The sequence below is a fragment of the Cryptomeria japonica genome, chromosome 3 (assembly GCF_030272615.1).
Source record: "Cryptomeria japonica chromosome 3, Sugi_1.0, whole genome shotgun sequence".
NCBI lineage: Eukaryota > Viridiplantae > Streptophyta > Pinopsida > Cupressales > Cupressaceae > Cryptomeria > Cryptomeria japonica.
In genome coordinates, this window is record NC_081407.1 from 420,091,809 (window position 1) to 420,235,987 (window position 144,179).

General features: G+C 37.7%; 1 protein-coding gene across 2 annotated transcripts; it reads right to left on the reverse strand.

Annotated features, from left to right (window-relative positions):
- Positions 1-50,214: 50,214 nt before the first annotated feature.
- LOC131070452 (pentatricopeptide repeat-containing protein At1g74850, chloroplastic) lies at positions 50,215-103,045 on the reverse strand. Of its 2 annotated transcripts, XR_009112328.2 has the most exons (6): positions 101,188-103,045; positions 100,595-101,007; positions 51,759-52,073; positions 51,439-51,546; positions 50,882-51,327; positions 50,215-50,666 (listed from the first exon to the last, which is right to left on the reverse strand). XR_009112328.2 is itself a non-coding variant. In XM_058006007.2 (5 exons), the coding sequence occupies exons 1-5, from the start codon at positions 102,691-102,693 to the stop codon at positions 51,015-51,017; spliced, it is 2,655 nt and encodes an 884-aa protein (XP_057861990.1). In that variant the 5' UTR covers positions 102,694-103,045; the 3' UTR covers positions 50,215-51,014. The 2 variants fall into 2 exon arrangements, 1 of the variants encoding a protein (XP_057861990.1); XM_058006007.2 differs by having other exon boundaries at positions 50,215-51,327.
- Positions 103,046-144,179: the final 41,134 nt, after the last annotated feature.

Here is a 144,179-nt window from a genome sequence, read left to right on the forward strand (position 1 = left end):
AACTGTAAAGTGGCCCTCAATAAGGATTCATAGATATCAAAGAGGAAAAGAAAGGGAAGTAACCTTATATAAGGGAAAGGAAGGAGATCTTCAAACAAATATGCACACATTAGGGGGAGAGGAGATCCTCAAGCAAGGATGCATACCTCAAAACAAGTTTTCCACACCTTCCAGTGTGTAAGACAAGAAAAGAACACTAGAGACTATGATGTTGCTTACCCTAAAAAAAAATGGTTCAACATGAGATTATACCACCTTTAATGATAAAGAGCCCACATATAAAGCTAGGAATATCACATAGTGAGAAGAAACATAATAGAAATTAGTGTTATTTAGAAAGGATGGGACAAAGGTGCAACCCATTATGTCACTTTTCATTTGAATGATACTACATATGATAAGTTACTTTATTTCTCATTCCAAGGCTAAAAATTCAATGGTGGAGTGGTCATGCATTTGAGGATACACACAGAAAAAGATTGGTGTCATTATGTTTACAATTTTTCTTTTGCATTGGAAGAAGAGTAAGCAAGTTAGCTTTAAGAAGCATTAACAAAATACTATCTTGTTTAGATGAAAGATCAAAAGTAGAAATAAATCCAAGTTTCTCTTCATAAGAAGAAGAGATAGATGTATTTGATAATGGAGGAGAGAATGTCAAAAAAGTAGGAGGTTGGTATCATAAACCCTCTTTCGGAACGTGTGATGTAACTTTCACATAATCCTCAATACTTTATTCTATACATCTTAAATCATGTCCATTATATCCATGTTTGGAAAGGATTCTATAACTAACTCCATAATTTTCTTCCAAATCAAATGTAGGATCTTGATTGGGCATTAAAATGTAAGGAAGAGAAGGTTCGACCTTAGATTCAATTGGACCATATGGATTGAATTCTGAAGAGCCTAAGTCATCATCAAGACGTGTTAGAAAAAAGAATAGTTTGGATAAATTAAATAGAAGGATATTTTAAAGATTTAAATCTAAATTTGAGGACTTTATATTATCCATTAAAGGAATGCGTAAAGTCTAATGGACCTACTTTTCCTCTAAGAAAGAATTATCAATAGGAGACAATTATGGATGGAATCGTAGTGTTAAGGGAAGATATGCATCCTAGTTCTTCTTGGATGTCACTATATGGATCTTTAGAGGCTTCTAGATTGTACATCCTATTATTGTGAATAAATTTTATTATGCAATTAAAGGTAGAAGGGATTGTTTGCATGGCATGAATCCACAATATACCTAGAAGAATATTGTATGTGAGAGTACCAAGAAAGACATGGATAGGTGTGGATAAATTCATCGGTCCTATTGTAATAGGTAATGTGATTGAACCTAATGAATCTCTACCAGCATTATCAAAGCCACCAATAGAGAGGGAATTCGGTTTGATAAGAGAGGTATCCATATTGATCTTATGTAACAAGTCTATGCTGCAAACATTAAGATGTATTAATTAAGGTATGCTTAACTCTATACTTGTTAGTGAGAACCAGGGTATCCATATTCATCTTATGTAACAAGTCTATGCTGCAAACATTAAGATGTAATAAACAATTAATTAAGGTATGCTTAACTCTATACTTGTTAGTGAGAACCAAAATCATGAGGGGACATACTGATTTTTGAACTTCCAAAGGCATTAATTCATGTTGTTTGAATCCAATATCCATATTTATTTCATGCATACAATCAAACAAGGCTACTATACCATTAGGTATAGTAGAAGGTGAGACAGGTACCTTTTGTAAGGCTTCTTGGAGCATCATATGGTATATAGGTGAAAATTGAATCAAATCCCAAAGGGAAATCTTAGCTGGAGTAGCATGAATTTTCTCAACAAGATCATACTCCTTACCAAAATATGGAGGAATATTTAGTTTACTATTGGAAGTAAGATACATGTGAACCACAACATGCTAATGAGGTTGTTGTGACATTGATTGAGTCTATGACTTTGAGTGAGTTGTTTTGGAAACTTTAGAAAGTAATCGAGAGGTCAAGTTGGATTTTTAGCACCCTTACAATGATCACCACTTTAATTGGTGGTTGGGGATTTGGTATTCCTCTAGTAGTAATGATGGTTTATTTTGAGGTTGAGGGGCATCATGAAAAATATGGATAATTGGAGGTTTCATATGACCATACACATGAATTGTATTGGCTTGACTTTAATTAGGCTCTTTGATTGCCAAGGATTCATCTCTAGAAGAAAGAGCATCAAGAAAAGTCTTAATGATATCATCCACTTGCTCCAAAATACCTCATGAGTAGGAAAAACTTTGGGAGAGCTATTGGCAAGATTCGTCAATGATTCATCTCTAGAAAAGACTTCATTTAAGCGTATGGAAGGTAAAGTGACATTAAGGAAAGTGTTTGTGATATCATCCTCTTGTGCCAAAATATCATCATAAGTAAGATCAACTTTGGTAGAGGGACAAGTGTGATTCACCAATGTTTCATCTCTAGAAGGGAGAACATTAATAATTATGCTAGCATTATATTTCTCTTGTGCCAAAATATCCTTATGGGTATGAATAATTTTAGAAGAGGAATAGAGTGATATAAAGGAGGCTAAGCCACTATCACATCTATGAAATGTCTTCATTATAGGATCGATTTAGTTAACACACAATGGAATTAATTTTGTTTTTTAAATGATAACATATGCTAAATCAAGTAAGTGATATGATATAACAATGATATAATCAATAATAATGTGCAATATTATAATTAATTAACCAATTGATTAAGCAATATGATATAGAAATGTTTTGACTAAAGTAGTAAATTAAAAATTATGATTAATTAACCAATTGATTAAGCAATATGATATAGAAATGTTTTGACTAAAGTAGTAAATTAGAAAATGCATGCATCTAAATCTGAAAATCCAAATAAAAAATTATGCAAAATGTACTAAATGTTGGGCTCACCAAAATGATAAGTACAAAATAAGATACTAGCCATATGGATACAAACTAAGATCTCAAATCTCCATGGTATATCATTAGAATCATAAGTATGTTTAGCTACAGTCCTAATAGGAGAGTTGAATAGTTGGGGGTTTATTATTCTTTGGTTGCAATGGATTTGAGATTGTGAAGTGTGTGTGTGTGTGTGTGTGTGTGTGTGTGTGTGTGTGAACTACGTCAAATGACAGGATAATGATAGCTTTTAGCATATACAATAAAATGCAGAATTGGAATCAACATGAAATCTCATATCTAGAAAAGATATATAAAGAGAGTAACATGTAGCTACAATTTGGAGCAGAATATTGTCACGAATCGTTTTATTTAATATTGTGCAATTTAAAGATGGAATGTGATTTTGAAATTTAAAATAGATTAGATCATTCATAATCTAGTATGAGGAAATATAATATGCTTTTTACTCCTGCAAATGATATGAAATTCAATATTCTTTTGGGTTTGTCAATGCTGATAAAATTTTGAGTGCAAGTAATGCAGGATGAGGTCAAGGAGGTTGAAGGCGAGAACAAGAATCAGGTAGAATTTCTTTTAACTGAACGACTTCGATAGAAAAGGGAATCTTTCACACACCACATTAGGATTTATAATTTGCATCTTGAAAATGTGGATGATTTAAATGACCTTATTTGAGTGTTTGTTCAAATTGAAATGATGAATTTGGAATGAGTAGTAGATTGATTTAAATAATTATACATGTGTATTGATTGTATGATGTGAGTGGCGATTGAATTGAATTTAAGTTGCATGAGTAATGGTGAAATATTAAGCTTTATGGTTAAAAGAGATAAAATGTGTAGATGATTCGAAAACAAATATGGACCCTAGGTTTTTTTTATGTCCTTCTTGTTCAGGTATGTAAATGTATGAAAAGAGTACTTACGAGTTTAAATTTTGTAAATTGAATAATAGTCTAATATATATATATGAGAAATTTATTCAATCATATACATATATCAATAACCAATTATCGTGAAATTTGACTTCGTCAAATGTTTTGTCTATTCATACGAAATTTGTCTAATAATAATTTGATCATCTATTTGTAAATATTGAATATGTATGTATGAAATTAAATTAGGAAATAAAAATCCGATATATATATTTCTTTATCAAAGAAAAGGTTTATTAAAGAATATATTAAAAACAAAGTTTAATGTTTAATGAAAAGTCATTTATAAATTATAAAACATACCATATTATAAATATAATATTAAACATAATAATATAAGGTGGCGGGTTGAAAAAGGTGGTCGACCATTTGAAGCAAATGGAAAAGCCACCTTGGTCGGTGTGTAAAAAGACTCCACCCACGGTAGCCGCTTTAGTCGGTTTGATAACAATCTCCCTCCATCCACGGTGGTCGCTATCAAAGCATTAACGCAAGTCAAATGCGGTGGGAGGCAATAAGGTAATATGTTTAAGGTAGGCGCAGGTTAAGGGAGATACTACCGACTACCACTACTCCCATTTGAAACGTAAACAACGTGTAAAAAACTCCCACGACTTGGCATGCAACATCACTTTGCGGTGGATAAGCTGAAGTCGACAGATTCCATGCAGCAATCAAGCTCCAACTAAAACGGTTGGAAGCTTTAAACAATAAGACTCGAACTTGCCACAAAACAAGGATGGTATTTAATCCATAAGACTACGTGGAGGATATAGTTGCAACCACATGACAATAGAAATAATGGAACAATAAATAAGACCCAGAGGATAGCAGCAAACATAGCCAAGATTAGAATAAATAGACGTATGCACACACTCATTCATTCATTCTTTCTCACACGAGATTAGAAGAGCGATAATTTCTTGAAGGGAGAGTAAGAATAGTTCGATAGAGAGTTAGAATAGTTTGATAGAAAGGAAGAATAGTTTGATAGAGAAGAAGAATTTAGTTTGATAGAGAGGAAGAATAGTTGGATAATATCGTAGAGATTAAGCGATAGAAAGATAGTTGGATAGAGATAAGATTAGTTGGAGAGAAAGAGAGACTTGCGATCAAGGCGTGGAATCATTGACAAAGAACGACAAGGTCAAAAGCTTACAATCTACTCTAAGTTTCCAAGAGGTTAGAATCCTTTGTTTATGTTTATTTTATTTGTTAAATTTGGTATAAAATGTGTAGAAATGGAAGTTTAGATAATAGATATGTATGTCCAAATGGGTATCAATTATTAATATCATATTTGAAATGCTTTATAAACCATTGTGGAATAGAAGAAAAGAATTTAGAGAAAAGATGTTGTTAATATCGTATTTTGCACAAAAATAATTAGTTTAAATTCTATTTTTAGAATGTGTTTTCGTACTTTTGTTTACATATGAGATTAATTTCATACATGTTTAACACCTTCTATTATATGTACTTTATTTTGGTCAAAAGATTGATTTTTAAGATTATTGCTTATAAAAGTTTATCTTTTTTATGAAAGATTGTCTTCAAAAGATATATTAGACAATTAATGATTAGTAAGCAACAAAAATGATATCTCTATTTTTGTTTTAAAAGAAAGATTGTATTCTCAAAAGAATTTGTGTTTGAGGGAATCAAGCTAGGGTTAAGCTTGAGTTGGAAAAATTTACCTTTCAAGACGGGTGCCGAATGTGGATGCTTTAGGGAGAATAGTTGCTTTTTCCAACTATTATTTTGTTGTGCATGGCATATACTCGGCCGAGTTATTGTTTGAATTATCCATAGAAAAAGATGGAAATTCCTTATTTATACTCTCTACCACATCCTAGTATGATAGTGAATGCTTGTTTCTTAGAATGAACTAGGAAAAATGAAAATGCATATATTATCTAGGCATGCACCAAATTCCCTCTTGCTTTCGAATTCTTTGGTTAAACCAATTTGTGCAGGGTCGGGTATTCTTGATTGACCAAGAATTCCAAGGAAGCGTAAGCTTCAAGGTTGGGCAGAAAAAGCGCCTGATTCTTGTTCTCGTCTGCGTTCGAAAGACAGAAGGAAGCGACTCAGACTAAAGATCGACGGATGCATCTTTTTGTATATTCTTAAGGCAATTTGGAAGCCTAAGTAGAAAATAAGAACTTCTTTATATTGGATATTGTATTATTCATGTGCATTATTATGATATATTCGATGTTTGCTTATATCTTGTATAAAATATTCTTAGAGATTGAAATTTTAAGTTTATTTATGAATAAAGCGTAGTTTAGGGTTAGATCCTAGATTGACGTCTTTACAAATATGTTGCACATGGGAGTAGGGTTCCCTATTCTAAGGGTTTCCTAAGTATTTGAAACTTGTAGATTATGGATTGAGAGGTTCTATAGATAAACCTCCTCAAATATCAATCGAAAAGTGACAAACACTACAACAAGGTGATTTGGTCAAAGGTTTTCTACCTATTTAAAATTTGGGATTTTCTATCTTAGCCTGCTCTACATTCCTATAGCCTTCTCTATGGTCGGATTTTCATTGAACACATGAAAAGAGGGGAAAATGTTGTGTTGTATAAGGGCTTACCTAAGTCAAAATCCATGCTAGTATTTCCACCTCCACGACAACTATGATTGATGAAAAAGAGAGCTTATCCTTGGGGAATATAGAGGCTAAATCATAATTGAAATGTTGAATTGACAATATTATAACTTAGGATTGATAATGGTGGTGATGCAGTTCTCTTTAGACAATTTCTCCAAGTGTTTATACAATAACATGAAAAAGCTTGGCATAATCCATCAAAAAATCTTACTTGAAGATAGTTTGTTGTAGCTTTCTACTCCTTGTACTTAGATCTTTTCTTGAATGAATTAAATTAGGACTCTTTAATAATGATCATAGAATGACAATCAAGCTTTGTGAATGATAAATGATTTCTTTATATAGGGTTCTCAGGGTATTTACGAAATTAAGCTAACATCCAACAGTCAAATTAAAATATCAAAATTCAATCACAAATGATAGACATTGACACACACAAATTTAAATTTGGGCCCCTTTTGAAGACACTTGGGTGATGGGTACCCTGGTCCATTTATATGGGCAATGGGAACCCAAGTCCTCTCAATCAAATACTAGAGAAGGTGGTGGTAGAGTATTAGGACCAAGGACATAGGATTTAGTCTCAAGACTAGCATAGGACAATACTAAGATAGTATAAGGTCCAAATAGGCTTGAAATGACTCAAGGGAAGGAATATTAAAGCAAGGGCACAAATAGAGTGTGAAATTGTAAAGGGTTACAATTTACTACACTCCACCTTCAAGGGTACAATGTTTTCACCATTAGGCCAACTCAAATGTATCATTATGTCTTTGTTGTTAACCTTCAAATTCTTCTAAACCTTTTTTATTCAAGAAACAAATTTACTCTACTAACCATATGGATTTGATTGTTTGAATAATATTTTCTATGAATTGGTCTGTCTAAATAATTTAATATTATCATAATTATTATTTTATAATGAATGGAATCTCTAATTTAGATCTTACAATAATTGGCATTTCTTTATGTAGCTTATAGTTGTATATCCTTATCTTTTTAGATATAATTTATGGTTATATTTTTGTGGCCTTCATGCACACATAATATTGCATCTTTGAAACATGATTTTGATTGTTTACTTTAAATTTTTCCTAAGGCAATATGGAAAATATTTTTATAAACTTAATGCATGTATTAGGATTGCACTTCTGGAAGCATTTAATATTTAGTTTTGTGTACTTTGTACACATAATTTATATATGATATGAGCCCCTAATTTCTATTTTCAAATGTGTATAAATATGTATGTATGTATGCATGCATGCATGTATGTATGTATGTATGTATGTATGTATGTATGTATGTATAATTAAAAGCATTTCATTTTCAACTGTATGCATAGCATACTATTATCATTATACTTGGATATTTTTAAGATATAAAGGAAATGAATATGTGAATGCACTTAGATACATATTAGTTTTCTTATATATTACATGTTATTATCCTATAAAATCAAAAAAAAAAGTAGATGAACAAAACTAAATCATGCATAAATAAATATGAATGTATACTACCTATTTTGTAGCACCATGGATCGGCTAAGAATATAATGTGGAAATTTATTAAACTGAACCAATAGAAAGGTATGGTAGGAGTATGGTAGTTAATTTGTTATAAATATAAAACCAATATGTTGTTCTATACATTTTTTTCCTCTTTATATGCTCATTTTTTCAGTCAAGAAAGAGATGGTAATTTTGTGAATGGATGACCTACACTCAAATACAACTTATAGTTAAAAAACTCTATCCACGTCTGTTGGTGGTACATATAAAATTTCCATTCTATATGTCTCCTTGTTTGAGTTATGTTCCTATCTCGTCCGTTGGCTGAGTCATTTGCTTAGAATTCCCCATGTTGTTCAGTCTTTGCTACTTTCCTTAAAGTTTCACTTTGTTGAACTTGAACCTTGAACTTGAACCTTGTAGGTTCAAGGTTCAAAGTTCAACGGGCTTTGTATTCAAACTTTTCCTTCCCATGCGGTTTTAAGTCTTCCCTAGTCATTGGAGGCGTTTCATACTCATTGAACCTTGAACTTGAACCTATTTGGTTCAAGGTTCAAAGTTCAATATTTGGCATGTTTCATGTCGCGATTGTCACTCAAGATTCAGAATTCAATGTTTATGCTTCCTGGAAATCATGTGACTTGGCATGAGGTGGCGACGCGGATTTTTAGATATTATAAATGATGGCAGAGAAGAAGAATATTCTTTCTTTAATGATTTGAAATCTGTCATTTATAGCAAGTGTGGTGTGAGGATCCGTATTTTCAAATACGAAGTGACTTGGCATCTAATGCATGCTTGAATGCGATCATTTCAGAGTAAGGTCACACAAGTAAAGAGTAATGAGGACAGTTCGTGGTAATCATGGGTAAGATTTTCTCGATTTTTAAATTGAGTAGTTGTCATGTTGAGATTATCATTTCTTTTGGTTAAGTGTTAAAAAGAGTTTGTGGAGCGGGAAGAAGTAGACGGTGACAGGGGTTTGCAGACGACAAAGGAAGGTATGTTCAAAACAACTTTCCTAATTGTTGCAATTTGTTTTAGAAAAGCTCTGGACATTTTGTTAGCTTTTTGTTTCCGCTTCCCTATTCTTCTTTGTCTGGGCTAATTGGAGAAAATCAAGAGCTGAACATGAGGCCCACTTTGCCTAAATTAGTGACCTCCTCTTCCCTTGTAAGTTCCTTACCAGAGTTGAGTGATATAGCCTTAGTGCAACTGGATTTAGATGACTTCCTAGAAAGAGTACGAAACCCAGTCGTTGATCCCATGATGAGAGATATTGCACATAGTGGTTTATTAGAAGCAACCGCATTTCCCACAACTGCTCCTTACCCTGAATTGATTTTAGAATGCATGAACCACTATGATAAAGTCAACAGATGCATAAGGAAAAATAATGGTGAGGTTTTGTTGTCCATCGATAGACAAACGGTAATGGCTGCCATGGGTATCCCACGATGAGAACCCTATGAAGATTGGACAATTGGAAAATCTTATGGAATTTATTCTGAGAAAAAGCAGTATTACAGAATTGTCATTGCGCGAAATTGGCTTTTGAAGTTTCAAAAAGGGGGTTCAAGGCTGCCAAGACCCTTAACCCATGAGCATTTGATCCCTGTGATTAGAGATTTGGTAGTATTGTTGAGAAGAGTCAAGGGGAATTCACACTCCTTCTATTGGGAAGATTGGATGTATTTCTTCATTTAGGTAACTCTAGATAAGAATCGGTTCATTGACTGGGGGACTGTTATTGCAGAAGATTGCATGAGGGTTTGAGCAATTATCTTGCGATGTCGAATTTCTATATGTCTTCATACCTATTATATATGCTAGCTTGTGTGAGAGAATGGTCTGGATTATTCCATGTCAAATGGGTTCAAGGTATTAAAATTTATGAATATCACCCCCATTTGACTTGAAGAGGACATGTTGATGATTATCTTCGTTGGAACGATATTTTTGCTGGGAGGTTGACCTTTGAATTACAAGATAACCTGCATAGGAGAATGTCTGCAAAAGCGGTTGAACTAGTTAAAATCTATGGCAGTTTCTTTGCACAGTTTAATCACTTCACTTACATAAGCGTTGGAGGTTTTAGAGGTGAACCCTTTAGGCTACCCAGGTATGTTTCAGACTCATGTATCCTGATTGAAGTTTCCAAGAAGCTAGCCTATGTCGCAAAAGATTATGGTGAAGATACTGACACAAGTGGAATTTTTCCCATCGATCTAGGCCATTACAATTGTAGGTTTGTCTCTAATGCACTAAATCTTGAGCTAGAGTTTAAGAGATTTCATTTGAAAACCTTTGTAAAAAGGGATAACTTTGATATTTAAGGTTTTATCACCCAATATGTGAAGAAGATGGTACCTAATCAACATGTACCCTAGTTAGAGGATTATTGGGAAGATTGCCTAGATGAGTTTGAAGTGAGAAAGAGGAGTTGGTCCAGGTTAACTTTGAAACAAATTCACGACATGAAATTGACAATGGACACTTCAAGTGTCACTACTGATAATGAATATGTACTAGATTTTGAGTTTATGAAACGAGTACGTAATGAACCTCTTCCAAAAGTTGATTGGAGAAAAAACATGGAAGATAGCATTCAGACACGCACTTTTAGCGTAATTCGCAGAACAGAAAATTGGCTTAGGAGTTGCCGATCTCATCCAACGAGAGCAACTAGTTCAAGAAACAAAAACAGAAAGAAGAAGGTTGCAAGAAAAACTTCTGTTTTAACTAACACCCCTGTTTTTGTTGCAGGAAAAAGGCAGGCTAAATTTAAAGAAGAGAAACTTGACACTGAAGTTGCACCTTCTGTTGGTGGTCAGGTGACTAGGTCAAGGCACAAGAAGAACTTTCAGCCACCTGCCGCTCATCTCATTCTCGATTTGGACGCCAAGGAAGTGCAGTGCGATATGGCAACCCTTGTTTCAGATGCTGATAAGGTCTTAATTGACTCAAATGCTACTACTCAAGATTCACATGTGCTTGATATTTGGTCCAATGCAGACAGTGCTACACAGCCACCTTCAGGAGCTATGCAATCTAAGGAACTGACACTAGCTCCTAAATGGTTAAATGACTCAATTACCAAGAAAAGAAATGTGGTTCCTATTTCGGTATCAATGGAAGATGTTGTAAGTAAATGCTTGGGAAGATCCACGAAGCCAAAGAGGTTAAAGATGGAGACAATGATTGGTTTTGACGAAGACACAAAACACTGGACTGCAAATATTGCCAAACCCACATCTGATAAGGATGCCACCACTACTTCAGAGGTAGATTATTCCATTGAGCAGGTTGATTTGGGGGTCGAAACCAGAGCAGTTGATGTAAAATATTTTGAGACTTCAACTAAACAGATCATTTCCCACACCTGGAAGGATGAGAAGGACAAGGTTGAGTTGAAATAGAATTTGATGCAAATGGCCCAATACATTCATGCCCTACAGAACAGTCCATTACCGATGTCTCAGAGCTTGGTCCCTTTTAGTTCAAAATCCCCAAGGAATCAGAAGTTCTCTGATGAGGCTCAACGAAACAAAATGATCGCAGAGATTTTCTCTAAATGGCTAACCTCAATCGTGCATCAAGAAACCAATTACATATCAGATTTAGTTCAGATTTTTAAGGATGCTAATGAGGCTACCAAGGAACTGGATGCCGATTTAATCTCATGGCAAAAAGAAAAGACTAAATGGGTGGTGATTTCAAAGCAAATGCGAGATATCCAGCACTATGGCTTGATGAACTTTCTTGCCGAGAGACAAGTGCTAGGGTTGAATGAGGACATAATATTTATATGCAGGGAAAGCATAGAATGGTGCAACCAAATCATTGATCAAGGTCATAGAGAATCCGCCTATCTGTGAGGTGAACTAACAACCTTAAGAACAACTATGCAAAAGGATTTGCGTTGCGTGGATGTTCACTTGCTTAAGGAGGATAATTAGACTTTGGAAAGTACTTCAAAGATGATCAATCAGTTCAGCAGCCACATTAAACGAATCAAAGTGGAGAAATCCTTGGTTGTGGAAGATTTTATGAGGATTTCCAAAGTGGAATTGATGCTCACGGTTTGCCTGGATCACCTAGATTCACACTGAGATAAGGTACATATGGTAAAGAGGAAGAAAGAACTCTGGAAGAGGAGAGTGATACATATCAGTCTACCATACGCTACAGTAATTCAAGAATCCTCGAAGGTTCATCATGAGTGGAGTGCAGAAAAGGTGGTTATGGTGTCCATTCAAGCTAATAGCCCAGATAATCCAACGAAGATGGAATCAACGACATGACTAGCACTGATGGCAGTTCTCTGCCAACGAGTCTAGTTGTTTGTTTTTAGTTTCAATTATGCAGTTAGGGTAGTTTCTCATTAACTCTTTCAAGTTAATTTTATCTTTGGTTCAAACTATTGGTCTGGAGACCTATTTATATGCTTTGTAATGACTTTATTGGGGTTCACTAAGTTTTTGAAAAACTCTCTTGAATTTTTCTGAAAAACTCTGTGTATGGAAAGTTGATAGTCATCTATGAATGAAAATTGAATAACAGTTATCTTTGACTTTGAATCTGTGTGTTTGATGTCTAGAATTTGATTTTTGTGAGAATTTGTTTCAAGTAAAGATTTGTTATAGCTTTCTATGCGCGCATAAAATTACCAGTGAGATTTAGCTTAAGCTTTTCATTTTGTTTTAGTGTTCATGTGAAGTTTTTCAGCTTCATATAAAGAGTTATATATAAATCAATGCTTGCGTTCATTTGGTGTTGACTTGTGAATGCAATAACCTTTTCTATGCTTTCTGGTGAAAAGTATAATATTGGTTGTGTGTAACTAGAAGTTGATTGAATATTTGCTAGAGGGAGTTGTACCTTAATTCAGAGGTTAATCAATACAATGATTTTCCAATCTGTCTGGTAAAATTTGTCTTTTATTCCTTGGTCTTAAGGGGATTCAAATTAAATAAAGTGCAAAAGACAAATCTGTTTACCAACAACGTCAAAACTATTGGTTTTTTCCTTTACCGGGTTTTCTACATCAAAACTATTGGTGTTGTGTGTTTTGTGCTTTCATGCTTTATCTTTCACTGTGTTGTTTATATGTGCTCCGGTAAATGGTTTATAATCTTCATTACTTGCTCAACTTGTGGAAAACTGTTTCCACCCCCCATGCCCTCTCAGTTTTCCTCTGGTATCAGAACATTCTAACAATCACAATATCTCAATACAAATATACTATGAAAGAGCAAAAATAAGAGGGTGTTTAATACACAAATAATAGCTATAAATGTGTTTATATTCATGACTACAATGTAAAGAATTGTGGACCTCTTTAAGAGAGTAAGCTCCTTAAGACTATACCTCTTGATATAAAAGATGATTCTAGATGAGCTTATCTTCCTTATAACACTAATATAGAAGCATTGTATAAAGTTACTTTAAGATACAACCCATGCGGGGATACATCCATATTTAATAAGAACTAATTGTATTATTGCAACTTCATATGATGCACGTGGCATAAATAGTTACTCTTACACTAATGTGTCCTACATAGTGGAATTTGAAAAAAGCACAATCCTTTATAACACAAGTTTTAGCTACCCAAAAGTATGTCAACTTAGATTTGGGGCCAATTGTTAGTTAATTAATGAGTTGTTGAACTCATGCATCTTATTGCCAATCTTTTTTGACCTATTTTAGCCAATTGAAACTTGGTAACAATAATGTAAGGAAGTTAAGTAGCGGAAACAACTTCCTACACTAACCTTGAGAGGAGGGTAATGCAAAACTTTTTTAGATCATTACAACAGTTACAGAAAATAGAAATAGATATAATAACATTCATACCACAACACAATGATTTACGTGGGGAAAACCCTTTCGGGAGAAAAACCCCACCCTCCAAAAGCAGCTCAATATTTTATTCAGCAATCAAAACAGATTACAACATACTTGCAGAGCAAGCTCTTCGCAGGAGTACCACTAATCAGAGATTCAGAGGCAACTCAATAGCCATAGGACTCTTACACACAACCTCTATCTCACACACCTCATAAATAGGAGATACAATACAAGAAACCGTCAAACGGTATTACAAAACCATGGGCTAAAACCACCCAATAAGGTGTAGCCGACCTTATCTCCCTTCTAGACGCCCTATGACATGTTAAAGCACACATCAACACGTGTCACTCCCTTTTATAGCTCATTTATGTATCCGATACAAATTATTTTTCCTATTTCAGGAGTACAAACTTCCGGAGGCCATAACTTGAGAACTGGGTGTCCGATTGACGAACCGTTTGAAGCGCCGGAAAGCTCGCGAAGTGCTCTATCACCTCGTAACCAGATTCGCCGGTTACGGCCACTTTTCAGGGCATTTCAGAGCCTCTAAAGTCCCCAAAATTAAGTTTAAATATTTTATTGCAACCTTTCAAGATGAAAACTTTAATATCTTCAAAACTAGCTGTGACCTTGCGACGAAACTTTACCGGAATGCTTATCTAGCCAACCAGAAGCTTCAGGGAGAGTTTTGCACCATTTCGTGCTCAAATGAAAACTTACTATAAATAGTAACCTCGCATAAATGCAAGGTTGAGACACCATTTTTCCCAACAAATCTCCCACTTGTCGAACACCTTGCAGGAGCAGAAGGGAATGTCAACACAATGAATCAATTTCTAGGGGCCATAAGGCCCATAGACTCTGAACACCATCTGAACTTCTCTGTGCTTACAGCCTTAGTTAAAGCATCTGCAACATTCATCAAAGTTTCCACCTTAACCAGCTTCACCCTACCATCTTCGACCATATCTCTAACAAAATGATACTGAACATCAATATGTTTGGTTCGGGCATCAAATGTCGGGTTCTTAGCTAGGCTAATTGCACTCTGACTGTCACAGTAAACTATCACTGTACCTTGTTTTATTCCAATATCCGAACACAGTCTCTTAAGCCAAATGGCCTCTTTACAAGCATGAGTAGCTGCCATATACTCTGCTTCAGTAGTGGATAAAGCAACCACAGCCTGTCGCTTACTCATCCAACTAATTGCACCACCAAACAAAGTAAACACATAAGCACTGGTGGATCTTCTGCTATCAATATCACCTGCCCAATCTGAATCCACATAACCATGGATATCAAGGGAAGTCATGTCTCCAACTGAATTACCATGATAACACAAAGAATACTCTAAAGTACCCTTCAAATATCTGAAGACTCTTTTGACTGCATCCCAATGAACTCTACCAGGATTAGACATATATCTAGAAAGTACTCCCACTGCTTGGGCAATGTCTGGTCTAATACAGACCATAGCATACATCAAGCTTCCAACCGCACTCCGGTAAGGCACTCTGCTCATGTCTTCCATCTCCAATGGGGATGTAGGACAATCTGAAATAGATAGTTTCATTCCAACTGTAAAAGGAACACTCAATGGTCTACAATTCTGCATGTTGAACCTCTATAACACTGAATTCACATACTTACTCTAGCCTAGCCATAGCTTTCTGTTCACCCTATCTCTTCTAATTTCCATCCCAAGAATGTGCTTTGCTGCACCAAGATCTTTCATTTCAAATTTAGCAGCGAGCTGAGACTTCAGTTCTGAAATCATACCTTTCCCTTTACCAATGAATAACATATCATCAACATACAATGCAATGAATAAGAAATGATCACCATAAGATTTATAATAAACACAGTGATCTGATTTAGAACGTTCAAATCCCAAACTCAACATATATGTATCAAATTTCTGGTACCACATCCTAGGACTTTTTTTGAGGCCATACAAAGATTTCTTCAATTTACAGACCAAATTACTTTTACCTTTCACCACATAGTCCTCTGGCTGTGTCATATAAATATCTTCCTCCAAATCACCATGAAGGAAAGCAGTTTTCAATTGGGCTTTTCAGTTTTGCAGTCCAACTTTGGAAGGCCATATCTTGCTCATTTTTGCTCCTTTTTTGGTGCAATTTTTTTTGAAATGGGCTAAAATTTCGTGATCTTCGCAGTGGTGTGGTTATTTTCTGATTTTGATGCACAGGTTTTTCGGAATTTTCGGATTCTCTCAGCTGTACCTGTCCAATCCTCAATTCTGCAACTTCAAAGGCCTCGTTTGAGCTCATACGACCTCCTTTTCAGGTGCCGTTTTTTTTGAAAGTGCTTATTTTTTCGTCTACTTTCAGAATCTATGATCAGATTTCAGAGATTTTGAGTGAAAATTGTACTTTCAGATATTGCTCTTATTTGGCCTATTAAGTACTTGTAAATTGCTTGGATCTTAGTTAGATCTCTTGCATTATCAGTTTGAGTCTCTTTTGGCCTTTTTGAGGCAGTTGTAAAATTGTAAATTAGAAGTCCACTTTTCCATTTTTGCAAGTGGCCCATTGTATACGCACTACTTATAAAGTGCCAAAATCATCACATTTGGGGGGGTTCTTTGATTGAGTGAATTTAGGGGGGTGTCTTGTGTGATTGTGCCTCTTTTGTGCTCTTTCCATTCTTGTTGCAATGAGTCCTAATAAGTTTCCACCATTAACTCCACATAATTATGCATCATGGAAAATTAAAGTATGGAGTAAACTAATGGAAAAGGGTCTCACACACTACATAGATGGAACAATAACAGCACCACCTGATCCTAAGGCTGATCCAAATGCTCAATTAGAATGGCTCACTAAGAATTGCATGGCTCTTGGAACCTTACGCAAGTATGTATCAGATGACCTCTTTTTCCACATTGAGAAGTGTAAAACAATTAAAGAGGCTTGGGATATGTTTCAGAAATTGTATGGACAAGTTGATGAAATCAGAGGCTACCAGATTGATAATGAGCTCACCAACTTAGATCCCAAGAATTTTGATACAATCCAAGATTATGTAACCAAAGCAAATGAGCTAAGAGCAAAGCTAAAGGATTGTGGAATAGACAAAAAGGATGCTCAATTGATATTCAACTTGTTGGACAAGCTTGCACCAGAGTATGCAGCATTTGTATCTAGCTTCCAAACTCATCGTTTGACAGTGGGGAGTTCTTATGTTATGCCTTCTTTTGAAGGTTTCACAGAAATGTTGATATTGGAACAATCCAAGTTGTTGAACATGGGGCTTCTCAAGTCTTCAAAGTCCAAGGCTTTGGTAGCAAATCAAGGAAATCAAGGAAGTCAAGGCAAAAATTCCAACAAGAAGAAAAAGCAATCTAAGTCTCAACCACAATAGGAAAAGGGACAATCATCCTCTCCATCACAAGGCAATCAACAATCCTCTTCCAAGAAGGGGACAACACCTAAGAAGGATAAACCAACTTGTGCATATTGCAAAAAGTATGGTCATGATGAGCATCGATGCCACGCAAAGCAAGTTGATGAGTTAACCAATCTTCTCAAGAAAAACAACATCAACTTGCCATCCGCCTACACAAAGAAGGATTCATCTTCTTCTTCTTCCTCACAGTCAAAAGGAAAAGGGAAAGCATTTGTGGCTAAAGCAGGTTCTTCACAGCAATGGATACTTGACTCGGGTGCCTCATATCACATGGGTTCTACAAAGGAGCAGTTTTCTACATTAGAGCCATCCTAGGTACCTCACATTTACATAGGTGATGATACACAAGTAGAGGTTGAAGGGAAAGGTTCAGTTGACATGGATGATGGAACATTTGAGAATGTTCTCTATGTTCCTAACTTGTCTACCAACCTTCTCTCCATCTACCAAATCACTCACTATGGAAATGGGAAAAAGGTTGAGTTTACACCAGATTCAGTTGTGGTAAAGGAACTTGATGATGATGCCTTGGTAGCAGTGGGACAAGTCAATGACAACTCAAGGCTTTACTCATTTTCCCACTTTGTGCCACGTTCACCTTCTAGGGCATTGCTTACTCATTCAAATTCAGAAAGTAAGCTATGGCATGAGCGGTTTGGTCACCTCAACTACCGCTATCTTCAGCAGCTCAGCACTAAAGACATGGTCACAGGTCTTCCTCGAATCAACTTTTCAGAGGGTGTATGTTCAGGTTGTTCCATGGGCAAGCATCCTGAAGAGAAATTTGATAAAGAGAAAACTTGGAGAGCTTTGGAAGTTCTTCAACTTGTTCACAGTGATGTAGCAGGTCCATTTCCAGCACCTTCATTTAGTAAGGCCCGCTATGTTCTTACCTTCATTGATGACTACTCCCGCTTCACTTGGGTCTACTTTCTCATTCATAAGAGTGAAGTATTTGACAGATTTCAGGACTTCAAGGCTCGTGTGGAAAAGCAATCAGGGAAAGTGATCAAGATTCTTCGTACAGATAATGGCAGGGAATATGTGAACAAGAGACTTGAGGACTTTTGTACATTTGAGGGGATTGATCTTCAGCATTCTGTTGCATACACTCCACAGCAAAATGGGGTTGCCGAACGCAAGAATCGAACTCTCAAAGAAATGGCTAGCTGTATGATTCATGCACGTTCTCTTGATCCCGCCTTTTGGGCAGAGGCTATCAGTTGTGCCACACACATCCAGAATCGGGTTCCTCACAAAGCTTTACAAGGTATTACTCCTTTTGAAGCTTGGGTTGGTAGGAAACCGATTGTGAGACATTTCAGAGTCTTTGGGTGTCCAGCATGGGCTCGCATACCTCCACAGAAACGCAAGGCATTGGAACCACAGAGTCGGCCTTGCATATTTGTTGGATATCCTGAGGGTGTTAAGGCATACAGATTGATGGATCCAGAGACACATGAGGTATTCATTGAGAGGAGTGTTCACTTTGAGGAAAGCTCTCCTAGCTTAGCCTCTCTACCTCCTCCACCTTCCTCCATTGTGGATGGTGATGTTAGTGATTCAGATGATGAGACTCCCTCAACTCCGACTCGCAGGGTTACACCTCCGCAGGGTCCATTTGTAGTTGAGGTGCCTCATTCTCCACCTCCACCTAGACCTCGTTGGGCTCGACAGACACTTGAGTCCGCGGGTTCTCTTGTTGGGGATCCTTTGGATACACGGAGAACTCGATCACAACATCAGGATCATCCACATGCATTTATTGCTACCGCTTCCGATCCACAGACATTTAGGGAAGCATCAGGGGTTCCTGAGTGGGACCAAGCCATGGAGGAAGAGTATAGTTCCTTGATGAGGAACAACACATGGGATCTAGTTCATCTCCCTAAGGGGAGAAAAATGGTTCGATGTAAGTGGATCTATCGGACCAAGTTTGCAGCGGATGGTAGTGTGGATAAGTATAAGGCTCGGCTTGTTGCCAAAGGTTTCTCGCAGGTTGCAGGTGTTGACTATACTGAGACCTTTGCACCCGTAGCTAAGATGAACTCCATTCGTTTGACACTTGTTATAGCTGCAGCTCATGGTTGGGCTGTACATCAGATGGATGTGAAGAGTGCCTTTCTTCATGGTGATCTTGATGAGGAGATTTATATGGAGCAGCCATAGGGTTTCATCCAGGATACTTCTTTGGTTTGCAGATTACGGAAATCTATCTATGGCCTTAAGCAGGCCCCCAGGGCTTGGTATGCCAAGATGGATTCCTTTCTTCTCTCCGCAGGTTTCACCAGGTGTCATTCTGATCCGAATGTCTACATTTTGCGACAGGATGATTCTCACTTGATACTTGTGCTCTATGTTGATGACTTGATCATTACAGGGAGTACTTCATCCATCATTAGCAGGGTCAAATCTGCTTTGCATGACAGATTTTCTATGACTGACTTGGGTCTTTTGCACTACTTTCTCGGGATAGAGATTTCACAGTCACCTTCCGGGATTACTCTATCGCAGCCCAAGTATGCTCTTGATCTACTTGCACGCTTTCATATGGCTGATTGTAAGCCTGCCCCGACTCCCTTTCTTTCAGGAGTCAAGCTTGAGGCTCAGTGTTCTTCTCCACTAGTTGATGCCACTTTGTATCGTCAGCTTGTGGGTAGTCTCATCTACTTGACTCATACACGCCCTGATATTTCATTTGCAGTTGGCATGGTTTCCCGCTTCATGCAGGAACCACATGAGCTTCATTGGAAAGCCGCCAAACGCATTCTACATTACATCCAGGGTACACATCACTATGGGATTCACTATGCAGCAGGCACAGGACTTCGCTTGGTTGGTTACACAGACTCCGATTGGGCTGGCGATCTAGTTGATCGTAAGTCTACTTCTGGTTACAGTTTTCACTTTGGTTCGGGCCCCATTTGTTGGCAGAGCAAGAAGCAACATGCTATTGCTCTCTCTTCGACTGAGGCTGAGTATCGAGGCGCTGTTAACGCAGCAACTGAGACCATTTGGCTCCAGCAGATTCTCACAGAGTTTGGATTCCCTACTCCACGGCCGACAGTCCTATATTGTGACAATCAGAGTGCCATTGCCATCTCGAAGAACCCGGTCCAGCACCAGCGGACCAAACACATCGAGATTCATATGCACTATATCCGAGAGCTCATCCAGGAGCAGGTCATTGATTTGCAGTATTGTTCTACAGCAGAGCAGGTTGCTGACATGTTCACCAAACCTTTCACCGAGAGTAAGTTCCAGCAGTTGCGAGCTCTCTTGGGGGTGCGGGATGTGTCATTAGGGGGGGTCAGGTGACTTCTCCTTCCTATCTTATGGGGGGGACTTTTTCCTCTTTGAGGTTTTGTCCTTCTTCCTTGAGATTCTTTTGTACATTCATCTCTCTTTTGGGGGGGAGTTTTTTCCCACTGGGTTTTCTCCCTTTCTCCGTTTGTGAGAGATTGCATTGCATTGTTTTGCTTGCATTTGCATGTTGTATATGGGTACCTATCATGGCCTCGTAGCCGGGACCCATCTTGCATTGCTTAGTTGCATTGTAGACTTAAGTGCATTCCCCTAAGTTGCACTTAAGGGGGGGTGTTGGTGTAAATAATTATTCATCATGGATATTATTACACTTACTTAAGTTTACTTAGGATAATGCATTACATAGTAGTTTGGATATGAGACACTTGGGTGTTTGTGCCTCATTGGGATAGTATGTGTAGGAGAAATTCCACCTCTTATGGTGTTGATCTTGTTATTACACTATCATATCCACTTATTGTGGAGTGATAATTCCACCTTCGGTGGGTGATCCACCTCATGTGGAATATTATATTATTTCTCCTATCTACCCACACCTATTTCCTACCTACCCTTGTTTCTCATTGAGCCAATTGTCATATTTGTGTGCTCATAAATCCATATGGCCTTGCCTATATAAGCAGGCCTCTATTCATTGTATTGGTTAATCCAGTTGATCATTTTTATATTGATGAGAATACAGTTTGTTCTTGTCATTCTATTGTCTCTTTTATGCTTTTCATTGTGCCCTTGATCTTGGCAAAATCCAACACCTTGTTCTCCAACTTTGTTCGCTTCTCCTTTGGCACATGTGTATATGCCTCGCAACCAAAAACTCTAAGATGTCTCAATGAAGGCTTGTGACCTGACCATGCTTCCATAGGCATTTTATCAACAAGCGCTGATGTAGGAGACCTGTTAATCAGGTAGCAAGCAGTGGCAACAGCTTCAGCCCAAAACTTTTGTTCGAGACCAGCACCACTCAACATACTCCTAGCCTTCTCCATCAGTGTCCTATTCATTCTTTCTGCAACTCCATTCTGCTGTGGAGAATACAGAGTTGTCTTCTGCCTGTTAATTCTACAGTCTTTACAGAATCTATCAAAATCATTAGAGCAAAACTCACCACCATTATCAGTTCTCAAACATTTTATTTTCTTTCCAGTCTGCAACTCAACCATTGCTTTAAAGTCTTTAAAACGACTAAAAACTTCAGATTTACTCTTTAGAAAATATACCCGTGTCCTTCTACTAAAATCATCAATAAACGAAACATAATATGTGGATTTTCCAATCGAAGAGACATCTACTGGACCAAACACATCAGAATGGATAAGATCCAAAACACCACAAGTTTTATGAGGACTCAAGTAAAACTGAACGCGGTTTTGTTTTCCATAAATGCAATGCTCACAGAAATCAAAGTCAAGATTACAATCATTCAAACCTTCAACAAGGTTTTTATTTTTCAAGGTCCTTAGACCCCTTTCTCCAATGTGGCCAAGTCTCTGGTGCCATAACATAGTCTTCTCTGCAGGTAACTTTGCTTCAGACGAAAGAGCACCCTTAGGTACCCAAAAACCATTTCCATCTGCTGAAGGTGAAACCTTCAAATCTTCCAGTGAAGTATCCACAGATTTACTTTTTACAGAAGTGCTATTACACTCAACAGTGTATGCTTCAAGCTTATACAAAGTGCCAAACCTGACACCTCTAGCAACTACCATAGCACCCTTAATCATCTTACATCCTGTTTCAAAAAAGACTACCTGCACACCTGCATCTATTAGTTTGCTCACAGATAACAGGTTTCATTTTAATCCAGGGATATGCAGTACACCATTAATCCTTTTTATTCTACCATCAGAAAACCTGATTCTAACTTTACCTCGATCAACAATGTCTAGAGGTGAATCATCACCCAAGTACACCTTACCTCCATTAAATCCTTCATATTCAGAAAACCAATTTCTATTGGAAGTCATATGAAAAGATGCACCTGAGTCAATTAGCCAGGCATCATTACCTGCATGAGTCGCCAAAGCCGCAATAAATGCATCGCCATCTTCCTTGTCAGACTCAGAATCAGAATCAAACTTTTTCTTTTTCTTCTTCTTTTCTTCTTTGCAGTCCTTACGGATGTGACCTGGTTTACCACAATTCCAGCAAATGACTTTGGACTTTCCAGGGGATTTCGATCTCCCTTTGGATTTGGACTTGTCGCGCTTCTCATTCTTCTTGCCTTTCTCCTTAGGTCTTCCACGAACGGTTAGGGCTGTAAGGAAGTTAAGTAGCGGAAACAACTTCCTACACTAACCTTGAGAGGAGGGTAATGCAAAACTTTTTCAGATCATTACAACAGTTACAGAAAATAGAAATAGATATAATAGCATTCATACCACAACACAATGATTTACGTGGGGAAAACCCTTTCGGGAGAAAAACCCCACCCTCCAAAAGCAGCTCAATATTTTATTCAGCAATCAAAAACAGATTACAACATACTTGCAGAGCAAGCTCTTCGCAGGAGTAGCACTAATCAGAGATTCAGAGGCAACTCAATAGCCATAGGACTCTTACACACAACCTCTATCTCACACACCTCATAAATAGGAGATACAATACAAGAAACCATCAGACGGTATTACAAAACCATGGGCTAAAACCACCCAATAAAGTGTAGCCGACCTTATCTCCCTTCTAGATTCCCTATGACATGTTAAAGTACACATCAACACGTGTCGCTCCCTTTTACAGCTCATTTATGTATTCGATACAAATTATTTTTCCTATTTCAGGAGTACAAACTTCCGGAGGCCATAACTTGAGAATCGGGTGTCCGATTGACGAACCGTTTGAAGCGCCGGAAAGCTCGCGAAGTGCTCTATCACCTCATAACCCGCTTCGCCGGTTACGGCCACTTTTTAGGGCGTTTCGGAGCCTCTAAAGTCCCCAAAATTAAGTTTAAATATTTTATTGCACCCCTCCAAGACGAAAACTTTAATATCTTCAAAACTAGCTGTGACCTTGTGATGCAACTTTACCGGAATACTTATCTAACCAACCAGAAGCTTCAGGGAGAGTTTCGCACCATTTTGTGCTCAAATAAAAACTTACTATAAATAGTAACCTCGCATAAATGCAAGGTTGAGACACCATTTTTCCCAACAAATCTCCCACTTGTCGAACACCTTGCATGAGCGGAAGGGAATGTCAACACAATGAATCAATTGCTAGGGGCCATAAGGCCCATAGACTCTGAACACCATCTGAACTTCTCTATGCTCACAGCCTTAGTTAAAGCATCTGCAACATTCATCAAAGTTTCCACCTTAACCAGCTTCACCCTACCATCTTCGACCATATCTCTAACAAAATGATACTGAACATCAATATGTTTGGTCCGAGCATGAAATGTCGGGTTCTTAGCTAGGCTAATTGCACTCTGACTGTCACAGTAAACTGTCACTGTACCTTGTTTTATTCCAATATCCGAACACAGTCTCTTAAGCCAAATGGTCTCTTTACAAGCATGAGTAGCTGCCATATACTCTGTTTCAGTAGTGGATAAAGCAACCACAGCCTGTCGCTTACTCATCCAACTAATTGCACCACCAAACAAAGTAAACACATAAGCACTGGTGGATCTTCTGCTATCAATATCACCTGCCCAATCTGAATCCACATAACCATGGATATCAAGGGAAGTCATGTCTCCAACTGAATTACCATGATAACACAAAGAATACTCTGAAGTACCCTTCAAATATCTGAAGACTCTTTTGACTGCATCCCAATGAACTCTACCAGGATTAGACATATATCTAGAAAGTACTCCCACTGCTTGGGCAATGTCTGGTCTAGTACAGACCATAGCATACATCAAGCTTCCAACCGCACTCTGGTAAGGCACTCTGCTCATGTCTTCCATCTCCAATGGGGATGTAGGACAATCTGAAATAGATAGTTTCATTCCAACTATAAAAGGAACACTCAATGGTCTACAATTCTGCATGTTGAACCTCTGTAACACTGAATTCACATACTTACCCTGGCCTAGCCATAGCTTTTTGTTCACCCTATCTCTTCTAATTTTCATCCCAAGAATGTGCTTTGCTGCACCAAGATCTTTCATTTCAAATTTAGCAGCGAGCTGAGACTTCAGTTCTGAAATCATACCTTTCCCTTTACCAATGAATAACATATCATCAACATACAATGCAATGAATAAGAAATGATCACCATAAGATTTATAATAAACACAGTGATCTGATTTAGAACGTTCAAATCCCAAACTCAACACATATGTATCAAATTTCTGGTACCACATCCTAGGACTTTGTTTGAGGCCATACAAAGATTTCTTCAATTTACAGACCAAATTACTTTTGCCTTTCACCACATAGTGCTCCGGTTGTGTCATATAAATATCTTCCTCCAAATCACCATGAAGGAAAGCAGTTTTCACATCCATTTGCTCAACCTCTAAATCATAAGCAGTAGCAATAGAAAGCAAAAATCTAATGGACGTCATTTTTGCAACAGGAGAAAATATCTCACCGTAATCAACACCCTCAACCTGAGAGTAGCCTTTTGCAACCAACCTTGCTTTATACTTCTCAATGCTTCCATCTGAACCAATATTTTTCTTGAACACCCATTTACAACCAACAGGTTTTCGTCCTTCAGGCAATGGTACAAGATCTCATGTATCATTCTTTTTCAAAGCTGCCATTTCTTCCTCCATAGCAATCTTCCAGGATTCTGTATCATTCATACCTAATGCCTCTTCTACAGATTTCGGTTCATCCACACTAGTATTCAGAGCAAAGATACATCTCCAATCATCAGGTGAATACCTTTCAGGTGGTTGTCTATGTCTTGTAGACCTTCGAACAAGCTGAGTTGGAGGTTCTTCCTCCTCTTCTGAAGATTCAGAGGTAGATGAGCTCTCCTCAAATTCTTGCCTATCTAGGGGTCTCGATTCAACTCTTTCAGGTGTAGAAGGAAGTTGAATCACATCTTCTTTTTTAGTCTGTTCTGGCTGCAATGTTACAAAAGGAGACTTAATTTCTCTAAAAATAACACTTCTACTGTGAATTACCTTTTGTGCAACAGGGTCCCAAAGCTTGTATCCTTTCACACCATAACTATACCCGATGAAGATACATTTCGTAGCCTTGTTCTCCAACTTTGTTCGCTTCTCCTTTGGCACATGTGCATATGCCTCGCAACCAAAAACTCTAAGATGTCTCAATGAAGGCTTGTAACCTGACCATGCTTCCATAGGCGTTTTATCAACAAGAGCTGATGTAGGAGACCTATTAATCAGGTAGCAAGCAGTGGCAACAGCTTCAGCCCAAAACTTTTGTTCGAGACCAGCACCACTCAACATACTCCTAGCCTTCTCCATCAGTGTCCTGTTCATTCTTTCTGCAACTCCATTCTGCTGTGGAGAATACGGAGTTGTCTTCTGCCTGTTAATTCCACAATCTTTACAGAATCTATCAAAATCATTAGAGCAAAACTCACCGCCATTATCAGTTCTCAGACATTTTATTTTCTTTCCAGTCTGCAACTCAACCATTGCTTTAAATTCTTTAAAACGACTAAAAACTTCAGATTTACTCTTTAGAAAATATACCCATGTCCTTCTACTAAAATCATCAATAAATGAAACATAATATGTGGATTTTCCAATCGAAAAGACATCTACTGGACCAAACACATCAGAATGGACAAGATCTAAAACACCACAAGTTTTATGAGAACTCGAGTAAAACTGAACGCGGTTTTGTTTTCCATAAATGCAATGCTCACAGAAATCAAAGTCAAGATTACAATCATTCAAACCTTCAACAAGATTTTTATTTTTCAAGGTCCTTAGACCCTTTTCTCCAATGTGGCCAAGTCTCTGGTGCCATAACATAGTCTTCTCTGCAGGTAACTTTGCTTCAGACGAAAGAGCACCCTTAGGTACCCAAAAACCATTTCCATCTACTGAAGGTGAAACCTTCAAATCTTCCAGTGAAGTATCCACAGATTTACCTTTTACAGAAGTGCTATTACACTCAACAGTGTATGCTTCAAGCTTATACAAAGTGTCAAACCTGACACCTCTAGCAATTACCATAGCACCCTTAATCATCTTACATCCTATTTCAGAAAAGACTACCTGCACACCTGCATCTATTAGTTTGCTCATAGATAACAGGTTTCGTTTTAATCCAGGGATATGCAGCACACCATTAATCCTTTTTATTCTACTATCAGAAAACCTGATTCTAACTTTACCTCGACCAACAATGTCTAGAGGTGAATCATCACCCAAGTACACCTTACCTCCATTAAATCCTTCATATTCAGAAAACCAATTTCTATTGGAAATCATATGAAAAGATGCACCTGAGTCAATTAGCCAGGCATCATTACCTGCATGAGTCGCCAAAGCCGCAATAAATGCATCGCCATCTTCCTTGTCGAACTCAGAATCAGAATCAAACCTTTTCTTTTTCTTCTTCTTCTTTTCTTCTTTGCAGTCCTTACAGATGTGACCCGGTTTACCGCAATTCCAGCAAATGACTTTGGACTTTCCAGGAGATTTCGATCTCCCTTTGGATTTGGACTTGTCACGCTTCTTATTCTTCTTGCCTTTCTCCTTAGGTCTTCCACGAACGGTTAGGGCTTCCTTTGAACTGATGGATACCTTCCTTCGCATCTCTTCACCGAGTAGGGCACCCACCACGTCTTCAGATTTCAAAACAACAGAAGTACTACCGATAGCCATAACAAGAGAATCCCACGAATCAGGCAAAGAACAAAGCAAGATCTGACATTTCTCCTCCTCGTCCATTTTAACACCGACGGATACTAATTGAGCCACCAACATATTGAATGCTTCTAGGTGGTCTGCAATTCGTCCACCCTCTTCCATCTTCAAGGAGTACAATTTCTTTCTTAAAAAAATTTGATTTAATAAAGATCTCACTTGATACATCTCACCAAGCTTAGTCCATAGCTTCTTTGCAGAGTTCTCTTCATGGACATTGATTAGAACAGAGTCTGCCAGGCACAGTCTGATTAGACCCTTGGCTTTTCGGTCCATAACATCATACTGAGCTGCCGCAGTAGGATCTGAGGGCCTTTGGACATTCGCATCAACAGCATCCCAAAGATCTCGATCTATTAGCAAATCTTCCATCTTCAGCTTCCACATCTCAAAATTACTTCCATTAAATTTCTCCACCTCTATTCTCCCTGACGAACTCGCCATCTGAATATTCCTGCAACAAGATCAAAAAGTGTCTTCTACACAAGCTCCCACTCAAATCTGGATTAGTTCAAAAAACCCAACTACCCACAATTGAAACCAAAGGTGATCAGGCTCTGATACCACTTGTAAGGAAGTTAAGTAGCGGAAACAACTTCCTACACTAACCTTGAGAGGAGGGTAATGCAAAACTTTGTCAGATCATTACAACAGTTACAGAAAATAGAAATAGATATAATAGCATTCATACCACAACACAATGATTTACGTGGGGAAAACCCTTTCGGGAGAAAAACCCCACCCTTCAAAAGCAGCTCAATATTTTATTCAGCAATCAAAAACAGATTACAACATACTTGCAGAGCAAGCTCTTCGCAGGAGTAGCACTAATCAGAGATTCAGAGGCAACTCAATAGCCATAGGACTCTTACACACAACCTCTATCTCACACACCTCATAAATAGGAGATACAATACAAGAAACCATCAGACGGTATTACAAAACCATGGGCTAAAACCACCCAATAAAGTGTAGCCGACCTTATCTCCCTTCTAGATTCCCTATGACATGTTAAAGCACACATCAACACGTGTCGCTCCCTTTTACAGCTCATTTATGTATTCGATACAAATTATTTTTCCTATTTCAGGAGTACAAACTTCCGGAGGCCATAACTTGAGAACCGGGTGTCCGATTGACGAACCGTTTGAAGCGCCGGAAAGCTCGCGAAGTGCTCTATCACCTCGTAACCCGCTTCGCCGGTTATGGCCACTTTTTAGGGTGTTTCGGAGCCTCTAAAGTCCCCAAAATTAAGTTTAAATATTTTATTACACCCCTCCAAGACGAAAACTTTAATATCTTCAAAACTAGCTGTGACCTTGTGATGTAACTTTACCGGAATAGTTATCTAACCAACCAGAAGCTTCAGGGAGAGTTTCGCACTATTTCGTGCTCAAATGAAAACTTACTATAAATAGTAACCTCGCATAAATGCAAGGTTGAGACACCATTTTTCCCAACAAGGGCTTCCTTTGAACTGATGGATACCTTCCTTCGCATCTCTTCACCGAGTAGGGCACCCACCACGTCTTCAGATTTGAAAACAACAGAAGTACTACCGATAGCCATAACAAGAGAATCCCACGAATCAGGTAAAGAGCAAAGCAAGATCTGACATGTCTCCTCCTCGTCCATCTTAACACCGACAGATACTAATTGAGCCACCAACATATTGAATGCTTCCAGGTGGTCTGCAATTCGTCCACCCTCTTCCATCTTCAAGGAATACAATTTCTTTCTTAAGAAAATTTGATTTAATAAAGATTTCACTTGATACATCTCACCAAGCTTAGTCCATAGCTTCTTTGCAGAGTTTTCTTCATGGACATTGATTAGAACAGAGTCTGCCAGGCACAGTCTGATTAGACCCTTGGCTTTTCGGTCCATAACATTATACTGAGCTGCCGCAGTAGGATCTGAGGGCCTTTGGACATTCGCATCAACAGCATCCCAAAGATCTCGATCTATTAGCAAATCTTCCATCTTCAGCTTCCACATCTCAAAATTACTTCCATTAAATTTCTCCACCTCTATTCTCCCTGACGAACTCGCCATCTGAATATTCTTGCAACAAGATCAAAAAGTGTCTTCTGCACAAGCTCCCACTCAAATCTGGATTAGTTCAAAAAACCCAACTGCCCACAATTGAAACCAAAGGTGATCAGGCTCTGATACCACTTGTAAGAAAGTTAAGTAGCGGAAACAACTTCCTACACTAACCTTGAGAGGAGGGTAATGCAAAACTTTTTCAGATCATTACAACAGTTACAGAAAATAGAAATAGATATAATAACATTCATACCACAACACAATGATTTACGTGGGGAAAACCCTTTCGGGAGAAAAACCCCACCCTCCAAAAGCAGCTCAATATTTTATTCAGCAATCAAAACAGATTACAACATACTTGCAGAGAAATCTCTTCGCAGGAGTACCACTAATCAGAGATTCAGAGGCAACTCAATAGCCATAGGACTCTTACACACAACCTCTATCTCACACACCTCATAAATAGGAGATACAATACAAGAAACCGTCAAACGGTATTACAAAACCATGGGCTAAAACCACCCAATAAGGTGTAGCCGACCTTATCTCCCTTCTAGACGCCCTATGACATGTTAAAGCACACATCAACACGTGTCGCTCCCTTTTACAGCTCATTTATGTATCCGATACAAATTATTTTTCCTATTTCAGGAGTACAAACTTCCGGAGGCCATAACTTGAGAACCGGGTGTCCGATTGACGAACCGTTTGAAGTGCCGGAAAGCTCGCGAAGTGCTCTATCACTTCGTAACCCGCTTCGCTGGTTATGACCACTTTTCAAGGCGTTTCAGAGCCTCTAAAGTCCCCAAAATTAAGTTTAAATATTTTATTTCACCCCTCCAAGATGAAAACTTTAATATCTTCAAAACTAGCTGTGACCTTGCGACGAAACTTTACCGGAATGCTTATCTAGCCAACCAGAAGCTTCAGGGAGAGTTTTGCACCATTTCGTGCTCAAATGAAAACTTACTATAAATAGTAACCTCGCATAAATGCAAGGTTGAGACACCATTTTTCCCAACAAATAAAGCATATTATCTCACGTCATCTTCAAATTTGAGTTAGGGTACCTATCACAAAATTATCATTTCCCCTCTTCTGGTTAATTTCATAGTGATAACCCCACAATTCAACGACCCATTTTTTTCTTCAAATGAAGATATTCATTCCAATAAATACTTTTAGCTATGATAATTCATCTTGATATATAAATGTCATCCCAAAATATATAGCCACCAATGTTATAACCAATGTTTCCTTCTCATACGTAAGTTTACCAATTTTTTGCCTACAAATACCTTGATAGTGAATGTCAATGATCTTTTTCTTTCAAATCAATATTGCAACCATTCCTAGCCCTAAAGTGTCACTTTGAATGATAATTGGTTCACAAAAGTCAAACATGGAAATTAGAGGTGTGAAACACATCGCATGTATGAGGAGGTCAAAGGCATGCTCCATTGACTCACAACCCACTTCTATATTATGCTTAGCATTGTTGTCAAAGGATTCGTAATTTTACCACATTCTCTTATGAAATTATGATAATTACTAATATAGCCTGAAATTTCCCAAAAGATTTTAAGGGTCTTTAGTATTTGCCTAATTTTGCATGTCCTCAATTTTCATGGGATCTACCTTTAGGCATTCTATTGAGACAGCGTGGCCAAAATATTACACCTCTAATGTACCAAAAGAACATGGAGTAGGTTTTGCACATAATTAATTTTATGATAGGAGTTACAAAAGATTGATTCAAGTGAATTAGATGATATTCCCATGTCTCGTAAACAGGAATATCATTAAACAAGATCAATATAAATTTTGAAAGAAATTGCAAAAAGAAATTGGTCATCAAAATTCGTAATACGAGATACATTTTTAAGGTCAAGTGGCATCACCAAAAACTCATTATGGCCCTCATAACTCAAAAAAATTGTGCTTAAGGATGTATGCTTCTCATAAGTGAATCTAGTGGTAACCAAAGGATAAATCTAACTCGGAGAGGAAGCAAACATCATGCAAATCATCTAATAATTCATTACTTACAAGAACATGGAACTTGTTCTTGGTAATAATTTTTTTTAGCATTCAAAAATCCACACAGCGATCATGATGGATCTTTCTTTCAAATGAGAAGCATCAAGGAGGAATAAAAGATAATATTTGGTTCAGTGACACCGTCATCAATTAATCCATAGACTAGCTTCTCAAAAAAAAAATCTACCTGGGTATCAATACGATTAAAATGTTTGGTGGTTAGCTACTTGAAATTAACTATATTGCATGATCTTGTGAGCATTGAAATGGTAATTGTTGAGTTTCTACAAATAGTGAAGTGTTTGTTGGTATTTTGATGATAATTAGTTGTGATTATCATTGATGGACACGCACTTATTTAATGTATGAGCTATTCTCAACCGGTAGTTGTTCCAACTAGTATTGTATGTCATTAATATGTATAGTCTTTATTTGTTGAAGACTATCGATGCTTTGCATAAGATGCTTACCAGTAAAAGCATAATCGAAGACCCCAAGCGGTATGAAGATCTCAAAGCAGAATGAAGACCCCGAGTGGCAGTTAATCTTTTGATCGGAACACTATGTTCCAGTTTTCCAATCTTCACTTGTTAATCGGTAATCTGTATACTTTGTTAATTGGTATAATTGTAATGTGTGATGAGTTATCATCCACCGACAATTTGGCGGTGTTTCTGTGTCGTGTTACCAAATGTGTCTGGATGCACTGTACCTAGGAAATTGTAGTCTAATCTTATTGGACCAACATGAAATCGGGTTCTTATATGAGGACATCATGTCTAGGGTTTTAAAGTAGTTGTGTGTGTGCGAATGTTAGAAAGAAGATTAGGTTTGTGCAAAAAAAAGGTATCTCACAACAGAGATAGAGAGTGCAAAAATATAGAAGACTGAAGTAATGTTGGAATGCATTAACAGGGAGCTACCAAGGATCTAATCAAGCATTTTGTGCTACTGCCTAGATCATTCACTTGTTGATTACTAATATCTTTGACAAGTCTGAAAAACTTTAACCTGGTAGGCCCAGCCAAGCCTATTGAAAATACTTTAAGAAGGTGGTTCACAGTTGTGGATCTGAAATCCTCTAATAGGGTAGTCTTTAGCAGGACTTATCTCCTACAAAGATCTAGATTCCTAACAAGATCTGTTCTAGTGAAGAACGTTGTAAGGCCTTAACTGGTCTGACCTTAACCTATTCTGCAGATAGTTGACTTGTGAGTTTTACTCACCATGGTTTTTCCCATTTGGGTTTTCACGTCAAAACATCTTGTGTTATGGTGACTATGCTTCTGTGGGTGAATGCTTTATTTGCTATTTGGCTTGTTTATGTTTTAACCGGTTTATTGTTTAATCTGCTACACTGGTCTGCAATTAAACTGCTTAAGAGTTTGTTTGAGTTTTTGGGCATACTAATTCACCCCCCCTCTTAGTATTCATCGTTGTTTGTCAATGATTAATTGAGTCCATTATTTATTTGATTTGTATAACACAAAATAATAACTTGAGTGGATCATGTTGTCATTCCCTTTAAGGTTTATTGTCATCCATCAGCTATAAATTTTATCCATGTTTCAATTAAGTGCCACAAATTGGGTTGCAAAATATAAATGCACTAAGCTCTCCAAATTTTCACTACTACCTAATGAAAGTGAAGACATGTCAAATCACAAATTGTAGTCACCCATCAAAACCTTGGCATTCCTATCTTTTCCCTTGCAAGTCAATGTACCTCCAAAGGTGATCATTACCTCTAAATTGTTGCATGAGTACACATAAAAAGTTACATTCTTAGCCACACAAAGGTCAATGAAGTTATGAATGTTGCTAATTGATTAGGATGGTTAAGCAATGCCTCTTGAAGTATTCCAACCACTTTATAGTTTTTGGTGTTATGATCCCAATGGATACACAAAAATATTAGGGTAGATTCATCAATTGGACCAATCTCTTTGATTTGTTCCCTAATTAAAATATCATCTTATGTGTCCAATATGTTAGAGGTAAAAAGTGTCTCCATATTTAGTAGATATAGTTTGTGTTATATACATCTATGACCCAAAGCATATTTCTCATCATAAGTGTAGCGCACTTCTCTCACTCTATAAGTAGTGAAATCGTCATGAGCTAAACGCTTGATTGGTGGTGGCTAGATTCCCTTATTTGGTGTTGGTTGAAATGGTTCTGGGGTCCTATCTTGCAATGGTATATATGAACAACATTGACAACAAATTTATTCTCAACCAATTTAGCAACCCAATAGCTTCCATCAAGGTGATGGATTTAAACATTTTGACGTAAACACAAAACCTTTCTTTCAAGCCACTAATAAATACACTTTCAAAGGCATCATGCATCCCACGTGTCTAGTTTGCTAATTTTTCATACTATGTCTAGTATACAAAGTGAGTTTTGATATTTTACTCAATCTCGCTTTGAAGCCCTGATATTTGTTTAGGCCAAATTAGGTGAGTATTTATTCACAAAATTGGTCACCATCTAATTTCTCCAACCATTAGTACTTGGATAGCATTATGTTCTAAGTTTAATGATTTAGTAAAATCTAGTTTATGTATATGTTAAGATATCCATGATGCAATCTACTCAAAGAGTGTTGTCCCACATTAGAACTTTGTTCGTAGATGATTGTCTACTCTATTGAAATTATCGGCTCATAATATTGTATTTGGCATCAAATCTAGCCAATAAATTGTCAAAATCATCAATTTTATCTAGCTTTTCCATCTAGAACAATTGTTGGAGTATAATTAAATACATTAACTATATTATTTTTCTTTCCTCTCTAATGTTTTCAAGGAGAGGTTTTGAGAATCATCTAGCTTTTGACTTCTATGGCAACTAACCCTAATGATCACCTAGGTATGGTTACTAAGGAATCATACCAAAATTATCAACACAATGAAAGGATCAAATTGGGGTAGGTGGAAAATAAGTGAAAATATCAGCTCAAACCTTTTTATTAATATAGTCCTAAGGGCTCTATTCTATTAGGAGAGTCCAATTCCTCATGATATGTAAGGCATTTATCCTTAAAAAAAAAATAGGCTTCCAAGTTTTGTATAGGACTTGGACACTCAAAAATATACTATCATGGAACTTTAATTTTGGACACTAATTTATTGATAAATTGTTGCAATCACCAATTTTCCCATCATTGCCCTATTTTGCACCCTAATAAAATTAAAATTGTGCAATGCTACTTGGATCTACCAATTGGTAAGCAATCATTCCCAAAATTTGTTCAAAGGTTTATGTGATGAATTTCTAAGATGTTGTGTATCTAATTTAAGATCTAGTTGAAATCCAATCTTGTATCTAAATATAAGTGGATGAAGAATGTTACAATTACAGAAAACAAAAGGGCAACAAGGGTTGAGACATGCAAATAAAATGTTATTTCAAAATTTTAAAAAAAAAACAAATAATCAAATTAACAAATGAAGCACATATAAATAAGACTCATTGATGCATGACTTAATAAAATGACACATCCATGGGTTATGATTTTTAACTCACAATTGCATCTAATCAGAAGGCAAGTCAACTCAATATAACTTTAATAGGTCAAGGACAATCCATTAGTGGAATTAATAGACTAAGAGGTGACCTTAACTAATTATAGGTGGCACTAACTACCATTAATCGAGGTAGTGTTGGCATTTGTGCACATTAAATTAAGTTAACCATATATCAATATTATTTAAGTGATAATAATAAAATATTCTTAATACCCTAAGTAATCTTACTAATTCGGTACAATATTACACTACTCCCTATTGGTGCAATTTAGGAGGAAGTGATGAAAAATGAGAAATGGGTTATAGTAAAACAAGTCATATGAGGTATACATGTACAATGATAAACACCTCAAAAAAAAAAAGAATTATGAGAAAGACTACCTGTCAAGATTGAATCAAGAATCTCAAGCCTAACCAAAGATAGTGAAAACTCAAAACTCTATGAAAATTTGTAGAACAAAAGCTAGAGATGAAGAGAGAAACAAATAACGAACTATCATCAATGAGGAAGGTCAAGTCCTCATTGGTGTCATATAGATCTACAAGGTGACACTCACAAAATGGATACTCAAGATCTACCAAGTACACCTCACAATGAATTTTCTATGGAAAACATATATGGGCCTATTGCACAAAACTACTAAAAGTTTCATCGAAAGCAACACTAAATTAAGTAGAAGCGGGTGATAATGGCTAAGGCTCAGTACACATCATCAAACTACATTGTTCAACCATCATTGTATCCATGTCATATGTCTAAGTATTAACAATTGATAAACTATTGACTCTAGAGTAAAGGAGTCATCAAACTCAAGCGAGGTCTCTAGGGAGGGAATCAAGAAAATCCACAACTACAAGATTGTCCAAGGTAAGAACAATTAGGACTAGAGTATCATTGATATCTCCATACATCTCTCAATCTTGGTCCAAAGAGCATGAAGGCACTCAATATACCAAAAAAACATCATGTGCACTCATCAACATGTAAGCCAAATAATCCTAGGATATAGTTATTGCTATCATCCCATTGATCTTTCTTGTCTTTGTCACTTGGTTCAAGAATTGGCCTATATCAAAAGGGCAACAAATCCTTACTTCCAAAACGTTTCAAGGTCTCAACTTTCTAGAACTTACAATTCTCCTTATGCAATTTAACAATAGATGGTTGATTTTTATCCATGATTAAATCCACACGATAGACCAAACTAAAATAGGAGCAATCTCCTTTCACCCCCACCCCCCTAAATAGAACCTTATATCAATCCATGATTACAAAAATGCCCATGTGTAATCTCCCCCAAGACAAGTGATGCGGCACTTTATAGTTGAGTGTGCTTTGCAATGACACCCCTATAGGATAGTTCAATTAAGACCCATTATAGTTACCATGTCTAGCAATTTATAACTAGTACAATTTCAAAGTTGAAGTTAATTTTTCAAAGTTTTGCATCCAATGTGGACATAAAAGTTGTAAGTACATTTAAATGATATAACAAAAACAAATAAACAGCATTGATGTGTAATGCTCAAAAAATCCTCTAGTTTAAAAAAAAAAAACTCAAATTTGAATCCATTTATTAAAGTAAGTCTAGAAGTTCAAAAAAAAAGAGATTGCAGAGGAAACTAAGATTTCAAAAAATTCAAACATCCTAAACAAAAAACGATTATACCACTATGGAGTACACAAAATTTTAAACTTTTTTTAAATGCTTGAAAAAATCAATTTGTATGGCAAAGATATGAGCCTCCAACATATGGCATCAAAACAGAAAATCTCAAGAAAGAGGGGCTTTTCCATGCAATGAAAAATAAGCCCTTACGGGTTGTTCATATGATTAAAACTTGATAAATGTTATTACTGACATGTGACCAAAGGCTTAAAAGAGATAGTACCTAATACCTACCTTATTAAAATATTCTAAAGGATATCACCTGAAAAGGAATTAGCAACTTTTAATATGTGAAAAGTAAATGGATTTTATTTACGTAGAGAAAAGTGGCACGGGATTTGTGCTAACATCAGGTGTTATGTACAGGCTATGTGCTAAAATAAATCAAGAACTTTTGCAATAGAGAATCAAAAATTAATTTTGTAGCCCTGTACAGTATTGTGCTTAAGGTGTAAAACTTGCTTTGTGTCTATGGAGCACCCAAACTGTACCATTGACGGTGTTTTTTAAATAATAAATAATTAAAATATAACAAGTGTTTTTTTTTTTAAGTAATTATTAAATCTAATGAATGGTACAATTTGGGTGCTGAATAGACATTGCCGTAAAACTTCCCCTATGTGCTCAGGTTAAAAAGAAGTCTATTGCGAAACAATTTGGATTTGGACTGTTTTAGAATCAATTCTTAGGTCATACTTTCTTCCCATGAACCTTGTTCTCTTCCACTCCACGCCCACCCAGATTATATTCCAGCACTTGGCTCCTTTTGAGGCGTTTGCTCTTAACTAATAACAAGTATTATTGAACGGCTTTTCCTTCTACTTCCCTTCTTGGTGCAATAATGCTATTCATTCTGGTCAAAATTGTCTCAAAAAAATGTTTTGTTCATAAAAGATACCAGCAAAACATGCAAAAATTATATGAAAAAATAACCTGCAAGTATCCTAATTGGATAAAATAAGAAACATCAATTTCTTGACTGCTCTAGATGCCACGATGGACTCTAATCTAACCCAAGAATCACCAAAATGAAGCTTTTGATGCAAAATTTCAGATGAACCTTTTACTCCTCAATGGATACAAACAAGCTACAAACACCAACAAAACTGTAAGATTCAAGGGGAAACCAACCAAATGAGCCTAGATCTCGGTGAATGAAAAAGTTACAATAGAAAATAGAAAAAAAAAGCGAAGGCAATAAAGGTTGTAACATGAAAATATAATGTTGTTGTTGGCATTGAGTTGTCATTGATGTCAACCGGTATTGCAGGCTACTGGTAGAGGTATGTCACCCAGTATGAAGAAGATTGAACCAACATAAGGAAGATTAACATGACGACTTGTCAACCGGTATGGTGGAAGACAAGTAAGTATTGAGACTCTTAGTAACATCACCGGTAAGAGGTGATATGAAGTTGTGTGTTGGCATGACAAGTTGTAACTGGTATAAAGGTTGGTTGTTTGCTTGTGATAATGTTTGTGATAAAGAGGCAGAATGACAAAGAGATCACAAACTATCGGGGGTGAAGATGTGCTACTGGTGTAGTGTGCACTACCGGTTAGCAGCAGAGAGGTCTCACCGGTAAGGGCTTGTGCTGGTATGAGTTTGTTGAATGTTCAAGTTTAAACCGACATTGTGTCGGTGAGCTGAATGTATGTAGATGTGATGCCATGTGGAGCTGAGGTGGCAAGCATGCAGAGGTCGGTGAAGTTTCCATCGACATGGTTGTTGGAACAATTAGTCGACATTAATGAAACAACCACAAATCACCGGTCGATAACAGATTGATGCGGCTCGAGGAAGAATGAACAACGAAGAAAGATAGGAGAGTTGTTGGCGCCTGGATCGAAGCAAGGAAATCAGATTGCAAGAGAACCTCGAGAAGGAAACAGCTGGGTCATAAATGAGTTGACAAATTTCAAGGCCGGAAATCATGGTCGGGATTGCTATTTTTGGCAAATATGCTTTGGACAGATGGAAAACAAGTGATGGCTCATTTCTCCAATGCAGGTGTGTGATCCAAGGCGGATCGAATTAGATTGGATGTAGATTTATTCGGTAGAAGAAAACCCTAGCCACCCTCTGTTTAAATTGCTTTTTGGCGGGAAAGCTTCAGTTTAAATATGGCAACCCAAGACAAATAGTGTTGCTGCTGAAGAGTAAAGGAGAGTGTGAAATTGTTGTCTGAGAGCCGAAGAGATAAACACCTGAAGTCTTTATAAGTGAAGACTGTATCAATAAGGAGAAGCAGAGTAAACCGGTGTAAGGAACAAACCAACAGAGAGAGCATAGAATGCAGAGGTGAAAAACGGAAGGAAGCAATATCTGATAGAGAGTAATCAAGTGTGATTTGAACTCAGCAAAACAGAGGGAGAGTAGATTAAGCAGAGTTAGAACCAGCTAAAAGGCTAAGTTGCAGTGTGTATTGAGCTGATACAAACCGATAAATTAGAAACCGGTAGTGCAGAACTTTGAAGGGTTGCAAAACTTCATTTGCAGCAAGGATCTCATTTGTATAACTGAGTTTTAACATTGTTTTCACTAAGTAGGTGCTTAGTGCAGGGGTTGTAGCTCCTTTAGGTTGTAACCTATAAATTATGCAAGGGTTGGTGCTCCTTTGAGTTGGTGCACATTAATCAGGGGTTGGTGCTTCTTGGGTTGGTGCCCTAAAATTGTAATCAGAGCTTTTACATTGTGAGGCTGGATTGGAGCAAAAGATCTCCAACAGCTATTCTCACCGAGTTTTTTTCCACATTGGGTTTTCCTCGTGTATCTGGTGTTATGTGATGCATTCTTGTGTATTAATTATGTTGATGTTATAGCAAATCCTTTCACACACTTAGTTTGCACTATTTGAGCTACCGGTCAGCACTAAGTTTGTTTTATATTGTACCAATATATCCATGTTGAAGAAAAAGTGTTTAAATCACTTATTCACCCCCCTCTCAGTGATCCATTGTGTCCAACAATTGGTATCAGAGCTTAGGTACCCTATCTTGTCAAAGCGTTCTCTAGCTTGGGTAGATTTTGTTAAGTGTTCAAAATGGCAAGAAATGAATCAACCTCTTCAAACGCCCCTATGTTTGATGGTGTCAACTATGCGTTTTGGAGTAGAAGAATAGAAACCTATTTGTCCTCTCTAGGTTGTGATGTATGGATGTCGGTTGTGAATGGGTATACAGTCCCTAATAATCCCCCTACTGATCCAGATGCTAAGAAGGAATATGAGAACAATGCTAAAGCTGAAAATGTCATTCTTAGTGGGTTATCTGATAATGAGTTTGTTAAAGTCATGCATTGCTCATCTGGCAAAGAAACTTGGGATAAGTTGCAGAAGATATTTGAAGGCGATGCTAAAGTCAAGGAAGCCAAGTTACAAACATTGAGAGCATAGCTTGAGGGTTTGAAGATGAGAGATGAAGAGAAGATTGTTGACTATCTCCAAAGGATTGATGAAACAACAAACACCATTAGAGGGCTTGGAGAAGAAATAAAAGATGAGGTGGTAGTGAAGAAAGTACTCAAATCCCTCACACTTAAGTATGATACAAAGGTTTCAGCAATAGAAGAAGCAAAAGATCTAAAAGTTTTTACAATGGATGAGTTGTATGGTTCCCTTACTGCTTATGAAATGAGGATTGTCGGTACTGAGGGTGTGAAGAAAGAAGATGCATTCAAAACATCAAGAAAAGGAAAAGAAGAGTCTTCTCATGATGGAACCAGTGAAGACTCTGATGACATCATGACAATCTTTGTCAGAAGACTCAAGACGGGTCCAGGCAAATACAAAGGAATGTTTCAACTGTGGAAAGATTGGACATTTTGCTGCTCAATGTCCCTATGGTGATAAGAATGAAGATGATCAATCAAGTGGTAGCAGATCATACGCTAAGGATAGGAAAAAGAATGTCTATCGGCATGGTAGAAGAGGCTACCGGAAGCAGAGCAGTCTTTTTACACATGAAAATGATACCACTGATGAGGAAAGTGCCTCAGATGACTGTTTCAGTGAAGATGAAGTCAGAGCAAACCTTTTCATGGCACAAGAGGTTCTGGTACCTAAAGAAGGAGAAGAGGAAGAGCAAGAAGGAGAAGTAGATCTTGAAGCAGAGCTCATCAGTGCCTTGGAAGCGCTGAAGAAAATAAGAAGAAATCTGAAGAAGATGAAAAAGGCTACAATTGAAGAACAAGAGATGTTGGAAGAATCTTTTGAAGAATCCAAGAAAACAATTGCAAATCTAAAACCTCAATTGGAAGAGGCCAAGAGGATCTGTGAAGTTACTAGTATCGGCTTGAGTAAAATGGAGAAGGAGCATCAGAACCTGGAAGAAGAAATTGTCAAGCTTCGGAAGGAATTAGAGAAAAGCAAGGAAGAAATGAAAGTGAGAAGCAAATATGAAGGCAGCATCGAAGCTTTAGACAAGATGTTTAGCAAACAGAAGCAATCTAAAGATACCGGTGGCTTAGGATTTGAAGAGGGTCAAAGTTCAAACAGCAAAGACACATTCGGCAAAGAGATACAGTTTATTTCTTCAAATGAAGGTGAAGAGAAGAAGACATTCATGGTAAGCAAGGATATTGTTGGCATTGTGTAGTCATTGATGTCAATCGGTATAGGATAACTACCGGTATGAGAGATGTTTGTGCAACACTGTCGTGGAGGAGTACAGGATGAGATATCTTTTATACCACCTTGCGTTGCAGAACACCAGTAAGGTAAGGAAGAGAATGTCATTCAGAGGAATGATCACTGGAGTTACCGGTACACAAGTTAGTGTCTGACTTGTGTGGATGAAATGGTAAGGTTACCGGTACAGTGTATCATCGGTAAGGAGATTATGTCAACTAGTAGGTGAAGTGTTGACAATGGGCAAGATGCTTGGATGTTATTTGTGATGAAGAGACAGAATGTTACCTAAATAAAATCAACATTGGAGGAGAAGAATGAACAGCTCACCAGTATGTTGTGTGGTTGCAGAACAGCAGGACTCCCACCGGATGAAGATGTAGTCACCATGTGAAGAGATGATTGACAGTGAATGTGCCCACACCAGATCATATGTGCCTAGTTTATGTTGCGCAAACAAGGAAGCCACATGTGTGCATTGTAGGATGCAGATGACAAGGTATCACTCCACCAATAAGTGGAGCTTATCTCCTATTATGCATAATGTGCATTATAGTTTTGTGAGATAAGGAAGAAGAGGTAAAGGCAAGTGTTTGAAGGCTCACACCGGATCTACCAGTGAATCAAAGGAATGCCTCAAGTGCATGAAATGAGAGCTATGCACTGAACCGACAAAGAAGGCATGTTGGGATGCCGGTGCAGATGAAGAGTGATAGGTTTGTCAACCTGACAAACCGGCTGAGATGATATTCAATCTGGTCATGGAGAAGGCAAAGTGGAGCAGCTGAAGATAGAGAGTGCAACCGACCTACAAATGATGAAAACAGTTGGAAGTTGATAACATGGTGTCATCAAGAGTGTTTACCGATATGTAAGTCCACTGGTAATATGGACAAGGTGCTGATGCAGAAGACTTCCCACCTGGTGCAAAGGAGCATGCTAAAGATAGACATGTCTAGCGACCGGTGAAGGTGTTCCACCGGCAGTTCAGCATTGTGCAGACATGAAGGTTAACCGGTAAAGTGTAAGATACTGGCAGGGTTAGTGAATCGGCAAAAAAGAAAGAATCGGTTGTGTGTTTGGTCGGCGATCCTATCTGAACCGACACACCAATCCAAGCTGGTAGTTGGTCGACATGGATGCCACGTGGAGTCAAGGTGGCGGACTTGCATGCAGTGGTAGACGGAGTGTGCATCGACGAGGTAGTTGCAAGTTGGTCGATATTAATAGTAGATCTCGTAAATCATAGGATGTGTTGCAGAGGTTTGCGGCTTGAGGTCTAGAGGACAACAGAGAGCCATCTCGAAGTGATTGAAGAAATCGAAGTTGATGAAGGAAACTGCAAGACCAATCTTGGTGATTGATCAAGAAATCAACCGACGGGATAAAATGGCAGATTGCCAAAGATAGAAGGCATGATCAAGAAGGCACGACAATGGCGGTAATGTGCAAACAGTTGTCTGAGCGATCAGATCGGATAAGATCTTATTGGATTTGGTTTGCCTTGAGCTTGATGAGGAAACTCTAACCTCCTGAGATTTGAATTGGTTTGGCGGGAAAACCAGGTTATAAATAAAAAAGCCAAAGATATTGTTAAGTGCTACTGGATGGAAGAGGATAGAGTTGTTGCGAAGTGATTGAGTGTTGCAGATCAGTCCAAGTGAAAAATAGCATAAGATAACAATGACTGAAAGAGCGAAGGTAAAACCGGTGATAGGGTTTAACAGAGGGTTAACCGGTATGGTTTAAGCAACCGGTATAGCAGCTAGAGTGCATCTGAGGAGATAACCGGTAGGTGCTCATACCGGCAGGAAGACAGTTGAGAGGACTGAAGAGCAGAGCAATGAGGAGGAGATCCAGCAGAGTAGAAGAGTAGAGATGAACTGGTAGAGTTTACCGGCATTACAGCAGCAAAAGAGTGAATCGGTGCAGCAAAGAAGGTGTCTCATCGGCAGAGTGAGGTATATGTAATAGTTACAAGATTCACTTGTAACAGTATGACTAATTTTGTATTTAAAGTTATCATTGTGATCACTAAGTTGTAGCTCGGTGCAGGGGTTGTAGCACCTTTGGATTGGTGCCCATAAACTAGCAGGGGTTGTAACTCCTTTGGGTTGTAGCCCATAAATCTGTTAGGGATTGGTGCTCCTTGGGTTGGTGCCCTAAACATTGTAACAGAGATTCATTGTGAGGCTGGATTGGAGTAATAGACTCCAGTAGCATTTCTCACCAAGGTTTTTCCCATCTTGGGTTTTCCTCGTACATATTGGTGTTATGTGATGTCCCTTTGTGTGTGTTTGCTTTTGTGGTAGATATGATAACCAGTATATTCACATAGGATAGTTAAAGCAAAAAGAATTTGAGAACCACTGATTCACCCCCCTCTCAACGGTGCATTGTGTCTAATAGATACCGATAAGAAGACATATGCAGATGTTATGAACCGCCACACAAACCGGTATACACAATCAATGAACTGGAGGCCATACTCAATGCACCGACATGCAGATCAAAGGAGAAATGCAAGAGTTGATCATTAGGGATTCACCAGAGTTAGCAGCATGAAAGGAAGACCCCCAATGAGGCAGTTGTTTGCAGGTTCATGACAACCTAACCTGTATGTTCCAAATTTCTATGGTTATTGTCACCGGCATAATAAATTTGGTCATAAAATGACAGATTGTAGGAAGATGAATCTAAACCCTAGTTTTGAGAGTAGAAACTCATTTGCTACATTACAAAGTACAAATGTCACATGTTATAATTGCAATGAGTTTGGTCACAAGAGTTATGAATGTAGGAGTAATATGCAAATGTCCTACAAGAATGCCTTGAGTACATCTTACAGTGCTAATGTGAAATGTTATAAGTGTCAAAATTTTGGTCACATAGCAAGGTATTGTAAGCTGAGAACTGACGAGCAAAAGAAAATAGTACCGGATGAGAAGTTAGAAACATAACCGGAACACAAAGTGACAGAAGAGGAAAAGAAAGAAGAGAAACATGTTTGGGTAGAGAAGGAGAAAAACAAGACAAAGTCCAACCTGATTCTGCAGACTTCTCTACATGTTGAAAGGAGGAATCTATGGGTAGTTGATAGTGGTTGCTCAAATCACATGACCGGAGACAAGAAAAAGTTCATCAAGCTTGATGATTGGAATGGTGGTTCAATCCATTTTGGTGACAACTAGTCCATCAAGATCAAAGACTGGGGTACACTGAATATTGATGGCAAGCTCAAGGCTCATGATGTGTACCATGTGGAAGGACTAAAGCATAACCTGTTGAGTGTAAGTCAGATGTGTGACAAAAAGTACAAGTTTACATTTGACTCTACCAGTTGTCAGATAAGAAAGCAGAGTACCAGTCAGGTTGTGGCAGAAGGAAAGAGGACATATGGTAATGTCTACAATCTAAAGGAATGCTATGAGTCCCAATGTATGATGGGACAAATTGATGAAAATTGGGTTGGCACCGAAGATTAGGCCATGTGAACTTTGATAATCTGGTTAAGATAAGCAAGAACTGGTGTGTGAGAAACATACCTCAGATCATAAAACCGGGAAGCACATTTTGTGATGAATGTGTCAGAGGTAAGCAAGCAAAGGTCAGCTTTAAAACAAAGGAATATAACACCTCAAGATGTTTGGAGTTGATACATATATACTTATGTGGGCCAACAAGGACAAGAGCATTGGCTAGTGAAAGGTATTTCATGTTGCTCATAGATGATTACTCAAGAATGACTTGGGTAACCTTCTTGCATGATAAGTCACAAGTATTTGAGAAATTCAAGATTTTCAAGAAGATGGTAGAAAATGAAAGTGGGTACCAAGTAAAATGCTTAAGATTAGACCGAGGTGGAGAATTTTCTTCCAATGAGTTTGTTGACTACTGTGAGAGACATGGAATCCGAAGACAATATTCAACTGCAAGGACACCTCGGCAAAATGGGGTGGTAGAGAGGAGAAATAGGACAGTGAAGGAGATGGCTAGGACAATGTTGAATGAGGCCAACATACCAGATATATACTGGAAGGAATCAGTTCATACTGCAGTCTGCACATTAAACCGGGTACAATTAAGAGTAAACAGTAGAATGACTCTTTATGAGTTATGGTATGAAAGGAAACCATCACTCAAGCACTTCTGAGTGTTTGGAAGTAAGTGTTTCATCAAGAGAGATGTTGATGGATTAGGAAGTTTTGATTCCAGGAGTAATGAAGGAATCTTCTTGGGTTACTCAAACAAGAGCAAAGCCTACAAATGCTACAACAAGAATTCGAGAAAAATGGTTGTAGTATGAATGTGAGAATAGATGAAGACCTACATAAGAAAGAATCTGCACTGGCACCCTATATTGATGTTTCAAATGATGAGCATGAAGATCAATCTGAAAATGGACCAGTAGAGGAAGCACCAAGCAAGAACTCCAACCGGTATGTGCAGAAGAACCATCTGGAAGAATAGATCATAGGAGATAAAAATGAAGTGTGCAAACCAGAAGAAGACTAGCCCAGAATGATGAGCAGGTAAATTTCTGCCTCATGACAGAACTAGAACCCAAAACTTTTGATGAAGCTAGCAAAAGTGAGAAATGGGTAGATGCCATGGATGAAGAGTTGACACAAATTGAGAAGAATCAAACATGGGAACTTGTTCCTAGATCGGCAGACAAGAATGTCATAGGTACCAAGTGGGTCTACCGGAATAAGATGAATGAGGAAGGCAAGATAATCCGGCATAAAGCAAGGTTAGTTTGCAAAGGGTATGCTCAAGTGGAAGGTATTGACTTCGAAGAAACCTTTGCACCGATTGCTAGGTTAGAGGCAATAAGAATATTTTTAGCTTTCTCTGCCTATAAAGGTTACAAGGTCTACTAGATGGACGTCAAATCTGCATTTTTGAATGGTAACCTTGAAGAAGAGGTATGAACAACCGGAGGGTTATCTTTTATATGATAATGAGAGTTTTGTATGTCGGTTGAAGAAAGTCTTGTATGGCTTGAAGCAGGCTCTCAGAGCATGGTATTCCCGATTGGAATAAATACTTGAAGGAGCACAGCTTCCACAAAGGGAATGCAAACAGTAATTTGTATGTCAAGGTAAATGGACATCACATGATTATAGTAGTTGTATATGTGGATGATATTATCTTTGGTGGAGACAAGGACATCAAGTGCAAAGAATTTGCAGATCAGATGAAGACAGAATTTGAGATGTCCATGCTAGGTGATTTGTCCTATTTTCTTGGTTTGCAGATCTCACAGCAGGAGAAAGGAATTTTCATCTCCCAAACAAAGTATGCGAAAGACATGCTGAAGAAATTTCAAATGGAGGACAGCAAACTGGTAAGTACTCCCATGGTTACCGGTTGTAAATTGAGCAAACTAGATGAGTCACCGAAAGTTGAGCAAACACTATATAGGTCTATGAGTGGTAATCTGTTGTATTTAATAGCATCTAGACCGGATATTGTACAAGTTGTTTGCATGGTAGCAAGATTCCAAGCTACTCCTAAACAGTCTCACCTAAATGCAGTCAGAAGAATCTTCAGATATTTGCAAGGAACTATCAGCTATGGCCTGTGGTATCCAAAGAAAGGAGACTTCTCTTTGCAAGCTTATACTGATGCAAATTGGGCAAGAAATATTGATGACCAGAAAAGTACAAGTGGAGGTGCTTTCTACTTAGGTGACCAATTAGTATCATGGCACAACAAGAAGCAAGACTCAGTGTCATTATCCACTGCTGAGGCTAAGTATATAGTTGTTGCTACATGTTGTTCACAAGTGCTATGGATGAAGTAGACATTGAAGGACATACAGGTGGAGATATCGGATCCTATTCCAATCCGGTGTAATAACTCAAGTGTGATCAACATCTCCAAGAATCCAGTAATGCACTCAAGAATAAAACACATTGCAATCAAGTATCACTTCTTGAAGGAGAAGGTGGCTGACAAGGAAGTCATTGTTGAATATGTTCCTACTGGTGAGCAGATTGCTAACATATTTACCAAGCCACTTCCTTTGGGCCCAATTGAGTACTTGAGACAAAAGATGGGAGTTGTCCCACCATCTAGCAACACTTAAGTGCATAGGAGGATGTATGATTCAGGGGGAGTCAACCATTGTTACTATCTTACGACTCTTATATCATGAAGCATGGACACAAGGGGAGATTGTGTCCTAATCGGGTGTACTCAAGGGAGATATTATTGGTGTTAAACTAAGGTTCCCTTTTGCCATTGTTGTCGAAGGGGGAGAGAAACCAGAACAGACAATGTTGACATGAACGCCAAAGGGGGAGATTGTTGACATTGAATTGTCATTGATGTCAACCGGTATTGCAGACTACCGATAAAGGTATGTCACTCGGTATGAAGAAGATTGAACCGGCATAAGGAAGATTAACATGACGACTTGTCAACCGGCATGGTGGAAGACAAGTAAGTATTGAGATTGTTAGTAACATCACCGGTAAGAGGTGATATGAAGTTGTGTGTTGGCATGACAAGTTGTAACCGGTATAAAGGTTGGTTGTTTGCTTGTGATAATGTTTGTGATAAAGAGGCAGAGTGACAAAGAGATCACAAACTACTGGAGGTGAAGATGTGCTACCGATGTAGTGTGCACTACCGGTTAGCAGAAGGAGGTGGTCTCACCAGTAAGGGCTTGTGCAGGTATGAGTTTGTTGAATGTTCAAGTTTAAACCGACATTGTGTCGGTGAGCTAAATGTATGTAGATGTGATGCCATGTGGAGCTGAGGTGGCAAGCATGCAGAGGTCGGTGAAGTTTCCATCGACATGGTTGTTGGAATAGTTAGTCGACATTAATGAAACAACCACAAATCACTGGTCGATAATGGATTGATGTGGCTCGAGGAAGAATGAATGACAGAGAAAAATCAAGGAGTTATTGGTGTCTGGATCGAAGCAAGGCAATCGGATTGCAAGAGGACCTCGAGAAGGAAACAACTGAGTCATAAATGAGTCGACAGATTTCAAGGCCAAAAATCATGGTCGAGATTGCTATTTTTGGCAAATATACTTTGGACAAATGGAAAACGCGTGATGGTTCATTTCTCCAATGCAGGTGTGCAATCCAAGGCAGATCGAATTAGATTGGATGCCGATTTGGTCGGTAGAAGAAAACCCTAGCCACCCTCTGTTTGAATTTTTTTTTGGCAGAAAAGCTTCAATTTAAATATGGCGACCCAAGACAGATAGTGTTGCTGCTAAAGAGAGAAGGAGAGTGAAATTGTTGTCTGAGAGCCGAAGAGATAAACACCTTAAGTGTTTATGAGTGAAGACTGTATCGGTAAGGAGAAGCAAGGTAAACCGATGTAAGGAACAAACCGGTGGAGTGAGCATAGAATGCAGAGGTGAAAAACTGAAGGAAGCAATATCTGATAGAGAGTAATCAAGTGTGATTTGAATTCAGCAGAACAAAGGGAGAGTAGATTAAGCAAAGTTAGAACCAACAGAAAGGCTAAGTTGCAGTGTGTATTGAGCTGATACAAACCAGTAAGTTAGAAACCGGTAGTGCAGAACTTTGAAGGGTTGCAAAACTTCATTTACAGCAAGGATCTCATTTGTATAACTAAGTTTTAACATTGTTTTCACTAAGTAGGTGCTTAGTGCAGGGGTTGTAGCTCCTTTAGGTTGTAGCCTATAAATTATGCAGGGGTTGGTGCTCATAAATCAAGGGTTGGTGCTCCTTGGGTTGGTGCCCTAAACTTGTAATCAGAGCTTTTACATTGTGAGGCTCGATTGGAGCAGAAGATCTCTAACAGCTATTCTCATTGAGGTTTTTCCTACATTGGGTTTTCTTCGTATATTTGGTGCTATGTGATGCATTCTTGTGTATGAGTTATGTTGATGTAATAGCAAATCCTTTCACACACTTAGTTTGCACTGTTTGAGCTACCGGTTAGCACTCAGCTTGTTTTATATTGTACCGATATATCCCTGTTGAAGAAAAAGTGTTTAAATCATTGATTCACCCCCCTCTCAGTTATCCATTGTATCCACCAATTGTTTCCAAAATAAAGGAAATTAATAATCAAATCAATCCACATAAAAACAGACCTCCTTGATGCATGACTTAAGGAGATAACATGCCCAAAGGTCATAAGTTTTAACTCACAATCACTTTCTATCAAGAGATGAGTCAACTAGTCTAAGAGGTCAAGAGTTGAACTATCAATTAGTGGATCAGTTAGCTCCATCTGACTAAAACAATATAACCTTAGTAAATTGTAAAACTAATAGATATAAAATTCCAATAAAACATTAAATTTTTGACTGCTCTAGATGCCACGATGGACTCTAATCTAACCCAAGAATCACCAAAATGAAGCTTTTGATGCAAAATTACAGATGAACCTTTTACTCCTCAATGGACACAAACAAGCTACAAACACCAACAAAACTCTAAGACTGTAAGATTCAAGGGGAAACCAATCAAATGAGCCTAGATCTCGGTGAATGAAAAAAGTTACAATAGAAAATACTCCTTGATGCATGACTTGAGGAGATGACATGCCCAAAGGTCATAAGTTTTAACTCACAATCACTTTCAATCAAGGGATGAGTCAACTAGTCTAAGAGGTCAAGAGTTGAACCATCAATTAGTGGATCAGTTAGCTCCATCTGACTAAAACAATATAACCTTAGTAAATTGCAAAACTAATAGATATAAAATTCCAATAAAATATCATTCTCCATACATTATAAGTTGTCAGGAACCTTCCTCAATAAACCTGTAACAGTTCCAAAGGCTAATGTTGCTAGAGTCACTGTCCACTGCCTGTTGCAGCTCCATTGGGTCACAATGCTCTGGCCACAGTATGATCTTATTAATGTTCATAATGGAAATTACAATTCAATTCGATGGCAACAAGAGCATGCCATTCAAGACAGAATAAATTTAAAGAATATTAAACAATCCTGATGGTTTTATTCCCTTTTGCAGCTAACATGCTCATGGCAGTGGGCAATCTATAAAAAATGACGAAAATAATCAAGAAGAGAATGATCGGAATTTTGATAATGGAGATGGAATTGAATGATAATTGTGATACATGTTTACAATTTGTTTCCAAACTCCTAATGTTGGTACAATTTAACAAATTTATTTCCCAATTCCTGAGGGATGTGCGAGTTAATAATTTGTCTCCCAACTCCTAAACCTAAATGGTGAACATATCACAACACAATACCTCAGGTGATAATTCTTCTGCATGTGAAAATCATCAGGTCACATCACCTTAGTTTCAATGCACCTACCTGGAGCACATCATCAGATCACAGTAATTCTGGTCAGTATGCTTCTGCATGTAAAAATCATAATTTACATTGCCAGTGCCAACATGCTTGAATCCAGAGTCTCTGATATACGTAAAGAAACAACTACGATTAAAAGCATAATTCCTGTGTGACTTCCTCCAGCAGATCACATCTTGATTGTTAGGGCAATATCTTCTATTACTTCAATCATATACCTTGGGAATGGCAAGTACCAATACTGAGATCAGCTATGAGCATCAGTTAAATTCAGAAACAGGGACCAAATTTTTGTTGTGGGTGGCAGGCACTTTGATTTACATGGTAACTTGAATGTAACATTTTGGAAATCTAAACTGATGTCAATTCTTTGCTTATGGCCTCCTTCCTTTCAACTTCACCATAATTTTCATTCTCTCCTTCCTGTATATGCATACTGTCTATTCTTGTACAAGGGGCTGGAAGCAATAAATTTACAAGAGCAATGGATTCAATCATGTGTGACTTTAAAATCCATCGCTGTAATTGAGTCTTATTACATATTATGCGTCCCTTGCTCCATGCTACATAGCTGAATGGTGCTTTTATGTCCTGGAGAAATGAAAAGACTGCCTTTGCAACAGGAAACTGCTTTGCACCCTTATTTTGTTCTAGTTCACCTCTTCTGAAACAAAAACAGATAGACTTTAGGGGAAACTGCAATTAAAAGATATCCCGAAAAAAAAGAGCACAAAGCCACAGCCTAACAAAAGCAATAAGCTACAACAACTCTTACACAGTGATTATGCTGGCAAGCTGAGAAATATTCTCTCTATTGGTAGCCAATCTATGGGTATCAGTTAGCCAAATTGAGACGGATGTCAATGCAGCACCCACAGACATTCTGAACAAACAGACAAAAGGAGAGGATTGTATTAATATAAACACGAAAGATGACAACCAGCCTTTATTATAATGAAATTGTTAAATCACGGTATTTAAAATAAAAATCTTACAAAAAAGATGAAAAGCCAACTTGTAATAAAAGTTAAACAGGGCAAATAGAAGAAAGGCAAACACGTTCCCATTAAACAAAAGAAAAAGTGAACAACCAACCTATGCACATCTACTGAAGATACCAACTTGGTTTTCCGAAATACTTCTGTGAAAACTCTGCGCTTTCTTGCTTCTTCAAGTACTTTAGCAGCTCTAGCTTTTTGACCCAACCACCACAATGCATCCAAGACTGCATTGTAGAACACCATGGCTACTCCAAGACCTTCTGTTTTTAAAGTATCAAACAAATATTCAACCACTTGCCAGTTTGAGTCATCATCATAATCACCCTTGATCATTGCCCCGAACACTCTTAGAGAATTTGGTACCCTAGGTGTCTGCATTTCTTCCAGTAATTCATAAGCATCATCCCATCTGAACATCACACAAAAGAGTTCAATACAAGAAGCAAGAGCAAATGGCTGCCTGACGTCTAGCATGGGTATATCAATTTCTAATTTATGAAACAAACTTGATCATAATCTTACAGAACATTTAGTTTGAAATTTATTGCAGAAAAATAAGCATCAATTTATTACATGAGCAAGCACAAGAAGAATTTCAGGCATCAGTCATATACAGCATTCACATTTAGTACTTGCAAATACACCTTTGAAAGACTTTTTTATTATTTTACTACCAGCAATCCATTTTTTATTTTTTTTGATAAAAGCTAAACTGTATTAAATAAAGATGGAATTACAAAAAACCCAGAGCTGACGCCTCAGAAGAATCTCTGGGTACAGTGTAAAATATTCATACAAAATACAATAAGAGCCGATATAACAAAGAGAACTAGAGGAAAGCTTTTCTATATACTTTTACACTTTACACTGTCTTTCGTTTTCCTTTCATGAGAGCTACAAGCATAGAAATGGTGTACCTCTAACTTTCTAAGAGTGGATGCGAATATCGGAACACTGGTGTTAGGTGGATGAATGTGTAGAGGCCACAGTGTTTCTTATTTGAAGGCCCTTTTTCTGATGGATGACATCTACCAATTGCCTTCTTGCCTTACCAGTTGTGATGAATTGCTTCAGTTACATTATGAAGGATTTAATAGCTTAGCCTTGGAATATGCGGATATTCTACTTGCTTTTTGAGGCAAAGAGATGGCAATCGATTCTTTCTGAGATAGAGAACATTGGTTAAACACAGGCTAATACATTTATAATTTTATTTTGTATTTCCTGGTCATCTCCACATTGTCTCCACTACATAGATGAGGCCCTGTAAACTATCATTGATTATTTCTAAAGAAATCTGGATTAGTGAGTTCTTGCTTTGAGGCATTTTGGCATCAAGGAGAGTGAAGTCTTGAGGGAGGTGGTTGTAGACCACTTGGGAATATTGTTTTTAGAATTGTTGAAGTTATTTGATGTGATACAGAATAGGATACATCTTCCAAATTGACTGGTTCTGATTAAATATGCAAGCCTTCACGTTTTGTTTCTATCTATTTTTTTATCCCCTTGTACTGCCAGCTTACTGGTTTGTGTCTTTGACAGTTGCATGATAACCCAATTCCCACTTTCATTGCATGTAGCCCTGTTGTATTACGAATTTAAATACCCAAAAGTTTCCTGAAGGAAAGGAACAGAATGAGTCTCTGAAAGCTCCTCCAATTTATGCTTGCTCAGGATTGGTTTTTCCAGACCCATCAAAATTGACTTTCATCCAACTCTCAGGAGGTGGAGTTCATTGGGTTTTGGGTATGACTGAAAAGAAATCGTATTTATAAACATGCAGAATTTGCCAATTTTTTCGCATTATGTGATCCTGGATTTTGGGAGAACAGAATTTATCAAGGGGTGCAAGTAAATCCAGCCTCTATTTTTGAATCGACTGATGAACATATTTGCTTACAAGAAAAGTTCATATTTGTTGGGTGAAAGAGTATAGGATGATCATTCTGAAGCCAGTTGTGGCAAATTGATGGACCAATCCATCATGTCTTATCAATTGATCTGACATTAGGAATCCCCCATGCAGAACTTGTATGATTCCAATGAGTATTATATGTCCTGCCTCGTCAATTGAGGAAGGCATGAGTTGATGGTATAGTGCAATATGCCAGTGATGCGTCACTATATTTTATTTTATCCAAAATGAAGGAGATATGAATACATGTCAAGATTAAGGTAGATTTAAACCAATCTATTTTCTGTCTTATGTTGTTGAATTTTTTCACAATTAGACTTGAACATAGAATTGTGTCATCTACAAATTGGTAACCTATATATCTTTGTTCTCCACTGATCAGAAGCCCATATATTTTTACCTTCCCCCTTTTCTCCTTCAAGAAGTCTTAGACAGTTTTTGCTCATTGTAATAAAGATATAAGGTACGTAGGTAGGTCTCCTCTTATTAGGCCTCAAGAAGATATGAACCTATTGCCTGGGTGCCCATTTATTCAGATTCTGAAGGTGGGAGTTGAGAAACAGTTCTGTATCCATTGATTCCATTCAATGACTTTGTCAATGAAATCAATTGCTTTCAGTTTTTTGTATATTAGAGACACATTAGACCTGCTAAAGGCTTACGACATCCAATTCCATGAATAGACATGAAATTTCTTGAGTTTTGGCAGAGTGCTACTGTTGGATGGTAATTACTGAGTTTTGGCAGAGTGCTACTGTTGGACATGAAATTTGTCTGTCTAGGAGAAATGTTGATTGATTTTTTTATATCAATTTTGGAAGGTTTTCAGTGGACTACCTATGAGCTTGGCAATAATTTGGTATAACATATCGCAAAGTGATAAGGTTGCTTAAGTTACCTTGTGGTATGAGAACCAGATTTATGGCATTCATCTTAGTCAGCATGAAAATGTTTCTTCAAGATTCCTCTACTATTTTTAATCTCTTCCTTGATGACATCCAAGAAAGTCTGGTGGAATAGAGCAGAGAATCTATCTGGATCAGGTGATTTACCCTTATTTATTGGGAGTCAAATGATTTTTTAGTTCCTCTTCTCCCATATATTTTTGTAATGAGATCATGATCCTTCCTGTTGATGGGTGTTTTATGACCACACCAACACAGAATAAAGTGCCAAAGGACACTCTATCCTCTCTTGAGCAAAGACCCCTCGTATGCTAAGATTGCAAAGATCGTACAAGTGACTCCAAGGTTCCTACTGCGAACATGCGACTTTATGTTGGATATGAGCTCATTTGGCTTGATGTATGCTGGTAATTTGAGTGGGACTTACGTGGGGTGAATCGATCTTTTAAGAAGACTTAAACAAATTTGGGTTCCAAGGAAATATTGCTAATGATATGGCAGTGAGAAGTGCTTTTGAAATGTTCCAACGAAATATGCTGAAAGTAAAAAAGAGTAAGGGTTGAGAGATTCTATTCTACTCCTAAGGACAATGATGACAATGGATAGTGCTTTGATGGACGAATTCCAAACAAACCAAGTTCTACTTTGCCAAGATCAACTACAACTACACAAGGACTGGTGCAATCTTCCAAGGGTAATGCATAGGATTTTCATATCATAATGAACACCATCATAATGAACAATGAACATTCAACGATTGAAGTTAAGCATCCATAAAAAGGGGGCTCGAGCTAACTTTATACTGCAACTTATAATCAATAAGATGCAAAAAGTATGAGCCATGGAAATTCATCAAACACCATCGCATTCTCCATCAAAATCAAAGTACTTCATCTAACAATTTGAAAGCAAATCAAATCTATTCGAAAAAGAGGAAACCATGCAAACTCCCAAAACAATACAATAATCACCTAAACTTCAATGAGCTACATTTTTTTATTATGGTAGTTTCTGGCAGTAATTTCACAAAAGTCTCCCTTATTACAAATGAAGGGGGTGAACCCCTTTTATAGGCCTCAAAAAAGACAATGAATGACCACGATTTAAACGGAATCAAGGGCCGAGATTACACCATGCAAACCCTAATTAGGGTTTGACTAAGAATACCCCTTGTGGTGCAAGGTAGTGGATCTAGTAATTAATGAGGGAACAATACGCCGACTAGGCATTCAATAACTCATTGCCTAAAATAGTGTGTCCACTATCCCCCTCTCTAGCGGCAAATGCAATGAATTGGGTCATAACTATTTTGAGCTTGCCCACAAAGACACTTGGCGTAGTCTTGAGTTTGAACTTCATAATGGCCACATCCTTTTCACACCTGCAGAAAAAAATTTCCCATCCTAACATTGCCTCCTGAGTTCTACGTGTGATGCTTGAGAATATGGAAATGTTCTCCAAATCATCCTCTAAGAAAGATTCTATGTAAAAGAATTCCTCCAGCCTATTTCTCAAATTATCCACTGCCAACTCCTCATCGGTCGATCTCTTTGTAAACAATGCCTCAACTGTATTGAGGATTCCTTCCTGAATGTTCTTAATTGCTTTCCTCAATCAAGCTGACTACACAATACCACCGAGGGAAGTCATATGCTTCATTTTCCCTTATGACTTCACAATCTATCAATGCTTGCTTGGGAATTTCAATCAATGCTTCCAAGCGTAGAATGGTCTTATCCTGGTAAATGTGCATATCTTCCCATGCCTAATCTACATTTTGTATTCTATCAAGAATAGCTATGACTCTCCCATACATCTGATCCAAATCCTTAATGAACTTACATGTGGCAGTATAAACGTTCTTCACCCACTTCTTAGTGCCTTGGGTGATCTTCCTCATCTCTTCAAGGCCATTAATTGATTCCTTTGGAAGAGTTGTAGGAGGAACAAATGCCTAATCTTCCTACCTAACTGGCTACATTAGGTATTGCACATACCCACACAAAGCTTTGTTCTCGCTTTTCAATCTCTTGTATTTCTCTTCCATCTTCTCTTTCAATGTCTGAATGGAATCATCAAAATCTTCTATTACCTGTGCCTTGGTTGCATGTCCTAGATCGACTGTCGTTACATCATATTCTTCTGGAGTGATTTCATTCCTAGCTTTGTCAGTCTTTGGCACTACCACATGTAGAATTTTGGATCCTGATTCATTCTTGGTGATCTTGGAGAATTTCTTTGCCTCCTTCTCTATTGGCTTATTTATTCGATTTAGAAATTCCTCCAACTCAAGCGCTGGATCAATTTATTCTATGGGATCCTCTCTCATCCTTTCTATTACCCATTCTGGAGCAACTGATTGTTGATCTTGCATTTATAGTTGTTCTTTCTCCTGCATTATTTCCTCATGGAATTCTTCTTCAAGATTTCTCAAATCTCCAACTGCTACTATTTTGAAACATTCCTAGATATGAAAATCTGTATCTGGAGGGAGTTCTTGTTCTTCATTCCTTTGTTGAGTAAACTCTCTAGAAGCATTGACACTTTTTGTATCTTGTGCTTTTGGAGTCATTTGGCCCTCTTCTTGTGACTCATTCCTTGTGCTAAATCTAGTTATCCCTCATGTGTAAAGGTAAATGTGCATATCTTCCCATGCCTGATCTACATTTTGTATTCTATCAAGAGTAGCTATGACTCCCATACATCTGAACCAAATCCTCAATTAACTTACATGTGGCAGTGTAAACGTTCTTCACCCACTTCTTAGTGCCTTGGGTTATCTTCCTCATTTCTTCAAGGCCATCAATTGATTCCTTTGGAAGAGTTGTAGGAGGAACAAATGCCTGATCTTCCTCCCTAACTGGCTACATTAGGCGTTGCACATACCCACACAAAGCTTTGTTCTCGCTTTTCAATCTCTTGTATTTCTCTTCCATCTTCTTCATCTTCTCTTTCAATGCTTGAATGGAATCATCAAAATCTTCTATTACATGTGCCTTGGTTGCATGTCCTACATCGACTTCGTTACATCATATTCTTCTGGAGTGATTTCATCCCTAGCTTTGTCAGTCTTTGGCACTACCACATGTAGAATTCTAGAACCTAATTCGTTCTTGGTGATCTTGGAGAATTTCTTTGCCTTCTTCTCTATTGGCTTATTTATTTGATTTAGAAATTCCTCCAACCCAAGTGTGGGATCAATTTCTTCCATGGGATCCTCTCTCATCCTTTCCCTTACCCATTCTGGAGTGACTGATTGTTGATCTTGCATTTCTAGTTGTTCTTTCTCCTACGTTATTTCCTCATGGAATTCTTCATCAAGATTTCTCAAGTCTCCAACTGCTACTATTTTGAAACATTTCTCGATATGAAGACCTGTATCTGGAGAGAGTTCTTGTTCTTCATTCCTTTTCTGAGTAAACTCTCTAGAAGCATTGACACTTTTTGCATCTTGTGCTTTTGGAGTCATTTGGCCCTCTTCTTGTGACTCATTCCTTGTGCTAAATCTAGTTATCCCTCTTGTGTAGAGGTCAACTTCAACTTCTTGCACACTTGAGGAATTGCCATCTCTACCTTTTCTGTTGTGGTTCTTCTCTCGGGACATCATGCCTTTTCTTAGATTGTGAATCTCGGACAATGTTCTTCTCTTTTCCACGCTCTGCTTTTCCTTGTGGATTTGTTCCTACTTTGGCCTCAATTATTGATGATTCCTCAGTTGCTTCATCCTGTGATTCTAGATCTCCCATCAGATCATAAGTCAAGCGAGCATTCTTTGTTTTTAGTTTGTTGATTTGATGCTCCACCCAAAATCTTGTGCAATTTTGTAACTGGCCTGCTCAGCGTGTCAAGATCAACAATCTCTAGCTCAGACCAATTAGGTCCTAGGATTGGCTTGCCTTTCTCTTTCTCAAAATCAGGGTGAACATTATTCACATCTTCTTCCACCTAGTCTAGCACTAGGAAGAGTTCACATATCCTTATCATCTTGAGGGGTATCTTGGAAAACATTCTTTTCCTGACCTCATATTCATCCTTAGCATTATCCCAATACTCCTCGAGTTGCATCTTGTGCCTATGCCTTACGCCAGCTACCATATTTATTCTATCATAAGGATCAAAATCTGACCTAGCTATGTGATATGTGAGGTGGTAGAACTATAGTTCCTCTACTGACTTTTCCGTTGCTGAGAGTGATGGGCGGCATACTTCATCAGAATCTCCCATTATGATTGGAAACTCGATTCCACCTTCCTTTTTTTGGATTTTGTCATAAATTGCCAATTGCCTTGTCACTTCGAGCAATACCATCTTATCAGTCAAGTACCTCGGGAGCCTATACGGATGAGAAGAGAATCCTTGAAGCCAGATGTAAGTGAACCTTGGGAACTGGATGATCCATGAGCCGTACCTTTTTATCAATTTCCTTGCTTCTTGTGACGGCCTCATGTGAACGCCACCTTGTAGAGACCGAACAATATACATGGTGAAGGCGTCATTAGCTCTCTTGAAATTAGCAGTGTTGTACAAGTGTAACTAAGGGTAGCATACGTACACTTTGAATCATCCTGGACCACACCCTATGGGTCCTTTGTTCATTAATCTATTGAATCTGGCCATCCTTGCTAACATGTAAACAATGTACGAACATGTAAAAGGATCGAGAATGCCTCAAATTCTTCAATCGTTCATCCAAGTTGTCACTGATTAACCTTGCCCAATCCACTACCTTTATTGCATCCATCACTTCCTCAATGAAGTGGAACATCCATGTCTGCAAGATGAATGCTTGCGGGCATCCCATGATTCGTCTGGATAGCATCCCGAGGTCACTATATTCTTGCTTGAAGTCCATCTCGGTAAGTTGCTTCGACATCTTGGAATGATGGGGCTTTGGCTTCTACATCCATTTACAGTTGATGACACCTGTGCACCCATCTGCTCCGGAATCATAGAGCCTCAATGCCCTCTCCTTTGTTTTGCATACCATGGAATGATACGTGGGAATCCCAAAAGCCTCGGCAATTGCTTCAGCTGTGAGATTTGCCAACAGCTTGCCAACAGAAGCTATCTTCGCTCGAAGTTGTAATACTTTGCACATTCCACAATCAATTTTGGGCATTATATAGCAAGAGGAAAACCAGTTGCTGCCACAATTCCACTTCGAGTCATCTTCTTAGCTAAAGCTAACAGAGGATGTCCTTCATGACATTCTCCTCCTGAATTCATCCAAATTGAGAGCTCCCAGGTTGATGTCGCTGACTTCTTTCCATTTTGACACGATCGGAGATTCCAAGAGAAATCCTTTGGGCTCATTCTTGATCTAGGTCTATCTTGACGTGCTTGCCACCTTTGATTCTGCCATCTAACTTCCTGCAAAATAAAATAACCAACATTAGAATTATGTCAAGGAATGTTTAATTTATCATGAGAAGTAAACCACATTCTATATTCCAGACTTGGAATAATTTTGAACCTCTGAGGAAAAGAATTCCTAGATGAATAACCACACCTTACCTTCAATAGCACACTTTGCTCTTGCTTGTGCTCCTCAACCTGCAATGTGAAAAATGAAACTTCATGCCCCATTAAATAGAGAATTCGCCCTCTTTGTTGCCAAGTTGGCAGTGGGGTATTTTTAGCAACTCGTTCAATTCTTTCCAAAACACTTTTCGAGGTTTCTATTGTTGGGAGAAAGTTGACTTGTCTTTTCGATGGACCCCACATGTCACATCTTATCCTAAATATTACTTATGCGTTGAAATATATATATATATATATATATACCACACCCCCCTTTATTAAAAATATTACCATGGGCGTTCCACTTTTTTTATTTTTAATGCCACTTGTTGTGATGTATTCACACATCGCCCCATTGCAAATGGGGACCCCCACTTTTTTTTGTTTTCTAGGGTAGTGGTTAGAGTCTTGGCTATTAACCTTTGCATTGGAGAGGTATAGTTGGTCAAGAGGCCGGAAATCAGGGGGATGGCCCTTCCTATGAGGAGTAAAACGAAGTAATGTGAGATGAGTGAGCGGTGGTAAGAATGGTTGTGAACTCGATTGGTCAAGGCCTACAATGGTGAAATGGTGAGGAGAGCTTTGTTGATGTGTTGTTTAGGCACATGCGAACACAGAATAAAATACCAAAGTATCTTATCCTCTCTTGAACAAAATCTTTTGGATGCTGAAGATTTAACTTAAGGATCACCCAAAAAGACTCCCAAGTTCATATAAGTAGGATCACTACGTGTGGATAAGCTTAGTTGTTCGTTGTGATTGTTGTTTCATCAAGGGGCATTTAAGGTTCGAAAAGATTTCATGAAGTGACTGCAGAAGGCATGCAATGAGATTTTCTCCTAAGACTACTAGATGATTACCCAAAAAACGGCAAAAGGATGAGGGTTTAGTGGAATTCTAAGCTACTCTAAAATGAATGAATGAATGAATGAATGAAGAAATGACACAAGTGAAACTCAACTAGTTATAGCTTTGCCATGCACAAACAACTCCACTAGAATTAGTGCAATCTTCTAAGGGTGTTTGAAGATTTTCAAATCACTACTAATCATAGACACCATCAATTGAATGCATATCAATGATTAAGCAATAATCAAACTCTTAACACTTTCAAATGTTCCAGTTGACCACACAAGGCTCGCTTACAATCAAGAAGAAAGCTAGTGGTATAGATAACGCGCTTCACAATATATCAAATGCAACATTCCATCATCTAATCTAAAGACTAAAACTAACATCAAAGATTGACTTGAGATGACAAAAGAACCATGTAATAAGCTTCAAGGATTGAGCAAAACACAATAACTTCAATGTTTCAATGATCCAAAAGCCAAACAACAACAATTCTTTGAGTCTTTCTCTTGCCAATATTCTAGCACTATTACTCTCTTCTACTCTATTGCTATTACTATTGCTATCATTGCTTGTTTCTATTATTAAACATTACAAATGAAATGAGTGGAGCTTATATAGGACTCCCAAATACAATGAAGGGCCGAGATCGAACGAAGATCAAGGGCCAAGATTTTGCCACCTAAACCATAATTAGGGTTTAATACAAATGAAAACCCTATCAAGATAATCATCACCATGAATGAACCAATAAGAAAACAACATGTGCTGACACGAAAATCGAGGAAGCGTCCTCCAATAGGAATGTGAAATGCCACATAGGATCATAACAAACTATCTTCTAGAATCTGGTTCCCTTTCTCACGTTCCTTTCTAGCATATTCGATGAATCTAGTCACCATCTCCTCTATCTCAGTCATCGAGATCTCAAGTAGAGATTTCAGCTGCTCTTCCATGTGCATGACTTCATCGAAAGCTTTGACGATGGCATCTTCCCATTCAGGTTCGAGCTCTTGAGTTTTACTTACCAAGACTACGAACTCTAGTATATCATTCATTTGCTCCTTGGTTGTTATACCATCTGTACCTTAGAAGATAATCTTTATTCTTTCTTGAAACTCCTTGGACTCTATAATTGTCCCTAGATCAATCTTCCTTCCCAAGACAATTTGTGCTACTCCCACTATCTTATCATGGATTTGGTGCAAATCATCCTGAATTTGACTACATCTGTTTCCAATCTCCTAGAAGATAATCTTCTTTGTGCGAAGCAAGCTACTCCATTGTAGAAGATTAGGGGCAGTTCCTTCTTTTCTTACTTTCTCCCTTGATAGGACCTCTCTTGGTGTTTTCCTTATTACTTGAAGCATTGGGATGATAACATCTCTAGCATGAGTAAATGCATCGGAGGCCTCTATGAGTACATGAATTCTCTCAAGGACCCTTATGACTATATCAAGTGTTTGCATGATGTCCTTCATGAACTTGCTCACTCTAGTGTAGGAATCATCTATCCATGCATCCATCAATTGTGCTGAATTCCTCATTTTCTCCATATGATCAACCGACTTTGCGGGAAGCAAGGGAGGTGGTGTAGCTGCTGGGCTTTGATGCGTCAATGGTTGTTGAAACTGTTGGACGTAGTTCCTCCATGCATTTATCTCCTTTTCCAATCTTCTATTCTTCTCTATTTCAGCTTTCAACATGTCATTGACAGCCTTCACTGAATCAGTCGCATCACCTATGGCATGCTCGAAGGTGAGTGGACCCAAGTCAATGGTCTCCATATCATACTCATCGACTGTAATTTCTCCTTCATATTTCTCAACTCTTGGGGTGGCTATTTGCAACTTTCTTGATCCCGAGTCATCTCTGATCACTTTTGACATCTTCATAGCTTTCCTCTTCTCAGTGACTTCTTGAGTTCGGCTTAGAAGACTTGCTATGTCATATGTTTGTTCTTCTTCTTCAGCCACTATCACTTCTTGAGCTAATCTTTCCTTTAACCACTCCGGAATGGAAGATCTCCCTTCTTGAATTTGTGCTCCTTCGAGCATTTGCTCATCTCTAGGTGGTGAAGTAGTTTCATCATTATCTTCTCCGCCTTCTTCAATCTCCTGAATGAGGTGTGTGAAATCTTCTTACTCTTGAGATGCCTTCTCTTTGTCTTTAGCATTGTGGATTGTAGACTCAGCTGATTCATTGGCTCCTTGACTCAACTCTTTTTCAATCTTTAGTTCTTCTGGTCTGAAAGGAGGATGATTCGCACTTGATTTATGCTTCTTCTTTGTGGGTTATTTTTCACCATGATCGTCCTTCCTCTTTGATCCTCTTGAATGAGATGGTTGGGGTGCGCTGCCACTTGCACTAGCTTCATCTTCTTCTCCTCTTTCTTCTAAGTGGAATGTTGATGTTATATTTTACTCTTTCAACTTTTGGTGTTGCACATCTACCCATTTGCGAGTGTACTCCAAGACTAGTTTCATTAACTCCTTCAAATCATCAATCTCCAAATCTGCCCATTTGAATTTGACTTCCTTGTCTTCTTTAGCGTAGGCTCCTTCAAGATATCTAACACTATCTTGAACTTGATCAGCTACATGAAACAACTTGCTTTCTCTGATGAAAACGAGTGGTAGCCTAGAATAAATCTTCCATTTTACCTCTATATCCTTTTGAATACTCATCCAATAATCTTCAAGATGCCATCGATGCTTGTTGTTCCTTCCCAAAACTTCCTTCGCCTTGCCGTATGGATCAAAGCACTCTCTCATTGTGAATGGCTTGAGTGAATGAAGTGCTAACTCTCACTCAGCATCTTTGGCTGCATGAATGGATGGGCATGACTCAATGGAATCTCCAAGTGTAATGGGAAAAGAAACACCAGCTCCATGCTTATGTCTATATGCTTTGATATACGCCAATAACTGTCTCACCACCTCAAGTAGCACAACTCTGTTTGTTGGGTACCACGGCAACACGTAGGGAGGAACAGGAGATCCTTGAACTCTGATGTAAGTGAACTTCGGGAACTGAATGAACCATGCACCATGTTGCTCTACCAATGTTTGCGCTTCTGGAGAGAGTCTTTGTTGTGATCCACCTCAGAACTGCCTTGTGATATGCATAGTGAATGCATCATTCACCCTCCTGTATTGTTGTTTCGGTGGATGTTTGAGTTGCGGATAACAATCATACAATTTGATCTCTCCAAGTCTCCTTCCAATTACGCCTGTATACATGAGTCCTGGATATTCAAAATTTCTCACAGTGGAGTATATGACGTAAGCGCTCATATAGAACGTCCTGGTGCACATTAACCTCCTTAATTGCTTATCAATGTTGTTGCTAATAAGTCTTGCCCAATTGATTGCCTTTTTGTCATGGGTGACAGTCTCAATGTAGTAGAACATCCATTCCTGGAAGTATGCAGCCTCAGGTGCACCAACCAATCAATGGAGCAAGGTGATGAAGTCTCTATATTCATCATTGAAGTCAATCTTGTGCGGTCTATCAGGCCATCTGCTTCTTCCTCCTCTACTCTTCTTCAACCAAAATTTATCGATGATCTTCGCGCGAGCATCAAGGTTGTCATCACAGGCTGACTTAGCTTCTTCCAAGGTTATGTAGATCATTTCCTTGGGCTCAGGTAGATGAAACGTCTCGCTGATTGCTGTTTCCGAGAGATATGCGAGCACCTTCCAATCCTTTGCCATAATTCTCCTCGATTCAGAGTCATAGTGTTGAGCACACTCTATGATGAGCTCATAGCATTGCACCACAGGAGGAAAGCCAGCTGCATTTATTAGTCCACTTTCGATCATCTTCTTGGCTGTTGCTGTAGGTTCGTTGATATATGATGGGTGGCGAAACTTCTTGGTATCGAACTTGCCAAGATGAGTGTCTCCAACGTTGCTCCAATTTGACGTGATCCTGCTCTCGAACGCACTCCCCTTCATATATTCCTTGATGAGCGCTTAGCGGGAGAGAATCTTGTTTGATTTAGGAGCCGCCATCTTTTACCTATGAGAGATGTTGAAGTTAGAGTAATGGTGATGCAATGAAGGTTCTTTTCTTAACTAAGGAATGAGTTTTACACCTTAGATGCGAAATTGATTACTAAATAGGACTGATTTGTCTATTATATGCATTAGGAAAAGTCTAATTTATTTCAACAGAATGACTTTCAATCCCAAATCAGACCTGCTCCTGATTTTGCATCAGTCTAAACAATACACTTACTTCTGATTTTTAAACTTTAACTTCAAAATCTAATTAGTGAAGCAACTGCTGATGTACAAGGGTTCGCTGTCTTCTTGATCTTCTACTACTGGAGGATTAAATTCGCATTACAACCTGCCCTAAATTCACCCTTGTTGCTGTCGATCTTTTGTGTGAATTTGCCTTTATGAAGACGCTGATAAATTCGCCAATCTACACTTTGAAATTCACTGACTGCTGCTCAAGAGAGAAGGAATTTGATTTGATTTGATGTTGAAATGAACATTTTGAACCTTCTCTTATAGGTGATCTAAGTGAGAAGTTGTATCCTTTCCCATGAAAGCCGACTTGTCATTAATTAAATTAAATCAAAACTTACCTTGGCCGACTTACCTAAAGAGTAAATTTAAATTTGATTTAGGCGCTAAAGTCATGCATTAGTTAATTTTTAAAAGATCATATGAACTTCGCTCCATTTTGTCAACTAATAAAGTTCGCTCCAAAATGTGAACTCATGAAGCATGAAATCGCTCCAAAACTCTTGAACCTGAAGTTCACTCCATCACTTAAACTCATGAAGTTGCTTCAAATGTGAATCTTGCTCCAAAAGGGGTGCACATGAAGTTTGTTTCTCTCATCTTGCTCATCAAGTCTGTTCTCCCTCTCCAAATAATGAAATTCGCTCATGATCTCCACTCACGAAGCTCATTTGAATGAAGTTTGCTTGTGTGAAGTTTGCTTGTGTGAAATTCGCTCCATTCACTCAAGACATGAAGTTCGCTCCTAATCACTCAAACATGACGTTCGCTTGCAAAACCCAACTCATGAAAGTTACAAAATCCGCTCCACTACTCCAACTCATGAAGTTGCTTTAAATGCAAAATTTGCTCCAAACCCTTGACTCACAAAGTTGTATCAAGTGTGAAATTTGCTCCAAATCTCTTGATCCTGAAGTTCACTCCAATTCTTCAACTCCCGAAGTAGGAATTTCGCTCCAATTACTTAATTCATGAAGTATGAATTTCGCTCCAATAAGCAAACTCATGAAGTTCGCTTGCAATTTGCAATTTGCAATTCATGAAGTTCGTGTTCTCTACTTCGCCTGATTCATTTATACCCAACTTCACTTGTGAAAGCTTGAAGATGTAAATCGCTCCAACTTGTGAGATCATGAAGTTCGCTCCAAAACACAAACTCATGAAGTTCGCTTGGCATTAATCCATTCAAGGTGATCATCCTTCATTTCTCATCTAACTTCGCTCATGTAGACTTACTCGTGTATGCTCATAGGTGGGATTCGCTCCTAGGATGCAAGTCATGAAGTTCAAACTTCGCTCCAATAAGGCAATTCATGAAGCTCGCTTGAGAAGTGCAACTCATGAAGTAGGCAATTTCGCTCCTCTTGCTCAAGTCATGAAGTATACATTTCGCTCCTCTTGGTGAACTTATGAAACTCGCTCTTGAGTGTTTGATCATGAAGTAGGCGCTTGTTAAATTTCCTTCACTCTTCCACTTTCAACATGAAGAATTTTGGCTCAAGAGGCTAACACATGAAGTTCGCTCCAAAGTAGCAACTCCTAAAGTAAGAATTTCGCTCCAAAGTGGCAACTCCTGAAGTTCATTCATGAACACCTGAACATGAAGTAAGTGTTTTGTAAATTTCTTTCATTTCCATTTCACTTGTGAAGCCTTGAAGATGAAATTCGCTCCAATCTCCTCCTTCATGAAGCTCGCTCCAAACCTCTCAAACCTGAAGTTTGCTCCAAATCCTTGAAACCTGAAGTTCCCTTCAAACTGTGAAGTCATGAAGTTCAAAACCTAACGAGGTCTTAGAGATGAGGCGGATTACAAATGAGCTATTCCATTGCACAAGATTTCAATCCTTGAAAAAAAATAAAAAATTATTCAATTGCTCAAAGTCATACTTACACCAATTCTCAAGCAAAAGACTCAAGGAAAACTCGCCCATCTATCGTTCAACATGAAATGGGGAACTTCAATGAACTTCCTTAACTAGGCTTTAATTCAACTAATATGGCATGCAAACCTTATAGACTCACTCATTTGATTCCTAAGAGGAGAGAGAGGCTAGACTAAGCAACTAAAACTCAAAAAAAAGGGGGGTCCCCATTTTGATGGGGCAATGTGTGAAATAGTCACAACAAGGTCAAATTGAGCATAGAGAGAAAGAGGTGACTCTAATGTATTTCAGTGAGAGGTGAGATCTAGGAGCACAATTTGACTAAGTATGCTAAAATTTCCATTGCTCCCTAGTTGGAGAGAATTTCACTTCCATTGCCCTCTTTCAAGAGCGAAATCCCTCTCCAAGCCTTCCAAATCACCTAAAATTGCCCTAGCTATCATGAGATGTCTTGGTTTGAGTAAAGGATTCAATCTTTGATCAAAGGCCTTGAAATAGGTTAAGTTTTGGGGGTAACATCCTTTGCTCCCTAGTTGGAGCGAAATGGACTTCCTTTGCTCCTTCTTCGGAGTGAAATCCTCTTCCATTGCCCACACATTGGAGCGACTTGATCTTCTTAAGCATATTGGAGGATGATGAGCTAATCTTGTACCTTCACAATCACTTTAATCACCCAAATTCATCAAATGCATCAAGTTTTTGACTAAGGAATGGAGGGAAGATGACAAATTAAGATTATTTCCATTGCTCCTTCATAGGAGCAAAAAACACTCCCATTGCTCTCCTTTGAGAGCGAATTTCCCTTCCATTGCCTCTAGTTGAGAGCGAAATCACATTCACGGCAAGTAATGAGTTCTTTTGATGCATGAGAGCTAAATCCTAGGGTGCAAGTTAGTAAGACCAAGTTAGAGGGTGAGTTGAAGTTCATTTCCATTGCTCAAGGTTCAAGGCAAAAACCACTTCCATAGCTCCTCTTTGGGAGCGAAATTCGCTTTCTTTGCTCTTGGTTGAGAGCAAATTTGCCTCTAGACCTCAAATTGAGGGTACTTTGACACCCTTGAGTTGATAGAACGAAGGAAAGTCAGTGAGAAAGTGTTAAGCTTCAAATTGGAGGCCATTTCCATTGCTCCTAAGTGGGAGCAAATTTCACTTCCATTGCCCTTAGATAGGAGCAAAATTCTCCCTAAGGCTTTCCATAAGGCTAATTTGACACATCTACACACTAGGAAAGAAAAATCAAAAGGTCTAAGTTGATGCAAAGGCAAGGAATTGATAAAGCCTAGCCAAGAGGTGAGTTTGAGGCCTACTTCGTTTGCTCTTTGACAAGAGCGAAAATCCCTTCCATTGCTCCTTCTTGGAAGCGAAATTGTATTCCTTTGCCTGAGTTTGAGAGCGAAATTGACTCTGAGCCTTTCTTAAGGTTGATTTGATGCACTTGAAGTGATGAAAGGCAAAATTTGATTAAGTGTGAGAGAATTTCCTTTGCTCCCTGATTGGAGCGAAATTTACTTCCACTACTCCTCAGTGGGAGCGAATTTCACTTCCATTGCCATGGTTTAGGAGTGAAATTCCTCCTAAGGCCTTCCTTGAAGTCAATTTGACATGTTTTCACGTATGGGTGGCTAAAAGACTTAAGGTTTGAGTCAGTGAAATGAAGGTAAGTGAATGAGATTGAGCTAAGTATCCAAATTGCAATGACTTCCTTTGCTCCTTGATTGGAGCGAAATTCACTTCCATTGCTCCTCATTGGGAGTGAATTTCACTTCTATTGCTCCAATCTCAGAGCGAAATCATCTTCAAGACATTTGGTGAAGAGAATTTGACAACTCTTGCATATGAGGACTTAAATTCAAGAGATGAGTTGATGAATAAAGAACAAGAATTTGGCTAAGTATCAAATAATTTCCTTTGCTCCTAGAGAGGAGTAAATTCTTGTTCCATTGCCTCGCTTTGAGAGAAAAAAGCTCTTCCTTTGCCCTTAGATAGGAGCGAAGTTGATTCCAAGGCTCTCCTTAAGGTTATTTTGACCTATTTTCACCCATAGATGATTGGAACCTAGAATTTGGATTGGAGATAATCAATGAAATTTTGGCTATATAGTTACTTCCTTTGCCACTTTGGAGGAGTGAATTTCCCTTTTGCTCATTGAAAGAGATGCATATGCCAAATTTTACAAGTGTTAGAAAATTTCCATTGCCCCCTGAGTGGAGCAAAATTACCTTCCTTTGCTCCTCTTTGAAAGCGAAAACCTCTCTTAAAGCGTTTTTTTTGACAATTTTGAGCATTTCATATGGGAGAGATGATGATCTTGAGGTATAAGAGGGCAAGATTGGTGAAATTTAGCTGAAAGAGTTGAGTTTCTTACCATTTCCATTGCTTATGATTTGAAGCGAAATTCATTTCCATTGCTCGAGTCTAAGAGCGAACTTCCATTGCCTAGAGGATGGAGCGAATTCTTGTTCCATTGCTCCTTTCTTGGAGCGAAAAGTTCTTCCTTTGCTCCCCTTTAGGAGCAAATTTGCTCAATCCAAACACATTTGGCACCAAAAACAATATTTTTAATAAATGTTCAAATCGGCCTTCTTTAAGGAGAAAATTCAATTTAATTTGCTCAAGATCAAGTCGGCCTCACCCTAAAAGGACACATCTCATTAAGACAGCTATATAAGGAGACTTGAAGCAATCATTTAGTGACTAACTCAAAGCAATCCTTTCTCCTAGAGCGAACTTGATCAGCAGATCAGCATTCCCCATCAACTTCACTAGTGAATTTGATCAGCAAGGCAAGGAATCCAATCAATATCAACAGCAAATCTGATTCAGGAAGCATGTCAACAGCAAATTCAGTCGGCATCAACATCAAAACTGATACACAAGCAGCGGCTCCAATCAATATTGACAGCAAAATTCACAAAGGAAGAAGCGAATTCATCAAGGAGACAACAAATCTGCTCAAAAGGAGCGACCTCCCCTATAGAAACACATATTAAACCTGCAACACATAAAAGGGGGGATCATGTCAAATTAAGAGATTATAAAGGTTATATATCATGTGTGTTTGATGCTCATTTGTTTGTTTTGCAGAAGGCGAAGAAAGAAATCAAAAGGACCAGGCTGGAGGAAGATTGGAACAAGTGTCCTAAGGAGGAAATTTCAACATCAAGGTCAAGATACAAGGAAGATGTCTTCAAAAGGAAAAGCTTCATCAGCAAACACAAGAGAATCAAGGAAGGGAGGACTTCAAGATATTCAAAAGATTTCATAAAAAGGAGAAGTCATACAATCACCTCGAGGCAGATATGACATCAAGGGTTCATTCCAAGGCGGTCATAAGATCCAAAACTGAGAGGAAGTCAACATCTACACCTTGCACCTCCATGATTGAGACATTCAAGAGGATAGTTTTAGAAGAGTTAATCAAAGTTAGAAGATCATCATCATCACTGCTGAAGCTTGATAATGTTGAGTATCAAGAGATATTGCTCAACGTCCCTCCATGATGAACTATCAAGTCTACAAGTGCAAATTGAGGTGGCGTCCTAGTCACCACTCGCCAATCAGAGGAGTTCCACATCAACATGTCTTGATTCAATGAACCAAGCTCACCCATGGAGGCACAAACTCCAATGCACCTACCCCCACTATCTATTGGTCAAATATTCTAAAGAGGACATGTGTTCAATGAATGTAATTATTTCATTGGCCAGAATAAAGTTTGTTGTAACAAACCCTAATTAGGGTTTCATTGTAAAATCTTGGCCATTGATGGAGATTCAATCCTAGTCATTCATTGTAATGAGCTCTCTATATAAAGCTCAAGCTCGTCATTTGTAAAAGCTAATGGTTAAGAGTCAATAGAGAATAGTTAGTAGTTTAGTAGCAAATAGCAGCTAGAGTAGAGTAGGAGGAGAAGGCAAAAATTGTTGCCAAAGTTGTAAATAAACTTCCTTTTCATTGAAGTTATGGTGGAATGTGTTGTTTCTTTACAAAGTGCATGGTTTCTTGTTGGATCTTCATGTTAGCTAATGATAATTAGATGGATGAAAGAAGTTGTGAATGATCAATGATGAAATTCGCTTGGTCCATACCACTAGCCTCTTGCTGATTGTAAGTGTGCCTTGCCTGGTCAACTGGAATTATATGAGCTTAACTTCAATTGCTACTTGCCTCATGGATATGCATCGACTTAATGGTATTTATGCCATTGGTAGTGATTTGAACATCATTTTGCTCTCCTTGGAAGATTGCACTAGCTTTGTGGAGTTGTTCTATGATGGCAAAGCAAAGATTAGTTGAATTTCACTCAATCATTCGTTGTCTCTTGCATTCTTAGGATTAGACTAGACGCCCTAAACCCTATGCCTTTTGCCCTTTTTAATTCTCCAAGCAAGTAGATAGAATCTAAGTTCCAGCAATTAAAGCATTCATGTACAGTGTAAGTTGCCTTGTGATTCCAACATAATCACATCAAACCATTGAGCTTATCCACACATCGTGACCCGATATTTATGAACCTTGGAGTTGTCTCAAGTGATCCTTAAGCCAATCTTCAGCATTTGAGCAACTTTGTTCGAGAGAGGATAAGATACTTTTGGGCATTTTATTTTGTGTTCGCATGTGCCTAAAAAACACATCAACCCCATCCTTAGGCATGAGCACATATGAGATAGGGAGGGGGGTTTTGCCTCTAATGTTTTATCCTTGAGGAGCATGTGTTTGCACCTTGGAGCACACTTTAGGCACTAGGGAGGAATTCTTCCTTGATGCATTTGTCCTTGCCTAGTGTGATTTTGTGCTAGAGGGTGCACCTGGGCCTGGTGTTGACGTGTTTTTTATGACTACGTCTAACACAAAATAAAGTTACCAACGGTCACCTTACTCTCTCTTGATTAAAGTGTGATTGCATGCTAAGATTGCAGGAAGTTCAAACAATCGACTCCAAGGTTTCTTTATGCTACGGACATGACTCAGTTGGTTGATGTAATTGCTGGTAATCTAGGAGACCTTACGTTTGGATCGTTCTTTCACTTCTTTCCTGTGGCGTGGAACTTCATCATTGGATATGGAAATTTTGCGATGCTTTTGCACTAAACTGGAACTAACTGAAAATAAAGGGGAAAGGGTTAGAAAACTGGAACTAACTGAAAATAAAGGGGAAAGGGTTAGAAAGATCTAAATCTACTCCTAAGGGCAATGATATCAATGAATAGTGCTTTGGTGGACAAATTCCAAATAAACCAAGCTTTGCTTCGCCAAGATTAACTAAAACTCTGCAAGAATTGGTGCAATCTTTTGAGGATGTTGAAAGATTTTCACATTGAGAAAGTGCATTTGAATATCCAACACGGTGCAATCCAAACGACTATTCACAATCGAACTTAGCATAAATTTGGGGGTTCAGGCTAACTTTGCACTGCATCTTATAATCAACAAGATGCAAAAAGTATGAACCATGGAAATTCATCAAACACCATTACATTCTTCATTGAAATCAAAGCACTTGATCTAACAACTGAGAATAAAATTCTACTTTGAGGAAGGTGAAACCATACAAGTTTTGAAAAATAACTTAGGTGGACACCATCAGAGAACAATGTTTCACTGTTATTATCTCAAAAACTTATTGCAACAATTTCATACAAGTCTCCCTTTGTTTTACAAATGAAGGGGCGACCCCCTTATATAGGCCTCAAGCCTTGAAAACATGCAAACCCTAATTAGGGTTTTCCCAAAAAGATTCCCCACACATGATGCAACAAGGTGGGAATCTACAATAAATGCCCATATACAACTAATTTTACGTGCCCAAAATGGCATCCATTGTGCATTAAATGCACCACTTCTTTCAAATTCGCCCAATGTGTAATAAATGGTCCATCATCTCCTAAATACAATAGTTACATGCGAAAGGTGCTCCACCACTGCATTAAGTATGACGGCTACCATGAAATGTATTGGCCACCACCATGGCCAAATAATCCAACAACGAATGCGCCACTATGCCTTCATGTGACGGTGACATGCAAAAAGATGCTCCATTGACTCAACATGCGCTGCCTGACTGCCATTTGGCGAGAAATCCCTGGAGAGAGAAAACTTCAAGAGTAAAAAAATTTATCCATGAATTTTCTTACAGTTTCTCGAACTTTCCTTGCTGTGGAGGAGATTTTTAATGATTTTCCACCATCTCCTATTTTTTAGGAACTTTCCGAAAATAGGGTTCCGGGTTCCGGGTTCCGAGTTCCAGGAGAGAGAAAATGCTCTCACGAATCCAAATCTAAAAGAATTTTGAAATTTGGATGTGATTTGATGCCCGAAAATGGATTTTTCAAAATTTTTCCCAAGGGGAGAATTCCTTGTTCAGTTCATCCTTGATTTCTTCCTTGCCTTAGAAATTTTTTCTTTAATTCATCCTTGGGTGTGATTTCTTCCTTGCTTGGAATTTCGTCCCGAAGGAAGGAATTTCCAACACTTAGTCAATTTTTCACCTTTCCTGGAATTCTTCACCTTGGGCGCATTTCTTCCTCGAGGAAGGAATTTTTGTGCTTTTTGAGTTCATCTTGTCCCGAGGAGGCTTTTTCATCAATTTGCCGCATTTCCTATTTTTTAAGAATTTTCCTAAAATTTAGGACCTAGTTCCAAGAGAGAAAATTCTCTCACGAGTCCAAATCTGCAAAAATTTTGAAATTCTAATGAGATTGGTGTCTAAAGATGGATTTTTCTAAAAAAATTCCAAGGAGATTTTCTGTTTTTTCATTCTATTCCAAACCCTCAATTTCCCCTTTGCCTTTGAAAATTTTCAATTCCTTGACTTAGGCTCTAAGTCCACTTTGTGATGGAATTCTTCATTTCATCCTCGGCCATTTGATTTTCAAAATCCTACTTCTAGCATGGATGGAATTTTGACTCGGAGGAGGTATTCATCAAATTTCTTCACTTTCCCTACTGACCCCACTTTGGTGCCCTTCACTACTCCTAGGCGCTATTCTTCATTGAAGGAGGAATTTTATCATGTTACAATCTTCCTTTATCACCTCCATTTGGCGACCTACCCCATCACTGGACGCTATTTCCACCAAGGCATGGGATTCACAATTTTATCATTTTTCCTTGTTGACCTTCTCTTGGCACCCACTTTCTTGGGCAGAGTTTTGCTTTGGTCATGGAATTCACAATTTTTTGGATTTTCCTTGCTCCCTTGACTTTGGCGCCTTCCTGAGGAGTAGGGCAGAGTTTCTAACTTGGCAAGGATTCTCGAATTTTTCATCTTTTCCAAGACCACCTTATTTTGGCGCCCTCCCTTGGTCTAGGGCACAAATTTGACCAAGGCAAGGAATTCATGATTTTGATGGTTTTCCGAGGTACACTCACTTTGTCGCCCTTGGTGAAGCATGGGCGCAAAAACCACATAGGCAAGGATTTCATGATTTTCTCCATTGCCCATGGCAACCCAACTTTGGTGCCCTTCATCACCTTTGGGCGCTATTTCTTCATGAAGGAGGAATTCATCATTTGTTCATTTTCTATGCATCCTTCACTTTAGCGCCCCATCGAAGACTAGGGCGCCAAAATCACTTAGGGAAGGATTTTGGAGTTTGATGGATTTTCCATAGGTGTCTAATTCCAGCGCCCTATTGTTTACATGGGCGCCAGATTCATTATGCCATGGATTTTAGGTGCAATTTCATCTTTCACACTTGATCAACTTTGGATGCCTTCAAATTCAGGATGCCATTCGTGAACAAAAGGGAGCTTTCCAAACAGATAATTTTCAAACTTTCCTCTTCAAGAATAGGTGTCAACACTTGGACATTTTTTATTGATTTTGTCTACATTTTGTCCTTCCGTAATTAGACAGATTCTTCAGGAATGCTCAAACTTCATTGTCTGCCTGTAGGGACCTGTTATAAATAAACTTTCCAAAAATAGAAACTTTCAAAACGTCAGCATTAGACCCCAAAACTGGACGTAGGGACACTTTCTAAAAATAGAAACTTACTAAAAATAGTAAGTTTGATTTTTGGCAAAATGAAGACATTCCGGGAGGCAGTGAAATCCCTAAAAAATAGGAACTTTCTAAAAATAGAAAGTTACTCAAAATTCGCTCAAATTTCACGTGTCGGATCGTTAGAGGGCCCTGACTTCATTGCAACTTTCAGTTGTCGAAAACCCTAAAATCTAGGACTAAAGGCAGAAACCCTAAAACTGACAAAACAAGCCCTAGACTTAGCCAAATTTTCTCAAATGAGCTGCAAACTTGATCAAACTGACCCCCAAACATTTGGAAACTGAAAGGAATAGCGAGACCACCGCGAAAAGACCCAAAAACCAAAACCAAAACACCGAGAGGGCCTAAAAAGTAGGGGGTCCCCATTTGCAATGGAGCGATGTGTGAAAACATCACAACACCTGGGAGAAGGAATTTCTCCATACTTGGTCAAATTTCTACCATTTCTTGCCATTTGGGAGATGGGAGCATTCTAGAGGGAGAGGAGGAATTTTCCTTGCCTTAGCCAAATTTTGGAGTTTCCATCCTTTTGAATGCTTGGGCACATCTAGGGGGTGAAGAAGGATTTTAGACTTGAGCAAGAATCCTTCCCTCCTTGGGAATTGCGCTCCTAGAAGCTTTCCTAGTGCACTTTGGGGTGAAGGAGAATTTTTCCTTCTAGGAGGAATCCTCCTCTCTTTGAGATTTGCGCCCATATAGAATTTCTCAGCACACTTAGTGCTTGAAGGAGGATTTCTCCATGATGGGCACATTTGAGACCCTTAAGCGGATTTTTTAATGCCTTAGTCAAAATATTCACTGCCTGCTTTAGTTGTTCATCTCACCGAACTTGGATCTAAATACCTTGATTTGTCTTGCAGTCAATGCTCACCTGTTGCCAAAGAAGACTTCCCAAAAATAGAAACTGCTAAAAATAGTAAGTTTGTCCAAACACAAAATTAGGGCAAACAAGGACACAATGAAACTTACTAAAAATAGTAAGTTTGTTCAAACTCAAATTTAGGCCAATTGAGGACACAATGAAACTTACTAAAAATAGTAAGTTCATGAAAAACGCTCAAAAAACTTCACTAGCAAGCCCTTAGAAAGATTCTTTCTTTTCCACAACCAAATTTCATTATCTTCTTGATCATGAACTTCCTTCCTCTAAGTCTGCAGGACAAAAACCCTAAAAGCAAATGACACTCGCCTCCAAACTTAGTACAAATCACCAATACTCATCCGATCACTAGAAAGTTTAGGAAATCTGATGCAGGAGCACCGGTTGAGGCAGTTTTCAGTGGAATTGCTTGAGATCGTGGCATTTATTCTTGTTTGAGTGTTTAGTGTTGTGGTTTTGGATTTATTCCCTTGTGTTCGTGGTCTTTGTCGTGTTCGAGTTTCATGGCATTTGGATTTAATCCCAGTGAGTTATTGATTCCGGTATTGGCCCAGTTGATATGTTCTTAATGGTTATTCTGGCAGTGTGTTAAGTGAAGTTGGATCAGGTTGCGATTGATCTCTGTGACTTGTGGATTGTTGATTTGTGTTTCTTGTGCCTTGTCCGATGTTTCTGGAGGGCCGCGCATTGTTTTACACACTTTGGAGTTGTTCTTAATGATTTGAGTCGACATGTTACTATTGCACCGGTTGGTCTTTGGGCCGACTTGATCGAGTTGTTATTATTTGCGGATGGTATAAATGGAAGTTTGTGAATCATTTGAGAAGACAGAAGTTTTGAAGATCGAAGACAGAGTTTAGAGATCGAGCGAAGATGTAGATCCGGTGAGATTCTGATCCATTGGACTGAGACCGGAAGGCTAAGGTCCGGATTAGGGTAAAACCAGCAAACTGTTTCTGGAGGTCGATCTGATATGCGGATGATCTACGGATCTTATAATTGTGTTGAAAGAATTATTTGTATCCTAGACTACGATCCAACATGTGGCATGTGTAATTCTTCAGATTGTAATAAGATTTATTCATACTGTTTACCGGTTATGTGCTCTATTATGTTACTGGTTGTTCTTTCTGTTGCTTCTGGCATCTTGTTACCGGTTACCAGTATATTTTGCATGGTTTACATGTTAGGCTGCAAGGTTGGGCTGTTCATTGGATCTCCCTACCTTGACTGCACCAAAATCACTGCCAAACTACCCAAAAACTCAAAAGCAAAAGACCAAGTGGACAAAAATGTAAGGGGTCCCCATTTGGAATGGGGTGATGTGTGAAAAGGTCACAACACTTCCCTTCTATGACTTTGAGAATGTATTTGAGGTGTTTCTTCTGACTTAATTCGGGCTTTGCATTTTGCTAGTCCTATTGAAGGAGACTGCTAAAATATTTTGTTACATACATTGTGAAATCTCGGAGATCTGTAAGTGCATTTTCATTCCTCTAATTTAGCTAGCATTGACCATTTATGTATTGTATATTTTGAACTAATTTGCCAAATAAGGCCGTATTTGAATCTTGATATCAAATCCATTTTTCACTTGCTTTCTGCTGCCAGAAAATTCTTCCTTTCACAAGATCATGGCTAATTTTTTATTGTTTTTTAAGTTCGTTTATCACCTTCTTTGTGATTTCTTATTGTTTCATTTTCAAGATTTGCACTTTCTATTTTGCTGTCTTCAAAAATATTTCCAAACTTTATGTGATTCCATTCTATGGTGCCAGTCCTCACAAATTCTAATTTCTTTGAAAACCATTACCTTGCACAAATGAACTCTTAGCATTGAGGCATGCTCCACCAGTTTTCAATTTTGTTCTTAAAACCTAGATTGGCGAGCTACATGTTTTCAGATCTGACAGAGTTCATTGGTCTTTGGACCAATTGGCCAATGATCTACGAGAGTTAAGTTCTGCACCATACATTTAAGCATGGTATTTGATGCGATCCAGTGATTGAAAACAAGTATCTTGTAAAGCAATTGGAAGCTTGAATGGACGCAACTTTTTAGCTCTTCAATTTATGTTTTTCTTAAGTTTCCTTTCATAGGTGTACATACATTAGCAATATAGAAGTTAAAAAAAATCATGTGGACCCCCCATATTTAGGTGTTAAGAGAGATGGGTACATACCTTTTGTATCAGCATAGAAGTGCCTTTGGTTGTTACCCCATGGTCCTATGTATTTCAAATATTTGATGCTAAAGCATCTGTTGTTTCTTACAAGAGTGCCAGATCTATGTGATTTTATTCAATTTCTCTATGTGGATGATGTTTACTGCTGTAGTCCAAATCTGCAGACTTCATGTCTCAGAAGGTCCTTCAAGTTGGGTACCCTGTCTGAATGGCTCTGTAGAAGTTTTTCTCTATTTTCCTCATAGGATGTCTGTTCTCCTAACTTTTCAATTCCTTGCAATTAGATCTGGTGGGCTGCCTTTAGTAGAGCTCCTTCTGTACTCATTTGGCCTTTGTTGATCTTCGTGTCTTGAAAAACATCTTATTTTAGTGAACATTTTGCAATTTGAGCTCAATTTTCTGTTTATTTAGTGTTTCTGGAGAACTCCTATTTTTTGCTTACCTGCTTCCTTATTCTATTATGTTTCTTCCAGCATATCCATGTCTGCAAAAGGGCTTGTGATCATCTACTTTGGGGGTTCTTCTCCTTTCTTGATGTATGCCATGCTGAATTTGTTCTCTGATACTTGCATCTGATAGATTTGATCTTTTGCAGGTTTTGACAACATTGTGTTCTCTGTATGGTTACCATATTCTTGACTTGGGATTGCTTTCTATGGATCTTATCTTTTGTGATTTCCCTTGAAGAGGGAAAAACCATGCCAAGTAACCATGCTCATGGCAAAATTTTACATCTAAAGAGAATATTTACATAGTTTGAGGGCTGCACCCATTTGGTTCCTGTAGTGTCCAAAATAATCATGTGTGGAAGAGACTCGTCCAAATGTATGTTCAATTCACCCCCAGGGAGTTGGATACTTTCCCAACCCTGTCTGGATACATGTATCCACCAATCGAATACCAGAAACAAATACAATACTCCCAAATACAACATAGACACTATATCTAAATGTATCCATAATACATATACAAGCCTATATTTGGGTTATATCTGACACATTTAGATGGTGACATATCTGATTAAGGTTTTATGAAAAGCCATTAGAAATTTACCAAAGAAAAAAGAAGTACCCACACATGCACATGCTGTCATGCACACACACAAAAATACATGTGCACACACTACAAACACAAACAGAATATAGTAAATACGTATTATTAATTATGATGTAAAAACCACATATATATATATATATATATATATATATATATATATATATATATATATATATATATATATATGGCTAGATACGACAATTAGAAAAGAAAAACATTCATTCAATTCTTTATATTTCTAAGGGTATAGAACATAACTTAGACATATAAAGCATTGAATGAATTTATTTTTTATTATTGTCGTATCCAGCAATATCTGTATCAGGGAATCTTAAAAATTCGGTTTATTCCTATCTGATACAGTATCCATTTTGATCCTGTAACAGTATGCGATACCCTGTCGATTTCCATGCAACTTCGATTCACACATATCTGATTGAAGTCCAGAACACCTGAATTCTTAGTACTTTCAGATGCAGTGAATTCTCCAATTGCTCATATTTTCGTTAGTGCCATCTTCTGCTACTATTCATTCAGTAGCAATGAGGAATGCACACATTCAGGAAAAGTGTTTGGAGGACCTTTGACTGGATTGAATGTTAAAACCCAGTACATCACAGAAAGACCCAATTTATTGAGAAACGAAGGCCATTTTGAGTTGAAATCTGCCATGAAATTACCCTAAATGATTATATAACTCAATTACGAGTTATGCTAGCCACATTTTCACTACACATGTTCCCATGCACACAATAGGTTAACAGCATAGCATGCCCCATCCCTTTAAACAAACATTGTCCCCAATGTTGACAAACTCTAGATGCTTTTAAAGGAATGCTTCATCTTCACTAGCCAAATTATTCTGCTTGATCAAATACTTTGTAATTGTCCCCATCTGCAACCTCTTTTAGTGTTTGTCTAAAAGATTCACTCACATTCCAAAATGATTTTGTCCACCTTGTCAAGCTGTTGTAATTCTTTTGATGTTGAAATTCTATGTTGATCAGCTTGTTGCTTCCTTCCATTTTTTGCCTTTGCATTGTTCTCCTTAGGACTAGAAAATGCCTCTTGTCGGTGTTGCATGTGTTCTTCCACTACTCTAACCTTCAGAGAAAAGGTGACGAATGCTGGAAGGTTCCCAACTAATGGTTGATTGGCCTAATCTTGGTCTCTTTTGTGTACTACATCCTTTGGCATCTCTCCAAATACTAAATATTGATAGTGAATGGGAAGATAGTATTGGCTTGGGCACTTCTTAATTTTCTTCTTCTTCACTAGCAACTATTTGCTTTAATTTGGTGACTTGGCTGAAATAGTTGTCCATAAGACAATTGTCATCATGTGTCACGAGTTCCCCCTAGAAAATAGACCATGTGACAAAACATCCCTTCTCTTCTCATCATATAGCCAATGATGCAAAATCAACTGACCAAGTTCTAGATACAAAGAAGCCATTGTCACTATATGTCCACTTCTGGTTGGATGTACATCAAAAAAATTCTATGGGGTTGCAGGCAGTGTGTGCATGCTGAGCTCAGATTTTGTAGGAAATGAATTCAATAGTAGTCATTTATGACATTCATCTACATATATTTGACTGAATTTAGTGATTAAAGAACTCCAAGCTCACTCTTGCTGGAACTTTCATCAATTTGGGGTTTCTCCTAGGTAATTTCTGCCTTCAGTCATGTTATGCTTGTTTCCTTTCGTGTTTTCAGTTTTCCTATGTTTTTATATGCTCCGATTGATGTTCTAATGAACAAGTATGAAGAATATAACAATTTGCAGAGATCTGATTTTCACAGTCCTCAACATCTCGGATCAAACACCCTGATCCATCATCAAGAAGAGAGCAAGACAAGAGAAGAGAAGAAAAACTTTTCTCTATATAAGGATTGTTAGTGTGCTGGTGATTTAGAATCTGTAATTGAAGAACTTTTAGTGGAATAGCTGATTCAGTTTCTGGATCATCTATTAACTATTTCCTGTCAAGATCAACTCCTCACAGCCAGGAGGACCTCCCATTTTATGTAACCAGATCTTGTGCCCTTCAATAAAAAACAGTGACCAAGACCTCTGTCAACTTGTTCTTCAGTGTATGGCATGTCCCACCACTATAATTCCTCAGAGCATTCACTACAAGGCAGCTAAGGAGTTTTGAGAACAAAAAAACTCACAAGGAAAGACAACTGCTCCATCAAGCACAATATGCCAATCTTTTTAATCAACAAAATTCTTGAGACCCATTTTTTGTGGTATTCAACTATCTAAACTCGAACCTTGGGAAGACAAATCTTTAAGGATTATTCATGCATTTGTCAATTTATACAGGGCTCACAGGGTACTACAAAAAAATTGTGAGGAACTATGGGAGGATTGTAATGTCCCCACTTTGAAATGGAATTTAATAATAAATAAAAATAATAAAATTAAAATATTAAAAATTAAATTATAATATAAAGAATATAATTTATTATAATTAATTAAAATTTAATTAAGTTAATGAATGGTTAAAAGACATGGAAGGAAAAGTTGTGACTCCCTCAACAATAAGATATAAAAAGGAGAAGAGAACCTCATTTGGGAGGGGGATAACTTGGAAATCAGAAGTGCAGATCTGATTTAAATAAGAAGTGCAGGTCTGATTGTGAAAGGTTGTGTCCCTTTCAAAGGGCATAAATAATGAAGAGTTGCGCACTTTCAAAGGGTGTTAATGGTGAAAGGGTGTGTCTCTTGCCAAAGGGCATACATGATGAAGAGGTATGACCTCTCCCTCACATTGAGAAATATAAAGAAAAAGGAATCAAAGCATCTAGTAACATCACCATGGATCAGATCAGATCAGAACTGTTATTAAGTTACAGGCAGTAACATCCTTGTTCTTGGTGGTATGCATGGGATGTGTTTAATAAGTATGCTTAATATATGAAGCCCAATAATGTTCTTATGCAGAATTGATAGTAATATTAATATGGACTGCAATATGTATGACAGTCATACGTAATTTCATATATATATTCATAATACATAAGAAATATTTATACTTACAGTCTAAGAAGATGGGAATGAGATGTACCAAAGAGGGGCAGTCTAAATCCAAGCAATAGGTTAACTCCCAAGATAGGGTGGGGATCAACGACCCATAAGCCTTGAGGGTATAGACCCAAGATAAGTAAGGGCTTGGATCTGTAAACTTTGAGGGAACCTATTGTAGTTGGTCTCTAAGCACTTTGGTGACATACGTAAACCCTTCTCCCTTAAAACTGAAGTAGTAGCAAGTTTTGATATCTATATTAAGAACTATGAATAATGAAATTAATCATTTAATGAGGAAAATGGATAAACACTTGATAATAACTAATTGAAGAATATCAATCAATTTTAATATATTGAAATAGATCAGGTAGGGGGCATTACAAGGATTGCTGTTATTCTTATCACCTTTAATAAGAAAAATGTATTCATAATAGACTCATGGGAAGCTTCTTAAGAATTTCAGAAGTTGAAATAAGTAATGTGTGCTACTCCTGTACTAGCCACACCAGATTTCAGTTAATCTTAGCATGTAGGACTGATAGCTTTTGAAAGTCGCTAACTCAAACCAAAAAAATGCAATTAATACAACTTATGAATAGGAAATGATTGTTTTACATGCAATCAAGAAGTGGCAAGGTATTTGGTGGAGAATCACTTTAACATAAAAAATGGACCATAAGAGCGTAACATGATTTTTCAGACATTGACTCTCTACAAATAAACAAAAAAATTGTGGTTCGATAACAATTGGTTATGGCTTTGAGATGATCCTCTATTAGAAATTTAGAAGCAGGACGAAAATGTAGTGGATAAAGCACTTTCTATAACAGAGGAAGACAAACCTCTCCTTTGCACCATCTGCATTATGCAACACGATTGGGTTGAAGAAGCCAAAGAAGAATGAAAATAGGATACTGATAGCTAATAGCTAATTTAAAAGCTGACTCATAATTCAAATAACATGAATAAATTTCTTGGAGAGCACAGACATTTTGATAGAATGATCGGCTATTTCTTTGCGAGAATTTGGACATGAATAACAGCATATTATAAAAACCCCATGCATCCCCAATTGATGGTCACTCGTGATTCATTAAGACTTATCAAGCGGTCAAAAGGGATTTCTTTTGGGAAAGTCTTAAAGTAAAAGTCCAAAAGTCGTTTCATATGACAACAACACAAGGTAAAAACAATCAAAACCCTAACACTACTACAACCCTTGTTCATTGATATTAGTCGTTGCCCTTGAAAGCCTGAATATTATCATGATGTTTGTTGATTTGCAGCTTTGCTCACCAAATATGCAAACTTTTGTGGGTTGCTCATCCATTTAAAACTACTAAGGTAGAAAAGACATTTATGGAACTAAATGTCAAATGATAATTGTAAGCAACACAAAGCTAATATTAACCAGTAACTTTTGAATAGGGTTCTTTGAATCATTAACCACTCAGCATGCACATAGTTCCTTCTCTCATCCTCAATCAGATGAGCAGACAGAAGTAGTAAACAAATTCTTAGAGGGATATCATTGTTTCTCAATTGCCTTCAGCTGAATAGTGATATAATACTACCTTTCAAGCTTCTACAAAGATGACTCCATTTGATAATAAGTATACATCACCATCAATGACATCATACTTTTAGGGACATTCCATAGTGACAGCTGCTGAACCATGCTCGGCAACACTATCATATGCATGGAATCCTAAGAATTATCTACCCTTGGTACAAAACCTAATGAAACAACAAATAGGCAAGCATGGGACTAAGAGACATTTTGAATTATCAATTAAGCAATTGGGTCTTCCTGCCACTACAGCCCTACAAGAAGCAATCTCTCAGGCAGTGAAAAGGAAAAAGAGAAAATCAACACTCTATGGGCTCTATAAAGTGCTTCCATAAGACTGATTGTGTGTCTTACAAGTTGGAATCACCTCTTCTTTGAGGGTGTAATGTCCCCATTCGGGATTTACCTTAATTTGGCCCTGAGACAACACTTCCCATTTTAGGTTAGAGTTGTAATACATTTATAAATATAGTTTTATCAGATCGGAAGGCATTTCATTATACTATTTAACTTAAAATTCTAAGGATAGTTTGAAGGATAGAAATTATCTTAATTTGTCTACTTGAAATATATGCCTCAATGTTGTACATTGCTGCTGCTCAACTACCGTCAGGTTATAGTAATAATAGATTCCTTGCAATTTATGCTATAGTTCTCCCTTTCAACTTGATCTTCAAATGCTATGTAGTGACTATAAGTCTGCCACACGATTCTCTTCACAATAAAGTTCTTTATATCACCTTTGAAACTGCTATAAATCTGATCACAGTTCTGCTATAATATGATCACATGTTCTCTCTCAATAGTCTGCTATAAACTATTCGTAAGTCCTCTCTATTAGATCTGTTATAATCTTTCTATATATCTGCCTTTGTGTAGATCTGATATATGTTTAAGGACTAGGACGACTTTCTATATCTGTTGAGAGTTTGAAGGATAACTTTATCTGAATTGATTATCTGCAAACTCAGATCGGACTCTCTTAATATTCCTTCCCTTTTTCGTTTCTTCTTACTTCTTATTTCCAAGTTATAATCCTTTTTGAATTGAATGTTATTCTTCCTTTTATTTTATGATAGTTGTAGATGTTTGATCCTGCATATCTTCTCCTCCTGTGATCCCCCATCTGGGGGTGAATCGGATTGTCTTAATATATGATGGGGAAGGGTGTTTTAAACAGACATGAATTCTTAATTTATCCCTAATCGCACCTTTTCACATTTTAGCAAATTAGTTATATGCTTCATTAATATTTACTAAAGCCGCATCCTTTCTGATTGCTAATGATTGGAGGTTAATCAAATACTAATAATAATTATTTGTTATCCTCAAGATAGAGTTCGATGCTCATCCTGAGTGCAACATGGAAGGGAACTATCTCCGTGAAATTCCCGTAAGAAGGACCAGCTCCTTTTTGCAAGACCATACCCCTTAGTCTTAATTCAGATAACACAACACTAAAGTGTAACCATCCTTCACGATGCCTATGGGAAATACAGAATTTGATAGTGTCATCCTCAAATGTTTTCGGCATGTCTTCATGAATCTCTCAAATAGAAATTAATCTTTCATATTTGACTTTATGGGACCGCCGTAGCTTGTTTTTTCGCATTACTGGATTAACATATGTCGACTCTGCCTTGGTCAACACTCTTTGACCGCTCCTTATTATCCCTCATACCGGTCCATTCCTTAAGTCTGATTTGGTCAAAAGCTATCATAAGAACTTCTGTACCTCATTGTTATTATGTTGTGAATCTTACTGGTTGTATACAGATTGCTGTTCTTGTTATTAAGTATAATCGAATATTGGATACTAAATAGTATGTGAGTCTTAGGCATTACACCCCATCTTCCCTCTTTGCTACGTAGCTTTCCTTGTCTCTTTTATACATGTATTAGCAGTTAGTTGTTGCAAAGGCAGACAAATCTGATGCTGCCACTATGTGTTTGCCCCATTGCTTTGCAAATATAATTGGGGACCTTCCTCCTAAATAATTATTGAGTTTGTTTTTTTCTTCTATGTTTCACTTAGAGGCTTGTGTCTATGCTATGATATTTATAAATATACAGCTAGCTATTAGTATTATGTATAATTGCTAATCTGATTATTGGGTTAAGGATGGGGACATGACATCTGCCTTCCTGTTCTATGAGCATTGGCTCAATTTCATGGTTTTTGTAGCATCTGGTGATGGTTTGGTGTCCTATTGACTCCATGAATTGTGGCAATGATTTTTGTAGCATTCTGGGTTTTTCTCCGTCTATCCTCCTTAGTCCTTGGAGAAAATTGCTATTTATTGTAGTAAGTGCTCATTTTGGCACCAATCTTGCTAGGTTTTTCTAGGTTTTTTCTCCTCGGTCATTGGAGAACACTGCTATTTATAATTTTATAGTCAATGCTCATTTTTGCACCAGTTATCATCCTTCGACACCAGTTATGTTTTGGCGTGATCAATTTCCATTTCCAGTGTCTTGGTGAGTTTTCTATAATGTAGTTGATAATGTTTTAATATTTGTACTTAAAGTAATAAACTGACGTTTTATTATTCACTTTAGTGTTTAAATATTAAAAAGGTGGTTTTTGGTTCCCCAAGTTGGAAGCCTAAGAGATGTACAGGATTTTAGTGTATAAAAACTTTATGGAGGCTTTTTCGAGGGAAAATAAAATATTAAAATTTCAAAATGCCCTAATTCCCTCCAAACTCTATAAATTGGTGTTTTGGCTCTCATTTCATTCATTCAGGGTTTGCACACATACTGAGATGCAGCTGGAGTGAACAAAGAAGTTCTTCCAAGGGTTGAATGAGGACAGAAACTCTCATCAATATTCACTAGTTTCAATGGTGAAAGATCCATCCTAGCTGGTTTGGTGTTTTCACACAAGAAACATACTGATTTTCATGGAATTTGGTAATCCATGGTTTTGAAAATGATGAAGATTTTCACGGTATTTTGGTTTTAAGTTTTGGAGTTTGTGTTGTTGATTATTTGCAAAGGTTTTGTTGTGATTTGCAGAGGTCTCTATGCTGTTTTTTTTAGCTGGCCATACTTCTTCCCATGCTGCACATACCCTACAAAATGGATGTGTGAGCTAAAGTTTTGATCAGAATTTTGTATGTATCATGCTGGAGATGTTTTCAGACTTGTTGCATACTCCATTTTGCCATTTTGGTGATGTTCCACTGAGTTGGAGGTACTCTTACCTGTTGGTTATCTTTGCTGGGTGTTAGCAGAGTGTTGGAGGTTGGAATAAGGTGTTTGGGTAGCTGTTGCAGACTGTGTGAAGTTTAATCAGACCTGTCCATTGCTGCCTTTCATCTTTCAGCCTTCTGAGATCTTTGACCTGGGCATTCCATGAGCATTGAAGATAGTACGTGTAGCTTGGAGGGACTTGAAGGAGTAACTTGTTGATGGGAAACAGACCCAGCAACAAATGCCATACTTGCAGCCACCTGGAGTTTGTTGATTGCAGCAGTTAATTGACAGTATGTTAATTAATTACCCTTTCAATTAATTGGTTATCATGTTGATTGATGCCACTCTTGTTTGAACAGAAAGATGCTATCAAGTGTGTACCATTTTAAAATGTTTTCATGAACAGTGATGCCCTTGATATCGAAACTTAATAGCAGAAATTAATTTCAGAACATAGTGATATCAGATTTACCTTATTGTATGTTCATCGTATGTACATTGATGTTCCATTTTTGACAAGTAATGCAATGCAAACTATAACTTTCATTATGTCAACAAATAAACTTCTTGTGGAAAAGCAAGTTGTGGCTTGGTAAACATTTGCAAAAAAAACAAAAACAATCAGGGGGTGATATTACAAAGGGCGCATCTAGTCTCCAATGTTACTTGTTAAGAGAAAGCTTGTCAGTAATAGGAGTCCAGTGTAGATGGACCTTCCAAAGTTAAATGAGGAAGGCAAATTGATCATGGAGAAAGACGGAGTTTTGAAGGAACAAGTGAAGCATTTGCACAACAAGACAATCATATAATGTCCCTTAAAAAGAATACACCATTGAAGGATACCACATTGAAAGATGAATACTTTCTACAAGAGCACTTTCATTTGGAAAATATTGTGGCCAGTCTTCTTTAGAAGGTAGCCAGAGTCGGGTGCCATGTTATGACACTAACCCTTTGCATGTCCTTGTGTTTATTAGGTAATGATTGTGGCATGCATAATCATCAACCGAGTTATATATTCATTTAAAGATTTATAATTCCTATCTAATCATCCTCATTATGGGGTTTTGGGGATGCTATAACATAATATCAGCTACATATATGAGCTACGTAGTCTTTTGCCAAGCATCAAGTTTTTCTGGCCTTGGTCAAGTGGATTCTGGAGGACACCACTTCCACGGGGTTCTGCTTTCATTCAATACTTAAGCATTTGTCGCCTACATGAATCTATTAAAGAATATGACATCTGCACTCTTCATTTATTTCACTGCTGTGTTAAGATTTGTGCTGTCATTTCTGCTATGATCTGTTGTTGACAATGTGTGAATCTGTTATAAAAAAATTCAGAAAGCCCTATATTACAAATTGTTGTAAGAAAATTAACGCATTAGAAACAAAACAGCAATAGCAATGATTGTGAGATGCCAGTCTGAAGAGAATTATGCAACAAGTATTGAATTCCAAGATTAACCAAATCCCCAGAAAAATTTGCCAAAACCAAATAAACAACTAAGCATTTAACCCTTTTCATCAGCTCTTGTTCTGCATCTTGAGGCATCTGATACTCCATGAGAATGAACACATTAGATAAGCACATCTTATAGATTATATCGGATCTATCATGCTCTGTTGTTAATTTCATGAGGCTGCTGTGTCTAACTATTTTACACTCAATTTCTTACTAAATATTAGTGAGTTCATTCGACATAACGAAAAAAAGACACAGTAAAATCAGTGTCAGTTGTCTCTACATCATATAAATTTTCAAAGACAACCAAACCACAGGTCACTGGGGCAAATTTTCATAGCTGGCTTAATTTTTCAATACTAGTGCCAATAAGCTTTTCCTCAACTAATTGATCAATAATTGCTTCTGATGCAAAGCCATGTCATTGATGGATAATAATAATACAAAATTTTCTAGGATGAGAAATATATACATATATTGTTTATTTTTATAAGGGAATTCCAGCATCACTTTTAACTTTTAATACAATGAAAGATACTTCTTAGTCTGGAGGTATAGGCATTAGACAAGATGTCTCTCTTAAGCTAACCTTATGGATGATTGAGATTGCACAGCTTTAAATTGACTTCTCATATAATGAAAGGTTATCGACTTATGAAGAACAATTTAATTCTCATTAAATTTCCTTCTACTAGTATGTTTCCTCTACTTCAACGTTATATATTTCAAGATTTGTCAGTCTTGTTTTGGAGGGGTTTCATTAAAGTGTAACTCAACAAGACCAAAACAATTGTAATGCCCTTGGTAGACGAAAACCCAACAGTACTAAACCCCAGCGGAAATTCCTCTGTCATGTTGGTGGACATGTACCCAAACCAGATGATAGGGCAGCCATGTGTCCACAAGGGGGTTCACCTTTTGGTGCTCTAAAGGGACGAAAACCTCACCCTGGTGGGCATCATTCACTAACAGTCTAGGCTTTTGGCGTAGTGGTTGCCTTGCTTGGTATCAAAGCCAAGGACTCAAAGTCAAGACCTATAGAGCATGGTAGGCTTGTAATGCCCCTCCTAGATAAAAACCCAACAAAACCCTAGCAAACGTTCCTCTATCATGTACTTGAACTAGATTGTGGGGCAACCACATGTCCACGAGGGGATTCACCTCCTTGTTATCTCATGGGAAGAAAACCTCACTCTTAACACTAGTGGGCACCATTCACTAACAGGCACCATTCACTAATAGTAGTTGCCTTGCTCTAAAATATGCCTTTTTTAATTAAGACAATATTTAATATTATTTAATTGCGCCCAACAATCTCTAATATTATGGGCAATTTAATAATATTATTATAATTAAAAGAAAAGGTATTTTAAAATAGTATTATTAAAATAAAAGTATTTTTAAATCCTTTAAATAAAATCAAAAATCAAAAATTAATAAAAATTTAGGACCTAAGAGCCCAATTTGAAAAGGTATATCAAGGTGGTGCATATCTTCATTTGAACATCATTCAACCTATTCTTTTGCATCCAATTTTCAGAGTTCGGTTGTTTGTTCAATCTAGGGCATTAAAGGACAAAAACCTTTGGTTTGTCCAAGGTTTGAGAGGACAAAAGCCCTCTTGAATTCCACATTTGGGAATCAAGAACAAATACTCTAGTTTCCAATCTTGGGTGATTCCATCTAGGAATCGTGGAAATCGCGGTTATGCTGACTTGTGGAGGATTTGAAGATATTTTCAGTTTTGCTACAGTGACGCTACAGTGTTTTTTGCAAGCAAAAATGATTATTTCGTTGCCTTATCATATTTGAAGGTTTCTAAATTGGTTTACAGTATTTTAGAGAATTATTGTGCATCAAAAAGTGCTGAATCTAAATTGTTTATGACATTTCCAGTCAACCCTAGATGAGCACCACCTTTGAAGTAAGAAAATCGGACATTTTGAGCATTAAAACAGTCTCACAGCCACTGTTTGCTCTACTTCAGTCATCTTTTATCAACAATCAGCAATTTGAAGTAAAGTACCAACCTTGCAAGGAGAACACTCGTGATTTTTGACATATTGGAGATGTTTCCAGGGCAGCTCTCAATTTTATTAGAATTTTTATTGAAATCTCTTCCCAACCTTGAGAGGAAGTAGCATCATGAAGGGTTTGCATACAATTTCAGTCACAATGTACCTTCCTAACAGCTGCTGTACAACTTTCCAGACATAATGCAATGCCATACAATTGTACCAAGACATGCAGCAGCTTGTAAGTGCAAAAAGTTAAATTAAATAATCAACATTTTGGCAATAATTTTCTTTTTTTCAAAATTAAAATAAGTGCCCGGTAAACTTTTTAACGTGACTGGTGACGCTGGCACAACACGCCCTCCATTCCCACATGAAATGAGAGCTATGAACCAGTGAGATCACAAACAGAGGACCTCATCCCCAATTATCAAAGCTCGGGCTCAAACCCATGAGCACCATGGATCAGCGAAGGTACAAGCCTGCGATCACAATGGCCCAGCGAGGGTTTGAACCTTGGTGACCACAACAACAACAACAACACTTAACCAACACACTATGGGAAGAACCCCAGCAATAAAAAATAATTATTTTAGAGGGTTTCAAGTTATTTACTGTCCTAGGGTTTGTTCTAATTTTTCTAAATCAGTTAGGGTTTATTTCATAAACAAGAAATTTGCATTTTCAAAGTTATTTTGGTTAGCATATTTCATTTTCAATTAATAATTCAGAAATAAAAAAATCAGGATTTGCCATTACAATATTTAAGGGACATTATAGAGGTATCAAAGCTGGAATCCTACCAGCCTGTTTTGCATGTTAAAGAGATGAAGACTTTTCAAGAATCCACATTATAAATGTTATGGGAATTGCATAAATATCAAAAGGATTTAGTTGCATATCCAAAGGATTTAATTGCATGGATAAAACATTCAGAGAGAATAGCTAAGATAATAATCGGGAAGCAAAAGGAACAATCAAATTCAGAGTCACAACATATCAAGGACCAAGAACTATAGAAACAAAAAAAGGCAGGTTGAAAGTAAAGGTACTTAGTAGGAGGGGATGTTTTATTGGTTTCTAACAATGGCAGATGTCAGCAAAAGATCGGTGTAGTGGAGGTGGGAATGTTTCCACTTGTTAGAGGCAAAGAGCTCAAGCTGAAGGAAGATGCACCAAACCATGCACCATCTTTTAAATTTCAACATGACAAGTCATTGATTGTTTTACAAAAGAGCATTGAGGATGAACTTTTGGTTCGCAGCCAAAGGTATAAAAATGTTCCAATTTATTGCTCCCTATGTCTATTAAAGTTATTTTGTAATATTTCTATAATGGTCATTCAATTAGTTAATTTAGGATCTTTCCTTTTCATAGTTATTTATCATTTAGAATGTTTCTCTTCGGTCTTTTGTTTCTGTTTTAGAAACTTTGCTTGCAATTGCTTATCTAAGGAGCCTTCGTCTCCTTTGTTAATAACAACAATCAATTATTATTTCAATGTCATCACAAGATTCTTTCCATCATGGAAGCATGCCAAAAAAGGTGATAAAGTAAGAGATACAACTTGAAGCATAGGGCATGTGGACTTTTCGTTTCGAGCTCCAAATTATTTTTATCCAATTGCTTATCTAAGGAGCCTTCGTCTCCTTTGTTAATAACAACAATCAATTATTATTTCAATGTCATCACAAGATTCTTTACATCATGGAAAGCATGCCAAAAAAGGTGATAAAGTAAGAGATACAACTTGAAGCATAGGGCATGTGGACTTTTCGTTTCGAGCTCCAAATTGTTTTTATCCAACTAATTCCTTGGGGGTCAAAGAGGATAGAAGCATTGGTGCTGCTATTGAGTTCTCACCTATTGCATTTGGATTGAAAGGAAGTTTATGAAGAATCAGATACGATTTTTTGTGCATTCTAACCACTTTATGAAGGATCAACAACATTCATGGTTCATAGATCACTCGTGGGAGCCAAGTAACACAATTGAATACAAGATCATGGGGTGATGGCAAAAAGGAGATGGTCATTACTGGTTGTTTGATGCTAGATGATGGTAAGCAAAATAGGTGTCATTTTGATGTTCAATATGTTGTGACTAAGGGTGGTCTGGTATTTTGGGTATCAAGCTACAAGCAAGTTGGAGGATTCATTAAGGATGAGACACTGCAAATTCCTAGCATCATGAAGGCAAGGAGATTGGTCATCCTTTTGGATGAGCAAGAGATATGCAAAGACTTAAACGGTCTTGGAAGGATCAGCAAAACATGGAGCTCATATGGGTGCATTTTATGGGAGAGTTCAAAATGGAGTGGGAATCCACGACAAAAGAGATATAACTTCAAGGTATCAAAGATGGAGATCCAAGAGTTGCAATGGTTATGAGGATGGAAGACCATTGAGTGGCAATCACGTATTTTTGCAAAGGTGAGATGCCTGATCAATATGGTGTTTGGTCTAATTTGGATATGTTCAACATCATACTCCTAAGAAGGCCACCAAAAGGAATAATTGTAAGATGGAACTTTCTTGTTGAGAATCACCAACTTGACATAATGATGATGAGTATTGGTTGCAATAGATATGAGCTAAAGGCCATTTTGAGTATGGTTCCAAATTTTAGATCTATTGTCTTCAATATTTCCAGCATTTTGTATTAAAATAATATTATATGTATTGTATAATGGTCATCTTAATTGCCGTCTTAGTTGTCATCTTAAGTTATTTTTAGAGTCTTAGATTGAAATAGCTAGTCGCTATTTTTAGCTTCTGTTTTAGCTTCAGTTAACTAATTGTTACTTTTAAGAAACATCGTCTTGTAATCTCTATTTAAGAAGCCTTCGTCTCCTCTGTTTAATATTGAAATTGAATTATCTGAACATTTTGTACACTTTCCTTGCGGCCAAAGAAGAGTTTCCAGTCACATGCTAGGGGAGTTTCCAACCCATTATTATTGTTGAGGTGTTTGTAGCTAACACAAGGTGGCTTCAAGCTATTACATTTCTAATTCTGAGCAAAAGAATGCAACGTTACAGCAAAGGTATGGAGAATATCTTTTGGTTTAATGTTGTGTACAAGGTATCACATGTTGAGATCACACAGTGAAAAGATCCCAGCATTTTTACTGCTTTTGGGGGAGAAAGTTGGGGTGATGTATGACTGTTACAGCTACCTTCTAGTTCACATAGAGTCTAATCCAAACCATTTTTCAAGTGGTAAAAGCTTGGGACATCGTGGTTAGAGTCTTTGGAGTCCAAAGTAAACATATAACACTAGTTTAGAAGAGATGAACATATCTGTTGGCATGCAATGGTCACACTTCTTTGAAAAGTACATTACAAACTTGAAATTCAAGATGGATGAGAAGGAGGTGATACTCAACGGCATATTGAATGGAGTCCCAAGCATGGCTCAAGTGAAAAGAAGAAAGGTGAGTGTTCAAGGAACCCAAGCCACTCAATGCATCGAGATCATCAAAAATCCACTCCAAGGTAAGATACTTTGTTATTATAATGTTTAGTTTGTTTTAAATGTGTTCATTGTGGAACATTGAAGATGACCACTCAATGAGATATTGGCAAAACAAGATCTTTTGGGCAAAAAACCAACTTAACATGGCTTGCTGGATTTTGGTGGCAAGAACTATGACCCATGGATCACTATGAGTGTTGTTTCCCATTCTAGAACTGCTGTTGCCCACATTTCCAGCTTCCAACACATTCCATTGGCAGCCATAAAGAAGTTTTTAATCACAAGGAGGATGCAAGTCCCTTCCCTGGTGAGAAGTCTGCAGCTGATATAAGATGGTTTCCAGCCACTACTATTCTAATTTTGAGTAAGAAAATGAACTGCTACAGCCATGGAACCCCTTGGGGTAACATGGAAAGGAATTGTGGAGACCAAGGTGACCATTATAACAGCAATATAGAAGAGGTGAGTATAGTTGTTGACACGAATTGGTTACATGTATTTCGAAAGTCCATATTAGAAAGGGATTCAAGATGAAGGGAATGTTTTGTCAAGGCAACTATCTTGCTAAGGCAGTCATGAGCATCACATGGAGACCTCAAGGAGAAATTTACATAAAAATCAAAGTGGTGCAGCCAAAGCATAGTGAGGTGGCATCAAACTTGGAAGGTTGTGCAAAGATTCAACCCCAAGGAAAGAGAAGAACAATTGTTGATGATTTCCTACTACCCAAGGAAGGGGGAACATACCAAAGACAGATATGAACCAAACTATCATCATTAATGCCATTGTTATCACCATTATCAGACACTGTATTATAAGTTACACTCAATACAAGTGGATATGCAAGTGTTCTCAGTCATGGGAAGGGGTGTTTTACAGTTTGTGACTCTACTAACAAAGAATTTACAATCTTTACAGGGATGTTTTCAGACTCTACATAGCTCAATTTTTTTTCTTTTTGCAAATAAGTTTTAGCATTGCAACCGCTATATTATTGTCATATTGCTGGTCTTGCTAATCCCAAATCATGAGCTGCTCTTATAAGTCATGAACAGCTGCAAGTGTGCACATTTTATAGAGGTTTTATCACTAGCCAATGTTGGTAGTGTTGTGAGGTATTCACACATCGCCCCATTGCAAATGGGGACCCCATTTTTTCCTACTTTCTAGGGTAGTGTTAGAATCCTTAGCTATTAGCCTTTGCATTGAAGAGGTATAGATGGTCAAGAAGCCAGGAGTCAGGTGGATAGCCTTGTGTGAGGTGTGAAATGAAGAGTTATGAGATGAGTAAGTGGTTGTCAGCTCGATTGGTCAAGGTCTACGGTAGTAAAATGCTAGAAAGGAGAGGTCAAGTGATATCAACTTGAGCATAGCAGGTAAGGAAGGTCAGTTGCAGGTTGAAAGCGCAAAATTTGACTAAGTACATGAAGATTTCCTTTGCTCCCTCTCAGGGGCAGATACGTCTTCGAGTGCTCTTCCCTTGGAGCGAATTTACCTCAAGACCTTTGAATGAACATGATTCAATGTATTTGAATTGTCAGAATGGATAAAGATGAGCAAGACTTAAATTGAAGGCTACTTCAAGTGCTCTTTGATAGGAGCGATATTTCCTTTAAGGCCTTCCATGACGTAAATTTGACATGCTTTCATGAATGAGTGTTTGAAAAACCTAAGGTTTGAGTCGATGAAGCAATGAAAATGATTGAGAGCGAGTTTAGTTTTGATTTGAAATTCACTTCAAGTGCATGTAAATTGGAGCGAACTTCAAGTGCATGGATCATGGAGCAAACTTCACTTCGGGTGCTTCTAATTGAGAGAGAATTTGCCTCATTTGCCCAAGATAAGATGCTAAATTGTTTATAGATCATTCCCTTCAGCTGATTTGATGTCTCCATATGCTTAGAAAAGAATAATTCTGAGTTAAGAAGATGAAAGGCAAGAATTGAGAGTAACTTCAAGTGCATGTGATTTGGAGCGAACTTCAGGTGCATAGGTTTTGGAGCGAACCTCATGTGCACACCTTTTGGAGCGAACTTCATGTGCATCCACTCTAGAGCGAACTTCAAGTGCATGAACTTTGGAGCGAACTTCAAGTGCGTCCCAATTGAAGCGAATTTTACTTCATGTGCTCCACTCTCAAAGCGAAATTCCTCTAGAGGCCTTCCCTAAGGTTAGTTTGTCATGTTTTCATCAATAAATGGTTGAAAGACTCAATGTTAGAAGTTTAGAACCCATACAATGAAGGGAAATGAGTGAAAGCAAGTTCAATGACAAGTTTGAAGATCACTTCAAGTGCTCCTCTTTTGGAGCGAATTTCACTTCAAGTGCTCCTTCTTTGGAGCGAATTTACCCCTAAAGCCTTGATTGAGTGTGATTTAGTGCATCTGAATTGTCATTAGTGAGCGAGACTTCGTTTTGGAAAACAACTTCAAGTGCTCCTTCTTTGGAGCGACTTCAACTTCAAGTGCCCCTTCATGAGAGCGGATTTTCTCTAAATGCTCTTATCAAACCTGCAAATCACATAAAATCAAAAATCATATCAAATTAAGAGATTATAGAGGCTATATGTCATGCATGTTTGATGCTCATTTGTTTGTTTTGCAGGAGATGAAGAAAGAAATCAAGGGGATCGGGATGGAGGGGGATCAAAACAAGTGTTCTAAGGAAGAAATTTTAATGTCAAGGTCAAGAAGATGTCCTCAAGAGGAAAACTTCATCAGCAAATACAAACAAAAACATCAAGGATGGTGATTGCAAAGCAAAAGGAGGAAGATTGTAAGATCTACAGCACCATGCAAAAGGGGAAAACTTCATTTACAAGCACGAGAATGCCCAAGAGGAATCTCAACTCTCACCGCACCGTGGAGACATGAAGAGATCAAAGGAGTGCAAAGGAGAAATCATACAATCATCCCAAGGCAAGCAGGTGAGGATGGAAGAATGACTCAGCTACATCAATGCTTCCCATCATCATCATATTGAGCAAGGGAATAATGTTGAGTATCAAGAGATATCTCTCAACATCCCTTCATGATGATGAATCAAGTCTATAAAACCAAGTAGAGGTGGCATCCTAGTCACTACCTCCACCAATCAAGGAGTTCCACATCAACATGTCTTGATTCAATGAACTTGACTCGTTCATGATGGCACAAACTCCAATGCACCCACCCCCGTTAGCCATTGGTCAAATATTCCAAAGAGGACATGTGTCCAAGCATTGTAATTATTTCATTGGCCAGAATAGAGTTTGTTGTAACAAACCCTAATTAGGGTTTCATTGTAAAATCTCGGCCATTGATCTCAAATTGATCTAAGCCATTGAATTGTATTGAGAGCATTATAAAAGGCTCAAGTTCTTCATTCGTAAAGGTTAATAGATAGTAATAGAAGAAAAGAATAGTTAGTAAGAGTGAATACTGAATAGTGAATAGCAATTAGAATAGAAGTTAGATTAGGAGAAGGCAAAGATTGTTGCCAAAACCTTGTTGTAAAGAGCATATGATTTCATTGAAGTTATGGTGAATTGATGTGTTATTTCAACAAGTCACATGGTCTCTACTTCTCAATTCTTTTGCTTTCATGTTGATTAGATTGAATGGAAGAATTTGTTGAATACATTTATATGGAATCCGTTTAGTCCATACCGCTAGCCTCTTGCTGATTGCAAGTGTGCCTTGTGTGGTCAACTGGAATGATATGAGCTTAACTTCGAATTGTTATAAATCCATTGTTTATGCATTAACTTGAATGGTGATCAATGTTTGATGATAAGGATTTGAATATCTTTTAATCTATCCCTTAGAAGATTGTACTGAGCTTGTGTCAAATTGTTCGAGTTGATGGTGAGACCTCGCTCAGTAGGATTCCATTGAATCATTCACTCATTTTCTTGCATTCTTAAGATTAGAATAGGCTTCTTAAACCCTTTCCTTTTGTCCTTTTTTCAACTCAAGCTAGTTTAGCATAAAAAAAGGCATCACAAGATTGCAACATCAAATGATCAAGTTCCAGCGATTCAAGCATTCAACAATTCAATGTAAGTCCCTTTGTGATCCCAGCATAATCACATCAAACGATTGAGCCAATCCACAAGTCAAGACTGACATACAAGAACCTTGAAGTTATCTCAAGTGATCCTTAAGCTAATCTTCAGCATTTGAGTAACTTTGTTCAATAGAGGATAAGATACTTTTGGGTATTTTATTCTGTGTTCGCATGTGCATGAATAACACATCAACAGGTAGGAGGTTTCAGCTGAAGGGAACAAATATTTCAACAATCATAGATCTCATTTGAAAGAGATTCCAGGTGATTTGTGACTGTTGTAACTTGTTTCCAACCCATACACAGTCTGATTTGCACTATATTTTGAGAGGTACGACTTACCATCTCATTATAAGGGTCTATAGGAACTCGAGGTTTTAGTAATCTAAATTCTTCATTACATAGGAGGAGCCAAGTGGGGTGATACAAACATAGACATGAGTACATGTGGCAACCCTTGTTTTGGTGGAAGTTTGTAGATATTTTCATGCACCATCAAATAAAAGAAGAACGTCTTAAGAGCAGGTTATTTTTCAAAGAGATGATAAAATTAAATGAGTTTGTATAAGTATCATGTGAATGTTGGAGATAGTAGGGCTCACAGTGTTCTTTGGCAAGAATTATCTCATAAACATTACAGTTTGATTCATGACAATGGCATGGAGACACTCAAATATCTGGTTTCGCATTGACCCCATAGTGTTATTTGACAAGAGATGCTTCATCTAACAAGTACAAGATCTAAACTCTAGGCATTACAACAAGATTCATCATTTAGGTTTGCAATTGCTTGTGGGCAAGCAATTCTAAGAAGAGCAGATGGTCATGTCCCCTTTTGAATTAAGATAATCAATAATATTATATAAGTTGGGCCCAGTAATCCTAATTTTATGGGCAACTTAATAATATTATAATAATTAAAATAAAAGATGTTTTTATACACTAGTATTTAAATAAAAATATTTTTAAATATTTAAAATATAAAAAATAAATAAAATAATATAAAAATTGATAGTATTTTTAAATACTTGGATGGAAATTTAGGACCCAAGAGCCCAATTTGGAAAGGTATATCAAGGTGGTGCATATCTTCATTTGGACATTATTCAAGTAATTCTTTTGCATCCAATTTCAGATTTGAGCAATTTGTTCAATTAGGGCATCCAAAGATAGAAACCCTTGATTTGTTCAAGATTTGACAGGACGGAAACCCTCTTAAATTCCACAATTGGGAATCAAGGACAAAAACTCTTGTTTCCAACCTTGGGTGATTTCATCCAATAATCACGATTATGCTGATTTGTGGAGGGTTTGAAGATATTTTCAATTTGCTAAAATGGAGCTACAGTGTTTTTTGCAAGCAAGAATCATTATTTTGTTGCCTTATCATATTTGAGAGTTTCTGATTGGTTTACGAGATTTTGGAGAGTTTATGACATTTCCAATCAAACCTAGGTGAGTGCCACCTTTGAAGTAAGAAAATTAGACATTTTGAGTGTTAAAAACTTAAAACGGCCACATCAGCCACTGTTTGTGCTCTTTCAGTCATCTTTTATCAGCAATCAGCAATTTGAAGTAAAATGCCAACCTTGCAAGGAGAAATCTCGTGATTTATGACATAATGCAGATGTTTCCAAGGCAGATCTGAATTTTCAATTTTATTAGCATTTTTGTTGAGATTTCTAACCAGCAATTCCATTTGCAGGCATAAAGTAATATTAATTATCATTTGTGAGAGGAATTAGCATCAAGATTGGTCTGCATATCAATTTCAGTCACATTGTACCTTCCTAATAACAGTAGTACAACTTTTCAGACTTCTAATGCGGTGCCATACAACTGAATCAGGCCATGCAGCAGCTTGTAAGTGCAAAAGGTTCAATTAAATATTGTTTTAGAGGTTGTTAAATTTTATCAGCATTTTGACAATAAAAATATATTATTTCTGGAGGGTTTCATGTTATTTTCTGCCCTAGGGTTTGTTCTGATTTTTCAACAGCAGTTAAGGTTTATTTCCTAAACCAGAAACTTGTGAGAGGAATTAGCATCAAGATGGGTCTGCATATCAATTTCAATCACATTGTACCTTCCTCAACAGTAGTACAACTTTCAGACTTCTAATGCAGTGCCATACAACTGTACCAGGCCATGCAGCAGCTTGTAAGTGCAAAAGGTTCAATTAAATATTGTTTTAGAGGTTGTTAAATTTTATCAACATTTTAACAATAAATTTTTTATTTTTTATTTTTTTTTGATAGGTAATAGGCCGTAACCGCAATATTTTTATTGAATTGTAAGAGTTACACCTCGGTTCAGTGTGGGCACTGGTAGGAAAGAACCGAGGTAACAAAACCTCCAGTCTAGCCCAAGGAATTTCTTCCTAGCAGATGAGTTTAACAATAAATATATATTACTTTTGGAGGGTTTCAAGTTATTTTCTGCCCTAGGGGTTGTCCTGATTTTTCAACAGCAGTTAAAGTTTATTTAATAAACCAGAAATTTAAATTTTCAGAATTAAATATTGGTTGGCACATTCCGTTTTCAATTGAATATTAAGAAATAAAAACCAGGGTTTGCCATTACAATATTATGGGGACATTATAACAACTATTTAAAACAAAAACAAGAAAGGGAAATTTGAGGAATGATAGCTAACCTGCTCAACCTTGCATATGTTGATAGCATGTAGCAATATGATACAATACTTGGCCCCAATCCCCTTTCTTTTATTTCCATGAATAGAGTTCTACCTTCTTCAACCATGTCTGCTATGCAATAAACATTTAATATTGCCTCATAGGTCTGTTGGTTCAATTCGCAGTCCGATTGCTGCATATATTCAAATAGCTCTATTGCATCATCAAAGTTGCCAACCCTTGCAGAAGATACAATCAATGCATTATATGACTCAACAGAGCCGTCCATGCCTGCCTCATCCATTATGTCAAAGAAATAATAGCATTCTTCATCAAGCCCTCCTCTAGCATACATCTCTATAATAGAGTTGTATGTATCTTCGTTTGGCTCACTTCCAACCTCATTCATGGTATTAAATGCAACAATAGCATCCTGATGTCAAACTTCGCTGTTAGACAATCTACCACAACAAAAACTGTAATTGCATGAAAGGTGCTTCGAGTAATATTGAAATTGCAGAAAAATGCAATTTGTATCATCTATGTACAAATGAAGCAAGCCCACAGCTCGAGGGAAAAAAAGCACTGAAAAATCAATAGCAGTGAAAATTACCTCATAAAGTGCTGCATTTCCATAAGCATCAATAAAGCTGTTGAAAACTTCCACACTGGGTACTATTCCCCTAGTTTGCATGCGTTGCAGTATTTGCTTTGCATCTTCGTGTAGGCCACCCTTTGCACAGGCAAGCATTATCCCGTTGTAGGTTTCCATCACAGGTTCTACATTCTCTCGCACCATGTCATGGAAAAGTGAAATGACCTCCTGGTAATAGCCTCCTTTTCCAAAAACATCAATGAGGGTATTGTAAGTAACAACATCAGGATCAGTACTACTTGCCTTCATTGAAAGAAAAAGCTCTCTTACATCATCATATTGCCCACTTTTCCCATAGCAACTCAATAAGGTACTATATGTTGAAGCATTTGGGGTGCACCCTGCATTTTGCATTTGCCTAAAAACACCCACAGCTTTCTTGACAATACCAGACTTTGCATAGGCCTCCAACAGTAGATTATATGCAGTAACATCTGGAAAATTGCCCGCCAACTCCAACTCTCTTAAAAGTTCCGGGACTCTGTCAAGTAAACCTGCCTGCCCGAACGTTTCGACCACATAAGTATAAGTAAATTCATTTGGAACAATGCCAGCCTCATTCATCGTCCTAAACACCATCTCAGCCTCATTGGATAAGCCCCGGCTGGCACAAGCACCTAGCAAAGTATTGTAAGTAATAATATCCGGTTGAATACCTTCATGCCTCATTTGTGCAAATAGACCCAACAAACCTTCCCAATCGTACCCACCTTTGGCACAGGCATTTATGATAGTATTGTATGTGATAAGATTGGGAGTTATCCTCTCCCTTTTCATCCTGGCAAGCAGATGAAGCGAGGTCTCATACTGCCCATTCCGACCATAAGCATTTATCAATGCTGTGAAGGAATAAACATCCCAACCCACACCCTGCTCAGGCATTTCCTCAAAAATCTCAGAGCATTTATCAAGCAGCCCCTCTCTGCCCATAATCCCAATCACAATTGTATAGATATGTTCATTGGGTTTGCACCACAGTTGCCTCTGCATATACTTGAACAGCCTGAGAGTCCTCTGCCAGTCCCCTCTCTGCGCAAATTCTCTGAAAATTACAGAGAAGTCATTCAATAAGAGCTTCTTCTTGTAAGGCTCCAAGCATTTGGCTACACTGCCACGAGGGGGCAAGCTGCTAATCTTATTTATTACAGTCTCCACGTCGTAGCTATATTTTCCTGCCTCTACAATAGGCGAGGGGTTTCCCATAACCAATTGTCTTTCCTTCACTTTTGCCACATGTAATTCCCCTAAACCTCTTCTACTGGGTTTTAATGAGCTAAAATAATGAAGAGAATTTCCCTCCTTGACAATCCTACATACACATGGGGGTTTTGACAGCTTACCTGAGGTAAAGACATTAGAATGCCTTTTCTTCCATTTGGGCGCCGCCCTGGATTGTTCAGGCTGTCTCAGATGAAGATTTGCACACACTGGCTGGGGATCCAACCTCACAATATAGTACGCCATTCCTATGTTACTATTTTGAGCCTTCTGTTAACCAGCTGTAATCATTTTAAATCTTCTCTGCCTCAAATTCAATAATTCCTACAACGCATGCCAAATACCAGTCGATAAGCAGGTTGCTGTTGTAAACAAAATCTCTGTTGAAAATGCGCCGCCTTACGGCATTGCCATATCTATAAGTGAGAATTCGCTCACGTAAATATGGTGCTGAAAGAAACACGTAAATTTCATCAGAAATATAATGTTTTTCACTACATGTTATCCATACGTTCAATCTCGAACTCCCACACTACCCAACATTTTGTTCAGTATGGATGAAGGAAACATGACGTTCCTCAGTGCCACAATTGATTCTAATCCACAATTTAGGTAGTTTGTAGGGAATAAATGACTGGTTTATTTTTTAAAATTCAAATAAAATAATTAAAATAAAAGCATAAATCTCTCTATATTTATATATTTTAGGGGAAAGGATTTAGTAGCTGTCCATTTATCAACAAGGGCTTTTGTACACCTAACTTTCCAATTATTATTCTTACAAATAATTAAAAGTCTATCCAATTTTTTAATATTTCAATAGTTTTCTATTTATTAATGTGTAGTTAAAAATTGAATATTTAATTAGAGGAGTTGTGCAACTTTTTTGGTGAGTATAGTGCATGGTTACTAGGGTTCTGCAAAGCTATTGGTCAAAACATTTAGTAGATGAAAATGAATTAGAGCAATTGTGCAATTTTTTGGGTGGTTGTAGTGCATGGTTATTAGGGTGTCTATAAATAGGTATAGAGCAACACCTCCAAATGACCACTTTTGAACCTTTGTGCACATAATGAGTCGTCCTGCAGTCATTGCAACTATCCAAAAATTGAAACAATAGCTTTAAGCTCTTACCTCACATATAAAGAAACCTAAAAAGAATGTGAAAATACAATATACCATTTATGAACTTAGGGTACACGAAGTTAGGGTGGGCAATTGTTGGGTTTTTTGCCTTATTGTGGTAAAAGTATTTGTTGTTGTAGCATCGTAAATTGTACACCCTTAATTAGGGTTGTCCAATTTCACGCTTAGGTTAGCACCGACCTTAGTGTGTCACATTGCATCTTGCATTTTTAGGGCTCTTTAGGTATTTAATTATTAATTTAATTAAATCTAAAGTCCACTCTCATCAATCCACACAACCTAAAATTGGGCACTTAACCCTAGGTGTGCCCCTTTTTATTTCATCTTAATTTAACCCTAATAATGTCCTAATTTCAATCTTCAAGGCACATTTTCACATATCTACACATCTTGGATTGACCCACTGTGTTGGATTTAGCATGAGAATCACAATATATCGCATCCCTAGAAAATCAGGAAAAAAAAAAAGTTGGTCGAACCAAGTAGTATACTACCTAGTCTTGAACTTTTTTCCCTGAATTTCTGGAGCTTAATTTGGCAGTATTATAATGTTCAAATCCCGCTTGGTGCCAATTTTTATAAATTCTAAGTCGGGCTTTTATCAAAATTAATTAGGGTTTCATATATAAAGCCTTTTTTCCCTCGTTTGAGGATCCTAAGGAAGCAATTTGAAAGGAGATCCTTGTGAAGTGAAAGAGCGGCTTTTTGTGAAGTCTCAAATGAACAAATTCATCCATCAATCAAGTCTTCATCAACATTTTCATCAATCATGGAATCCTTAGGAAATATTGAATAATGATAAGAGAATCACCAACTGTTGTTGTTTTGTACCTTTTCTTTAGGATTTGGTATGATTTCATGTTATTTTCGTATCTCTATTTGAGTTTTAGATCTACGTAATATTGATTTTTGGATTTGCATTATTGCTTTAGATTTATATTGCATTTGTGATTTGAAGCATTTGCATACATTAATTTTAGGGTTTTCCTAAAAACATAGGGTAGAACTCTATTTTGCATTTAGCTTATGGGAATCTTACAAACACATGAGATTATAGGGCACACACACATTTTCAATATAACATCAGTTATTTGTGGAGGTGGAAATCACCAAAACAAGGGGTTTGACTAAGGCAAAACCCTATATAGCCACAAACACACTATTTTCTAGCTTGCAGGTGCAATTACAGGTTTCTCAAACTAGGGCGTACAACACCCTGGTCCTGCCAATTCAAGCTCAGTCTTTTGGTCACAAGTGCATATTAGAATTTCATTCTTAGATTTGTACTTCTTATCTTAGTTTTTTTATTATCAATATGATGTTTTACTGTTTTAGTCACTTGTATTCATCTTCTTTACATAATTTCACATCCTCCCATATTTTGCACATTCCCTTTCATAGCAGCAAAGGAATTGAAACCCTAAAATTATCCCTTGACTCTCTTTTACAAGAGTTAGTCAAAGAGGATCACTCATTTAGGTGCTTTTGTACTCCAATGTTTATATGAAACTGGTTTTAGGTCATAATTCTACTTGATTCCATTTTCATACAGCACATTTTGGTGAGCCTAACATTCTTATATTTGTATCATTTCTGATTTGTGGTCTTAGATCTAATTTTTATGCACTTAAACATTCATATTTGCAATCATTTCTTGAACATATAGCTCATGCACTTTCATTAATTGTATTGGTTAGTTCATATGGTTGCATTTAGTTAATCACATAATATCTTCATTACTTAGACATTTAGTTATCCTTCTTTCCTTGTATTGTTTCTTTCATTGCATTATATAAGCAAAAAAGGGGACATTTTCAAAAAATTTCATGTCAAAAAAAAAATTGGGTTACTGCCCCAAACCCCATTCCATGTCGTTAATTCTACGATGAAACGTCAGCCTTCGACCAACTTGTCTTTGCATCTTGATAGTTTCTTAGACCTTCTTATGACCCTTCACCCCTAGCCCAAAGATCATCCTAAGGACATTTTGAGACAAGACGATGATTTCAATAACACCTTTATTAATGCTCTCCCTTCTAAAGATGAAACATTAATAAATAGTGTTATTCCATCTCCCCAAATTGGCTCTGCTCATGAGGACACCCTAGTTCAAGAAGAGGTTGTTAATTTTTCTTTCAAAGATCGCCCTCTTAAGGATAAAGCTTTGAAGAGTATGTTGATCCTTCTCCTAGAATGTACCTCCCCCATGTGGATCCTTTGGTGATAGAGGATGATATGCTGTCTACCTTTCCCAGTAACACTATACCTGCTTTCAATAACCTTCCCTCTAGGGATGAAGCATCAATGACTAGTGCTAGTACCTCTTCCAAAATTGATCCTCTCCATGATAAGATCTTGGTGCAAGAAGATACTATCAACACTTCTTTTAATAATCCCCCTCATACGGATGATTTTGATCCTTCTCCTAAAATGTACCTCCCTTAAACAAGAAAATGCTCTTAGGTTACAAGGGTTCACTATCATTAACAATCCCCTCTATGAGGATGTCCCTTTCATTAAATTCAAAGAAAATCCTATTCACGAAGAAATTTTTAAGGTTGATAATCCTCTTTATGAACCACTTAATGATTCTAACTCTATTAAACCTTCCTCACTTGTTCCCAAACCCTCTTTGATTAATACAATACATGTGAATAGTTATGAGACTCCTAATAAGCCTCTTTTTGTGGTTCAAGGTGCTAGTCCTCCTCAAAATTCTCAACCTCTCAATAAACCTCTTTTTGTAGTTCAAGGTGGTTATAGTAATGATGCCTTTTGCACTCCTAACAAACCAGTTATAGTGTGCAAGTGTGTTATACCACTAAGAGTCCTTATGAATATGCCAAAGGAATCACTTGAAAGAGTTACATTTTGATTGCCCACACATATAATACGAGGAACAATAGGTAACCTAATTCTCCTCTAGCTATTCCTTCTTCTCTTCCTACTTCTCAAACAATACTTCCACCAGCACCTCGTATATCACAACATCTTAGTAAAGAGTATGAGCTTATAGAACAACTTAAAGCTACTCCCACTAAGATATCCCTTTGGGATTTAATCCAAACTTCATCCACACATCATGAAATATCCCAAGATACTTTAAAGAACTTAGATGTCCCACCTGCAATGACACCTAATAATACGAATTCTTTCATTGATCCTATGAAAACACCTAAAGCTCAAATTGTGTTTTCACAAGATGAGTTACCTTCAAAGGAAGTTCAAAATCAATAAATTCCTCTTATGATTATTGTTCTTATCAATGGTAATGCTATAAGAAGAACCTTAGTGGACAATGGATTTAGCCTTAATGTTTGTAGCTTTGATTTATTGCATAATATTAATGTGGATCCTTCTCTCACTAACTCATTTGAGGTCAAAATCCAATGAAATGTTCCAACGAAAGTGAATTAACTTATTGTTTCATCGAGTACCTTTCAATTTAATATGAGATTTTCGCTTTTTTTTATAAACTGGTCCCTGACGTTTGTCAAAATTTCGATGAGTAATAATTATCATCTCTATTCTGATGATATTCCAATTGATATCAATGACGACGACAATGATATGACCAATCCTTACAATGTCAAATTTGGATCGGATGATATCGACAATGAGTTGGATGAAGAAGAAGATCAATGATATATTTAGTACCTTAGAATAATGTGTCAATGAGATCGACACATCTCCAAGCCACAAATGGGAAGGGCATACAAATGCAAAAACAACAAAATGGGGATTTTTTTCTTCCTTCCTTAAATTATGCAGTCGCCTTTCTAGGTAGTTTCATTGGCTTAACCAAAAAATAAATTCTCTATATTTTCACCATAAGTATTAATTCTAGAATGACTTTTCATCTACAATTCCATTGTGTTCCCGCTTTTGATGATATTATAGATAAGGGGGTCACCATCTAGAAATCCCTTGTTGCCAACATTTTGGTTGAGAACTATAATAAAGACAAAGATAACATAATAACTAAACCAATCAAAAAACACACTTGGGCTAAAACAAAATATCATCAAATGATGGGGTAACTATCTCCAAATTCAAAAATCTTAGTTGGATGGTTATGGGAGACTTTAATACGCCTTTGAAAGAGGAGGAAAAATTTGGAGGCAGTCCTCCTCAACTGGAAAGTAGGATGGCCCTCATGGATTTTATTAGCTCCCAAGCTCTTAATGACTTGGAGATACAGGGTTGCAATTACACTTGGACCAATAGACGAACTGGTAATGACCTTATCCAAGTGCGTCTTGACAGAACTCTCATTTCTAATGACTGGTATAGTCAATACTTATGTTCTCTGTCTGCCCACATTCAGGTTGGATCCAATCATTTTCCTATCACCTTCATTGCCGACTTGATCAATAGAAGGAGAAACTTTCCCTTTAGATTTGAAAAAATGTGGACCCTTCACCTCGACATCAAAATAAATATTCAGAAATGGTTGAGTATCCAAGTTGAGGGAACGACTATGTTCAAAGTTGTTAAGAAGCTCAAAAGTGTGAAGGACAACATTTGACTCTGGAATAAAACCAGTTTTGGGAATATATTTGAGGCTAAGAGTAAAATTCAGGAAAACCTTAAAGAAATATAGGACCAAATCTAGAATGATGGTTTCAGTACTATGTCTATTGCTGATGAAAACGAGATCCTTAAAAAATACCATGATATTATTGTCAAAGAGGAAATGTTCTGGAAGCAGAGATCGAGATGCATTTGGCTCAAGGAAGGGGACAGGAATACAAGATTCTTCCATATGTCGACTATCAAGCATAAAGCAGTCAATAGAATGAACAAGCTAGTTGCGGAAAGTGGGGAGCTGGTCAAGGAGGATGAAATAAGGAATGAAGCTAAGAGGTATTTCTTGGACCTCCTAAAGAGGGATCACAGTTTGGATGCTGAAGCCCAATCCTCTTTTCTTCAGAACATTCCTTGTCTCATTGATGCTCATAATAATGCCTCCCTCTCTTCCATTCCCACTATCTTAGAAATTAAAAATGTTGTTTTCTCCTTTGATGGTAACAAAGCACCTGGACCTGACAGATTCCCAATGTTCTTTTTTCAAGATTTTTGGGATATTATTGGTTTTGATGTTGCCAATGGGGTTAAGGAATTCTTTGGGGCTAAAAAACTCTTGAAAGAAATCAATGGTACTTTTATTGCTCTTATCCCCAAGACTCAAGGAGCTAACTCTTTGGACAAATTCAAACCTATTAGCCTCTGCAACTCTTTTTACAAGATTATTTCTAAGGTCCTTACTACTAGAGTTTTGTCTATCCTTCCTGCCTTAATTAAACACCAGCAAAATGGGTTTGTTCCTAGAAGACAAATTCTTGACTCCATTATTACAGTTCATGAGAACATTCACTCTCTTGTTAGAGCTAAGAAGCAGGGTCTCATCCTTAAGCTTGACCTCTCCAAAGCCTATGACAGGGTTGACTGGTCTCTTCTTCAAAAAGTTCTCACTTCTTTTGGGTTTTCCTCTAGAGTTGTGGATCTTTTCTCCCAACTTACTACCTCTGTGTCTTTTGTTGTTCTTGTCATTGGTTCTCCTTCTACTTTTTTCCAAGCCTCAAGAGGTCTTAGGCAAGGAGATCCTATCTCCCCCATCCTTTTCATAATTGTGGTAGAATGCTTTGGTCGGACCATGGAAAAATTGGTGTAGCAAGGATCCTTTAAGGGCCTCCAACCTTCTTCTGTTGACCTTATCTGTTCCCAACAGCAGTTTATTGATGACACTATTATTATGGGGGAATCAAGTATCTCAGAAGCTAAAGTATTGAAGAGTACCTTGTGTAAATTTGCCTCTGCTACAGGGCAGCTTATCAACTGGGCTAAAAGTGAAGGCTTTTTCATTAATACTCCAAAGAGAAGACAACAGAGGATCAACAAAATTCTGGAGTGTAAGATTGTTGACCTTCCTGCTACCTACCTTGGACTCCCCATGGGGATTGCCCCTCCTAACTCCTTCTGGAGTTCTCTAGTTGACAAATTTCATAAAAAACTTGCCAGTTGGAAAGGGGCCCTCTTAAGTCAAGCTGGTAAGCTCCAACTCCTTAAGGCTACTCTTCAAAGTATTCCTATTTATGCTCTTAGTCTCTTCAGAATTCCAGTCAAGTATGCTAAAGCAATTGAGAAAATTCAAAGAAGATTCCTATGGTCTAGGGTTGAGGAAAAGAAAAGAATATCCTTGGTGGCCTGGGATCAGGTCTATAGGCTGAAAAGCAAAGGTGGTCTGGGTCTCAGGAGGATTTGTACTTTAAATGAAGCTCTCTCGTCCAAACAAGCTTGGAGATGGTTTCATTATGATTCTAAATGGTGCAAAATTTGGAGAAGTAAGTACTCTCTTCTGTCTTCTTCTCTCTCTTCTTTTCTTAATTCGGAACTCAGTATAAATGGATCCCATATTTGGAACCATGTTTCTAAATGTAAAGATGTGATTGCTAAAGGAGTGATATGGAAACTTGGAAATGGCAGAAAAGTTAGATTCTAGGAGGATCCCTGGCTTTTTGATAAACCCCTAATGGACTTCCATGAATGGGCCTCCCATGCCCCTTCCTGTATTAGCTCTTTTGGCTCCTTAGTGGTAGAATACTGGGATGGGAACAATTGGCAGAACATTGATAGTATCCACCCTAGCCTTTCTAAACTTAAGACCCATCTGTCTGCTATATGGTTGAATAATGAAGAGGACACCCTGATTTGGAAACATGATCCCAAAGGTACTTTAACTATGTCCTCATTGTATTGTGTCCTCCCCCCCCCCCCCCCTCCTATAAATTCTTTCTGGTCTAAAGCATGGATAAAAGGTCTCACCCCCAAAATCAATTTTTTCTTCTGGACTATCCTCCAAAATAAGATCCTTACCATTGACAACCTAAAAGGCAGAGGTTTTGCCCTTCCTAACAGGTGTGTGTTGTGCTTTCAAGAGGAAGAGTTTGTGGACCACCTTGCCCTCCACTGTTCCTTCTCAGCCTCAGTTTGGGAAAATTTCCTCAAGAGCTTTAGTTTAGCTTGGGTGTTTCCGAGTAACATCAGAGATTTGTTCTCCTCCTGGAATATTTAATGGACTAACTCTTTTTTGAGATGTATGTGGCAGCTCTCTCTTCCTCGCATCTTGTGGGGTCTTTGGAAAGAAAGAAACAACTGAATCTTCAAGGATGTCTCCCTAAATCAAGATACTATATTCCAGAAAATTCAAAGGGCTATCCAGGAAAATATGGGAATCATGGAGGGTCCTTGTTACTCAAATAACTCCCTGGAGTCAAATATCTTAAAGGCTTGGAATATGAAGATCACCGATGGTCCTAATCTCAGCTACAATAAAAGGCTTGAAGCTAAATGGCAAACCCCTCCCCAAGTCTAGCTCAAAATCAATTTTGATGGTGCAGCCAAAGGTAACCCAGGTCCTTCAGGTTGTGAAGCTATTCTTAGAGATCATAGAGGAATTTGCAAAGAGATGATTGTTGTCCCTATTGGAACCCAAACTAACCATAAAGCTAAAGCTATGGTAGCTCTTCAAGGCATAATCCTAGCCAAAAAATGGAATTGCCCCTATCTATGGATAGAAGGGGACTCAAATAATATAATAAAGTGCCTCAATGGGACTTCAAAACCTTCATGGTCGATTCACAACATAATCACTTCTTCTATTGACATTATTAGAACCTTTAAAAAATGCCATATCTCCCATATCTATCGAGAGGCCAACTGTTTTGCTGATTGGGCTGCCAATGTGGCAGTTAAAAATGAGACAATTACCACGTGGATGGGTGAGAGTGGACTCCCTGAAGATGTCAGACAAATCATAAGTGATGAGTGATATAGAAGTACCCCAAAGACTCTTGATTGACAGGGTAATAATGAAAAGTACTGATGTGAGCACTTCGAGTTATTTCTATAATGAGAAAATCACTCATTATAATATCAATGCCATCTACTCCCACGCTTGTTGGGTAATTGTTTTAGCTCCAAAAAGCTCTTTGTTTAACCAGCTCTACAAGTTTCAAAATTTGGCTGTGAGAAGTGACATCATGGGTGGAAATAGGAGACGATATGAGCCAAGTAGCTGCAAAGAGTGGAAACAAAAGGAAGAGGTGTGGGGTATTTTGCAGAAGGGCGGTCTTTCGAACTTCATAGAGAGACTCCACGACCATGATGGAATGGTAACTAGCCTTTTCTGCAAAAACTGGAAGAAGGGCATGTTAAAAATGGGTGACCAAATGGTGGAAATTGATGAAGATTTAATTGCTAAAGCTACGGGTTTCAACAGGGAAGGCTGCAACTTCTACAGAGACAGGAAGGTCAGCAAGGAAGCCATTGAAAGGTACCTGGTTACTAAGAAAGAGAAAAAATGACTGGTAAAGTTGAGCAAAACCTACTACCCGCCTAGGGCTTTTGCCAAACCCTGGCGGGAAATTCTCTTTGTTTTAATGCGGTATATTACTCTAGATGGTAGGTTTACGAAAGTCTATGGGTATCATTTTGTTTTGTTAAACCACTTTAGGCATAATGATAAGGTGAATTTTCCTTATTTCTTGCTTTTCTCAATGAATTCTTCCCTTAAAGCCTACAAAGAGAATCCTCTGGGTGATATTGCAATGCACCAAGGCCTAATGGTCCTAATTTATGACCATTTAAAGGCCAGTCAAATTAACTGGATGCAGCCCTCTATGGACTCTGAGGAAGATATGTTTGATTCTACTTTTTTAGAGGAGGAGGAATCCGACAATGATTCCTCGTCTGATATTGAGGATAGCTCTGATGATTTAGAGTATGAGAGTAGTAAGAAGAGGAAAACAAGACCCTCATCTTCCAAGGGCAAAAAAATTCAAATCAAACCCTTGATTGGCATCTCTTTGGAAGAAGAGGATTCAGACTATTTTGAGGAGAAGAAGAACCCTAAAGGGTTGCTGAAGAAGAAAATTAAAAACCAAACCCAGACCCAGAAAAAGCAAAAGAAAAAATAGGAGACTGGTAAGGAACCGGAAGCTAACAAGCAAGCTAGGACCCTGGAAGCCGAGCACAGCCTCGAAAAGGAGGCAATGGAAGAGACTCTCAAGGCTGCCGACACTATCTCTGCCCTCCATATCCCTAAAGATGAATAGGTAACCCCTGGAAAAGTGACTCCCCCCGATGGCCCTCCTTTTGAGGGCTTGCATGGTTTTATGAAAACTATGGAATGGCTCATTGATGGTTACAAGAAAGTTGTGGATGAGTATAAAAATCTATGCAATTGAGTCTTGATTCTTGAGACTATTAATATAGGGGAAGGGAATACAATGGTTGACTATATTGAGGATCTGAAAAACACTATTGCTAAAGTGGAAGACATCATAGATGCTTTCAACCCCAGGTTTGAGAAGATTGAAAAGGAGATGTTGGATAGAAAAAGCCTTGCGGAAACTAGTGAAAAAACACTCTCGGATACTATCACTAAAGTGGGAAAAATTGAGGAGTGCCTTAAGAATATCGCGAAGCAGAGCCTTAGTATTCTGAAAATCTCGGCTGATAATACTCATACCCTCATCAGTAAGCTTGATGATGACAACGAAATCTAGGAAATTGACCTAGACGCTGAAGGTATAGGGGAAGCTCAAGGTCCCAGAACCCGCACCAGAAGCAAGAGGAAGGAAAAGAAAATGAACTAGGATCTGGAAGAGCTGAAAGCTATCAAGGCTACCTATGTTGAGTTGGTGATAAAGGCAGAGGACTTGCTAAAGAAAATTGCTGAGTAGCGTCTCCCCGGTTTCTTTGCTGTGTTTTGTTGTTTTGTTGCCTTGCTATTCTTTCTGTTCGCTGGTCTTCTGGCCAGTCGTTATGTATGTGGACTTTTAATCCTTTTGCTGCTCTTTCTCTTTCTATGATGTAAAGGTTTCGGGTCCTTAAAACTTGTTTTTTAATCAATCAGAACTATCTCCAAATTCATTTAGAGCTTGAACATGTACCTAAATAAAAATATTCTAATGTTTCAAAATGTCCAACAACTAACACATGTTGTTATACCACAAGGATATTCAATAATCCAAAACATATGTACACTTCCTTGGGGGAGCTTATCAAAGGAGTCTTTCAAAAATAATCTGAAGCTAACCTTAGTAAATTCCCACATACCATAGTTTTCAATGACAATGCACCCAAACTTGCATTATTATTAGATTATTATTTGTAGGCCTTCATATCTTCTAGGAGGTGTTCAAATAAAGTGTTTTGTAGATATTTTATGCTTCAAGTTTACATAATATTTAAAACGAAGGAAAATAATTAGTTCCAAATTGTATTTTAAATTTGAAATATAAAATTTAATTTTGAAAGTATAAAAATGAACTTTTAGTCTATTTGGCTCATTTTTATTTAAATCTCGTGCACGCAGGAGCAGAGAGTTGGGGCTATGATAGAGAAGGCATAATCCAGTTCTATAAGCAATCCAAGTAGAACCCCCATTGGCATAATGACTGCAAGAATCAATTGAAATACCAAGCCGTCCACAAAGCATCCAGCTAGCCGGAAATTGAAAAATGGAGGGAGAGAGGACGAACAAGTGTAAGTGCCAGCAAATCCACTGTAAGTGTTGCATTCTATATTTTGGTCAACTCCCATTAACCATCAAATCTACTATAAAATCCTTCCAATTTACTAAACAGGGTTGAAATGGTATTGTGTATTTTTACATTGAGTGGGTAAGGCTTTTTGAGGTAGAAAATTTGTATCAGATCTCATGGAGTCCACAGGAATACATCTCCTTCACGAGATTGCCTAACTTGTATGGGTTTGGGCATACAACTCTCTCTTTCACAGAGTTTGCCCAAAAACTTTATGGTTCTTACATTTTTTTATGTCAATCTTTGTCATCAGATTGTACAACCAGGCTTTGCATTCCTTCCAACTTCAACATTTTGTTACAAGAGAAAGTACCTAGCGATGTACTACAGAGCATAATGCTCAGAGCATATTAAAATAGTTTGTCACACCACTAAGACATCAGTCTTATGAAATACATCATTATTAATTATCATAGGGGTTTTGTACCATCCTTGAAATTCCTTCATGTTCTCTTAACATTGTCTCCATCAATTGTAACAAACCCATCACTCACAAAGTTTCCAATTGCATTGCGAATATCATTAAGGTGGACTTCCTTGGATCCTTTTTCATGAATTTTCTCCAGTAACTTTGTTATACGTGTTGATGGTCCCCCTGCCTACATCTTTTCCATGATAAGAATCCTAACTAATGAAACAAGATTGGCTCGTCTTATTCTTTCACTAGCTGAAACTCTCGTAGTGATGAGCTCCATGTCAATGGTCCCCAGTTGAATGATTGGTGGCAGATTGTTGAAGTGCAACTTGAAGTATGCAGAATGATTTTGCCACATCACACCTTTCGACCCACTCAAAGAATCAAATGTGGGCTAGTGCTTCACTAATTCTTATCAACCTTTCAATTTGATGAGGTGTTGTTGTGATAACCTTTTTGCTACTACCAGGGAAGTTGCCCTTCCTACGCATTCAACATAACCACGGATCAGATCCTCTGCAGCCTCATCAGATATTTTAAGATGTATATGTTATCTTGCATAAGTGGTATATGAAGTGATGGTTGGGAGGTCCAATGCATCCAATGTTTGGTCCTCAAGCTCATCATAATGCAATTCAAGAAGATGCTTTGCAAGGCATCAATCTGTTTGTTCATCAGCTTTATCAAGCACTAGGTAGATCAGATCAAACTTGGAAAGCAATGTTGGAGGAAGTTGGATATTATCAATAACTGAAAGTCTAGGGTTGTAGTGTGAACCACTAGGATTGACACAAGCTAAAATTGATGTCCTTGCATTAAAAGATGCTATGATCCCAACCTTTGCAATTGACACTATTTTTTGTTCCATAACCTCGTGTAACATGCTACGGGAATTATCTAACATCTTGTCAAACTCGACTATGCAAAAAAAACCCCTATCACTCAATACCAATACTCCACTTTCTAGAACGGTTTCACCAATTTTAGGGTCCTTTGATACATAAGCAGTCAAACCAACTGCAGAACTTCCATTTGCACTTGTATAAATGCCTCGAGGAGCCAACTTATGCACATACTAAAGTACTATGTTTTTTACATTGAGTGGGTAAGGCTTTTTGGGGCAAAAGAATTGTATCGGCTCTCATGGAGCCCACAGGCATACATCTCCTTCATGAGATTGCCTAACTTGTATGGGCTTGGGCATACAACTCTCTCTTTCACAAAATTTGCCCAAAAATTTTATGGTTCTTACATTTTTTTTATGTCATTTTTTGTCATCAGATTTTATAACCATGCTTTGCATTCCTTCCAACTTTAGCATTTTATTACTAGAGAAAGTACCCAATGATGTACTACAGAGCATAAACAAGTATAGTCAAATTAGTTATTAAAGAAAGATTCATACAATGAGATAGTGTTGAAAATATATTTGTGTAGGGTGCCTTATAGTAGTTCTCCCTATTCAACGCTATCTTGTAGGGTGCCTTGAAGTTCTGACTAAATAAGGTTTTGATTTTTCAAATTTGTAATGTCCCCTAGGGTAAATGACTAAATAAGGTTCTGATTTTAGATGTTGATCAGATTTTAGAAGCAAAGACCTTTAACCTCTATCGATCTGCAACTGGAAAACAGAATCAAAAGATACTAATAATTATATTAAGGGTTGCTCATATAAACAAGTATAGTCAAATTAGTTACTAAAGAAAGATTCATACAATGAGATAGTGGTGAAAATATATTTATGTAGGGTGCCTTATAGCAATTCTCCCTATTCAACTCCTAAGTCCTTGCTAGCAAGATACTCATTAGATTTTGGTCAAAAGATAAACTCATCCAAATCCAAGGTATACATCCTTAACTCTAATTGTCTTGTAAAAGCTAATATTAATAGGATCTTACACTTCTAATGATAGAATTACCTTGAAATCACTTTGGCATTCCTTTCTTCATGGTTCAAAATAAACCTTCAGACTATCAAAACGCCATCCGAAGCTTACAAAGTAGGATCTCTAATTGGAAAGGCAAATGGTTATCGATAGCATCTAGAATACAAATGATAAATCAACTCTTGACACAATTCCCAATTGTTACATGGTTGTTTTGAAAGCTCCTAAATCAGTACTCTCAAAATTAGAGAGTTATCAAAAATTTCATTTGGAAAGTAAATCTAGATAAAAAAATAAAAATCCGTCTAATCTCATTAGCAAACATGAGTTTAGATAAGTCTAAATGTGGATTGGGTATTCACAACATCTTGGTGATAAATTTAGCTCTAGGTAGAAAATTAGTTTAGAACACGTACAATAAGCCTCATGCCAAATCATGCAAATTTATGCAACGGAAATACCTTTATTCTTCTAATCCAAGAAATAAGTTTACAGTTTCTAATCCTTAATTTTATTATTATTATTTATTATTAAATTATTAAATTATATTTCAAAGTAGGGACATTACAATCCGCCCTTCCCAAATTTGGTTGTCCTCAAGCAATGTTGATTTTAATTTTCTCAAGCAAAGGTGAGAAGCATGACACATCTATGACCTTCATATCCCCTTTGATTCACCCTTGTTATTCTCATATTCTAGATTAACTAAAAATATAGAGCCAAACACAAACCATACACTTGAAAATACAAAGCATGCACATGGATATATGAAGACACAATGCATACATAGAGTATACACATGAATATACACATCGTTAGATGCTTCTTATTGGTTAGAATACATTCATTATTGTATTGCTTGGAAATAAAATATTGATCCATAATTGATCGATAATTTATGTATTATATTGCTTGGAATAAAAATATTGATCGATAATTTATGTATTGTATTGCTTGGAAATAAAATATTATAAATATGCAAGTATAGGTGGTATTGAAAAACCACCAGAGTTCCGCCACCCCCCAAAAAAATCCCAAAACCACTCTCAAAGCCATCATTCCAGCAAAAACCAAACCCTACTACATGTAGAATCAACCTACCAAAACTACTAGCAGAAATCCCCACGTACATACAGAATTGGGGAGAAAACGGACATAGAACAAAAATATATAAACAGACAACACAAACTCCATCGGCCATGGCAGGATTAACCCAAAAGCGGCCTATACTCCTGTAGACGTATAAAAATGACCATATTCCTAAATGAATATTTTATGTTCATTTCCCTATTTAATTAAATCCAATTTAATTAAATTATCCACGTTCTTCTATTTTATTAAGTAAATTACTCAATTTATTTAAATAAAATTCACTATACCATTTAATGAATAAATCATTTTATTCAATTAAATCCCCCTAGCCACTTTTAATTAAATTCAAATTTAATTAAATAGTTATCCTAAATTGAATAAATCTAATTTATTTAATTTCCCCAAATTGCAACCAAATTGAATTAAATCATTTAAATCAATTAAATCCTATTATCCCCCATCCACTTGCAAAATCCCAAAACCCTTCCTAATCCCTTCTAGAATCTTCTAATCGCTTCTAATTAACCTAACTCTCCTCTAAACTTTGTCACATCCCTAAGCAAAGGGAGGTCACTTCTCAAATGGCCCAAAGTCTTGGATAACCATTGAAGGTTTTCAACCTTCAACCACCAAAACCCTTAAAGTCTTTGAAAACCATTGAAGGCTTCCAAACTTCAACCACTTAATCCCCAAAGTCTCCAATAACCATTAATGGTTAATTCAAACTCTCCCACATGGTTAAAACATTTGTTTTGACTCAACCTCTACCCAACCCAAAGGTCTCATCAGGCCATTAATGCTTTGACCATGATTATCTCTTAATCATTTGCACAAAGGTTTATCCTTGGATTAACTCTTAATCCAGTGGATAATCCTAATTTAGACTTGACCCTTAGCCTTTAGATAACCATGAGGTCTTCTCAGGCCTTTAATGCCTCCAACCTCTTCTTTCAACCCAATCCTATGTTGACACTTGTCACTATTTTATTGGTGCCAATTGTGCACATGGATCCCCAACTTTCAAACTTGGCCCTTGATTAAACCTTTCAATCTTGACCATCCATTGCCCTGTTTGTGCTATAAATAGAGCTCTCATTCCTCCATTCTTAACAATCATCTTTCAAATTTGAAGCATCACACTTATGCTCAAATTCTTTCAAGCTTTCATATCATCTTTATGCTCATTATTTAGCCTCTCTTTTAGATCATAAATTAGACTAAATATGCATGTTTAGAGTAATTTATTTATCATTTTAGTTCAATCATAGACTAAATATAGTATGCTAAGGTAGTATTCATACTAATCTTGTCATCTTATCATTTAGATTATTGCATTTTAGAATCATACTAACATCCATCTCATACTAAAATCTAAAAAAAAAAGCATCTCTCGTTCTCATATTTGCCATCCCTAAACCATTTTGCTCAGTAATCTGAGAGCAAAAACGTTGGTTTGAGGGACATTGTGAGATAGAGAACCATGGGACCCTCCTTGGGAAGCTGAGTAACACTACGTTACTCCATAGCTTGCACCAAGAAGTCCTGTGTGTGTGTGTGGACTAGTATTTTGAAATATTTTCACATTTTAAGTTTTATAAGCCCACTTTTCCCGCATACATTTATGGCGCCCACCGTGGGGCCCGACCCCAAATAACACATCGGTTTTTGAAATTGATCATTTTTGCAGGTCCGCGGGAAACGAGAATCAGCGCGTCGAAAAGATATTTTAGTGCATCCGCCTAACAGTTTAGCGCTTCTAGCCTACTGTTTAGCGCGTGGGCTCTCTGTCTTAGTGCGTAAACACTTTTCCTTAGCGCATGATGTTGTTTAACAAATTTTCCTGTAGGTGTCGACGCGGGCAAAACACATAGTAGCGCATATACTTAACAGATTAGCGCATCTGATCCACATTTTAGCGCCTGTAATACATCTTCCAGCGCGTAGAAACCATACATTAGTGCATCAGATTTAAACTTTTCCGGCATAACTGACCGCGGGAAAAAGAAAAACACAGAGTAGCGCTTACGACACGCAGAGTAGCGCATCCGAGTAACAGAATAGAGCAGGGAAAAGCCACTATAGCACATCTGGAGCATATTGTAGCACGTACAGTTTGTTCTGTAGCGCATCACAGACAAAACAAAAAAAAAATTATTGTAACCGAATTAAAATTCTAGACTTGTAGAAGTCCCCCGAATCAACTGACAATTTTATCTTTTTGTTCGTTTGCAGGGTTTTAACGGTTTCTTGCAGGTAAAGCGAGGAAATTTACTTTTACAGCAAAACGATTTTCTTTTGTTGACCTCCAAAAACATCAAATTTGCTTTCTTGACTATTTCTTTTTCATAGATCAGACAATCATTGCTTTGAAATATTAAAAAGAACATCATGTTTTTGTGGAGCAACATCTCTGCATAGATTTTAGCAAATCATTGATTTAAAAGGATAAAATAAGACCTCATTGTTTGCTTTGTCTCGAAAGTGGAAGGTATATGCTCTCCCCTTAATTAGGTGATCAAAAAGCCAAACCACTCTTACGCTTTCAGTACTTCACGCATTAAAAATCCTTTAGCAGGCCTGCCTTCCCGAGGAGTTGCAATCAACTCTTAAAGTCGTTTATGGCCGGTGTGAAGGGAACGACCTAAGTGGGGAACGACTTTGACGTCAAGAATTCCAACCCACTATAATCAAATGTGGAAAGTGACGAAAGTCCTTTTCAACGGTTGCGCGTAGTGATTAGCCTTCCCCCAGTATCCTCGAGATACGTAAAGCCTTTGTTATAAAGGTTGGGAAGCCTCTTGAGGGAGTTTATTACTGACGGCCGAACGGGAAGCCTGATTACGAACCATAGAATTAGAAACTTTGAGCCGAGTCAGTATCCAAACATTTGTAACATCATAGTGCAAGGGTGGGGAAGAATCCGCCCCCAAGATTACTCACCATATATCTCCTAAGATAACTACTCAATTGTGAAGCAATTCACTTTGGGTTAACTTCTGGCAAAAGGCAAAAAAATGGGCGCCCTCTAAGGGGTGACATGGCTGTTTGAGCTGACGGAGTATCGAGACTAGTGGGCTATGATGTTACTTATGACCCTTAAATAAAGAGTCTTTCTGAAGTGTTTTATTTGTATCCAACCTGTTAAAACATTGGGGATTTGAACACATCCTCGCAGAACATACACTTTCTGTTAGATTAGATAAAATGATTGTACTTTGTGTGCTGTATTTATATTTGTTATTTCAAAAAATCATCCATCACACTTGAAACTTTTCTCAAAATTCAAAATTTTCACAAAAAACACCAAAAGTAGAAAAAACAGGACATTCTAGCGCATAAGAGCAACATCTTAGCACGTAAAACACTTCTATTAGCGCATCAAAACTACAAATTAGCGTGTGCAGATAAAACAGTAGCGTTTCACCCTCAGGCAAAAATAGTAAACCATACTTTAGCGCATCCGAAAAACAGTCTAGCGCATCGCAAAAACATCCTAGTGCGTAGGAACCCACAACTAGCGCATAAAAGAAAACAGTTAGCGCGTAGGAGGCACAGTGTAGCGCGTAGTTTTTCCAAAAACTTACACAGCAAATTTCAATGGCCTAAATTTTAGCGCGTTAAAGAAACATCTTAGCGCGTAGAAACCATATTTGAGTGCATTAACCGAAACAGTTAGCGCGTATCAAGCCCAGTCTAGCGCGTGGATTTTTTACCTGTTAGAGCAAAAATTTTCCAGAATCAAAATTTTAGCGTGTAACTAGGGGCAGATTAGCGCGTGTGAGAAATATTTTAGCGCATCAAGAAAATTCAGTAGCGCATCAAACCTCTGTTTTAGCGCGTGAGACAAGGCAGAAAAACAGAGAGTTAAAAACCAAAATTTTTTGAAAATTTCAAAAATATTTTAAAAATAGTTTTTCATCAAAAATCATCTTTTATCAAACCAGAGTGACAAAAACAAACGCTTAAAAACTTTTCTCAAGGTTAAATTTGTGTCAAACAAAGTTGTCAGAATCTGAAACGAATCGCACAATAGAGGACGTCTCTCCTATCATAATCTGGAACATTTTCATCATTAGTATCAATCAAATCCTTTAACATCTTACAGATTTTATCTCACAAACACTTGTCTAAAAATTTTCAAATTGTCAAATCCAGTTTCCAGATCGGGAAACTTCTTATCCATATCATTTGACACGCTTTATCGTGAAGGGGCATCTAAACCTTCATTCTGATAAAGTAAGATTTGAAATTTTCAAAATAAGAATCAACTAAATCCAAACAAATCAAAGGAAATCATTGATCACTCACGCATGATTAATCCCCTTATTCTGAGAAGAAAGAACCTCTATCGTAATATCACATTAAAGAAACAACAACCTAGCTTCTCCAAATTCATCAAGAGAAATAAATTTTTATACATCAATCGTCGACTCTTCAAATCCCATCGGGTATTTCTTCATCACGTCAAATGTTATATCCAAAACAAATCCAGTGAATTTGACAAAGAACCCCTGACAACAAGAGCATACTGTCAAAAGTCTGCTTTTAATCAAAAGATAAACCGCGGAGGAAAGATCAATCCAGCATTCCTGCCTGACGAGTGCATCACATATCACACATCTCGACCAGAACCACCAACGCCCGAGCAAAACATCAACGAAGACTTTGTTCCTTTCATCACTAAAAGTTTCTATTGAAATGCCTATCACTCGCTCTCAAAGAAATAAACAAAGCGAGACACCCGCAGAATCAAGTATGAATCGCAGATTATCAAATCCTTTTGAAGTTCCATCCTTAGAAGAGCCTGAAATTACTGACGCAATTCTTCAGGAATGTCAAGAAAATCCTTCATTCCAAAAACTCATCGAAAAACTCATGGAAAATGACAAAGAAAAATATCTACTCATGCTTACAAGTAAAGGCGTCAAACTTCCTGAAGATTTCGACGCAAACGTCTTTCAAACCGGGTCTCAACAATATACATATCAAGAACGACAAAGAGAAGAAGAAACTCGCATACCTGAACAACATATTCCAGAGCAACATATACCAGAAATGCGAGTACCTGCATTCGAAACCCCAGAACAACACATACCATTTACTACACCTTTTCAATTAAGAACAAATGCAAGGGAAGAACTCTTCCCTTGGCAAGATAATGCGCCCTTGGTTGCTCTTACTCAACAAATGCAAATGTTGCAAAGACAAATCCAAGATATGCAACAAGGGACAACAGTGCGGTATTCTATAAACGAAATCTGTCCTTATCCATTTGACAAGATTAAACATGATATCTTTTCCTCCAAACTCAGATGTTTCCAAATTTGATAAATATGATGGGAAAAGTGATCCTCGGGATCATGTTCGAGAATTTTGTACCATGAGTCTTGAATTTTCTCATGATGACACCTATCTGATGAGGTTGTTCCCAAGAAGCCTGGGAGGACAAACAATGGAATGGTTATCCAAGATTACACCACCTGTCAGTTCATTTGACGAATTGGTTAACAAATTCATCACCCATTATTCTTACAACATCCAACATGCCATAACCATGCTAGATGTTTGCAACACCAAACAAAAGAACAATGAAACATTCATGTTATTCCTTCAACGTTGGCGACGCACGGTATCAAGATATCCTCGAGATATTCCTGAAAAAGAGAAAATGGAAATCTTCATTGATAACTTAAATAGCGAAATGAGTTACAGACTCAAACTTCAATGCATACCATCTTTTGCCAAATTGATTGAAAATGGCATTCAAGTAGAGGAAGCTTGTGTCAAAAAGGGAACACTCAAGTTCTACAAGGAAGGAACAAACTCATCAAATTACAATAACCAAAACAACACCACTCTTGACAAATCTCGATTTTGGACGCGAAACAAAAACAAAGGCAATAATGAATCATATGATCCCAAATCTAAACAACCAGTGCTTGCCTTATCAGGAAATACTCAAAATACGAAAAATCCTAAAAATGCTACTCCCAGTGCTAACACATATGCACCAAACAATGTTCAAGGACAACTCAATACCAACAACGCCAACGATAATCAAAACAAAAACCTGAATCCAAGAACTAACAACAATCCACGCAATAACACCAACAATTTCTAAAAGCGTATCTTCACACCATTGGGCCAATCATTAGAGTCCGCATTCAGAGAACTGTTGGCAAACAAGATTCTTTCTTTGCCTCCCATCAACAATTATGAACCCCCAATCAAACCACCTTGGTGGAATGATTCACACTATTGTGATTTCCATCGCAACAAGGGTCATAGAACAAATGAGTGCATGAGATTGAAACACATAATCCAGGACATGATTGATCGAGGTGACTTAATGGTAGATGGTCTCAAAACAAATAATGATCACAAAGTCTTCAAAAATCCTCTCCCAAATTATAACAAAGATGGAGCATCAACTTCAAATGATACACGCGGAGCTCGTATTAATCACATCTACAACAACACAATCAACCACATATCAGCTGAAGACCATCAAGTCAATGTTATAACCATTCGAGATAGACATGATCATGAATCTGTCAATGTAACAACCCGGACTCAGAAATATGTCTTGAAGGGGCACCCTGCACCTCCAACTACCACACCAAAGATCCAATATGACTTAGTTAACCAACTACGCAAGACTCCAACTCAGATATCTATCCTAGAATTGTTGAAACTATCTCCAAAACACAAAGACATATTAGAGCAAGCGCTATTAGAAACAAATGTACCTCAAAATCTGGATACAGACAGATTCCAAGCCATGGTTGCCCATATGACAGAATCTCATAACCTCACCTTCTCAGAGCATGATAATACTTCGTTGAGTCATCCGCATAATACTCCTCTACATATTGAAGTCATTGTTTGCAAACACCGCGTCAAAAGAGTCTTAATAGATGGAGGAGCCGGACTTAATATATGTACTTTAAAGCTTATCCGTGCACTAGGCTTCTCAGAAGAATCTATTGATCCTTGTACAAAGATTACCATAAAAGCATATGATGATGAGGAAAGGTCCCCTAAAGGAACAGTGATATTACCTATTCAAGTAGGACCAGTACAAAAGGATACTATCTGTCAGGTTTTAGATATTGATCTCACCTACAATATCTTATTAGGCCGACCCTGGATACATGAAATGCAAGCAGTACCTTCTACATATCACCAGTGTGTCAAGTTTCCTTATGATGGACAAGAAAGCTCCATATCAGCTGATCACAATCCATTTCAACATTGCAACGCAATGGGGGCAGCCCAAGACAGTTTGGTTCCTTATAACAGAGAAAAGCAACGGTCTTCAACATCTTATCCACCAACAGCGAAATCCAACTCCTTATGGGGAGACTTCAAACAGAAAATGCATATCAAAGACCAAGGCATGGGCGAATATTCTATGGAGCCTTTATGTTTGACCAAATTGCCAACATCACCTAGATTGCATGGTTTATCTACTATATCAACACATCTGGCAACTCCACCCATAACTAAATTTGATGGTACCTTCATCCAGTTGGGGACTCTAGCACATGAATCAGAAGATAAGGACGTTCTTAACTGGTTATACAAAGATGAAGAAGAAGCTAATAGAGCAGCCACTGTAGACATTGTTCTACCGACGCACCTGTATGGAAAAGGCTACTTGATCATGAAACAAATGGGATATGGTGGTAAAGGACCTATTGGGAAACGCCAAGAAGGAGTCACTGAACCTATAGATCTTCCTTCACAACCTAGTAGAAATAAAGCAGGATTAGGTTCTAAATTCACTTTCCTATTGAAACGGCTGCCACACACAAATGCAAAACCTCAATGGAAGGAAAAGAAGAAGTGCAAGGAAGAATCCTGGCAGGAAGCACTCTTTGAATTAGCTGAAACAATCCGTAAGGCATGAGAACGTCAAGATCAGAAGTTGCATCAGGGAAAGCTTTTAAATCATAAGAAAGCCATATCTGCAGCAGTGGCTCATATTAACATACCCATGGCTCAAAAACAAATCATGTCATCACAAGAAACTGTCATTCCTCCCCAAGGAAGCACGATCTATGAACAAATCCAGACCGTGGAAGATGGATCAGATACAGAATCAACACAGAATATCAAAAAAGTATCCATCATCAAAGATTTGTTTTCATCATACAACATACCTGTTTACAGCACAGATAGAATTTGGGATGATGCCCATGAGACAGATTCAAATGAATATGAATGGGGTACCTGCTCTGATACTACTACAAATATCCCAGACGATACTGATTTCATATCCATTTCTCAAGAAGAACATAATGCAGAGGATAGACCTCTTGAATTTGGACCACAACATATCTATGACGTTCAGGAAAGCGAACAGAAATATTACGAACAAGTCTATGTAGAAGATAATACCATCGAAGACCTCGATGAAACCCTAGACTTCTTTAAAAATAAGACCCATCACGATGATAACTCTATCCTAACACTTATAGTAGCTAAACTTGACCCGCCCAACGATTCCTTACCACTTGTCTTCTCTGATCTCATCGACTGGAATGAACCTGAGACTCATGATATCCCAATTTTTCTAGATAATGAATTATTATCCATTACCTATGTACCATAAAACCCGAAACAGGCTCTACCAGTGAACCAAATAACAATGTCTGTTCTTCAGGGAGTGCCAAGTCTCTCAGTCGCAAAAATGAATCAAATAATGAATTTAATGTTGAAAACCAGTTAATGGCAGCTATAGATCCCAAAAAAGTAAAAATAAAGGATGCATCTGACGGTGAAAACCTTTTTAAGGCACCTAACGATGGGAGACTTGACACTCTTCCTGAACATTTTCATGAACGATCACCCATACTGATTGAGCCCACTCAATCAATCAACATTGGTACCACAGAAGCAACCAGACACATTCACCTTGCAGAATCTCTGATAGAGGAGGAAAGATCGGCATTCATCATCTTCTTTAAAGGACAACAAATTAACTTTGCTTGGTCATATACTGATATGCCTGGAGTAGATCCACACCTAATCATGCATCACTTGTCCATCTCTACAGGAGTCAAGCCAGTCAAGCAAAAGCTACAAAAGATGAATCCACAGGTAGCACTCATGGTCAAAATGGAATTAAAGAAATTATTAGATGTCGGATTCATTCGACCTATTGACTATGCAGAATGGATTTCCAACATTGTTCCAGTATCAAAACTAGATGGTAGTATCAGAATATGCACTGACTTCAGAGATGTCAATAAAGCTTGTTCAAAGGATGACTTTCCTCTGCCAAGTATTGATATAATTGTAGATCTCACAGCAGGCCATGCAATGCTCTCCTTAATGGACGGTTTCTCAGGCTATAACCAAATCAAAATAGCTCCTGAAGATCAAGACAAAACAGCATTCACCTATCCCTGGGGAACATACTGTTGGAATGTTATGCCTTTTGGCTTAAAGAATGCAGGCGCAACTTATCAAAGAGCAATGACAACCATATTCCATGATATGATGCACACATTTATGGAAGACTATGTGGATGATTTACTAGCAAAATCTTTAACCAGAGCTGAACATCTCAGCATCCTAACAAAGATCTTTGATCGGTTGCAGAAATTCCAAGTCCGATTCAACCCTAAGAAGTGTGTCTTCGGGGTTACATCAGGCAAGTTACTAGGTTACATAGTCTCAGCTAAAGGTATTGAAGTTGATCTAGCAAAGGTACAAGCCATCATGGACATGCCACCACCAAAGAATATCAGTCAACTTAGATCTCTACAAGGATGACTTCAATCAATCGAGCGATTCATCGCTCAACTAGCAGATAAAAGTCTGCCATTTAACCACTTGCTACACAAAAATGTACCATTAAGATGGGAGACTAAGTGTGCAGAGTCTTTTTACCAAATTAAACAGTACCTGATGAATCCACCGGTTCTAGTACCACCAATTGCAGGAAAGCCTCTTATATTGTATATCTCAACAACAGATGTTTCACTGGGGGCACTATTGGCATAAGAAGATCAACAAGGAAAGGAACGCGCCATATATTACATCAGTAGAACATTGAATGGCTATGAACTCAATTATACATTCATTGAAAAGGCTTGCCTAACAGTGGTTTTTGCATCTCAAAAGTTCCGACATTATATGCTAGCACACACTATCAAGCTAGTAGCCAAAATTGATCCTCTCAAGTATCTACTCAGCAAGGCAGCTCTCACGGGCCGATTGGCTAAATGGGTCATGATTCTCAGTGAATTTGACATCCACTACACAGAAAGATGAGCCATCAAAGGACAAGCAATTGCAGATCAACTGGCTGAAGCACCGCTACCAGGAAAACAAACCATGGACATTGAATTTCCAGATAGGGACATTTTTGCTCTTTCTTCCAAACAATGGACACTATACTTTGATGGATCCTATACACAACATGGTTCAGGGGCCGGCATTCTATTCATCACCCCTGAAGGACACACTATGCCGAGATCATACAGGCTTATGTTTCCATGTACAAATAATGTGGCTGAATATGAAGCATTGGTCCTAGGCATCAAAATGGCTGTCGAATGGAAAATCACAGAGTTAAAAGTCTATGGAGACTCACAACTGGTCATCAATCAAATCAACAATAACTATCAGACAAAGGATGACAAGCTACTACCCTACAAACGGATGGTGGATGACTTCAAACAGTATTTTGTGCACATCACTTTTGAACAAATACCAAGGTTGAACAACAAAGCAGCCGATGCAATGGCTACGATCACTTCATTACTACAAAATCCAAAACAACAGAGTCGTTATGAGTTCCTAGTAGAGCAACTATTCTCTCCCGCCTATGACCACTCTGAATCCCAGGTTATATATGCCTTGACCAGTTCAGATTCTCCGTTATATGGACCAATATACGACTACCTCAAGCATAATATCTTACCCATTGACCAATCCCGTAACCAAAAACGTAACTTTATCTGCCAAGCTGCTCGTTACACCCTTACCGCTGATACCTTATATCGTCGAGGTCTAGATGGTACTCTTCTTTGTTGTCTTGATCGTAATGATTCCGATTCAGCTTTACACGAGCTTCATGAAGGTATTTGTGGTACACATTCAAGTGGCACTGCTCTTGCTAAAAAGATTCTACGAATGGGATACTACTGGCCTACAATGGAGAAAGACTCATATCATTTCGCCAAGAAATGTCCTGAATGCCAGATCCATGGCAATCTAATACATGCACGAGCACAGGAACTGCAACTATTTACAACATCCTGGCCCTTTTGTCAGTGGGGACTAGACCTAATTGGCAAAATACATCCTTCATCTTCAAATGGACACAAGTTCATTATAACTGCCACAGAATACTTTACCAAATGGATAGAAGCAGTTCCCATGACCACAGTGACCGGGAAACAAATTGCCTCTTTTATCCTAAATTATCTGATCTGCAGATATGGTATTCCAAGTTCAATCGTCACAGATAATGGACGACCTTTCAAAAACCAAGATGTGCAGGAACTATGTGAAAAATTCAAAATCCAACATCGGTTTTCTACACCATACTATCCACAGGGAAATGGTCAAGAAGAAGCATCTAACAAAACAATCCTAAAAATCCTCAAGAAAATAGTGAATGATGCAGGCAAAGATTGGCACGTACAACTCAATCCAGCACTTTGGGCATACAGGACCAGCATCCGCACACCTACAGGAGCAACACCATATTCATTGGTATATGGATCAGAGGCTATTTTACCCTTGGAGGTAGAAATTCCATCTCTTAGAGTCTCTTTGAAAGGTTTAATCCTCGATGAAGAGTATCGAGTTAACCGACTGCAAGAACTGGAACTATTAGATGAAAGGTGCCAACATGCTTATACTCATCTCAAAGCATATCAGCAACGTATGTGCAGGAGCTACAATCATAAGGTCATTCCTCGTAACTTCAAGGTTGGTGATCTAGTTCTCAAAGAAAATCCCAAAAATCAGCAAGATAGAGAAAAGAAAGGGAAATTTGAACCTAACTGGTTGGTTCCCTATGTCATCATCTCAGTCTATGGATCAGGTGCCTATCAGTTAACAAATTCTGAAGGAGATGTGCTCGATGATCCAACTAATAGCATTCATCTGAAGAAGTACTATACTTAGGATAGCCTAGTGCACGAAAAAAAAAAATCAAAAAAATCCACAAAAAGCAAAATATAAAGTACAATAAAAACAAATGGTGAAAACTTGGTAAATAGGCACCCTTGTGAAAGGCTGGCTCCTTTATCTATATTCATGCCATTTTATCCATCACAACACTATCGGCCATCGCCCGACACCTAGCATATATCCATTCAGGACATACTTAGCGTAGTCACTATCCTGAGTTATCCATCTATATCTATTTTCTTATCACATTCCACCATGGCTTGGAAATCACTGTACATAAACATATCCAGAGGTACATTCAGCTAGGGGCATTAAATTGTTCAAAACACTTGCAAACATTCAAGACATTCCAACTATTGCAAAAACCAGGCGCATGACATCCAACAAATACAACTACACTTCATCGCAACAACCACAACAAAAACAATACACAAGAATCTCAAGGATGGATGATTTTTTGAAATACTAAATGTTGCATTATCGCATAAAAGTCTTGATTATTTTGCATTTTGAATTTTTAAATTGATTGAAATCTTCTTCTTATCTCATAAACAAGCTTCAAAGCTAGAGATCATGAGGAACTTACAATATTTTCTTAGTCTTCTGTTTGGGAGGCCATCATTTGTACTGTGTGAATATTTGCCTTAAGACGTGATACATATCACTGAAGGCCTGATTCCATTTCACGCATATAAATGATCTACTCTTGTATGTTTACACAATACGCACTTAGGTCGTCCTGGTTTAATTATACCTTGACGCTTGTGCTATCTTGCAAAATCAAATATCATGTAAATTTTTCTTAGGTCATTATGGTTCAATTATACCATTATGCTTGTATAAATTTTCAACATATCCTAAACAAATCAATGCTCAATGATGATATCTACAAAGAAAGCAAACAAATAGCTACATCGGATGGCAAATACAGAATGAGAGATGCTTCAAAAACAATTAGTTGCATTTCATTTAACAATTAGTTGCATATCATTTTACAATTAGTTGCATATCATTTACAATTAGTTGCATATCATTCACAATTACTTGTATTTCATTTTACAATTAGTTGCATATCATTCTTACATCATTAGTTACATATCATTTTGCATCATTAATACATCATTTTACATCATATCATGTTACATGTAGCAGCATGTTAAATCATACATCTCATTTTCAAGATACATCTCACAACATATAAAAACATACATCTTGCATCACACGTTACATCATATATGTATACATTACATCATCATATGAAAAAGAAGAAACACACATAAAAATGCATCCATAAACACATCACATCGATAAAAAATGGTGCTGTATATATATATCTCTCAAAAAATCATCAAAATCTACAAAATGTGCCTCAACACTATGTCCAGTACAAAGTATACAAAAGATCCAAAAATACAATAGCGACCCTGTCTCTCAAGTATGACTATCTCCAGACGGAGATGGTCTCGCTCCAGCTGCACTCGCCCCTAGATCTCCAGGCAGATCCTGTCTAGCTCTAGATACGCTCGCTCCTGGATCTCCAGGAGGGTCCTGTCTCGCCGACCCAGTCACTCCTCGGCTCTCAGATCGTGTCCCAGCAGTTCGAGATCGACTTGATCTCGACTGTGCAAAGCTCTCCACTCGCCGATCTCTAGGGACTGCAGCCTCATAGTGCCGCCTGTAATACTCCGCCTCCTGGACACTCCGTGTCAGCTCCCTAAGGGTGTCTCTCAAAGGACCACCCGCCGTTGCTCTCTGCACAGTCGCTAAAGCCTCCTCTGCTCGACCCCGCCGCTCTATCTCCGTATCTCTCTCAGCGGTCAACTGCGAGATCTGTCGCTGATATGTCAAAATCTGCGCCTGCAGGTGCTGAACAGTAATCTGCAAGGTCCGGATCTGTGCATCCTCTACATGTCCTAGCACTCGAACCCGCAGCGGTACCTGTGCTGGCGCCACCCCTCCCACTCGGCCTATCCTAGGTACGGGAGGTGGAAGTATATCTACCCTCCTCCTCTATGCTGGTCTCACCACCTCCTCCTCACCCCCCACTACCGCTAGTACCTCCGTCACTCTCCCCTCTCTCCCGGCTCCAATAGCCAATCCTCCTCTCCCTCTCTCAATCCTCCCCTGCCGTACAACTCTCTCCACACCTCTACCACCCTGCCTCTCTCTTGCTCCTCTACCTCCTCCATCATCTCTGTCATCTCCATCATCCCCCTCATCTCCCCCTCCTCGCCATCTGAATCAAAGGCTGGCCTCATCTCCTCTGGATCCGAGATCCTCGCTACTGCCTGCGCCGCAAACAAACGAGCGAACTCGTCAGTCATCCCTGCATCCTGTATCTCTGGGGCATAATCTCAGATCTGTCCTACCAACCCTGTGAACTCCTCTATGGCCAGGACACTATCAATAGTCGGCCCCCAATCGGTCACATCCTGCTGCCGTCGTGCATACAAGTACGCTCCCTGCGGAATCCCCTGCTGCCGCCCGAACTGCCGCAAAACTCGGGTCACCAAAAACCGCTCAATGACGAACAGAGTCCTCCCAATCAGATACCTCGTCATGAAAATGAAAGGCATCTCTATCCCATCCTCCGCCCACACCTCGCAATCTGTATACGGTCTCCAGGTGACCATATCTATATCATCAAACACTCTCCTCCAGTGCTCTAGTTTGCCCAGCTTACGCCGGACAACTAGGCCTCTGTACCCATAGGCATATGCTGCACCTACGGGCCTATCTCTGTCTGCCAATGGCCTCGCTGCTGGGATGTGCTCCCAGCACCATACCTGTAATAGGGTCACACCCGTTGATAAGCTCCCATAACCGAGGTATACTACCTCATGCAGGCTCCTGTAAAGATGGGCCAGCATCACTGACCCCCACGCAAATCTCCGGCCTTGTGTAACCATCTGCTCCAAGACTAGCCCCCATCCTACTGAAAATCCCTTTGACCTGCGATCAGGACAAAGGAATCCCCCAATGAATCCTGCCAATACAGATGGCAGCAGTGCATAATCCAGATCCAAAAACTCCTGCCAGGGGATCTCATAGCCACAGACACTCTCATCATGAAATATATGGCACAGTGCCTTTGTGCCGCCCTCCTTTGACTGCTCATAAGGTAAAATGGCTCCTACCACAGGAATGCACAAAATCCGGTAGCAATCCTGCGATGTCACTGTCATCTCTCTAGTGGCAAAATGAAAGGTGTTCGTATCACTGTGCCACCTCTCTGCCAATGCTGTCAAAAGTCCCCAGTTCACAGTGAACCGAGGCATATCAAGAAGCGAGGTCAATCCACATCTCTCTATAATATCCAAATCTGCCTGTGACAGACGTGGTATTAGCGTCCATGGTCTCAGGAATCTCTCCCTCGACTGCACAATACCCAATCACTCCTGTCAGCAAACAAAACATATCCAATATCAGTTTCCACATTAACACAAAGATATCAAAATAAAACTTACATAAAAAACATGAAACAATTTGCTCATCTACAATCAAAGTTCAACATCCTATCATTTCATATCAACTTGTAAAACAACTCAAGTTCTCAAAAACCATATCAAAACTTGTAAAACAACTCAAGTACCACAATCACATAAACTTGTAAAACAACTCAAGTTTCCCACCCATATTAGCTTGTAAAACAACTCAAGTTTCCAACCCATATCGGCTTGTAAAACAACTCAGGCTTTCATACACATTGAACTTAAAACAGACAACGCAAATACATCATATTCTGATCAAAACAACAGCTTGATATCTATACATAACTTGGAAAATTGCATATCAAAACAAGTTATACAAATACTCATCTTGGATACATGCATCAAAACGCGACAGGCAAACAAAAACACAACTTTTCAACTCGGCCAAAACTGCCAATTTTTTTCGAATGCGCTAAAACAGACCTTCAATGCGCTAAAACAAACCCACGCGCTAGGTTGCTTGTCCTACGCACTAATCTATCTGTCCTATGCGCTAGACACTGTCTACGCGCTACTCTTTTCTTCCATTGCGCTACCTAATCTATCTTATGCGCTAGAAAATATCTACGCGCTAATCTACCCTTCCTAAGTGCTACTCTTTCAACCCTATGTGCTAGGTTAGTCCTACGCGCTAAACCCCCTTTCCTATGCGAACCCCGGCGGCTCCTATGCGCTAGGTCATACCTACGCACTACCCTGTTTCCCCGACGTGCTACCCAAGCCTTTGCATGTGCTGTTCTACGTGCACGCGCTAACCTAAATGTCCTATGCGCTAGCAAAACATTTTCGGATGCAACCCCTAAAATTGACCTCGATGCGCTACTCTACACTTCGTATGCGCTAAATTAAGCTTTAGACGCGCTAAACCGAAAAGCCCGAACTTTAAAAATAAAAAAAAACCTAAAAACTACAAAATGAAAAATCCAAAATGGGTGAAAAACGTTGACTTACTGGTGGTCCATGCGCTACTGGTCTCCGGTACCTCCGAACGCGCTCAAAACGGTGCCTGTGATAGGGAATAGGCATTTTCTCTCCAGAGCAAATTCTCTTTCTTCAAAAGTTAACAAAGCACAAATGACTTTAAATCAAGCCCTTTTCCCCTTTTATAGGAGGAAAATAAAATTAGGGTTAGCCAACTGGACCTGTAATATGATCGCGGTCTCACCTATACCAAAACAGTTGTATCTTATCGGGAGATGCATCAATCTGCACACTTTTAACATGCACGAAATCATAAACATCACACACACTTCATCAATTTAAATCAAAAAAAATTTCAAAAAAAATTGATTCATCTCCCGAGGGGGCATCACATCAAATCTGGGGCATCACTGGCAAATCAAAGGAGCGACACAAAAATTGCATTTGATCATAAATCACAAAAACACATCATTTTCTTTGAAATAACATGTGCACACACGTCACTTCAAAGAGGGGCAAAATGTAGACGTATAAAAATGACCATATTCCTAAATGAATATTTTATATTCATTTCCCTATTTAATTAAATCCAATTTAATTAAATTATCCACGTTCTTCTATTTTATTAAGTAAATTACTCAATTTATTTAAATAAAATTCACTATACCATTTAATGAATAAATCATTTTATTCAATTAAATCCCCCTAGCCACTTTTAATTAAATTCAAATTTAATTAAATAGTTATCCTAAATTGAATAAATCTAATTTATTTAATTTCCCCAAATTGCAACCAAATTGAATTAAATCATTTAAATCAATTAAATCCTATTATCCCCCATCCACTTGCAAAATCCCAAAACCCTTCCTAATCCCTTCTAGAATCTTCTAATCGCTTCTAATTAACCTAACTCTCCTCTAAACTTTGTCACATCCCTAAGCAAAAGGAGGTCACTTCTCAAATGGCCCAAAGTCTTGGATAACCATTGAAGGTTTTCAACCTTCAACCACCAAAACCCTTAAAGTCTTTGAAAACCATTGAAGGCTTCCAAACTTCAACCACTTAATCCCCAAAGTCTCCAATAACCATTAATGGTTAATTCAAATTCTCCCACATGGTTAAAACATTTGTTTTGACTCAACCTCTACCCAACCCAAAGGTCTCATCAGGCCATTAATGCTTTGACCATGATTATCTCTTAATCATTTGCACAAAGGTTTATCCTTGGATTAACTCTTAATCCAGTGGATAATCCTAATTTAGACTTGACCCTTAGCCTTTAGATAACCATGAGGTCTTCTCAGGCCTTTAATGCCTCCAACCTCTTCTTTCAACCCAATCCTGTGTTGACACTTGTCACTATTTTATTGGTGCCAATTGTGCACATGGATCCCCAACTTTCAAACTTGGCCCTTGATTAAACCTTTCAATCTTGACCATCCGTTGCCCTATTTGTGCTATAAATAGAGCTCTCATTCCTCCATTCTTAACAATCATCTTTCAAATTTGAAGCATCACACTTATGCTCAAATTCTTTCAAGCTTTCATATCATCTTTATGCTCATTATTTAGCCTCTCTTTTAGATCATAAATTAGACTAAATATGCATGTTTAGAGTAATTTATTTATCATTTTAGTTCAATCATAGACTAAATATAGTATGCTAGGGTAGTATTCATACTAATCTTGTCATCTTATCATTTAGAATATTGCATTTTAGAATCATATCTAGCTTAACATCCATCTCATACTAAAATCTAAAAAAAAAAGCATCTCTCGTTCTCATATTTGCCATCCCTAAACCATTTTGCTCAGTAATCTGAGAGCAAAAACGTTGGTTTGAAGGACATTGTGAGATAGAGAACCATGGGACCCTCCTTGGGAAGCTGAGTAACACTACGTTACTCCATAGCTTGCACCAAGAAGTCCTGTGTGTGTGTGTGGACTAGTATTTTGAAATATTTTCACATTTTAAGTTTTATAAGCCCACTTTTCCCGCATACAACTCCAGGTCCTCATAGAATTTTGAGAGTCGCTTCATTTCTAGAGAAGTCTGGGGTCTCGATCGCAACTCTTGACCCACCTCTACTCGTGCCACTTCATGAACAACCCCTAAAACCTCATCACATTGCTTCAACCTTTTGAAAGTTTTGAATGCCTGCCACCCATGAAAAGCAAGAGCTTTGCATCTTGCCTTCAAATCATCATCATCCCATTGAATGAGTGCTAGCGGTGCCACCGTGTTAGGATAATCGGTGAATAACTAAGAGGGGAGGGGGGGTGGAGTGAATAAGTTGTTGGCAAATTATATCAATTAAACCACTTAATAACCTTTAACCAGATCACATAAACATTAAGTGCTGGAATAGCAAAAATAGATACCGGTAAGCAATAAAACTTAACAATAAAATAGATAATCAACACAATGCAACCATACCACATAACACCGTGATTTGTACGTGGAAAACTAGGAAAAGGAAAAAACATGGTGGGAAGCCTACCCATAGTCAGATGATACTTCTGCAGAAAGTATGTGATACAAAGAGGGGCCTGCACATGCAGGAAGGCACGCTGCCTAGAGCGTACTGCTCATTACAAAAGAGTCTCACTGACTATAGAGAGGTTATATCCACCTCAAGATAAATGGACAACAATCTAGAATAATGAACTGCCAGAGATAACATCTACCATGCCTGATTACAATCCTGGTTAAGCTTAATACCAGAGACCTTTGACCTCTTCCTTAATCCCAATTCGATCACCTATGATCAACCAAATCTCCTTTGCATATGATATTACATTCCACGACCATGATGCATGATCTACAATGCGATCTTACATAATTTATACCAACCCTAAGGCCTAAACCAATTAGGTTGGCCACCTACAAGATATTACAATAAGATCATTACATATATCCAGATTACAATGATATGCCATGTCGGCTTAAGACCAAAACAACAGTAACCAAATCATAAATCATCCCGATAATGTGTAGAGAACACATTGACATGATACCGGTCCATAACCTAGATAGGAATCAGACCTAATCTGGGTCCACCATGCCAAAGCAATGTCTTCAATCAATTGAGGCACGATCAAAGAACATCTTCATCATCCTGAATTCCATCTAGAAGTTGCACCAACACCACTTATGCATCCTGTCAATATTTCTCAGTGAAAGCTCTACCAGTTAAACCTTAAACCAATGTTGGTATGGGTTTACAAGAGTGTATGATAGCATCTGATTACCAAATCAATACCAACTAACCAAAACATGCTCCAGAAGCATGTAACACATAGAATCAAACATACTTCATTCAACCAAACATGTCGGAAGGGTCCAACAGATAGTGTCTTCTATCAGTAACACTAGATCTTCTACCAGTAACCAAAACCTATCTATCGGTAACCAACCATAACAGCTAGTGTTTACATCAATGACAAAACATCAATGCAACACATATCAATTCATCCATAATGCCAACAATCTCCCCCTTTGATTATCTGTTTTATTGCTTATCGATATCTATTTCTACTATTCTAGTACTTAATGTTTTTATGATCCGGTTAAAGGCTATTAAGTGGTTTAATTGATATAATTTGTTAATAACTGGTCCACCCGCCGCCCCCCCCCCCCCCTCGCTCAGTTGTTCACTGGTTATCCTAACAATTGGTATCAGAGCAGTGAACCTGAAGTTTTGAAGACACCAAGGTATGTAAGATTAAATCATTATGAAGATCAAATCATTGGAGATAGGAACACAGGAGTTATGACAAGAAGAAGACTGGTAAATGAAGAGGTATGTCTTATTTATCAAATTTAACTGATATCTATTATTGAAGCTTGTAAAGATAAACATTGGTTAAACGCTATGGAAGATGAATTAGATCATATAGAAAAGAATAAGACTTGGACTTTAGTTCCCTGGCCTAAAAATAAGAATGTTATTGGAACTAAATGGGTTTTTAGGAATGAACTGAATGAGGATGGTCAAGTTGTAAGAAACAAGGCTAGATTGGTTTGTAAAGGATATTCTCAAATGGAAGGAATTGATTATGGTGAGACATTTGCACCTGTAGCTAGAATTGAAGCTGTTAGACTATTTCTTGCCTATGCAACTTATAAGAACTATAAGGTTTATCAAATGGATGTTAAATGTGCATTTTTGAATGGTGAACTTGACGAAGAAGTATACATTGAGCAACCTGATGGATTTTCACTGACAAATGATAAAGATATGGTTTGCAGATTGAAGAAAGCTTTATATGGATTAAAACAAGCTCCTAGAGCTTGGTATGCAAGGTTGGATAAATATCTTTTGAAGCTTGGTTTTACTAAAGGCAGTGTTGATAGTAATTTATATTATAAGATCACTGATGATGATATTCTGATTATTGAAGTATTTGTTGATGATATCATTTTTGGAGGAGAAGATAAATTGTGCATTGAATTTTATAATAATATGAAGAATGAATTTGAAATGTCCATGATTGGTGAGATGAGATTCTTCTTAGGTTTGCTGATTACTCAAACTAAGAAAGACATTTTTATCTGTCAAACTAAGTATCTGAGGAAATTGTTGAAGAAGTTTGGTATGGATAATTCCAAAATGGTAAGTACTCCTATGGTGACAAGTGAGAAATTATCTATCAAAGATACATCTACACCGGTAAATCGGATAAGGTATAAGTCTATGATTGGTGTCTTGTTATATCTAACTCAGACTAGACCAAATATTATGAATGCAGTGAGTATTGTTTCAAGATATCAAAGTAATCCTAAAGAAAATCATGAATGTGTAGTAAAGAGGATATTTGAGTATTTGCAAGGAACAACAGAATATGGCTTATGGTATTCTAGAGATGATGATTTCACTTTATGTGCATATACAGATTCAGATTGGGCAGGAGATGCTGATGACAAGAAGAGCACTTCTGGTGGAGCTTTCTTTCTTGAAAAGAAATTGGTTTCATGGATCAACAAAAAAAGGTCATGCATTTCTTTATCTACTGCAAAAGTTGAGTATGTTGCAGCAACAACTAATTGCACTCAAGTCTTGTGGATGAAGCAAACGTTGAAGGATATCAAGGTAAATTATAGTGAATTGGTAGTTATCTATTGTGATAACTTTGCAACTATTGACATATCTAAGAATCTGGTATTTCACTCTAAGACTAAGCATATATCAATAAAGTATAACTTTCAGAAGGACAAGGTAGAAGGAAAGGAAGTCAAATTGGTTTATGTGAACACTAAAGAACAGATTGCAAATATATTCACTAAATCATTGTCTAAGAAATCATTTGAGTATTTGAGAGATAGGTTAGGGGTTTATGCCCCTCTGACAGAGACTTGATTAATGCAGTATGTCATCAGTCCGACATGCATTATCAAATATATTATTCATTCCAACACTGATGAGTGGTGCTACTACTCAGGGGGAGTAATCAGTTTTGAGATTCAGAGGTTTACACTCTTGCTTTGATATTTTTGTCAGATTTCTGGCATTGATGTCAAAGGGGGAGAGATAGTGATGTGAAATTTTTTTACAGAGATATCATTCACGAGGGAGGGAGATTGATATTCAAGAGATTGTTGGTTGTCTTCCACAAGGGGGAGACTTGTTTGGCATTTCTTGTTACTTAGATGTTTTTCACATCTAGTGTTGCCATCAATGACAAAACATCAATGCAACACATAATTAATTCATCCATAATGCCAACACATCGAACTAGCCACCCCTGCCTCAGGAACAATTCCCACCATTGGGACCACACGAGCACACACACTATCCAGGTTTAACAAATACCTTGAGTCAATTACAACTCTCAAGGCATTTTTCATTTTGTCCACCTTAGCCTCAAACTGGAAACCCCAAGATGCAATCAATGAATATGCCTCCATGTTCATCCTGTAGTGATAACTTACATGGACAATTTCCTCTTCCAACAACATCTTCACAACCTTGTACCAATGCTCATCCTTAAACAAAAAAAAACCTTTCAGCCTCCTCTCTATGAATCGTTTAAGAAATGGGACTGATTTCTTATCAGTATGGAAGGATAAATTTGCTTCCATGCTACGTAAGGGACCCAAGACAACTCTACATACAATATGATACCAAGAAAATGCCACTCCAACAACACTCCACCCAATCCACTCAAGATTTGAACACCTCACACTCAATTATGACAACCATCTGCCATCGACATTTATCACAATATCTTCCATCATTCCTCTGAATGTTCTACTTCATCCACACAATTTGTCTGCACAAGTTGGCATTAAAGCCATCTAAATATTGGTCATTCAGTGTGTATGACAAGGTAATATCTCTACTTGTTAGCATTCTCGATCACCACAAGGCAATAACGCAAGACAATTTGTTTAAATGTTTTCAAGATAGTTTGCAACATTAAAATCTTTTCACATCAATCCACATGTGTGCACTGTCCCATTAAAGTTTTTGATGCCATTTCACAAACCCACTTTATTCCTCCTTTTGAAATGGCGACCTTTTCACCAATTCTGAAATGGTAGTTGATGCCCTTCACAAAATAGCGTTGAGATCGCTATTTCACAATCCTCACTTTTGTCTTTCACAAAATTGCGATGTATTCGCCATTTCGTAAATCGTTATTTTGGCTTCACAAAATAGCAATAGGTTCGCTATTTCGCATCCTTCATATTTAGACTACATGAAACAATGAAAGATTCACCATTTCGCATCCTTTGTTTTTTTACTCTTGTGAAATCGACATCCGACGATGTTGTTGTATGTGTGACGATATTTTCATCAAATTGACATGCTCCACATCATCACAATTGTGATGAACCACTTAAATATTCGATGAAGTTGTTGTATGTGCGATAATTTTTTCGTCCTAATTACCAATGTTTTGTTTTGATTGTTCGTCGCAAAACTAATGAAATTTTTATCAATATTCAGACGAAAACTGCTTGTATTTTTTTGTGACATCGTCCGATGACACTTGGTCGAGAGTTTGACAAAAATAGGAACGTTGGAAAAGTGACAAAATTTTAGCGACAAAATTTTGTTGGGTATTTTGTTAGTAATTCGACAATAGTTCGTCAAAATTTCAACAAACATGCATAAAAAATTGGTGTCAAATACACTAGTGTCTTATTCAGCCTAAATTTCTTTCTATTCATGGTTTTAACAATGTTTGTAGAGCATCCTTAGGTACTATATAACCTTTCTAGATTAAAGTAGGACTTTTTATTTTACCTATGCCTATCCAAGTCATGCTTGATAGTCTTACTTACAATCTTCTCTTAGGATGACCTTGGATTCATGCTATGCAAATTGTCCCTTCTACTCTTCATTGTAACGTCATTCATTTATAACAATAAGATGTATACTTTGTATGATGATACTAATTTAAAAGCTTGTTTGACAACTTCATCTTATTCTAAATCTTCTTCACATTCTTCTAATTCTTCTACTACTCAAGTTAAAACACCATCTCCTCCTAAAGATACTTCCTCATATGAAGAGGTACTCTTAGAAGACAATTGGGGGTCCTTAGATTTTATGCCTACCTTTATAGGAGAATATAAAATCCTCCCAATGGAGCCTAAGACTAAAAAGGAAGATGATATGGTGGAAAATAAGAAGCAACCTACTTTGTCTAAACAACTTAGTAACAATTTTGTGGTTGCTTCTAATTCAAACAATTCTCTAAAATCTTCTTCTAGTTCATCTAATTATGAAATTCAGACCTATGATACCCCACCATGTCTTTCTGATATGACATTCTTTTATGATTCAGGTTTTCACATTCTAGCTAAAAGTGGATAAAATGACAATGGTTGTGATGGAAATGAACAAGGGATTAAAGTTCCTTTAGAAAATAACATATGTGAAGCCTCATTTGGACTTGGATATAATCCTTCAAATCCCACCAAAGCATCTCAAAGACCATCTCTCAATGTAAATGCCATATTTAGTAGTGATGATGAATTCATCTCAATTAGATCATTTCTCTCAACACTTATCCCCCTCATAAGGATATTATGATGATTGACAAGTCCCTTTATGAATCTCCCAAATAGATTGACAATTCCATTTATGAGGATTTATATTTTATTCATACCCTCCCTTATATCAATTAGGCCCTAATTAATTATACTTGTCCCTCTCCCAAGGTTTATTTTATGTATGAGGAAGTTTGTGTGCAAGAGGAAAATGACTTAGTGGCTTATTCTTCTCCTATAGACTACTTTGTGGATCAAGACATTTCAATACTTATCATCTTATACATGGTTTTACTTTCATTGAATGTAGAATATTTAACATGTAATATTCAAATTCTTCTTCCAATCTTACATATATTTAAATAAAATTAGTGGCCATTATGTTGCTCTTCACTATGTGACATTAGTAAGTTACCTATTGGGTGCTCATTGTCATTCATGATAGTGCAATTTTATGTGCAATAATACTTTGGTAGCAACATAATAGCTTATTTTTTACCTTCTCTTGTCTCTATTTTAGGGGGCAAGAATGCTTTCAAAAATCTCTCCTTCTTAAGATTAAACTTTCCCTTTGTGAAGTAGTGTCTTCTATAAGGATCTCTTATTGATAGTAGAGTTGTATATTCCTGTTGAGAATACCCTGTCTTATTGGAACAAGTATCCCTAACGAGGAGCTTAAGTACATATCCTTAATTTGGACCTCTTCCTTAGTGTTGGAAGTCTATAATCTCTCATCAATTCCTTCTCTTTGTTGAGTGGTATCTTTTATAATGAACCCTTCTACATTGTAGATATTCTTATCCCTGTTGAGGATCACATCCCTCTAGCATGGAAATGAATCTTTGATGAGGAACTTTTTCTTATTTTAGAGGCACGTTTCTTTTATAAATGATCTCTCTTTGGTTTCCTTTTCTCCATGCTTGGGGGGCAAGAATAATATTTAAATCCTCTCTTTTTCCAAAGATTCATCTTGCCTTTGTTGAGTTGCATCTTTCATTTGATGTCATTTATTGCATAGAATATGTATGTTATTTGTTTAGAACCTATTCTCTATTTGAAATGGAACATCTTTAATGAACAATCTCTCCTTAGTGAAAGTGGCAATCCTTTACTAATAATCCACTTTTTCCTAAATATTGGAGAAGGTGTATTCTTATTTTCCTTCTCCTTTTTAAATATGTTATCTCCATCAGAGATCCCCTCTATTCTTGAAGGTGGATATATTTGGATAATGATCTCTCCCTCCTTTTATTTGTTAAAAGGATCCCTTTATACTTGTCACTATTTAAAAAGTAATTGTTTTTCCAAACCCTAATTTTGTATTTTGCACTTAATCTTTCATATCTTGCACTAAAGAGCTCCTATCCCTACACAATATATTGTGTTGGAATCATGATTCAAAACTCTTTCTTATCAAACAATTATCCATTTTTTTAATCTTGTATCAAACATTGCGATCATTTGTTATCAATCATCTTTCATAGTTCAAAGGGGTAAACATGATACCTTGTTTCAACCTCCTAATTAGCAAGTTGAAATAGGGGGAGCGTATAGCTACCCTCTAATTGCATCACTCTTAGTAAGCATTTTAAGCAATTTTGTGATTTAAACTAATAATGTGGCTTTGTAGGATGTAGTTCCCAACATTGTATTGTAGATACCTTTGGGGGCTTCGTTCGACATCTTATGGATATATTACTTTTCTCATGAATGTTTACTTTTTTGTACTTTAGCTTTTATATTAACGTAGTGTCATATGACCACTAAAGTGGGGGCTAAATGTGGCATTGTAAATTATACACCCTTAATTAGGGTTGTCCAATTCCATGCTTAGGTTAGCACCTTCCATGGTGTGTCCAATTGCATCTTACATTTATATGGCTTCTTTAAGCATTTAATTATTAATTTAATTAAATCTAAAGTCCTCTCTCATCAATTTGCACATCGTGAAATTGGGAATGTAACCCTAATAATATCCTAATTTCAATCTTCAAGGCACATTTTTGCATATCT

Excerpts from the sequence above, each read along its gene's own strand:
- LOC131070452 (XM_058006007.2), bottom strand. The coding sequence starts at position 102,693 with ATGGCGTACTATATTGTGAGGTTGGATCCCCAGCCAGTGTGTGCAAAT. Across the intron at positions 52,074-100,594 it reads ACATATGCAAGGTTGAGCAG|ATGGGATGATGCTTATGAAT; the intron begins GTTAGCTATCAT and ends TGTGATGTTCAG. Across the intron at positions 51,547-51,758 it reads TCTTCAGTAGATGTGCATAG|AATGTCTGTGGGTGCTGCAT; the intron begins GTTGGTTGTTCA and ends CTGTTTGTTCAG.